Source organism: Sminthopsis crassicaudata, chromosome 4, assembly GCF_048593235.1.
Source record: "Sminthopsis crassicaudata isolate SCR6 chromosome 4, ASM4859323v1, whole genome shotgun sequence".
In the NCBI taxonomy this organism is placed as follows: Eukaryota; Metazoa; Chordata; class Mammalia; order Dasyuromorphia; family Dasyuridae; genus Sminthopsis; species Sminthopsis crassicaudata.
The window spans coordinates 407386465-407530643 of NC_133620.1; the positions used below are offsets into that span (position 1 = coordinate 407386465).

A 144179-nucleotide genomic window follows, 5' to 3' on the forward strand; every position below is an offset into this window, starting at 1 on the left:
TTTTTAAAGCAACTACCAATTATAAATATTTTAGGATGAAGGCAAATGAATGTGAAAAATGAATAGTTCATTGAATAATACTATGGGCATGGCTGCAACAGTATTTTATCTAGCTGGGAAAATCTTAAAAACCTCTATTATTTCTGAAAGTTATTAAATGAAAAGAGAATGAAGACTCAGTGGGCTAGACTGTCCTATGCACATTCATACTTCTTTTTCAAAGAAAGATTTCTATGTATAAGGAGGAAAATTAGGCTCTTGTTTTCTAAGTCCTTAAATGGTTAGCACAGACTATTCATTCAATTATGATTTGTGACAAAGACTAAACTGTAAATCTGGATATTAGAGAAAGTATCAAGTATGAAGAAGAATCAGAAAGAAGGAAAGGAAGCCAGAGCATTGCTTGGGAATACTATCTGTGGTCTCAGATGTATATTTAACCAAGTCAAACTGAGTATAGGCTTAACCCAAGATTTGGTAGGATGGGATTTACAGTTAGAATGTGGCAATGGAAGGTTGAATATTGTACAAGAGAGATTTTTTTCTTAAGTAAAAATCCATAAATGTGAGAAAAATACATGGTATAAAATATTCAAGTAAAGATAAAAAAGAAACAAAGTATTAATGCAGAAATAAAACTACATACCATTTGACAAGCAACATAATGTAAGAGCCTTGAGGCCAAGGATTAATTTTTTTTTTTAAATCAATGTTTTCCTAAACATTAGCCTGTACTTTGCTGGAAGTAGGCACTTAATCAATTCTGGAACAATAGTTTAATGAAGGAAAAAAGAGTTCCTAATAAAGGACACAAAATCAGCAGAGAGCAGGCAGAGCAATTCTGGATATGTCGAAGTCTCTTTCTGCTCCAAGCAATGGATGACCGGCAGTCAGTCTCTTCTCTTAAAATGCAGATAGGAGTGAGCAGAAGTGCTGCTGTTCTGTACTCACAGGTAGACAGGCAGCAAAGGGAAAGTGACTTGAGTTCAGACTCTTACTTTGCCCTGAACCTCTTAAGTCACAACAATGCTTGTATTCCCTGATTCAAAAGGCTACTTTGATAAAAATATTCTATAAAGCATCTAGCACTACAGAAACACGAACTATTAAAAAAAGTGACTGATGATTTATGAAGAGAAACTTGGGGGAGAGGGGAAGTAACCATATTATCTTCTTCAGTTCCATGATTACTAAGGAGAGGAAGCTGGTTAAAGTCAAATATTTACTAAAGACTATTTTAAGAGGACAGATTTTTTACAATTCAGAGAAAATGTGTGTGTATAATTCCATGGTCTGAGTTCTTACAGATTGATAAAAGACACTAAAAATGAAATTCTAATGATAATTATATTATTCTCTCAAAAGAGAGTAAATAGAATTACAATAATTTGTTGGGAGATCTTAAATGATTCCAAACTTTTCAAAGGACATATAAAAAGATGGAACGAGTAGCATATACCCTTGAAGAACACAAACGAGTAGCATTTATTAGAAGGGGCCAGGAAAGCTAAATGCCACAATGAGTTGAGGCTCTGGCAAAGCGCTAAACAAGGCAAAAAGAGCAAAGCAGAAACCAGATACACTTGGTAGAATAAATGGTTCGATGGTACAGAATGGAAAATAGAATAATGACTTCTACTTCATTGTGTATTGTGTGGTAAGAGAATGGTCTTCAGATTCTAAAGAATAGAACAAAACTGGTAAAGAGGAAATAAAAGTCTAAATTGAGTGAAGAAATATTACAAGAGAAATTATTTGTTTAGTTTTTCCTAATCTGAACAAATTCTACTGCAGAATACCAAATGAACTTTGCAAATGTGGTCCCTCAACCATTCTCAGTGATGTTTGAGGAGGGGGAGAAGAGAGATAAGCAGGAGCCCTATTTTCAAATTGATTTAATCAGCCTATAGATTTGTTAAGCCCAAGCAAAATTTTACAATAGACTATTAAGTGGAGTGTAAATCTTCAGAAAAGCAATAATCAGAGGAGTTAGCATGATAGGAGTATATATGGATTTCAACAAAGTTTCTGATTGATTAAGCCTTATGCACAAGTGGGAAGAGGCAGTAGAGCAAGGTGGAAAGTCTTGAATTTGTAATTAAAGAATTTGAATTTAAACCTGGATCTGCCACTTAACTGTGATCATGGATAAGTTGTTTAACTTTTAGCTGTGGAATCTCTTTCCTTTTCTAACCAACAAAGTAGCTGGACTTCTGCTTCAAGATATTGTGTGTGTGTGTGTACATACAGATAAGATAAAGAAATCTGAGGCAGATGATAATATAGTTGGGTGAATTAAAATAACTATACCTAAAAAGGATACTGTCTCAGTAATCTCTGTTAGACTATAAGCCCTGTAGGTAGGCACCATATCTTAACTTTGCATCCACATCAGAACCTAACACAATACTTTTTACATACTGGATTTTTAGCGAGTAAACTAGAACAAGGTCTTTCATTAATCTTAGAAAGATTATGAAAAATGTGAGAAGAATCAAAGATTTAAAAGTGGCAAATACTCTTGATTTTTCAAAAAAGGTAAGAAAACAGCTTGAAAACCACAGGCCACTAAATTTGACTTCAATTCCTGGGAAAATTCTAAAATGAGTCATTAGAGAGTCTCTTAACATCTAGAAAGGCAAATAGGAATTATATAGCCAATATCACTTCATTAAGAAAAGGCTATGCCAGTCTATAATTGTTTCTTTTATTAATAAATAACTGGTAGAAGAGGGAATTGCTGCAGATATAATTTCCCTTGATTTTAACAAAGTTTCTCAGACTTTTCTCATGGAGACAGAAAGATGTTAATCAGACAATAATATAATTGGGAGGATTCAAAACTCTTTGGATGACTAGAACAAGTAACTGTCAATGTGACAGTGTAGTAACTCAAGGACTTGAAGTAGGTTCTGTTTAACAGTTTTATCAATAACTTGAATAAAGGCATATATGGCATCCTTATAAAATTTTCAGCTGCCACTAAGCTGGAGAAGGGATAGCTACTACAGTGGATGACAGAATCAGAATCCAAAAGGATCTTGATGGTTAACAGTGGGCTGAATCTAATAAGATGAAATTCAACAAAAATAAATTTAAAGTCTTATACTAGAAAATATCACCCCAAAATCAATTTTAATAGTACAATAGATTTATTAGAGCTTTAGAGTTGGAAGAGGCCACAAGAGACCACCAAATCTAATCCTCTCATTTAGCAGATAAGAAAGCAAAATTTTTATAGCCTTTTATACCCTTTGGCTATAAAATTGCTCTCCAAAATGGTTGGATTTCACTAACAACAATGCATTAGTGTTCCAATTTTCCCACATTCTCTCCAACATTTATCATTATCTTTTCCTGTCATCTTAGCCACCTGAGAGATATGAGATGGTACCTCAAATTTGTTTTAATTTGCATTTCTCTAATCAATAGTGATTTAGAGTATTTTATCAACTATAGATGACATCTGAAAATTGTCTGTTCCTATCCTCTGACCATTTATCAATTGAAGAATGACTTGTACTCTTATAAATTTTGCATAGTTCTTCATATGTTTTAGAAATGAGACCTTTATTAGAAATACTGGATGAAAAAAATTTTCCCCAGCTTTCTAAAACTTTCCTTTTAATCTTGTTTGTGTTGGTTTTGTTTGTGCAAAAAAATTTTTAATTTAATGTAATCAAAATTATTCATTTTACATATCATAATGTTCTCTAATTCTTCTTTGATCATAAATTTCTCCCCTCTCCAAGATCTGGTAAGTACATTATTCCTTGCTCTTCTAATTTGCTTATGGTATCATCCTTTATACTCAAATCATATACCCATTTTGACCTTATTTTGGTATGGGAGAAAATTGAAAGGTTAATGAATTTGTTCAGTCACAGAAACTTCTGAGGTAGAATTTAAATTCACATCTCTTAGATTCATGATAGTTGTGTTCACATATCTGAAGAGCTATCATGGAGAAGAGAATTTAAGCTTCATCTGTTTGGTATTGGAGGGCAAAGTTGGGATCAGAGGCACCTGTTAAGCCTGAAGGCAAGAAAATCATCCTAACTAGAGAGAATCAAAAGTGGAAAGGATGTCTCAGGAGATGGTTGGTTCCTTCTCTGGAAGGGCTTCAGGCCAGGTGAGGTGAACTGACCACCGGTCAGTGATATGAAAGCACAGATTCCTTCTGGATAAGAGTTGGGCTAGATAGCTGCTGAGGTTCCTCCCAGTTCTCAAATTTTGTTATTCTCTCTCATGCAAAGTCCTTGGCCCTCTTCTGTTTAAAATCTTTATCAATAACTTGGAAAAAAACCAACAACATGTTTATGAAATCTGCAGATGACAAAAAGTTAAGAAAGGACTGTAATACATTGGATGACAGAATCAAGGTCCAAAAAGATCCTAATGGGCTGAAATGATGGGCCAATCCAATATGATATAATTTCATATGGATAAACGTAAACTCCTTTACATGGACTCAAAAAGGACCACTGTTCAAATTGAGAAAAGGGGAGCTGTATCTTAGAAAGCATTTCATGTCGAAAGTCTAAAGGGTTTTAGTCATCTTCAAGCTTACTAAAAATTAGCACTGTGATACAACTACCAAAAACCTAATGTGATTTAGTCTGCATTAGTACAATATCTAAAACAAGTGAAGGCATAATCCCAGTTTTTAATTTGTTCTGCTATATTGGAAAAATATCCATTTTCTAACATGACCCTATCAGTCACTGGCAAGCCGAAATTAGCCCAAATTGGGCAGTAAGAGGAGGGAGAAAACTCCAAACTACTTCCTTTGAGGATAGGTGATGGAAAGAACTGGGGATGCTACCCTGAAGAAGGAAAGACTTCACTAAGACATGATCAAATTCAGATATTTGAAAGGCTATCATAGAGAAAAGGAATTCCATTGATACTATGTGGCTTCTGAAGATGACATTTTCTAATAATTTGAACTGCCTGAAGATGGACTACATTGCCCTGAGAGATAGCTTCTAAGAAGAATTGAAGATCAGTGTAACATTTTTAGAACATATTTGTGAATTTATCACAAGTAGAACCTCGATGACTATTTGGGGGGCAAGCATCTCTAAAGTAGTTTTTAATGATATTCTGTAATTACAAAATTTAGCAAGCAATTTCTAAATGAGAGTTTGAATATAACTGTTGGAATATACTTGTGTAATAAATTCGCCGAATGGCAAAACCACATAAAATATTGGAATGATTTTTTTCAATCTAGTCAGAACTGATTTTTAAGAATACTGCTTTATACATTGTGCTTTATCTATTGCCTGTCTCATCTTAATCGTCAAATGCAAATATTGCTGGCATAAAACTAATGATAAACATTTTATTTATAATATCAGTAACAACACTTGCCAAATGAAGGGGAAGACATTTCTTTCAAATTGGCACTGTGTCGTGTATATCAAGTAATAGTGGTTGTTGAAAAATTAATGGCCCTTACTATATAATTTATTGCATTATTTCCTTTTCTTTCATCACTAAGTTGATCGGAATTTTAAGTTCTATTTTTCCTTTTATCTTCAAATAGACTTTTCAGCATATATACTTGAATGGCTGAAACTACCACCATGACTCCCAAATTAACCATTGACCAAAAATTTACTCTGTCAAAGTTGCTTTCTTGTATATTTCGATCACGAGCTTCAAATGCTCTTAGCATGGTCTGGATGTGCCCACTTTTGCTTAACCTGGACTTGATGCTGTTGATAGATTCCTGGTAATAAATAAAACAATTTCACAACAAAGAGTTAGCTTTCAGGTTAAAAAATGCTTTAAAGTTCTAGTTACTTTCATATACAAACACAAAAGTAAGCTTTTCAGGATATATGGATGAGGGAATGGTTCATAGTTAAGTTAGGAGTTACCTGCTCGATAAAGAGCAGGGATGTTTTTTTTAAACAATAACTCCCTTAATATTTAAATGAAAAGAGATAATTATCTGAGAGATCTGGATGAAGAAAATATATGTAGTTATGCTCTGATTGATTTGACTTAATATTAAGTTCTCATTTAGAGAACAAATTTGAGATGGAAATAGACAAAATTAGCTGCTTGTTAAATGGATATCATTCAGAATTAAAGAGTTTTTAAGCAATAGTGGCAAGACAATGAGAAAGCAATTTAATTATTTTAGATTTATGGACAACTCTTTAGGAACTCATTATATTATGTAAGCTGAGTTGCAAAAGCTCTTTTCATTATTTTAGTCTACACAGCTTTGGTGCCATACTTATTCTTGACTGAAAAATCTTTGGAATGAATATATTCCAGGACTATCCCAGAACACATTTAAACAAGTTTCCCAAATAAACTATTCTGGAAAACTTGTTTTTAGAAGCCCATAAAGTGGCATGTGCCAGTGAATGAAGCTTACAAAGCACTACGGAAATGCAGAGTAAAATATGTAAGGAAATGAGAATGGCAGAATATGGGTCATCGTTTTTCCTAAATAGTCTTGTTCTTAAGTATTTAACATATCTTATTCAAGCTTTTTAATGCTTTACTAGTTTTAAAAATTTGGCGTAGCATTTGCATACAACAATAGGAGCACAGTACTGAAAATTTTTTTCTAGTAGAAATAAAACTGGATTCACATCTGCAAATAAAGTGATTCTTCTGAAGTTTGCCATCCTACTGATAATCCCATGAGATCACCAAATGACTTTGCATCATTTATGCTGTACCAGTCAAAAGAGGGGGAGAACGGTCTCTGAAATGGATGCTTTTCCCTCAAGAAATATAAAATCCTTAAATGAAATTTAAATCAGCATTTTCAGAAGTAGGAAAATAGTATCTCTATTAGTTATATAGATGAAGAAAATGTATTGGTAATGCTACAAGACATTTGACTACTTGGTATTTGAGTTCTCAGTGACAGAACAAATTTGAAATGAAAAAAATTATAGAAAAATCAAGTTACCTATCAAAAAAAAAATCAAAAATTTAATTTACTATGAATCACTATGTGAACAAATGATGTTTATTATGATATCCTTGTCCCACTTGTGTTAGTAACTGTGACCTTTGAACAAGTCAACTTAAACCTCTCTGGGGTTTGGTTCAATTTTCTTTTTAGCTCTGAAATTTTATGGCTATAATCCTCAGAGTGAAATATGAGAGCCCCAATTTAACTCAAGGATGAAAATAAGTATTTTGCCATAGCATTTAAGAAATCAGGATGAGGAACTAAAGAAGATCCACATTATACCATGCAGCAGTTAGCGGTGGGATCAGCATATACATATTGTTGTTATTCAGCCGTTTCAAAGGTGCCCTGACTCTATATGACCTCATTTTGGGTTTTCTTGGCAATGATATCCAGAGTGGTTTGCCCTTTTCTTCTTCAGCTCATTTGACTGATCAGGAAACTGAAGCAAACAGTTCTTGCCTAGGGCCCCACGGTTAATAAGTATTTGAGGGCATATTTGAACTCTCATCTTTCTGACTCCAGGCCAGTCACTCTATCCACTGTGCCACCTGGCTGTCCTCATGTGTACATATATGCACCCACAAACATAGATGCATATATATGGAAAGACAGAGACACATACATACATATATATAAAGTAATCATTTAATATTCCAGCCTGATTTTATCTTACTAATTATAACTTTAAGAATCAAATATTTATAATATGATGTTGAAATTAATCTTGCAAATTTAATGCTAAAGAACATCACACAATTGTGAAAATTAAAGTGCTACATATGGTTAAATTAAAATAATCTTTGGATTAGGAAATTAGTTGAATTTATAGTGGTTTTATTATACTGAAGAAAGAATCTTGAACTTAAAAATCAGGAATTTAAGTTAAAGGCCCACTTCAAAAATTTCTTAGTTGTGTAGTTGTAGACAAATCTTACACTTTTTTAGGTTTTTTCACTTTCATAATTTGTAAGATAGGGCTAATAATCTTACAATCTACACCAAAAAGTTATTATAAGAAAATTATTTTGTAAAATATAAAATAATAAGCTATGAAATATGCCTACCAGAATGTCTTCCAGTTTCATATCCAATGTATCTGTACCCATCACGTATTTCTTCCAATCTTCCTGATCTTGTTCCTGTTCACCCATATTATCTAGGATCAATTCAAAGAAAATCACCTTCTCGGAAATGGTACTGAATGTATTGTCAAAGCAGAACATGTAGTCCCCAGCTTCTGTCTCCACACTGCATGAAAACACACATTTCCAGCTATATTAGAACCTATATTAACAAGAAGTAAATGTTATTTATAATAAATGGAGAAATCACTTTTAAGTGATTCAAAGTCTCTTATTAATGAAAAATGAGAAAATATATCCATTTAAATAAATAATAGTTCATGTCTGGTTACTTTTATCCTGTGAATTTTGAGAAATGTCAATGTTTGTTAACGATAATCATTTTCTTTAACTCAATTCTTTTTTGGGGGGATAAAAGATAAAACTCTAAAATTTGTTTTAAAAACATGATATTTAAGTGAAATCTAATAATATCTGTGCTATTTTGAATGATTTTTACTCTGTTCAATCCAAATATGAATAAGCTACTAAATGGAACCATCTTAGTCAACAATTGGTATGAGCTATTTTTTCAACAATTGGTGTGACCTATTTTTTTCCAAAGGGTATTCATGATACTTCACACTAAAAATTCTTATATTCTTTTATGTCTGGTGAAGCCTATGACACCCCCCCAAAAAAATAATGGCTTTATTTATTTATTTGTTGCAAAATAATGTTTCTAAATATATAAAACAAAATACAACGCATAGGATGTCAAAGGAAAATCATTATTCTGAGATACAGTTTAAAAAAAAAAAAATACAAGTTCATGGACCCCAGATTAAGAATCTCTTCTTTACAGCATGTCTTTACATCAATTTTTAGGATTCCTTAAGACCTAACAAACTATGTACTTAGTCGCAGGGGGCCTAATTTATGTTGATACAGGGAATACCTATATACCCAAAACATTTAAGTATCTGGCCAAAATACTTAATTTTGAAATCAATCTCCATTCTCAACCTTTTCCCCACTACAACTCTGTCTTAAATCCCTTTGTCAACATTTCAAAATTATTATTGTAGAGACAAATCTTTTTGTCAACTCTAAACTTTTTTTTCTCTCCTTACTTCAGAGCTCAGGCTGCTATTGTCTTGCTTCTACCTACTAAATGAAATTTAAATCTTTCTGTGAAGTGTTTAATACTTTATGATTATCACCATACTATGGCTATCAATTTGGCAGTCCACATCTCTTCAATTATTTAAATTAATCTTCTCTGGCATTTTTATAGCTCTGAGCATAACAACTGATATTGAAGAATCTTAACTCTTAATATTTTGTGATAACTGTTCACAATTTCAGGCTTCTTTGGTTCTTGATGGAATAGGAATATCAATATTCAATAGGAATATCTTATTCTTATCTTCTAAGATTAACTTAATACCTTCATCTTTTCTTATCTCCCAGTTATTACCTTTGTGCAAGAATAATGAAGTGAAATTATAAAGTAATAATTGATTTTAAAAATTCAACTGAGTATTGTCCCTTTCAACATTGGAAACGATATACTTGATTGAATGATTCTACAATGGATCAGAAACATTTCTGTGGCATTCTTCTATAGAGACTGTCACCACCCTTGGAGGAAATTTTGGATTTTGTTTTTAGAAACAACCACCTGTTATTTGGAATCTTATCTGATAGCTACAATTTACATAGCATTTCAAGGTTTCAAAGAACTTCAAAAAACTTTTTACTGTGAAGTATTTGCTATTATTATTCCCCATTTTATAGATAAGGAAACTGAGAAGATAAATGACTTGGTCAGGGTCACATAGCTGGCAGATGTAAGGAAATGTCTGAGAGGGAATTCAAACTCAAGTCTATCTTGTGTTCTGCTCTGCTGGGTCACCTAGAGGCCTAATTGTTGAATAGATAGGATAGGGGTTGAGGTGGTTATCACTGTTTCTCTCTAAAAAAAAAAACCCAAACCCTCCAACATTGTGTAACAATAAGGTATAGACTGATTTCTCTGTGTCTCAAGCTGAGTCTGGACATATATCAAACAATGTTGTATGGATAAATCATACCGATATAAATCACACATGTATGTGTTATCTGTCAAAATGAAAACCAGCCTGTCAACTGTTGTAATGTTCTTTTTCTCTAAATTATAATTGTTCTCTTGGGACAGATTTCTTGGAGGGCTTCTGGAGGCAGCCTTAGTTTCAGTTCAGTTCAATAGTTCCAAATGCAGCCAGGAGTTAAAGTCCAACTCCTTTATTGTCTTTTCCAAAATCTTATCTCCTTCATTTGGGGCTCGGCTAGTTTTCTGGAAGCCTTCCTCTCTCCTTGGTTCCTGAGAGTTCTTGTCCGGAATGTCTCCAACCAGCACAAAGGTGGAAATGGGAATGAATCTTCACTCTGAATCTCCTGGAGCTTCTAGTGGGCTTGTCCTTTTATATACTCTTTTAAAGGTGTGAAAGGTGTGAACTCTGACCTAGAGAACTGTTAAGTACCATGATAAATTAGACAACCGACTTAGCACCTTGTAAGAATCCTAATAAACTGTATTGAACCAGAAATCACAATCATTATCTTGTCCAATTAACTGGCAAATGAAACAGTTTACTTACCTATGGACGCCATCTGATTTTCTCTGTTCAAAAACAAGGGTTTTACCTTCTGGAGATATTAGGTGGAAATCAATGTCTAATCCTGCTCCATCTAAAACCTACAAAGAAAAAATAAATGAAAGACATCTAAAATGCTGAGAAAAAGTTTTATAAAGTAGGTTTTTACATGAAGCACCTTGAATGTCATGAATAATGTAATTATTCTACAATTTTCATAGTATAAATTATGGAAATATTCCACAAAATAAATTAATCCAGTACAAAGGATAAATTTGGAGAGAAACAGGGAAGACTGGGACAAAGATACCTGTTAGAATTTATTGCAATAGTCCAAGCACATAGTAATAAAGGCCTGTAAAAGAGTAGTGGAAATGGAGAGTATTTGAGAGAACCCATTATAGCAGAATGGACAAGACTTGCAAGTGACTAGACATAGGAGGTATGGAAGAAATAAAATCAAAGGTGTAAAACTAAGGTTTTCAATTGGTACGATGAGGAGAAGCAGGTTTGGGGAAAATCAAATAAACATGATTCTGATAATACCATGATGGAATACCAGAATAGTAATTACTATCTTGATAATATCTTATAGATATGTAGGAGTGTGGGTCTGGAGCAAAGTTAGGGCTAAAGATACAGATTTAGGACTCATGTGAATAGAAGTGAATGAAATTGCCAAGAGGAAGTATAGATAGTTACAAAGAAAAGAAAGTGATCAGAGATTGAACAATATGCAAAATCAATACTGAAGAATAGGGTAAACAAAGAGTATCCAGCAAAGGAAAAAGAAGTGGTTTAAAAGATAGGAGAAACCAAGATGATATGTTACTTGTAATTCAAGTTGAGAAGAAAGTCAGAAGGAATAGGATACTCAAATGTTAAATGCTATAGCAGTATTATAGATAAAGTAACAAAAAAGTTCACTCTGAAAAAAGGAGCCAACAACGACCTCTGAAAGAACAATTATTTTACTAGAGTTATAAGGAGAGCAGCTAGATTTTAAAGATCTGAGGAAAAGATGATAGTAAATAAAAGAATGATAGTAAATAATTGTACACTCATCTAGCATGCTATTACTAGATTAACCCTTCTAAAATTGCATTTTTTTCTATCATGTTCACTTTGTCTGGATTTTAAACCTTCCACAATCTGGTCCCTATCTATTTATGATCCTAATTTCTAATTTTATCTATTATTCTCTCGTATGAAGTATAAACTCCATCAAGATGGCCTCTTTCATGTTCAATCTTTGCCTATGTAGGCTGTATCGTTATCCTGAAATGTTACTCTACTATACCACCTCACCACATCCTACCCATCCTTCAAGGTCCAGATTAAGTTCCAGCTCCTTCATAAAGATTTCCTTGACCACTACAGGTTGGGTGATTCCAACTCTTACTAAATTATTGTTATAAAATCATGAAATGGTTTTCTGGCAAATCCTTTTTGGGACAATCTAGAATAAATATATGAGATAACCCCCCTTCCTCTCACACCATTCTACATATTCATTATCAAAAATAAAAAAATTTACACTTTTGTTCTCAAACAACTGTATGCTGCTATGTAAATTTAAGTCTGTTGTCTCTAAAAATATTATCTACAAAATGTCTTTTTTTTGTGTTATTCAAATGAATCTAAATGACTATAAATATTTTATAGCAAGATAGTCTATTTTGATAGTGTTTAAATTTTTTGAACAGTGAAGATGCCAAAGAGAACAGCTTTTGCTGGACAGGATTCATTATCAGCTTAGGCTGGCAATCAAGGTCTGTAATAAACATCAAAAAGCAGTACTTGAAAAAAAAAACAAACTCCCCAAATAACTGAAGGATTGGTTGGTGTTCATTTGTTCCCCAATTTATACTTATAACCAGATGGCACATATAGCAAATGCACCTGGGTCTCTGTAGAAAACTTTAGCTTTGCTGTTCCTGGAAGCTCATAAACATGTGGGACCATTTTGACTGGATGTATATGGGAGAGATGGGCAGTAATAAGGACTTTTTAAAATGTTATAGCAGTTACCTTTCTTGTTGGTTAATTCAGAATTACAGAACTGTAATTTGAATTTAGGATATGTAATCTATCTAAAGCACAGATTCTTAATACCCAATAATCACTTTTATCTGGGCAAAATAACACAAAGTAGTAGCCCAGAAAGTTGGAGGAAACTATTCAAGTTTCCTTTATAAAGTCATTCCCAGAAGCCGAAGGTTATCAGGAAGTTATTAAAGATACTGCAAACACCTGAAACTTTGGAAGTTGTAAAAGGTATAGAAAGCCAGGAGGCTTTCCAGGAATAACCAGTCTAAGAACTCTGCTAAATTTGTGTTTTTGTCTGAGGCATTCAAAAGAGGAAACTAGGATGAAAAGGATTCTGAGAAGATAAAAAAGTATTCAAATCAGTGCTTAAGTGGTTCTTATCCTGTTTTCTGGAGAAACTTTTGGATAGAGCAGGTATAATTTAAAAAGCATTTAAAAAACAAACACAACTTACTGCTATGTACTTCTAGTGATTGGTATATCAGCATGAATAATAATGGCAGGGAATAATATCTAGGGATTACAAAATCTCAGGAATGAAACAAGCATAAATAAGTAGTGTTTTCATCATTCCTTCCAAATGAAACTTGGGATTTTGGAAAAGAATGACATAGAATGTGAATTAAAAAAATAGCATTGGAATACAGAATTCTGGACCATGGCTAACGATACCCAAAAAATGGTCTCTTAGTGGGTTGGATTGTATCTAATAGAATATATTTGTTTAGAGACGTGAATGGATTAAGAAGGCTTTAAACTATAAATGGAAATAGAGAACAGATTAGCCTGGGTCTGACAACTGAGAGGCAAAGCTAATTCCTCTATCTACTAGCTTTTTTTGGTTTACTAATTTAAGAAAATATGCAAGAGTAGGCAATCTCCTATAGTGAATCCTTGGCTACTGGAGGATAAACCAGATCCTTTTCTATTGCACATTTTCTCAATTTTATCTCCATTCACCTCAAGTATATCCCTCTGGTATTCCATTCCAGATCTGTTCTTCTCTACTCTCTGAAACTCCTGTTCTATAATTAACAAATTTTCCTTTATTTCAAACTGCATCGTCCCCTGGTTCTTCCATCTTTTGGCACTCAGGAACTCACAGTTTAATGGGGGATATAATATATAATCGTACACACAAGATCTATTCTTCTCTGGGAGCAGATTTCTTTGGGGAGCTTCTGAAGGCAACCTTAAGTTTCAGTTCAGTTCAATAATCCCAAATGCAGCCAGGAGTTAAAGTCCAGGTCTTTTATTGTGTCCTTCAAAGTCTTGAATATTTTCCTGGCCCAGGTTAGCTTTCTTAGAGGCCTATCTCTCTCTTTAGTTACCAGAGCTCTCTCCAAATGTCTCCAAATCCAAATCCAGCCTCCATCCAGTACAAAGGTGGAAGTTGGAAGGAATCTTGACTCCTCCTCTCAGAGAGTGAGCTTGTGGGTTTCTGACTTGTGAATATTAGGGAAGTCCAAGAGTAGGCTTGTCTGTTAGTAGTCTAGTGAACTCCTCCTTATATATCTCTAAAGGGGTGAATGTGTGAACTAATGTGGGAACTCCTTTAAAGGTGTGAATTAAGTACATAAGCATTGACTCTATCAGTGACCTTGTTTCAAGTTCTGGCCCATAAAACACACACACACACACAGAAGCAATTTCAGAATAGACGCCCTGTAGAGATGTTTTCAACTCAACATATCCAAAATTAATTTATCTTTCTCCCAAAACACCTTCTCTGGCAAATCTCCCAATTTCTAGCAAAGACACCACCAACCTTTCAGTTTATCACCTTAATATAATTCTCAACTCTTCACTCTTGTTTACCCTGTATCAGTTGCCAAATTCTGCTATTTCTACCTATACTGTAACAGCTCTTGTATCCAAACCCTTCTTTCCTCTCACATTACTACTTTAGTTGGGCCCTCAGCAAAGACCACCTAGATGGTCCCCCCAACTAAAATTTGTATCCATTCCAATTCCTTCTACCCAATAAACCAAAATAACTTTAAATGTAGATATGATTTCTCCAGTTAATCAAACCTTCTATTTCCTTTAAGATCAAATTAGAGATCCCTCTGTTTAGTTTTAAAGCCCAGCAGAATGTCTCCAATCTATCATTCCAGCCTCAATGGGGGGGGGGGGGGGGAACAAATCCCTCCATTCACATCTCTATGCTTTTGAAACAGTGGCCTCACATGTCTGGAATGTGTCTCTCAAAGTGCTAGAGTCCTTCTTTCCAAACTATACATATTTTTATCTATTCATTTTACACACACATATTTACATATTTATATTTATAGGTACTGGGTATGTCCTCAATTAGAAGGTAAGTTCCTTTTGAGTAAGCATTCTTTTCATTTCTTGTACTTCCATTCCCAGAACCTAACACAATAGATGGTTGTTGACTGACTGAAAGGTTAATCACTTCACTTTATTCTGTCAAAATATGCCTGAGAAAATACTAGAACCCAAATTTTCCTCCCAGCTCTCTATTACATCATTCTCCCTTTTCAAGAACACTATTAGAAATACTAAAACAGAGAATAAGATAGGGTTTGTAAAAATGCCATAGAAACAGGAAAAAAAAAAAAAGGTGGTTCCTTTTTTAGAGTATCTGGTATAATATAAATGAACACAAAACCCATTCAACTATTCCACTTCATTCAGTTCCCTATCAAAGAAAACAATCTTCAAATTGAAAAAGAACTGAATAAATTGTTGGTGAAGAGGAACTGAAACTCAAAATAAATGAAGATGGCTCCCTCCTGCCCTATTCAGTCATTTTCACTCTTTATGACACCATTTGGGGTTTTCTGGAAAAGATGCTGGAATGATTTGCCATTTTCTTCTCCAGCTCATTTTACAGATAAGGAAGTTGAAGCAAACAAGGTTAAATGAATTGTTCAAATCAGATAGCTAGTAAGTATCTAAGGCTGGATTTGAACTCAAGAAGATGAGAATTCCTGACTTTAGGCCCAGCACTCTATCCATTATGCCCCCATTTGCCCTCTCTGCTCCCCTAAATGAGTTCCGTTCACAATGTGGAAATGTACTTCCTGTATTGATTTTCTATTTGAAATTTTTCTTGAAGATAACAGCTGAGAACATAATTAGTTTACATTTAGGGCGTAGCAGGAAACTGCTAATTTCTAATCAAAGATACCTGAACAAGCTAATATAACACCAGGAGGAAAAGACTGGAAGTTTAATATAAATAAAAACTTGCTTGGGAGTCCCCAAACACCATAATAATTTTAAAATCTTTATATTTTCAAAATACATCCATAGATAGTTTTCAACATTCAATGCCCTTGCAAAATCTTGTGTTCCAATTATTTCTCCTATCCTTCCCCGCTAAGATGGCACATGTTAAACATGTTCAATTCTTCTATACATATTTCCACAATTATCATGCTGCACAAGAAAAATCAGATCAAAAAGGGAAAAAAAATGAGAAAGAAAACAAAAAACAAGCAAACAACAACAAAATGAAAATACTATGTTTTGATCCACATTCAGTTCCCACAGTCCTCTTTTTAGGTGAAGATGGCTCTCCTCATCACAAGTCTGTTAGAATTGGCCTGATTCATCTCACTGTTGAAGAGAGTCACGTCCATCAGAAGTGATCATCATATAGTCTTGTTGCCATGTACAATGATCTCCTGATTCTGCTCATTTCACTTAGCAGCAGTTCATGTAAGTCTCTCCAGGCCTCTCTGAAATCATCCTATTGGTCATTTCTTACAGAACATTAATATTCCACAACATTCATATACCATAACTTATTCAGCCATTCTTCAACTGATGGGCATCTAGTCAATTTTCCATTCCTTGCCACCACAAAAAAGAGTTGTTGCAAACATTCTTACATATGTAAGTCTTTTCCTCTTTTTTTATGATCTCTTTGGGATACAGACACAGCAAAAACTATGCAGAGTTTGATAATCTTTTGGGCATAGTTCCAGATTGGTTGGATCAGTTCACAATTCCACTAACCATGTATTAGTGTTTCAGTTTTCCCACATCCCCTCTAACATTTATCTCTTTTCCTATCATCTTAGGCAATTTGAGAAGTGTGTAATAGTACCTCAGAGTTGTCTTAATTTGCATTTCTCTGATCAAAAGTGATTTAGAGCATTTTTTCATATGATTAGAAATGATTTTAACTTCATCTGAAAATTGTCTTCATATCCTTTGACCATTTATCAATCATAATAATTATTGCCCTTTGCAATAAATGTTGGTCATGAGAGTACTAACAAAAAAGAAATTATAAATATTGTGCAATAAAAATAAAGCTATCAAGGGGTTACTTTGGGAAGCACTAACATTAAAGCCTCTGTTGTATTATATATATATATATAATATAACTATGTCAAGGCCTAAAGTCCTTATTCTTAGTTGCATTAAATACTTCCTTGTCTTCTCTTGAGTAAAGGATTTAAATACTTGATCTGGAGTTGATTTTTACTCCTCTCATAATAAATCTTATTAGACAAACTAGGATTTTCTTCTTTATGGCAACCAAATAGATTGGAAATGTTTATACTTAGAAGTAAGATTTTGATTCAGGAAAATATTTTTTAAGAGGGTGTGATAGCAAAATTATTTTTCTCTTTGGAAACTTGAAAAAAACAAAAAACCTTAAACTTTGTTATCTTAGGTTTTACTTTGCCACGGAATTTTGTCTTTTGTGTCACAATTACTATAAATTAGAAGTTGGAGCTGTTAGATGAGGTAGGGTATTGTGACGAGAAGGAACCTTTCCTCTTCTTTTAAGTAGAACTGTTTGTGTCTCAGATAGATTTTGGCTAAAAAACATAGTGCTACAGATTGTTTTCATCCACACTTCATATAACTAGACAAAATTCACTGGAAGAACAAAGAGTCAAAATCTCAAGGTAAATAATGAGGGGAATAAGTGGAAATGAAGGAAAACCTAAACTACACTGCTTGGGACTGGTTAAAAAAAGAAATGCTGATGAGTGGAATGAATTAGGTCAACAAGATCCAGAAATAATCCATAACTCCAAGAACACTAAATTTATAAGATAAGACCTTCATTTGACAAAAAACTTCTGGGAAAACTGGTAAGAAGACTGACAAATTAGGTTTAGACTAACATTTCACATCATAAGCTTCAATAAATTCCAATGGATGTGTTGTTGAGTCGTTTTTCAATTGTGTCTGACTCTTTGTGATCCCATCTGGAGTTTTCTTGGCAGATATACTGGAATGATTTGCCATTTCCTTTTGCAGCTCATTGTACAGATGAGGAAACTGAGGGTTAAATGACTTGCCTGTGGTCACACAGTTAAGTGTCTTGAGGCCAGAGTTGAATTCAAGAAGATGAATCTTCATAAAAGCCATTCCCCAATAGATAAATGGTTAAAGGATGTAAACAGACAATTTTCAGATGAAGAAATTAAAGCCATTTCTACTCATATGGAAAAATGCTTTAAAGCACTACTGAATAGAGAAATGTAAATTAAGACAACTCTGAGGTACGAATTTATAGCTCTCAGATTGGCTAAGACAATAGAAAAAGATGATGAATGCTGGAGAAGATGTGGGAAAACTGGGACACTAATGAATTGTACACAGTAACAAGATTATGTGATGATCAACTGTGATAGACTTGGAATGGAAAGTGCTATCTGCATCTAGAGAGAAAACTATGGAGACTGAATGTAGATCAAAGAATATATGTATTTATCTTTTTGTTGTTTGCTTATTTTTTGAGGTTTTTTTTTCCCCTTTCACTCTGATTTTATTTATGCAGCATGACGAATATGGAAATATGTTTAGAAGAACTGCACATGTGTAACCTATATTGAATTGCTTGCTGTCTTGGGGAGGGAAGGAGAAAATTTAGAATATAAAAACTTCAAAACTTTGATTAACACAGAGACTAAGTGTGACTTCAGAAGATTGAACCAAGTGAATGACTAGATCCAAAAAGTAATCTTTACAAAAAGAGATATCCACTTGAAAGTATGGAGGGGAGGATCTTAGAGATGTGTCTTTGACTTTCTGCTGTTGTTTTCCTTAATATATGACTGGGGAGAAGACAAAGATGATAAGATTATCATAAATACACCCATCACGAAGCTGGGAGTGAGTGTCGACATGTCACACAAAATCAGAGCCTAAAATATCCTGACAGGCTGAAAAGATAGGCCAATTCAATTAAAATGAAATTTAATAGGGATAAATATAAAATGCTTCACAACTAAAAGATGACAGGCGTGGCTAGACAACAATTCATATGAGAAAGATCTAAGTTTTAATGAATGGGAAGCTCAGCAAGCACCAGTAGCATGACACTAAAAACAGAAGCTGAATATGATCTTAGGTTTTGTGTAAGAAAAAAAAAAAAGAAAAAAAAAAAAGGCACAGAGAAAATATAACAAGGGAGGAGATTGTTCTGCTGTGTTCTGCCTTCCTTAGCTGGGCCACATTTAGACATTTCTGGACAGTTCTGGATGCCACCAAGTATACCGGGTAATCAAGATGATAAGAAGCTTGGAGACCAAAGCATCTGAGATGCCATCAGAGGAACTGAAGATGCTTAGCCTAGCAAAAGGAAAACTTTGGAAGTTGGCAAGGGTGGTGGTAGTAGTTGTTTTTGAAGAAAAACTCAAGTAGTGAACATTAGAAGTCAGTATGTGTTCCTATTTTTTAAAAGTTTTAATTAATTTTTTAAAAATATCATATTTTCCTAAAGTCTCTCTTCCCTCCCAAATCACATATAACAATTAGTATTTTTGAAGACAAAAAGCAAAAGGGAAAAAAATCCCAGCATAAACTGAAAAAGTAAAAATATGTGCAGTATGCAATATCTTTGCAAAAGGTGAATTGAGAGTATCTTCTCCCAGATTTTGAGCCATACTTTTTTTTTTAATAATTTTGCAACATTCATTTTTTTAAAAATAGAATTTTATTTTTCTAATTATATGTAAAGACATTTTAAAAATTCATTTAAAAACATTTTGAATTCCAAATTTTCTCTCACCTCCTGACTCAAAAAACAGTAAACAATTTATTATAGATTCTTTTTGTGCACTTTTGTAAAATTTATTTCCATATTAGCAGCATTCACTTTTAAAAACTCTCATATTTACTGTAGCTATCACCATTCTCTTCCTTAGCAAGGCTTATAAGCTTAGAGATATCCTTGACACTTTTCCCTCATCGCTTATATCCCATCAGATATCAAATTTATTTAAACAAAATGTTTCATATAGTTTCCATTCACATGGCTACCATCATGATTAAGGCTCTTATCCCCCTCAAAGCTTCCTAACTGTTCTGCTTCCAGGTCTCCCCTTTCTCTAAATCATCCATAAGTCCTGAGATTGCTTCTATCATTAACAAAGCCCAAAGGTTGTGATCATAACATACCTAGATTTCCATAAAGTATTTGACAACGTAATCAATGCTGATTATGTTGATTATATCAAATCCCCTGATTTAAAAACAAAACAACAAAAACCAATTTCCTATAAGCTCCTAGAGAGGGGTTTACTTGAGATCTATTGATTACCAAGGTATCTGTGGACATATTTCTGGGCATCTGTAAACTTAGATGGGAAAAACATTACTATCCTTATTTTCATTAATCTCTAACTGAAATGTAGCATTTTCTCCAACTGTGATTTTTAAAAATCACTGTTATTCCTAGAAAAGCTCTCTAGATTTCATCAGACTGCTAAAGGGGTCCATAATACAAACTGTAGCTACTGGATCCAATTTACATTTCTTGGCTCAGATTTTAAGGCCTTCCATAATCTGGCCAACCCATCTTTCCAGATTTATTCACATTCACATTACTGCACTCAAGCCCTTTACTCACTTTATATTCCAGCCAAAATGCATTATTTGTCTGAACTTGAGACTCCACTTCCTGCCTCCTACTTTCCATCCCAGGATGTCCTCATATCTGCTTCTCAGAATCTTATCTTTTTTCTTTTCTTTTTTTTATTTATAATTTTTTTTCACAGTATATATGCATGAGTAATTTTTAAAAATATTTTTTATAATATTATCCCTTGTATTCATTTTTCCAAATTATTCCCTCCCTTCCTCTACTCCCTCCCCTTGATGACAGGCAATCCCATACATTTTACATATGTTACAATATAACCTAAATACAATATATGTGTGTAAATACCATTTTCTTGTTGCACACTAAGTATTAGATTCCGAAGATATAAGTAACCTGGGTAGATAGACAGTAGTGCTAACAATTTACATTCACTTCCCAGTGTTCCTTCTCTGGGTGTAGTTATTTCTGTCCATCATTGATCAACTGGAAGTGAGTTGGATCTTCTTTATGTTGAAGATATCCACTTCCATCAGAATACATTTTCATACAACATTGAAGTGTACAGCGGTCTTCTGGTTCTATTCATTTCACTCAGTATCAGTTGATGTAAGTCTCTCCAAGCCTCTCTGCATTCCTCCTGCTGGTCATTTCTTACAGAGCAATATTCCATAACCTTCATATGCCATAATTTACCCAACCATTCTCCAATTGATGAACACCCATTCAACTTCCAGTTTCTAGCTACTACAAAAAGAGCTGCCACAAACATTTTGGCACATACAGGTCCCTTTCCACTCTTTAGTATTTCTTTGGGATATAAGCCCAATAACAGCACTGCTGGGTCAATGGGTATGCACAGTTTGATAACTTTTTGGGCATAATTCCAGATTACTCTCCAGAATGGCTGGATTCTTTCACAACTCCACCAACAATGTATCAATGTCCCAGTTTTCCCACATCCCCTTCAACATTCATCATTATTTGTTCCTGTCATCTTAGCCAATCTGACAGGTATGTAGTGGTATCTCAGAGTTGTCTTAATTTGCATTTCTCTGATCAGTAGTGATTTGGAACACTCTTTCATATGAGTGGATATAGTTTCAATTTCATCATCTGAGAATTGTCTGTTCACATCCTTTGACCATTTATCAATTGGAGAATGGTTTGATTTCTTATAAATTAGGGTCAGTTCTCGATATATTTTGGAAATGAGACCTTTGTCAGAACCTTTAACTTTAATCTTCTATTTTGTGATCAATAATGATCTCTAGTTCTCCTCTGGTCATAAATTCCTTCCTCTTCCACAGGTCTGAGAGGTAGACTATCCTCTGTTCCTCTAATCTATTTATGATCTCATTCTTTATGCCTAAGTCATGGACCCATTTTGATCTTATCTTGGTATATGGTGTTAAGTGTGGATCCATATCTAATTTCTGCCATACTAATTTCCAGTTTTCCCAACAGTTTTTTCCGAATAATGAATTTTTGTCCCTAATATTGGTATCTTTGGGTTTGTCAAAGACTAGATTGCTATAGATGTACCCTTTTTTGTCCTTTGTATCTAATCTGTTCCACTGATCTACCGTTCTATTTCTTAGCCAATACCAAATGGTTTTGGTGACTGCTGCTATATAATATAGCTTTAGATCAGGTACACTTAGACCACCTTCATCTGACTTTTTTTTTTTTTAATTCATTTTTCCAAATTATCCCCTCCCTCCCTCCACTCCCTCCCCCAATGACAGGTAATCCCATACATTTTACATGTGTTACAATAGAACCTAGATACAATATATGTGTGTAAATACCATTTTCTTGTTGCACATTAATTATTAGCTTCCGAAGGTATAAGTAACCTGGGTAGATAGACAGTAGTGCTAACAATTTACATTCACTTCCCAGTGTTCCTTCTCTGGGTGTAGTTGTTTCTGTCCATCATTGATCAACTGGAAGTGAGTTGGATCTTCTTTATGTTGAAGATATCCACTTCCATCAGAATACATCCTCATACAGTATTGTTGAAGTGTACAGTGATCTTCTGATTCTGCTCATTTCACTCAGCAACAGTTGATGTAAGTCTCTCCAAGCTTCTCTGTTTTCCTCCTGCTGGTCATTTCTTACAGAGCAATAATATTCCATAACCTTCATATACCACAATTTACCCAACCATTTTCCAATTGATGGACATCCATTCAACTTCCAGTTTCTAGCCACAACAAAAAGAGCTGCCACAAACATTTTGGCACATACAGGTCCCTTTCCACTCTTTAGTATTTCTTTGGGATATAATCCCAATAACAGCACTGCTGGGTCAAAGGGTATGCACAGTTTGATAACTTTTTGGGCATAGTTCCAAATTGCTCTCCACAATGGCTGGATTCTTTCGCAACTCCACCAGCAATGTATTAGTGTCCCAGTTTCCCCACATCCCCTCCAACATTCATCATTATTTGTTCCTGTCATCTTAGCCAATCTGACAGGTGTGTAGTAGTATCTCAGAGTTGTCTTAATTTGCATTTCTCTGATCAGTAGTGATTTGGAACACTCTTTCATATAAGTGGAAATAGTTTCAATTTCATCATCTGAGAATTGTCTGTTCATATCCCTTGACCATTTATCAATTGGAGAATGGTTTGGTTTCCTATAAATCAGGGTCAGTTCTCTATATATTTTGGAAATGAGACCTTTGTCAGAACCTTTGCTTTTAAAAATATTTTCCCAATTTGTTACTTCCCTTCTAATCTTGTTTGCATTAGTATTGTTTGCACAGAAACTTTTTAGTTTGATGTAATCAAAATCTTCTATTTTGTGATCAATAATGATCTCTAGTTCTCCTCTGGTCATAAATTCCTTCCTCCTCCACAGGTCTGAAAGGTAGACTATTCTCTGTTCCTCTAATCTATTTATGATCTCATTCTTTATGCCTAAATCATGGACCCATTTTGATCTTATCTTGGTATATGTGTTAAGTGTGGATCCATATCTAATTTCTGCCATACTAATTTCCAGTTTTCCCAACAGTTTCTTCCGAATAATGAATTTTTGTCCCTAATGTTGGTATCTTTGGGTTTGTCAAAGATTAGATTGCTATAGATGTACCCTTTTTTGTCCTTTGTATCTAATCTGTTCCACTGATCTACCGTTCTATTTCTTAGCCAGTACCAAATGGTTTTGGTGACTGCTGCTATATAATATAGCTTTAGATCAGGTACACTTAGACCACCTTCCTCTGACTTTTTTTTCATTAGTTCCCTTGCAATTCTCGACCTTTTATTCTTCCATATGAATTTTGTTGTTATTTTTTCTAGGTCATTAAAATAGTTTCTTGGGAGTCTGATTGGTATAGCACTAAATAAATAGATTAGTTTGGGGAGTATTGTCATCTTTATTATATTCGCTCGGCCTATCCAAGAGCACTGAATGTCTTTCCAATTATTTAAATCTGGCTTTATTTTTGTGGCAAGTGTTTTGTAATTTTTCTCATATAATTCCTGACTATTCTTTGGTAGATGGATTCCCAAATACTTTATACTCTCAACATTTGTTTGGAATGGAATTTCTCTTTGTATCTCTTGCTGTTGCATTTTGTTGGTGATATATAAAAATGCTGAGGATTTATGTGGATTTATTTTGTATCCTGCCACTTTGCTAAAATTCTGAATTATTTCTAATAGCTTTTTAGCAGAGTCTTTGGGGTTCTCTAAGTATACCACCATGTCATCTGCAAAGAGTGATAGTTTGATTTCCTCATTTCCTACTCTAATTCCTTGAATCTCTTTCTCTGCTCTTATTGCTGAGGCTAGCGTTTCTAGTACTATATTGAATAGTAATGGTGATACTGGGCAACCTTGTTTCACTCCTGATCTTACTGGGAAAGGTTGCAGTTTATTTCTATTGCATATTATGCTTACTGAAGGTCTTAAATATATGCTCCTTATTATTTTAAGGAATAGTCCATTTATTCCTATACTCTCAAGAGTTTTTAGTAGGAATGGATGTTGGATTTTGTCAAATGCTTTTTCTGCATCTATTGAGATGATCATATGGTTTTTATTAATTTGATTATTAATATGGTCAATTATACTAATAGTTTTCCTAATATTAAACCAGCCCTGCATTCCTGGTATAAATCCTACTTGATCATAGTGTATTAGCCTGGGGATGATTCTCTGAAGTCTTTTTGCTAATATCTTATTTAAGATTTTAGCATCAATAGAATCTTATCTTTTTTCAAGACTTAGTTCTTTTCCGTTCCTGATCCCCCAAGTTAGTGCTCTCTCGCCTGCTCAATTTAACTTAGGCTTGCTTATCTAGCTGTAGCAGAATGGAAGTTCCTTGAGGGTGAGGACAATTTTTTTTTCTTTCATAGACCCAACACTTAGTACAGTGGCAAGAAGATTCACTGATAAATGGTTTACTGAAATGAATTCAAGCTGCAGGGAGGAGATTTTTGGCTCAACATAAAGGGTAAGATTCCTATACATTTACAACTGTCTGAAAATGGAGTGGGCTGCTTTGTGATATAGTGAGTTCAACTGGCTTGGTCACTTAGTGATGATGATGAGGATATTCAAATATTGATTATAGAGTAAATTAAATGACTTCTGAAATCTCTTCAAACTCTGAAAATTTATAGTTACATAATTTTATATCCCTTAGTACATGCTATGTACCTAACAAACATTAAAAATGATTCTTACTTAAGTAAAATATATCTAAGATATGAAAATTATGCTTAGGAATACAAAGAATTCCTGCCACATAAATGAACACATTAATGGTAGCTTTAAGGTAACCTAAAAATATTGAAACAGCAAGTATATCAGAAGTTGCACCCATTTTACAAGGGCCAATGGTGAGGCAAGAATCTGAAGCAGAGGAATCAGAATGACCTATCTTAATATGTAAATTATTGTTAGGTTCCAGCTGTTATCAACTATAGAGGGTTGGAATTGTTAAAAGATGTACTTAAGATTCAGTACAGTTGATGAGATAATTCTCTAGCTATGGATGTATTCACTCTAGTCCTTAAATACTTCAGCATGACTATATCACCACACCACATTGGGCATGCGCAGCTGTAGAATATCACATCACCACATTACCCTAAGTATTTGCCAACTAGATTGACCACATCACTATATTACATCGAGTATGTGCTTAGAGAGTAGGTACTTAACTACAAGCACCCTAATATCTCCATACTTAACCCATCATCCCTTCTCTGGATTCCTTTCTCTTTTTACAAACTTGACTATATCAGCTCAATTATATACATGATTCTCTTGCTTGGATCATTCCATATGCTTTCTCCCAAGCTATTAAACACAGGTGGATAGTCACCTCATTTTGCTATCTACTTTCACTACTAATTTATATTTCCTTATTTTGAATAGGCCTTCTCTATTATCAGAGCTGATCTAAACCTCTTTTTACCCAAAACTACCAATGCCAGTCCACATACCACTTTCTTCCAATAATTATCTTTCCTTTCTACTTTATTGCAGATCATAAAATGTAACACATTGACAATATGCTCCACTCTACATCTCAAAATCTCTGTACATATTTACTCAGTCTCTCCTTACTCCTACCAATGAAGAAGTGGACCATCTTCTTATAAAGGGAAATGCCTATTTTGCCTTTAATCACATCTCTCGAAGTAACTTGTCCTATTGATCATTCCCCATCACATTTCATATTAAATCTCCCCAGTTCTCTCCCAATTCACTGGATCTTCTATTTACTTCCTGAAAACATTCTTAGGTTCAGTCCATGATTAAAAAGCATAAAAAGCCCTATTATTGATCATTCTTCTCAAACTATTTTCTCACTTCCTTTTCACTGTCAAACTCCTCAAAATAAATTCTTGCCTTCACTCACTTTTTTCTTCTTTATCACTCAATATGGCTTCACATATTCTCACTAAGGCTCCAACTGTTAGGCACAATGGCATTTCTTTAATCCTCATTCTTTGCTCCTTCAGACTCTGCTGACCATTCACATTGCCCATCTTGCACACTTTCTCCTCTGGCTTCAGTGACATAGTTCTTTCTTCCACCTTTTTCTGTTTTATCACTCTTTACTTTCCTTTGTTAGATGATCGTCTATTTCCCACATCCTTGAGGAGCTAGATGGCACAGAGGATAGAATAATGGATCTGGAGTTCAAATACACTTATTAGCTGTATGACTTTGGGCAAATCACTTTAACCTTGTTTGCCTCAGTTTCCCCAACTGTAAAATGGGATATTAACATCTCACAAAATTGTGGCAAGGATCAAATCAGATGCAATTTTTCAAATACTTGGACCATGGTGACACACAGTAGTGACCCAAGAAATGCTTGTTTTCTTTCTTCCTTCCCTTAGCATGGCTGCCTTCATCCCAAAGCTTTTGGGCCCTCTTTTTTCCTTTATATGCTTTTCTGAAATGCACTTCCTGGCCTCACTTCCATGATTTCTATCCTGATACATATCTAAATACATCTGCATTATCTAACAAGCAGGGCACATCTCAAACCCAGAAGAGAGCCCAATTTCCTCTTTAAGCTCTTCCCCTCCTTCAAACTTCCCTATTTCTACAAAAGGGAGGCACCGCCACCACTCTCTTGGTCACCCAAGTTCATCTTTGACACTCTGTGCTTCCTCTCAGACGGCTAGCCTTTTGGCTTTCATTTAGGTGACCACTATATGAAATCTTCAGGCCTTCACCACCTCTCCCCTGGAGAATGCCACAAGAATCTCTAAATTGTTCTCCATGCTTCTGATCTCTTCTGGATTTACTCCATTTTCCATATATTGCCAAAATAATCCTAAGGCAAGGGTCTGATGATGTCACCTACTTATTTGTTCCTCCAGTGACTCTCCACATTGTCATGAGGATAAAATACAAATTCCTTCTCTGACACTAAGGCTCTCATACAGTCAGGGTCCTTTCCAACCTTATACTAGACTCAGTTAAACCGGCTGTCCATGGAACTAGACATTTCATCTCCCCATCTCCCTCTCCCTTAGTGCTCTTTTCCCCCTTTCTTAATTCATTACATTCATTATACTATTTGCAGACCTTTTAGTCTATAAGATAGACTAAATCTTTCCTTTACACTGTAGTTCTAGCTTAATTTTGCTAATTAAGGTGAAAAATTAGCCCCTAGGAAAAATAGTTTATTTGTAATTCTTTTATAAGCTTATTTTAGTAATGACTATTATGCAGTGAGAAAACATGTACCAAAATTGTTTTGAATCTGTTCTAAATATAAACCAAAAAAAAGGTTTTTTTTGTTTTTTGTTTTTTTTGTTTTTTTCTACTTTTTTCTTCTAGTGTGTTTGGTTGGAGAAAGTTGAGGGATTCTGCTTTTACAAACAAACGTACGACTGAAAGGAAGCTTGGAAGCAGGATGCATTTCAGGCACACTTAGATTCTACCAGCCAGTGATTTGATGGGTGTGTGTGTGTGGGTGGGTGTGTGTGAGAGATTTGGCCTTGAAAACTGAAACAAAAAAACGAGAAAAAAAGCAAAACAGAAAAATATACCCGTTTTCAGCTGCTGTCCAAAGAACTAGATAATAATAGCATTTCCTCTTTCGATGTGTTCTAAAGAGAATTTTGATCAGTTTCTGCAGAAAGTGGGCAAAGGGAGGGGAGGGAAGGGAGAAGGCCAAAGACAAACATCCAGAAAAGCTAAATCACTGTGAGGTTTAGAACTACCAAGACATTCAAGCCCTACACATTTCTTTTTAAATTCTTAATTTCTAATATTAGTTAAATTCCTGATTTCGTAGAAAGGTCCCAGATTTGCTTCTCCCCTTCCCCTATGCAGTGGCAGTGAACAAAACCCAGGCGGAAGTTGCGGACACTTTGAAACAGATAACAGAAAAGAGTCACACCGTTAACCAAAATCTAGTAGTTTGTAGGAAAAAAGGGCGAGTGCTCACAGCACCCCGTTCTGAGGCAAGGATGACCACCACTCAGCCTCAAGGGAGGAGCGCTTTACAGAGGGAAGACTCGGCGCGGAAGCGGCGGGATTAACGCGGAGCACCGCCACCCCGCCACAACGCCTCCCAGCGCCCCGCGCCTCTCCTCCGCAGCGCCAGCGCACACGTAGGCAAGAGCCGGCCGGAAAGGCGACGGGCGCGTTATGAAACAAAGGGGAAAGTCTCGGACATCACCAATTCCAGCCCGGTTCCCAGTGGGGCAAAGCCAGGGGGCGGATGGTGTAGTCCTGGTCACGCCTGCCTGCCTTCCCCGCCCGGTGACGCGAGGACAGTCGCAACCCGGGGGATGGCGGCGACATTTAGGGCGGCCCCTCTCCTTTCCAGAATGTACTTTGCTGATCCCATTAGTGAAGACAGTTGTCCCTGAGGCCCGGGGGGTGGGGGTGGGGGCCATCCAGCTGCGGGCAGCGGGAGGGCTCGGAGCGTCTGCAGGCGCTTACCTGGTACTCGATCTCCAGCGAGGCCTTGAGGGGCATGGGCTGATAAAAGCACTCTTTGTGGCCAGCCGGAAGGGTGATGGTGAAGTCGCTGTCCAGCGACGGTGAGAAGCCCGACGCCGCAGGCGGCAGCAGCACCAAAGGGCCCACAGCCACTAACAGAGAGAGGGGGATCCAGACCCTGGGCTCCACCATCTCCATCGGGTCTGTCAACAGCTGGGCAAACTTGGGGCCTTCCGGCTTCCTGAAACGCTGGCAAGCGTCCCCTCTTCACCGGAGACTCGCCAAGAGGATTTACTTGGAGTCTCGGGCGGCTGTGCACAGGTCACCCCCGGACAACGCTATGCCGCTCCAGCCGGTCCCCCTCACAGCCTCAGCCCTAGAACTTGCAACTCTCCTCACCCAGGACCACTGCTCGTCCGCTCACGGGAGCATGCACGCCAGATCCACAGCCACTCTCTACCGGGCGCCTGAGATGTCCACGCCTCTACCTCCGCAGCTTTCTCCAACACAAGCCAAACGGTGAGTAAGGGCCGGTACGCCGGGTGAGGACTTTCGGTAAGTTACGCCTCAAAGAAGGGACCTTTCAGCTTCCCCCTTCCGCCGTCGTCCTCTTGGGAGAATTGTGGGAAATGTAGTTCCTAGGATCGCCGAAGGGCGCAACTTGGACGAGACTCCCGGACTACAGTCCCCGAAAGGCTTTGTGCGCATCCCGGATGCGTCTTGCGCTTGCGCAGGATGGGGAGTCGGGAAGGGGGTGTTTTTAACGGTTCTCGCGGCTGTTACAAACCAGAGGTGATCTGGGAGGCGTGCGACGTAGAACCTTAGTGAGGCCACTCGGACCTTTCCCAAAGCGGGCCAAGTAGAAAGGCCTCAGGCCGCAGCAGCTGAAGGCGGAGGAGAAGCAGAGGCGCTCGCCGCCACGGGGTTGGGTTCTGCCTTCAAATACTGCACCTGCGGCGGCGGTGGGCGAGTAATTCTGAGAGACAGGCCTGGAACCAGGCCTGGGCAGAGCGCCGTTGTCCATCTCTTGTCAGCCGGAGGAGGGAACCATGAACTCGGGTTCCCATCGCTCCCTCGCCTCTCTGGGGTGGTCGGAGCCCGACAGGATTGGCTCTCTTTCCTCCAGAAAAGGGAGAAGCCAAATTACTACCTTTACGTCCTCAAGACACGTCTTTGGGCCTGGTTCAGATCTTAATTGGGGGCTGAAGGAGAATTTCCCATCCTCTTCCTCCTCAAGTCACAGCAGCCTCCATCCGAGAGCTTCTTTAAGGTGTGTGCCCATGCAGGATTCTTCCCCTTAAACCCTCCGCCGAAAGCGGAAAGCCTGGAGAAGTTTGCTTGGAAGGGGGAGGGGAAAATGCCATCCCTAGTTCCCTTTCTGAGCCGATTTGTGCCTAGAGACGAATGTTACTGAGGATGTGAAGGGTCCGAAGGGACTTGTCCACTCCGGCCGCGGGTGGATGTGGTGGGAAGAGCGTCATCTTCACTAAATAAATAAATAATAAAGAAGAGTGTGTGGGGGGAATATTGAAATTGCTTAGGAGTTATCGCCTTTTTATGTGGTATTGTACAAGAAGCCGACTTGTAATAAGTGAGGAGACAAAAGTAACCTTCCTGTAAACGCCCCAAGAATCTGTGTGCACATATATGCACCTACATGTACATATTATGCATAGTTACAGTTATGGACATATCAGTAGGCTTGTTATTTCTTGGCTATTAGTTGGGAGAGTTTTATATGAAATATATATGTTCCAATTCAGTAGGATAGCTGCCAAATTCTATTTTAGTGTTGGATTCCAGTGGCCTTTCCTATGGTTCACTTTATACCCAATTTTCCCCTTTTTCTTCACAGGTAGTTAGACGTCAGGTTAAACAGGTAAGATAGGACAGTTAAGAGAATCTTTGGGCAGCCCGTTTTCTCTGGAAAAATTAAAGCCAAAAAGAAAATTTAAGGATTCCAGTCAGTTCAGCAAATTTATTCACTGCCACAGTCTGTATTTTGGTGTCTGTAAAGTTACTCCGAAAATTTCCAGTGCAACTGATTTGGCATCAGTTACTAGTTGTTAGGATTGTAAACCAGTATTTAGTTCCTCGCTTAAGCAGGTGTATTATCTCCATGTTTTGGGAGGAGCAGGGAATTGGGAGAGGAGTGCACCAGTACTAAGTCCTTGACATGCTGATAATGTAAGAGGTTGGAGAGATATTTAATGATGTACAGAGTTTAAGGGCCCTGAGAGAGCAATTTAATTTCAGGTTTAAGAAGAAAGATTTTATTAAAAAAAAAAAAAGGAAAATTGTCATAATCCTAAATACAACTACTTTTATCATTGAAATACTAATGTTTAAAAAATGGAATTTTGTGGGAGATGAAGGGGAAAATTTGTTTCCAAAAGTATAATATTCACAACTTTAGAGGTGCTAATTGAAGATTAATCTTTTCTAATTTGGATAAAACTTTTAAAAATAAAATCAGTATGGATTGGGCTGAACAGTTTTGCCAGCAATAGCAACAACCTCATGAGGCTTTATTTTATAATTCTTTATTGTGACATTTTATTACAAAGTCCCTCAGATTCCTTTTTCTATATAATTACGCTGGTGTGATAAAAATCATGTTTTTTATACAGGGAATATTTGAACCAGATTTGGAAAACAAAACCAGGAAACTGTTGAAAGTGGTTTTTTTGCAATACAAATAAGAATAAATATAAAGCCAAACAGTTAATGAATTTGGATTAGATAATACATCTGTCCAACATGATTGAGTCAGATTTTTCACTGACTTGAAACTTTTAAGTAAAATAGAAAATCCACTAAGTTTTACATTATGAAAGATAAAAGTAGCTGAAATTAATCAACTTAATCTGAAGATTATAGATTTGAAAAATTGGTAATGTTAAACAATAAAATCATCTTGTAATTTAGAGGTTAATATAAGTTAGAAGTAGAAGGGATTTTAGAGGTAATTTAGTCCAATTCTTTAATTTTTCTAAATGAGGAAATGAAGTTGGGAGAGGTTATGTGACATATCAAAAAAGCTAATAAAACAATGTGGCTTTTCCCCCCTAGCCAAATAGAACCCACTACACTGGAATACTACAATAAAGATAATGAAGAAGAAAATCTGTTAGCAAATGTTGCTTCATTAAGAAATGAATTAGAGAAAACAGAATGGAGCTTACAGAATTTAGAAGAGCTTTCTATGTAAGTGATTAAATAATTTCTAGAATTATGCACATTATGCCTAAACTTACTGTCCTATTAGGAAAATTGAAAATTCTGAATTTTTTTTTCCTTCCCAGCTTAGGAAAAACTAGTCCATAATTAAAAAATAGAAATATTTGAAAAACATTCACATTAAGAAAAAATTGTAGTAATTTCAGATCGGGAAATCATATTTTTCCTTATAGATGAAAAAACTAAGATCTAGACATATGGGGCCCTCATCTCTAAAAGTATGGTAGCAGGTTCCTAACTGGTATTTCTCCCAGTTTTCTCCTTTCCAATCCATTCTACACATGGCTATTCAATAATCTTCCTAATAAAATTATGACCATGGTATTCCTCTGCTTAGAAAAAATCTCATTAGTCAGACTTTTCATTGTATAATATAAACTTTGTAACATGGCATTTAAAGCATCCTACAATCTAATCCTATCCTATTTTTCCAAACTATTTTCACATTATTTCTATATAAATAATCTGTGCATACAGACTAAACAAACTATTAACTTGTCCCTGTGACCAGAGTATTTTCTCATCTATTTTTTTAGGATTCTTTTCACATTAGATACCACTTTCTCTCTCTGTAATTTTCCCTGGATTCCTCAGAGTTATTCCTTTAAATGTTCTTAGAGCACTCTTTGTCAGTCCCCCACATCACCTTTTCTCTTAAGGGGATAATCTCCTTAAAGAGAGGTAGGGCAATGACTTTTCACTTTTGTCTATGTTTCTCAATTACCTAGAAAAATGCTTTGATTGAATTTGATAAATTTTAAAAAATGTTTAAATTGTGATTTTAAATTTATGTACAAAGATTAAAGTTATAGTCTTTTAGTATTCTATGAAGAGAAATCTTGGCTGTTCTTTAACTTTGGAAGATTGGTGACTTGCTCATGAGCAAGAAGTGGACTTTGGATTTTAATTTTTAAAGAAATAAAATTTAAATAGAAGAATCAGTAACTTCAAATATGTGAATCCATTATTTTCTTTTTTGTAAAATTTTCATTTCTCTGAACTTAAGAGCTTTTTTTCATATATTTACTTAAGGGATAGAAGAATTTTTTTTTCCTTTTTTTTCCTAGTAATGATGCAGTTGACACTTCTGAGAATGGTATCCATCCAACAAGGTTTGAGAGACTCTCGGTAGATGATCTTGTTCAACCTTTCCACCCTGGACTTATAAATTATTCTACTCATAAAAGTGTTGGTAAAATGCCTTACAACAATAGTGATTTCCAAAGAAAATCAAGAGACAAGGTTATTATTATTTTTAGCTTTATTTTAATAAAACATTTCTTCCTCTAAATGTGTTATGGTTTTTATAGAGACTGTCATCTATTGTATTTCTTATAACTCTAGTATATATTTTTGAGTACATAGACAATACAGTGGTTCACATTTCCTTCCTAAAAAAGTGTCAGTTTTAGGGCAAGTGATATTTTCTATCTTTTATATATTATTAGTTTTGTATGTATACAGTTTATTTGCACAACTGAATTTTAGCTACATGAAGGTAAGGCTTGTCATCTGTTTCCTTGTTTTTCAGCTCCACCCTCACCTCCACTTATGATAGGTGCTTGGATTTTGATTTTATTGTTTGATATAGTGGCAGTTTCTTAATCAATAAAAGGGTGTGCTATTAAGAAATCTTAATTAAGAGGAATTATTTCTTAATAGCAGACCCTATTATTGCTATACTTATTATCCTTAAGATTCAAAAATTAATAGTATTCATTATGGCTACTTTTTAAAAATTTTCCAATTCTGGGAACTGAAAAATTTTATTTTTTAAGGAATCTGCATGGCTAGTTCAATGAACTGATTCAAGTCTGAAGATAGAAGTAATTCCTAAATTCCTACACATGCTATGAAGGATGATAGGATTTAAGACTGGAAGTCACATCAAAGACGGTCTAATACGCTTAATTTACATATAAGGAAGCTAAGACACAAAGAGATTAAGCAGTTTAGCTAAGGTTGCCTACAAATAGTGAACCACACTGCCAGCCATATCTAGTACTCTTTCTTCTATTCTGTGAAATCCAGAAGACTATTACATATTCTCCTAGTTAAATATCTTATCTAAGTCATATTTATTAATTTTTAAAAATTAAAACTTTTTATTCACAAGGCATATGCATGGGTAATTTTTCCAACATTGACCCCTGCATATCCCCTGCTGCAAATTTTACCCTTCTTCCCCCCATCCTCTACCCCACCTAGCTGCAGTCCAGTACATGCCAAATATGCCAAAATACATGCCAAATCAATATGTGTATACATATTCACACAGCCATCAGGTTACGTAAGAAAAATCAGACCAAGAAGGAAGAAAAACATTTATTAATATAATTTGAAAATAGTAAATCCACCTGGACTGACTCCACTTTCTGACTGACCTGGCTGTAAAGAAATGGTTAGCACTCATTGACAAAACTGTTGTTAATCTTTATTTCTCATTTATAATGTAAAATAACTTTGTTTTTTTTAAAAGTAAGATGATCCAAAATAGATGACTCTCTTTTTTGCTGTAGTCTTATGTTGCATCTTCTATCACTAACACAAGTGTGGATCAGGAAAATAAAGGCCTTCGGGAGAAACTGAATAAACTTCGCCAACATAATGCTTCTTTGATCTCTCAGAATCATGCCCTAATGAATAAAATAGAATCTCTCCATTTTGAATTGACACAATCAAGAACAAAAGTATGTATCCTAAAATGGTAAATACTTATGTTTAGGGTAAAAGGCAATTTATCCTTTTTTTACATTTCCTGATTAAAGAAAAATATTATTCTGGTGTTTAGTATTGCTTATTCCTTGATCAGTTTTATTTATAGCAATTGTATAATACCAATTAGAGCTTTTTAGAGTAGGACAACTATTGGTATCATATACTCTAGGGTAATGAAAAGTTGGTTCCCCTTCCTTTATATGTAGTCCCATGCCTTAACATCTCTCCCGACATAACTGGAGCTACTTAAAATGTTAAGATTAATGGTAAGTAAATATGACCTTCAGATCAATAAAAGGGGGGGGGGGGGGACTGGGTTGTTTCTTTTGATATTTTGGTCCTGAAAGGAAAGGGTGGTGTGGTTAACTTTTGAAACTTAATTGCATTTATCAGTTTTGCAATTCATCATTGGGGTGGTGCTCAGTTTCACTTTACAGATGAGGAAACAGGCTCAGAGAGACTAAATATGTTTTTGTGTTTCAGATTTGTGTTCTTGAAAGTACTCAGTCACAATCCTTTAGCGTCCCAATTTTAGAAGAACAGATTATTAATTTGGAAGCAGAAGTTTCAGCTCAAGATAAAGTTTTGAGGTAGAAAATAAGAAATATTCTATATTATTATCTTAAATGTATGGCCTTGTTAAATTTTGTTTTTTCTATTATATTTTTAATGGCAGTGGCATTCAATTTTTTTTAGAAATAATGCCCAAATGTTTCACTGACTCTAATCTTCAGAGCTTTCCTTTCCATTATAATGCATTTTGTATGTATGATATATTTGTTTCTTGTGCCACTTCATTAAAATATACATTTCTAATATATATATATATATATATATATACATATATATGTATATAATTCTCTGTCTTATTTTTGTTACATTTTTAACATCATGTAATATAGAGGATATTAATCTTTACTGGCAGAAAACCAAACACACCACAAATGGGATGTTTTGAGATTTGCACTCTTCTCATTGTGCCTTAATTTTACTTAATTTTCTGATAGAGAGGAACTAGAGACTGAAAGGGAAAAAAGTTGATGAAAACAGCTCAGCAAATAACTATTATATTTGGAAAAAGTTTTTCCTTATAACTTAAGATAAAGGCTGTAGGTTTCATGCAAAATAAGTGGGCAGAGGAAGTAAAATTAGTAGTAGTTGAAAACAAGTCTTATTCTCCAGGTGCAATTCAAATTAATGGCTAAGAATTATTTGAATATTGTTATTCGGTCATATTACAAAATGCAGTAATTGAGCCAAAAAAAGACTTAACCTGTTATACCTTCTGACTAAAATTTGAACTAGTTAATTTTCTTATCCATTTTAATTACAATCAGACCTTGAAAACAAGGTGCTTAAAATCACAGGATCATAGATTTAAAGATAGGATCTTCAGAAGGCTCAGAGAAGCTAAGGGCCCCTTGCCCACAGTTATATGGATAGTAATACACTAATCAGTGATGGAGGGTAGCTTTTACTCTTTCCAGTGTACTTTTCTTCCTAATAAATTGTTTTATTTAGTAGTGGTATTGGAATAAAATGAAGAAAGGCAATCATATAATAATGAATACATTTATCAAGAATTGTTACCTTCTCATAACCCTCACTGTCTTACTTGCTGCTTTAATTCCTTTATTCAGTCAGCAGACATTCATTGAGCCCCAACTACATACCCTGACCCCTATTGGCCTCTGTTGGCACACACAAAGAGGAAGAGTGGGGCTTCTTTGACCTCAGGCAGCTTGCTGTCAATATTCCTAGATTCCCTTAAGGAAGAAGGGCATTGAGAAGGAGGAAGGAGTTGGCTAATGTTTTGGATTAAGGGGACTTCTGGGTAGAGTGAAGTCTTACTATTCCTAGAGCTATGTTCGGAGTAGAGGTCAATTAGTGACAAGACATGGGAGGAAATAAAACTGAAACGGATAGGGTAGTGTTGGTTCTTATTGTCATTTCCTTTACTTAGTAACCAGCCATCCCATTCTGGTTCATTTGCTAAACTATTTCCCAATATTAGTTATATGAGTAAGCAGCAAAATCTACCTAATGAACATAGCAGGAAAGACTATTTAGTAAATTCCTGAGCTTGAAAAATTTAAGTATCATTGTGGCTGATATTTGGTCATGGGTTGTGTGTAATTCTGATTACGTTAATATTTACTTGACAATTATACCTACCCTTTATATAGTGCTTCATGGGTTGCAAAATACCTTACAATTTCTCATTTTATCCTCATGATGGCACTGGGAGATACATGCTATTATTATCCCCATTTTATAGTTGAGGAAATTGTGACTGATTAAATGACTTGCCCAAGTCACACAGTCAGTGCCTAAAATTGGATCTGAATTCAGGTCTTTCTGAAGTCTTCCCATTGCTCTATCCATGGCATATCTAATTGCTTAAAAATAATTTCTTTTATCTTGAATTAAATAGGTATTAAGCTTATGAGAATATCTAACCTTGCTTTCTGTGGTAGAAAACAAGCCTATAAAAATGATTGTCCTGCATCTGAATATAAAAAATTGAATAAGAATACATTATTTTTTCAAACTATATATGGATGCTTTGTATTTAATAAAATATAAACATTGAAATTAGTGGTAGTTTTTCTCATCACTACATGCAAATTATTGTCATGGGAGTCTAATATTATTTATTACTATATATTCATTAATATATTGCTTTTGTTAAAATATTTATTAATGAATTGAATATTGAAATTTGAGGAACATATGCTGATTCATTGAACTAAGAAAGGTTAATTCAAGAAATGTCAGATTCAGAATTTTCTCTTTGCAGTGTTTTTGGAGGAATACCCGGTAATGTATACAAAATACCAGAATTCTAAAATGATCTTAAAACCTCATGCTCATTTCTTTTCATAGGGAAGCAGAAGATAAATTAGAACAGAGCCAGAAAACAGTGATTGAAAAGGAACAAAGTTTACAGAAATGGAAAGAGGAATGTTCAAATTTGAAACTGGATTTGTTTGAACAAAGTAAACAAGGAAAGAGGTATTTTTAAAATGAAATCATTTTTAGTTCTAGCAAATATAAGGCTATACTTTATTCTTATAATTATTTCTAAGAGGTAGGAAATTTAAATAGGAATTTTGAAAACAACTGTTTAAAATATTTTAAATGAGAATTCTGTAATGTTAGCATTTTTTCTTCATTTGATATTGAGAACTTCCATCTCTTGTAGAAGAGTGTTAGCACAGTTTTGTAATTTTTTCCAACTTGATTCAGCAGTATATTGGAGGAGGAAGGCCAGTGGATGTTTGCAATAATCTAGGACTGAAGTTTGGCAGGGCAAGATTGTCTAAATAAAGAGGCAAGGGATGGGAGAGAAGAGTACAGTTGAACCGACTCACTAGATGGGGAAGGTAGGAGAGTGTAGTCCATGAAGGGATGATGGCCTGCTACAGAACAAATATTTTTGAGAATATTGGAGTTCACAGTGAGGATGATGAACTGGGTTTCAGGTTGAAAACAGAAAAAGAGATAAAATAATTAGAAATTATAATTAGATAAAGGAATTTGAGAATCCATGAATGTAGAAGTAGTGACTTTGTATGTGATGTGTCCATATCAAAGATATGACCATGTCTTTGTGGGACTGAGAAAACAGGTCATGGAAAATGAGTAAATTGAGGATCTTGGAGATTAGGGTGCTTAAAGCAGTTTTGATTCTTTTGACAGTCCCTTTCCTACTTGGTAAACTCTTAATAGGTCCTTATCACTTCTAGGATCACATATGAAATATTCAAAGCCCTTTCACATTTAATCCTGGTTTTCTTTTGTCTTATTCCCATTCATCCTTTTCCTGCATTCTTATCATCCACCCAAACTTACCTTCCTCCTACTCCCAAATTACATTGGCAATCTCCATGCCTGGAATGTGCCTGCCTGCCTTCCTCTTATCCTTACTTTCCTTTAAAACTCAGCTTAAGTGTCACAGGAATCCCTTCCTGAATTCTCCAGCTACCAGTGCCTTCCCTGTCAAAAAATACTTTTCATTTATTTTGTGTGAATATGTAGTTACATGTCTGTTTCCCATTAGTAACATAACTTAGAACTGTTTCATTTTCCTTTCGTCTTTGTACCCCAATAGTTGGCATATAATAAATTCTCATTCATTGGGTGAAGTTGATCATAGAGGGTAAATAATGCTTTATCCACAGTAGCTTCTTGATCAGTGTTAAGTAGCACATCAATGAAAATCTCACAAAAAAGTGGACCACATATCTGATTTCAGTCTCCAAAATTCATAATACAGAGATTGGAAATGTTCCAGAAAAGAAAGTGAAGAAATCTTGTCAAGAATGGTTGGAAGGGTAAACCTAATTTGTCAGTCCCAGAACTTCTGAAGGCAGAAAGTAGTCTTCATTCTCTTTATTCCCTAGCTCTACTGGAAGCGTCATTTGTTTCCCTTTTTCTAACTTAGGTTTATTTTTATATATATATACACACACACACACATACACTAGGGAGAGAGAGAGAGAACTAGCTTCTCTATATCAAACAGAAATTGTGTCATGTTAGCAACATGCTATACCAACATAGCAATACCAACAATAGCAAGAGGAACTAAACAGGAATTAAAATAGTATAAGGTAAATTTTAGACATTTTCTTCCTTTGTCTTCCTATCTCCATTTCCCTGTCATGGGAAATTCAGTCATAGGAAAATAATATTGCTTATTTATGGCACATTTGAATGTTTGCAAAGTGCTTTCCATTTCTCATTTGAGTCTCACAAAAATATATGGGTAATCCTATAGGTATTATCTCCCTATTTTAGAGATGAGGAAACTGTGTTAGAGAGGTTAAGTATCTTGCCCACAGTCACATAGGATCAGATGAAGAATTTGAGCCCAAAGTCCTCCTTCCTTCAGATCTAGCAAAAGATCTTTTTGCTTTGGAATTCTATAGTCCTATTTATTTTTGAGTTATTCTTCTTGAGTTATCGGTAGAGAGAGACATGCCCTCCTGGCAATTACAATTACTAGTCTGCCCTAGGCCCAACAGAGTACCTTTGACCACTGACCTTTGCAGTGTCAACTCTACCCGGCTCGCCTCCTCTGAGGCCTTCAAAGATCTCTGGCCATGATCTCTTGAATCTATAGTTTAATAACTGGTAGTGCACTCAAGAACAGCCACGTGTAATCTTAAAAGCCTTTATTACACCTACTCACATAATGCCCTGACTTGTTGATTCCCTAGTGAATACCTGGTCTGAAGACCCACATGTCTCTACCAAACTCCTTACACCTCTCGGCTGTCCATCCGCTTGGGTTGGCTTGGCTACCCCAGGTTAGGTTTACACAAGAAACTATTCCATTCTTCTTTTACATGTGCTTTTTCCCAAGATAGAAGGACAATGAAAGGGAGCAATATAAATAAATTTAAAATAATTTTGATTTCTTCCCCATCATAATTTTGTTCTTCTGCTCCTTATCACTGCTTCCATTGGGAAAAAAAAGTACAGTTTTTAAAAGCTTTTTTTTAAAATCCTTACAAGGGATTTTGTTTATGAAGACTTGTATTTCTATACTTTACATACACTCTCTCTCTCTCTCTCTCTCTCTCTCTCTCTCTCTCTCTCTATATATATATATATATATATATATATATATATACACACACACTATACTTTATACATGCTTGTTGAATGAATGGCCACCAATGTGTTTGCTATTATTCTATTTTGTATCATTTGCAAATTTAAACGTAACCTAAGCCTTTTTTCCAAGACTGATAAAAATGTTATAATGATATAATGCTAAGAATACTTGACTAGAGAGAGACCCCTCTCATAGTTGACATCAGTTTAATAATGGTACAGACTCTCATTAGCCTGCCACCAGGCCTTTCTGCTTTATGACTATGACTACTTGGGTACCTTTTTACAGCTACCTAAATGAATTTTCTGAAGTGAAGATCTGACCATGTCACTATTATCTGTAAACTCCAGTGACTCCTTATTGCCTTCAGGGTCAAATATAAAAGCCTTTGGCATTCACAGCCTTCTATAACCTAATCCCACCCATCCCTACCTTTCTAGTCTTTTAAAAAATTATTATATTTGTTTTTAACATTTCTTTAGAAATTTTGAGTTCCCCCTTCTCTCCTTCCTTCCAAGTCCTCCCTTACCCGCTCTTTAGAAGGCAAGCAATATGATAACCATTTTATGAATGAAACCAAGAAAATATTTCCAATATTAGTCATTTTGCAAACAAAAGCAAGAAGAATAAAGTGAGACAGTTAGGCTTCAGTTTATATATTCAGAGCTCATAAATTCTGTCTCTGGAGGAAGAGAGGAATTTTCATTGAGTTCTTGTGAATTGTTTTGAATGATTGTTTTGTTCAGAGTAGTTGATCTTTCACAGTTGATCATCGTTATAGTATTAGTTATTCTGCACAATGATCCATCCCAATCATAAACCACAACTTGTCCAGCTATTCCCTAGTTGGTAGGTATCCCTATAATTCCCAATTCTTTGCCGCCATAAAAGGAGTTGCTACAAATAATTTTGCACAGATAAGTCTTTTTTCCTTTCTCTTTGATCTCTTTATGATATATACCTAGTGATGGTCAAATAATATGCATAGTTTTATAACTTTATGGACATAGTTCCAAATTATTCTCCAGAATGATTAGACCAGATCACAACTCCACTAGAAATTCATTAATGTCTTTTCCCTCATCCCCCTCCATAGATTTGAGGTGGTTTAATTTGCATTTTTCTAATCAGTAGTGATGTAGAACATTTTTTTTCATATGACTATATAGATAGGTTTGATTTCTTTGGAAAACTGTTCATATCCTTTGATTATTATCAACTTGGGAATAACTTATGTTTGTAAATTTAATTTGGTTCCCTGTATATTTGAAAAATGAGACTTAAAATTCTTTAATAATAGCTTTAAAATTATCAAAATATACACAAATTTAGTTTTCAACATTCGCCCTTGCCAAATCTTGTGCTCCAAATTTTTTTCCCTCCCTTCCCCCAGCTTCTCTCCTTTAGACAACAAGCAATCCAATATATGTTAAACATGTGCAATTCTTCTAAACATATCTCCACTTTTATCTTGCCACATAAGAAAAATCAGATCAAAAGAAAAAAAAAAAAAAGAGAACCAAAAAAAAAGCAAACAAATGATAACAAAAGGTAAGATATACTATGTTGTGATCCACATTCAGTCCCCATAGTCCTCCTTCTGGATGCAGATGGCTTTCCCCTACAAGTGGCCTGAATATCCTCATTGTTGGAAAGAACCATGTCCATCAGAATTGATCATAGTATAATTTTTTTGTAGCTGTGTACAATGTTCTCTTGGTTCTACTCACTTTACTTAGCATCAGTTCATGTAAGTCTCTCCAGGCCTTTTTGAAATCATTCTACTGATCATTTCTTATAGAACAATAATATTCCATTATGTTTATATACCATAACTTATTCAACCATACTCCAGCTAATGGGCATTTCACTCAGTTTCCAGTTCCTTGTCACTACAAAAAGAGCTTGCTAGAAATATTTTTGCACATATGGGTCCCTTTCCCTCCTTTAAAATCTCTTTGGGATACAGGCTCAGTAGATACTGGTGGATCAAAGGTTATGTACAATATGATAACCTTTTGGGCATAGTTCAAAATTACTCTCCAGAATGGTTGGATTAGTTCACAACTCCACCAGCAATGTATCAGTGTCCCAGTTTTCCCATATCCCCTCAAACATTTATCATCATTTTTTCCTGTCATCTTAGCCAATCTCAGCCAATCTCTTAAGTCTTTCCAGGAGAAATATAGTTTTTTCACTTGCCTCCTTCCTTCTTTCCCTCTCTCTTTCACTGTCTCCCTCCCTTTTTCCTTCCTTCCTTATAACATGAGTAATTTGAAAGTATATTTTGCATAATTTCACTTGTGTAATTGATAAGCTATTGATTGCCTTCTCAGGGGGTGAGGGAGGAGGAAAAGTAAGATGGGAGGGAGAGATTTGAAATTCTGAATGATAAAAGATGATTAAATGTAAAATAAATATAAAAGTGGTATAATATATATCATTAAAGAAATATATTAGCTATAAAAGAAATTAAGGTGGTATATTTAGTAGGTTTGAAAGATAACTATTAGACAGCCCACATGTGCTATTGATATTTAGTATGAAGAAATTAAAAAAAAGAATCCTGGTGGATACTTTGAGTCTTCTATGGAGGATTATCGACAGAAGGATATGCATAAAAAATATAGGATAGGAAGGCAATGGGAATCAGTTGAAGGAATGCCTATCTTTTTATGAAGTACAATTGTAGTTTTAGTTTATTTTACTAAGGCAGTAATATTTTGAAGAATAATTTCCATTGAAATTAAACAGCTTTGCTTTGTTTTTTAATGATTTTTATTTTCAAAATGTAGGCAAAGATAGTTTTCAATAATTACCCTTGCAAAACCTTGTGTTCCAAATTTTTCTCCCTCCCTTCCTCCCACTCCCCTTCCCTTGATAGCAAGTCCAATATATGTTAAATACGTATAATTTCCATATTTATCATGCTGCACAAGAAAAATCAGATCAAAAAGGGAAAAAAAAGAAAACAAAAAGCAAGCAAACAACAACAAAAATACTATATTATGTTCCACATTCAGTCCCCATAGGCCTCTCTCTGTATGCAAATGGCTTTCTTCACAAGTCTATTAGAATTGCCCTGAATCACTTCATTGTTGAAAAGTGCCAGGCCCATCAGAATTTATCGGCACATAATCTTCTTGTTGCAGGTACAAAGTTCTCTTGGTTCTACTCACTTCACTTAACCTCAGTTCACTTAAATCTCTCCAGCCTTTCTGAAATCATCCTGCTGATCATTTCTTATAGAACAGTAATAATCTATAACATTCATATACCATAACTTATTTAACCATTCCCCAACTGATGGGCATCCACTCAGTTTCTAGTTCCTTGTCACTACAAAATGGGCTGCTACAAATATTTTTTTCACATATGGCTCCTTTTCCTTTTTTTTTAATGACCTCTGGGATACAGGGCCAGGAGAGATATTCCTGAATCAAAGATGTGCACAGTTTGATCAGTTTTGCTTTCTTAAATATTTAAACTTAAAGTATTTGGGGAATTATTCATAATATTTTAGTATAAATGAGCTTTTATTATTATTCTACTTTTATGCAAGGTTTGTCATAATGTTTGTCATAACCAAAGAACCAAAAGATAACTGAAACCAGGGACTTTTTTTTCCCTGGAAGCAAGTTCCATGATATACTGCTTCTCATATTATACACTCTATGGGAAATTGGTAATAGAATTAGTGTAGTTCAGCAGAAAATACAGTAACTCAGGAGTCAAAGAATATATTTCACCTCAAATGATTTAAACTTGTGTAATATTGCACAAGTCTTTTACCTCCATGCCCTCCAGCTTTCTCATCTATAAAATGGAAGATTTGAACCAGATGACTTCTAAGATTATAACAGTAAAGTATTGTTGGGGTTTTGTTGTTGTTGTTGGTGGTGGTGGTGGTTTTTTAAGCAGTTATTAAAGAATAGTCATTTGCATTTGATTTAATTAGCTTTTGTACATTTAAATTCTGAAATTATTTTTAATTTTAAACATGGTCACTTTTATAATTTAGTTTAATATTGTAAATTTTTAGATTTTCATTAAATAGAAAACATTTTTGTGAGCTATCAAATTGGAAAGCAAATATTTTAGGATATTTCAGAAAGTTGTCTTTTTCAGATATTACATATTTTTTAATCCTTTACAATGGCCAAATATTTATGTTGTAGAGTCGAACAGCAAAGGAATGAAGCAATGGAAAATGCTGAAGAATTGGGCAAAGCTTTCAAAGAATATAAAGAAAGAGTAGCTGAAAAGTTGGAAAGGGTAAGAGATAACATATTCTGGGGGCTTTTTAGTCATTATTGTTCAGTCTAGAATTACAAAATTATTGTACTAAATTTCAGCAAAATCAGAGTATGTTATTTGTATGAAATATATTGATTACTTTTTGTAAAGATGAAGAGAAGATGTAATGTGCTCTTGAAAATATAATAAACTTTTGAGTTTCCCTCAGCAATGTTTCTTAGTTCTTTTGCTTTTGGTAAATATTTGTTGAATGAATGAATAAAGACACACAGTTTTTGCCTTACTTTTTTTTTTTTTTTTTTTTTTTTTTTTTTTTTTTAAGGTATTGTTTTATTTTCCCCTCAATGGCATATGAAAACAATTTTTCACATTATTTGATTTTTTAAATCTCTTCCTCCCTCCTCTACCTTCTGCCTATTTATTCTTCAAGGCAGTAAGTATTCTGATATAAGTAATTGTGCTTTACTTTCGACTCCTTTAGGCAAAAGACTCTGAAGCTGAACTCAGATTGGCTGGGATTGGGGACAGGGCAAAGAGTGTTGGTGCTGAAGTGTTTGGGCTGATGTTCCACTTAAGCTAAATGAGAATTGGCATAGTAGTTTTAGCATCATTACCATGTAAATTCTAAGAAAAAGCATAAGTGGCCGATGGCCTAGGAGCGGCTTGTTTTGAAAAGAAAGATGGTGGGTAGCTAGTTATGCCCATATGATACTCATCTTCTGACATCTAACTTGGGCAGGAAGAGAGCTTCTTCTGTCGTCCTTGTGACTGTTCATCCCTGCTTGGGCTGGCTTATTCTTTCTTTTCTAGTTTCTTCTTGTTTTGTTGTGTTTTTTCCATTTCCTTTCTTTCCTTCTTTCCCCTAATCATTTTCATTTCATTCTCCTCTTTTCTCCATATGACTTTTCTCTTTTCCACCTTCAGTCACATCCTGAATGACCTCAAGAGACATATATGCATAAAACTAACACATTATCTGTTGTTAAGAAGAGCTAGACTTCTCACTAATTATAAATTCCACTTACACTAAGCACTTTTAATAGAGTCTAGAGAAAAACCTTAGATAAATAAAAAAATAGGACCCTGTTTTATAAAAACAGGTTAAAGAGTTCTTTCTCTTTATAAATTTCTGAACTTACTTCTCCAATTGCCTTTCAAACCTCTTAAATTGGATTCCAAATAGACATCTTAAACTCCACAGAACTACAGCAGAACTCATTACTTTTTCCTTCAAACACTTCCCCCCAATACACTTTCTCTATTACTTTGGTACAACATTCCCAGTTTCTCAGGCTTGCTATCCAAGTGTGATTGTAGAATTCATTTTCTCTCAACTCCCCTTCCCACTTCAATCTATTTTTAAATGATTTAATCAATAATCTAATAAATTTAATCAGTGATTAGAAACATAATCCATAATATAGAGAGAAGGCTATCATACTAGCTATCAGATAAGAATAAGAATCTTGATAGGCCAGATCATATTGGGCCAACTTCCTGATTTGCAGATCAAAAAAAAAAATCTGCAAAATTGGTCAGATATAAAAGATTAACATTAAATCAGAGTTCAGAGGAAGATTGAAAGGAATGAGTCAAAGGGGTTTTTTAGCATGAATAAATGAGAAGATATTGACAAAGGTGGGAGTTAGCAGGGGTACCAGTTTGAGGAGCAAGAAGATGAAGTTAATTTTGGATACATTGGATCTAAGGAGGTAGTAGAAATGCCTAGTAGGCTGTTGGTGGTATTAATTGGAACTCAGATGAAAATACCCATTTGGAAGAGATATAAATGTGGGAATTATCAAAGACTGGTTATTTAAGTTTAAAATGAATTTTAAATTTTACCAAATCCATCCTTCCTCCACAAAACCCAGTGGAGAGATTTGAAAGCAGAGCATTAATGAACTTTGAAATTCAATTCAGCAAGTGTTTAAGGGCTTGAGTACAAGCATTGTGTTAAACATGGAAGATACAAAGATAAAAATGATTTTCTCTGCCCTCAAGCTCACATTCTACTTGGGAGATATGACAGTAATATATGATGAGGGCAAATGAAAGAAGCAGGAAGATTTTGAGGAAGGAAAGAAATCTTTAAGAGAAATAGTAGCCAAAATCTAGTAGGAAATTCCTATAGTTAAGAAGCTAAGAAGAAAAGTCAAAAGAGCAAAAAAGGAAGCAGAACCAAGATGGTGCAGTACTTAGCAAATATCAAGGAAGAATAAAAGCATTTCAATGAAAGGGAAGGGTTAACAATGTCAGGTACAGAAAAGTTTAAAAAAAAAAAAGTCATGATTTGACAATAAAGATGTTTCTTTAGAATAGGGATAGGTTTGTTTTCTGCTTCATAAAATATTCCTTAGAGATAGGGAAGAGAGAATATTGGCTTTACATCTTAGTGGTAATCATGTCTGCTTTCGTAAAGCTATAGAACTATCTCCTAAGGGAATAAGATGGGCAGGTGAGTTTTCACTCAATTTTATAAGATAGTTACAGATTTGTGGGTATTTGTTTCTAAAGGCATTTGCTGCAAAGTAGTGATTAATCTTTTGCAGCAGCAGAGAAGCTGTTGTCTTGAAAGATTCCCCTTTTAGGAATTAGGAGAGTAGAGATTGGGAAAAAGCTAGAAGACAAATTGCTTCATTTTTAATCTGGAATTTGTATTTGCTTGCATTGTGGCATAACTTTATAACATTAACTATTAATTATGGTATTGCCTTCACTGAAAGTTTTTTCAGATGATTTGCCCATTGGGGTCCTTTAAAAGCAAAGAACTGTTGCCCTCAGGACGGACTCTGAATAATAATGTCTTCTCTTTGAAGGGATGAGAGTTGACAAAGACCCTTCTTCTCTCTTCCATCTCTGCACTTCATTTCAAGTTTAAGTAAACTTTCTCTTTTCCCCATAAACTCAAGAGTTTTAGGGAAAGGAAAAAAAAAAACCAATAAAACTTTGTTGTCAGCCCTCTTTACACATTTTAGAACCCAGGTTGTGACATCCTTAAATCATGTCACATTTTTAATGTTAGTGTTTTCATTTCACTTAATATTTCAGGTTCAAGCTGAAGAAGAGCTGTTAGAGAAAAATCTAGTAAATTGTGAAAAAGAAAATAAAAGATTACAGGAAAAATGTGTTGTATACAAAGAGGACTTGGAATCCATGAAAGACAAGCTGAGGTATGCTGTGTATCTGCAATGGGCAAGACAGTTCTATTAAGATGAAAAAAAAAAAAAAAGAAAACCAAATTCTCTGTAAGGACTAAAGGTGGCCTTAATTTATTAAGAATAGCAATTTCCCAACATCTTTGTAAGTTTAAATAAAAAATTTCCAGGAATAAAGATAGATGAAATAAAAATGATATAATTTGTTAGCACAAAAGAATATTATATTGATAAGAATTTAAGATTTTTTTAATTTAATAGATATTTTAATTGTTTCAGTATAGAGATGAACATTTTTATTAAAGTAGTGTCAATTAACAAATGATCCAAATTGTATTTTGCATTTATTTCTGGCTTAAAAACAAAAAAAAACCAGAACATCCAAATAATATCATTAAGGAATTTGGTCTCCATAACAGTTTTTCTCCTTTACTCTTACTTATCAAAAGTTTGTGAAAAATAAGGATGTTTATATAATTTGTTTCATGTAGGTAGCATACTTAAAATGCAAAGTCTATATTTTTCTTTGTTACAAATACTCATATGCTATAAAGTCATTTTAATTTCAGATGTTAGCTTAATGATGCTTTCTTTCTTTCTTTTCTTTTCTTTTTTTTTTTTTTTTTTTAATACATTTTGCAGTTTTCTAGGAAGGAAAAAACAGTTCATTATGTAGCTTTCTGTTTTGGCAGCTAATGCTAAATTTTAATCTTAGAATCAGTTTTCTCTATTTGCTACTTCTTATAAGTTACAGAGTTTAAATTCTCACTCACTCATTGAATCAAGTCCTTTAAAGATCAATAGAACATTATCTGCTTTACAAAAGTATTTTATAGTTGAGAACAATAATCTGTAGTTTTCTCTTGTGTTCTTTAATTCTTAGCCTAGGAAATTAAAGTATCCTTTGTGTTGTGAGAAATGTGTTGCAGTCAGCTTTCTTGGAATGCATTTTAAAATAAGAATAAAAAGATCATTAAAATATTATTAAATTATTCTAATTATATGATTTTATTTGAAAGTGTTTTATTATTATTTTAATAAGTTAAAAAAGGTGTTAAGAATGATTATTTAAAAAGAGAATATGCTTATCCTCAGTTCCTTTTTTTGTTGTTTTTTTCTTCATAGGCAATTAAAGGATGAAAATAATGATGGAAAAGAAAGAATAAGGAGTATGGTTTTGAAAAATTCTGAGATCATGTCCCAACTAACTGAGTCTAAACAAAACATCCTAAAGCTGGAGAATGAGTTAGAGGACAAAGAAGAAATTCTTAGAGAAAAACTTGCTCTAGTGAATGAAAACAGAGAATTAAAAGTCCTTATTACAAAGCAGAATGAACGACTGAGTTTGTGTCAGAGTGAAATTGAAGATTCAAGGCAAGAACTAAGCAGTTTGGAAATGATTATTTCCCAGTTGCCAGTAAGTGTGTTTGAAAATATAACCTATCCACATCTAGTTCTTTATGAAACAGGAAAAGAAAATTCTCTTTAGGTGCTTTACCAGATAGTATCATGCTGTGGTTGCTTTACTTGATTGATCTCATTGGGCTGATTCTCTTTTCTTCTTATACCTATCCAGTACTCTTCTTCATACATTCTCTTGAACCAAGTGCCTGCTTTCTACCCTTAAACTATCTACTCACTCTTCTTTCATGAAGCATGTACTGTGTCTTATCTTTTTCAAGTCACCACATTACAGTTAGTCTCATCATACCTCTATACCCATCTTCTAAAGAGGTTGTTTAGGTAGTTTGTGTGTAAAGGGATTATTGATGGGTAAGAAGAACAGATCTAGGGTCAGGAGGCTACAAGTGAATAATGGTTTATGATTATTTCTTATACTTGATGATCTCAGTAAAATCACTTATTCAATTTCATGCTCTATAAAGTACAGGCCCCAAGAACTCATTTTTTCCCCTCCTTTCTGTCTCCATTTAATTTTCTCCAAAGATCTATCATACCTAACTTTTCTTTTTTTATTATAGCTTTTTATTTACAAAACATATGCATGGGCAATTTTTCATCATTGACCTTTGCAAGACCTTTTGTTCCAACTTTTCCCCTCCTTCCCCCTACCTCCTCCCCTAGATGGCAGGTAGTCCCATACATATTAAATATGTTAAAGTATATGTTAAATACAATATATGTATACATATTTATACAGTTATCTTGCTGTACAAGAAAAATCAGATTTAGAAAGAATGTAAAAATAACCTGAGAAGGAAAATAAAAATGCAAGCAGACAATAACAGAGTGGAAATGCTATGTTGTGGTCCACGCAGTAGAACAATAGTTCTTCTACTGAGTGCAGCTGGTTCTCTTCATTACTTAATAATTGGAACTGATTTGGATACTCTCATTGCTGAATATAGCCACCTCATCAGAATTAATAATCATATAGTTTTGTTGAAGTATATAATGATCTCCTGGTCCTGATCATTTCACTTAGCATCAGTTCATGTAAGTCTCTCCAGGCCTTTCTGAAATCATCCTGCTGGTCATTTCTTACCGAACAATAATATTCCACAACACAATTCATTTTTAAAATATTTAATAATATAGTTGATTTTCCTTATAATCCCACATAGTGCATACATTTTAAAGCATTACTCTTAAGAGTCTGAAAGATTCACTCAGCTGCCAAAGAACCACTAGATTAAGAATCACAGAATTTTTGAACTGGGAGGGATCCTAAAGATAATGATTTTTTTTTTTTTTTTTTTTTTTTTTACTACAATAAAGGCTCAGGGAGGTAAAGTTACATAGATAATTTGGAGCAGAACTGGACATGCTGACATGTACCTATCATCCAACTACCCTAGAACCTGAGGCTTTTGGGCCCCTAGATTCAGGATGATCTGAGCTGCAGTGAGCAAGGCCAAGTATGCCTTAGCACTGACTCCTTCATGAATATGGTATGGTCCCAGGCAGAGCATGGAGTAGGTTAGGGGGCAGCCTAGGCACTTCTCACTGTGAAGGGATAGAGAGACCAGTATTAAAAAAGACAATTGAAAGTGCCCCAGTAGAAAGAACCCTAGACTGGAATTATAAGATAAGGGTCCTGGCTCTGTTACCTATCAACTGTGTACCCTTAGGCAAGTCATTTAGCTTTTTTGACCCTGTGCTGGCCTTGTCTTGTGTTCTAGCACAATGCTTAGCAATAATAACTATTGTCTGTTTGAGTAGTCAGCTGTTTCATCTGTAAAATGAAATTAAATTCCTGAAATTATTGTGTAGGAAAGCACTCTATGAACTGCATTATGTGGCTATGAAATAGTCATATAAAAATAAAAATAATCATATTAAAAAAGTACAAGGTAAGCTAAATAATATATATTTTTAAACTTGAAATTTTGAATTTTAACATTGTATTAGAACCTTATTACAAATTCTTTAAGTTGGAAAGAAACTCTTGAAGCCCAGCCCAAACTTAAAGCATGTATTCCTTTCTGAAGGTGGTCAACAGCTTCCCTAGAACAATTCCACAACAAGGAACTCATAACCATCTGAGCATTACAAAATTAACTCTTTTTGTTAAGAAGCTCTTCTTTGTGTTGAATTAAAACCTATTTCCCTTTAATTTCTACTCATTGATCTAAATTCTGTCCTTTGTATCAGAGTAAATCTAATACTTTTTCTACATGACAGTTCTTTATTTGAAAACTGTGATCTTCAAAAAGTCTTAGGTCTTCTTTTCTTCAGGCCGAAGTGTTAGTTCCTTTGTTACAATACATAATTTTAAATTATTTCACTATCCTGGTGATCCTTCTTTAACCTGGTTACCACCTGCCCTAAAGTGAGGTACCCATATAATACTCCATAATACTTCAATACATAACACTCCCAAAATCATCTGACCAAGGCAGAGTACAAGAGGCTATTTGTTCCTCCTACATTCTGGACCCAATAGTTTTATTTTATTTTATTTTTAAATTATAGTTTTTATTTACCAGATATATACGTGGGTAATTTTATAGCATTGACAATTGCCAAACCTTTTGTTCCAATTTTTTACCTCCTTTCCCTTCCACCCCCAGTTGGCAGGTTGACCAATACATGTTAAACATGTTAAAGTATAAATTAAATACAATATATGTATATATGACCAAACAGTTATTTTGCTGTACAAAAAGAATCGGACTTTGAAATAGTGTACATTTAACCTGTGAAAGAAATAAAAAATGCAGAAGTATAAGGGATTGGGAATCCTATGTAGTGGTTCATAATCATCTCCCAGAGTTCTTTTGCTGGGTGTAGCTGGTTCAGTTCATTACTGCTCTATCCAGTAGTTTTATTTATGCAACCTATTGGCTGCCATATTATGCTGTTAGCTCAGATTGATTTATCCCACACCTGCAATTCTTTTTTCAAGTGAATTATTGTATAGCTACAACTCTCATTATGAACTTTTAGAGTTTTCTATTTTAAAATACATGCACAGGTACATATACATATGCTTAACCATGCTTATTTTTTAACTTGCAGTTTAACAGAGAAAAATTTAATTCTAAAATGTGTATCTGTAAGCGTCAAGTGGAAAAGTTCTCAACCAAAGAAGATTTCTGTGTTTCTTGCTGTGATATAAATCAATCAGTGATCTCAAACCTCAGGTATAATGTTTCATTTTCTGGACTGATGGCAATCATTAAAATATCTTTTCTTTTTGGTAATGATAGATAATATTTTCTATAAATGTACTTTTTCTTCAACCTTTTATATCCCTTTCTTTTGTTGCCAGGATTAAGCTTGCAATGAAAGAGGCAGAAATTAATACACTTCAAACAAACCTAACTGCCAGTCAGTTTCCTGGTTCTATTTTTGGTGATGATGAAATACAGGAAGGTGGCCAATTAAGTGGCTTAGAAACAGAACCTGTAAAATTAAGTGGGAATCAAGCAAGTATGTAAAATTATAATTTACATATAATAAGAACTATGATTTTTATGATGGTTTCTTTGGGGAAGCAATTCTATCTTATGATCTGTTGTTTATTAACTTATTCACTAATACCTAATGGGTTAGCAAAATTTCTTTTTAATTCTTTATTTTCTTTAATCAAATAACATAAGGCATAATTTCATTTCTTCTTTTTACTATTATTCAAAGATCTTTTTTAAACATTGAAACCCCACATCTATTGTCTTATGATTCAATTCACTCTACAAGTTAGGCTTCTCTTAGTCCCTGTTAGTTACCTGTTTCCTTATAGTAAAATCTTGGTTATTTTGAATACAGCCATGCAGAAGGGAAATCTAATTTCCTAGACCCTAGGAGCTCTTGGAAATACAAAGAGAAGAAAGATTTTAGCAATCATCATTAGTAGCACAAATGGAGCATTGTTGATGGCAGTTAGAATCAGTAGTCAATCAGAAAGCATTTAAGTGACTGCTATGTTTCAGGCACAGTGCTAAGCACTGAAAATACAAAAAAAGACAAAAGACCATTTTTGCTCTCAAGAAGCTCCCAATCTGATAGGGAAACCACATGTAAATTATGATATTCAAACAGTATAATTTGGAGATAATATCAGAGATAAGGCACTTACCTTAAAGGTGATTAGAAAAAGATTCCTCTAGAAGATGGGATGCATACTTAGACTTAAAGGAAGCTAGGGAAGCTAAGAGGCAGAGATGAGGAGAAGAGAATTCCAGGTATGGAGAAAAATGAGAATGCCAAAGACAGTGTTTTGTTTCAGGAACAGCAGAATCCAGTGTGACAGAGTATGAGGGGAAGGAGAAGGAAGGTGTAAAAAGGCTATAAAGATAGGAAGCTTATTGAGTAAGAGTGGGATGAGATGGTCAGATCTGTGCTCTAGGAAAACCACTTTTGGGAGTTAAATGGAAAATGAACTAGAATGGAAAGACTTGGGACAGGCCAATTCAGATTCTTATTGCAGGCTATTGCAATAGTCCAAGCATCAGGTGATGGGGGTCTCCATCACTTTACCAAGTAGTGGCAGTGTCATCAAAGAGAAGCAAAACTGATAGGTCTGAGCAACAGATTGGATATGGGGAGGGAGAGAGAGTAAGGAGTCAGGGATTAACACTATGCTCTGAGTGAGTGGACTAGGAGGATAATGGCATCTTTGACAGTAATAGAGAAGTGTGTAATGGAGAAAAGGATTTGGTTCACTTTTGGATATTTGATTTAAGAAGTCTACCAGACATCCAGTTTGAAATGTCTGTAGACAGTTGGAGATCTAGAACTAGATATTGAGAGAGAAGTTAGAGCTGGATGAATTTGAGATCTGAAGGAGATTTAAGGATCATCAGCACAGAGATGATAATTGAAACCAGGGGAGATGGTGAAATCCCTAAGTGAAATAGTAGACAGAGAAAAGAGAAGAGAGCCTAGAAGAGAGGCCCTGGGAAACATTCACAATTATTGGGCCTGATCTAGATGAAAAGGTAGCCAAGGAGACTTACAAAGGATCAGACAGGTTAGAGGAAAACTAGGACAGATGGTGTCATCATAACTTAGACAAGAAAGTATCAAGCAAAAAAAATGATTGACAGGTCAATCTGCAAAGGCCAAGAAAGATGAGGATTTTTTTTAAAAAGGCTGTTAGATTTGGCAATTAAGAAGTTGTTGGTAACTTTGGAAAGAACAGTTTCAGTTTAATGATGAAGTTGAAAGCTAGATATTAAGTTTTAAAAAAGACTTTGAAAAGAAAGGAAGTGGAGATATCAATTATCAATGACCTCCTCAAGGAGTTTAGCCACAAGAGGAGAAGAGATATGCAGCAATAAATAGCTAGTGGGGAGGAGATGGGAAAAAATTGTGCACATTTGTAGGCAGAAGTTTGAGGTAATGTTTAAAAGGAGAAGCACCATTGAGCTGCTAGAAATCTGGCCTCATCATTCAGAACTCCTAGTTCAGATCTCATACTGAAAAATCTGACTCTGAACTTTCATTTAATAATCTCTTATCCCCCAAGCAGCTTTTTAAAACTTTTAAATTGGAAAGAAGATATTTAATAGAGGAAGGCCCCTTCAAGGAGTTCATCACATTGATAAAATCACAGTTCTAGAGGAAAAAAAATCCATCAGGCACTCTGACTACCAAAATAGAACAGGGACATCAGAATAATTTTACAGCATGAGAGGTGGCAGACAAAGACCCCTGAGCATCAGAATTATATTCTTTATGGCAGAGGAAATCTTAAGAGGGAGAGGAGAAGGTATTTGAAGCTAGCATAAGGGGTCCCTTATGGCACCCCTCAAAAACCCTCATAAGAAAGGTATCCCAGCATCCCCATTCTTTGAGTATATGGGGTGTTCAGGGAGTACTAGCATCTCTGCCCCAAGGAGCTATGGCTACTCCCCAGCAAAAATCTTGGGAGACAGGCTCAACTATGTTAGGGGTAACTGATAGGTCTCAAACCTGTTGGTGAGTTAGGAGAACTATAGTAAACTATTCTAATCTAAAATATCTCCTCCAGAAGAATAAGCAAATCAGACTTAATTTGTTGCAGTGGCCATGAAGGTGACCAAAGCAGGTTCTGTGGAGTGCTTGGTCCAATAGCAAGGTGCCAAGGTCATTCCCTGCGTTCTGGGCTATCACCATGCATCCTGACTTTTGTCTTTTGGACTGAAAGAGAAAGGCTGATGACTTTGTGCAACTCCGCTTCACTCAAGTCCACTTCATGCCCAAGTCAAAATATCCCTGATTGGCATTGGTCCTCTTCAAAAATGAAGGACAAGCAACAGAACATGCGTAGCATCTGTGTCTTCAATATATCTTAAGTGAAACTTGCTGTTGATTATGATGATCCTGAGAAAGTCAGAGAAGTTACATTTTATTCAGTATATCCTAATTAAGAAGATATGTCTGAATATCATTTAAAAGGTTTATATTTTTAAAAATTCTCATTAAAGGATCAATCCTTTAATATTTTGATGAAATAACTATCTAGAACAGCTTATTCCTGGGACTTTTATTTCATGCATCATGTAGGATGGCACATCACTTTCATAATGGATTTCACCTTTTTTCCAGTTCTTTGTGCTCACCTGTAGAAATTATTTTGTGATATTTTTCTGAACTAATTTACTCAAGTGTGTTTTGTGATAACAACCTTAATATTAAACAGTAAATGTAAAATTATATTTTGTGTCACAGCAGATCATATCCAATGTCAAAAGTTACATATTGTAAGCAAGCATTTTGAGAGAGAAAAACAAAGACTTGCTTCCGGCATAGAAGAGTTACGGGCTAAGTTGGCAAAAACAGAAGCTGAGAATTCTGAATTAAAGGCTGACATGGCTCATAGGACCAGCCAATTTCAAGCAATACAAGAAGAATTGTTAGAGAAAATTACCAATTCTAGTAAAATGGAATCTGAAGTAAGTGGATTTCTTTAATAAATTAACTCTAATTCAGAAGTACAGGAAAGGTGCCTTTTTCTTTTAACCTGTAGATTAAATTTGGCTTTGATCCTATACTTTCTAGTGGTTGAAAGATACTATATAATCATAGTGGGAAAAGTACTAATTTTATATTATACTTAAAATGAAATTGCATTTTATGACTTCACTCAATTTTATTTGGAACAATAGAAACAGTAATTTGTAGATCGGTCTTTAATCCAGTGTTTTAGTATGACATATTTATTGTAAATGTTTAAAAATTTTTCTCTCAGTTGAACAGCAAAGGAAAGAATAAAGAATTGATGATACCTACTTGAAAAGAGAGAAGTGTGTGGTAGAGATTGAATCTCTAATATTCTTCATCTATATAAAGGGAAAATAGAAGTTTTAAAAAGTTTCCACTGAGATAGGAAGCTATTGCTTTTCTTTGGGGATACCATGCTTAACAGCTGGTTGGTTCAGTGAATAGTGCTAGGCTTAGAGTCAGGAAGACCCGACTTCAAATACATTCTCAGACATTTATTTAGGCATATGACTTGGACAGGCCACTTAACTCCTATTTGCTTCAATTTCTTCATCTGTGAAATGGGGATAATAGTACCTATTTCCCAAGATTATTGTGAGGATTAAATGTAACAGTATTTGTAGAGTGTTTATCATAATAGGTATTTAATAAATGTTTGTTTTCTTCCTCTAAACTAGAGGCTGCATTTGGGAGCCATGCCTGGGTTAGAGTGGTTGTGTTTTTTATGTTTGTTTCCTTCAGCTCCCTTACTAAGAGGGAAACCCCATGGGGAATGGATGGTGAATAGTGATAAGGATGACTTACCTTTAATTTAAGCAATCACATCTTCCCCAGAAATTTTCAGGCATTGAGTTAGAAAATGTGTTGAATTGATTCACTTAAAGCCCTATCTGGGCCCTGGGAGATGGGTTAGATTACTTCCATTTTTCTTATTCTAATTGTTTCTGTTTCTCATCTCTGCTACTGCATAGTAGATTACCAATTGTAAAAACAACTTGTGATTATATGGAATCCAAAACTATTTTGCAAAAAGTACAAAGGTATCTATCACTGTACATTTGCTTAGGTTTTACACATAATAGAAGCTTTAAATTGAAAAGAATTTTAGGGATTGAGTAAAATCCCTTTATTTTTATCAGAGAGAGGAATTGTAACCTCAGTTGCTCAGAGTTACATAGGTAGGAAGTAGAATAATACATTACTTAAATCTAGACCTTTTTTGACTTCATAGCCAAACTTTTTCTACAATACCACATTCACACAATATGTTTAGTAGTATGTATGAAAAGATTTTTAAACTGCAGAATAAGAAAATTAGCTATAATTTCCTAGAAAAATAAATTTTATTTTCTGCTTATCAGCTACACTTATCTCAAAGTGTATATTTATTTTTTTCAGATGACAAAGAAAAATTCTCAGATTCTCACATTAGAGAAACAGCTTGAAGAAAAAACAAATGCTTATTCTTCTGTTGCTGCAAAAAATTCTGAACTGGAACAGGAAGTTATGGTAAAAATAGCCTTTTAACTGAGAATTCTCTTTGTTTTTGTACTTTTTAACAGCATGTTTTAAGCATTAGCATTGTTATTGAAGTTATTACAGTTAGGATCATTACAAATTCTACACCATGATTTAATTCATTTTGCATTTGTTTCTCTTTTTACTTACTTTTTGAGTCTTAACAGAATACTTGGCATTCTGTTCTCTTATTTTCATGTTTTATTTCATTGTAATCATATCAGTTTTATGCTATGTTCAACTCAAAAGTTTTGGGTTTTTTTTTTTTATTTTTACAACTTATTTCCCATTTTAAGAAATTCATATCCATTTAAAGTTAAGTAATTTAAATGCAATTTCAAGTATTTTTTTTTTTAGGTAAAAAATACTTAACTGCTTGGTCCTCATTTTGGACATTTTAAGAAATTTTATGCTTTCACATTAAATACATAATTAATGTGTTTTAATTAGTTATTTCCTTAAAAGTATTATTGTATTTTCTAGGAAAAGAATGAAAAGATACACAGTTTGGAATCAAATATAAATTCAGAACATGAGAAAATGTGTGTAGCTTTTGAAACGGCAAAGAAAATTCATTATGAACAACACAAAGAAATGGAACATCAGATTGAACTAGTAAGAATTTATTGCATTAAAATATAATTTCATTTTATCTTTAATAATAATTTCTTTTTTTAAAAGTGTATTTATTTTATTAATTTTGTAATTATAACTTTTTTTTGACAGTACATATGCATAGGTAATTTTTTTTTTTTTTTACAACATTATCCCTTGTACTCCCTTCTGTTCCAAATTTTTCCCCTCCTTCCCTCCACCCCCTCCCCTAGATGGCAGGCATTCCCATATATACTTTAATAATAATTGCAATAATTTCATTTTAATCTTTTAAAATCTTTTAAAAATAATTTTATTTATTAATAATTTACTAATTTTATTTTAATATTATTAAAATTATTTTAGTAATAATTTTAAAAAATAATTTCATTTTAAAACTATTCAGCAGATGCTTCATATGCTTCATATGATTTATTAGTGATAGCATTTGGATGAAAATCAGGTAAAAAAGGGAGAGTAACTATACTTAAGAACCTTTGATTAAATAGGAAGGAGAAAATTTGAAGTAGAATATTAGTTTGGGTGAAAAGCTTTAGAGAATAGAATAACCTTTACCTTTTTCAAAGTAGACTAACCAGTATGGTTAAAAAAGAAACTTTAAAAAAGATTTCATTATAATTTTAGAAAACATTTTATATTATTGCCAAAAGGATTAAAAACAGCCTAGAAAATTTTTATGATAAATGTTGGAATTAAAATTAGCTGGTACCCTTCTTCTATGCAGTCTTGGAAATTATATATTTGGGATATATTTGTCCAGAAAATGTGGGCTTGGATCAGGATCTGTTTTCTTTTGACTCAAAAGATTTGATGTTGTCTTGGAATGGCCCTCCTATCGAAGATGTGTAACACAAGGCTAGACCAATTTTCTTTAGGTATCATTCTCCAGATTTAGTAACTAGGTTCATTCTTTAGCTTTCAAGGGAGAAAAAATAAAAAAACAACACAGAATATTAATTCCACAATATGTTGCCATAGGATATTGTTTCTTATCATTGTTAAAGGTGGGTTACCAAGGAACTACAGAATTAATCTAAAAGGATTACTGCAAAGAATCAAGAGCTATTCACTTCTAGTTTAGATATCTCCTAGTGTGTATATATATGGCTAGAAGATGCCCTAGTATCTAAATCCCTTCCCCTAACTTCTATATGCCTCCTTGCCTTCGCATTTGATTTTTACAGAGACTAGGGCCTTGGTTGTAGTTGGAACAGCTTTACTGAAGTCAAAGAAATCCTAGTATACAATGTGGAAGGCTTCATTGCTTCCTGCATTGAATAACACTTGAATAAAGTTTAGTACACTTCTTTTCAGGTCATTATGATAATAAAAATGAACCTTGTTTTTTGGCCAAAGATTGCGTAATATTGTGATATAAATACCAGAGAGTAAGATGGAAAAAACTAGATGCCATGGTAAAATGGTGACCCAAAATTTGTAGAGCCCTGAACTAGGCAATGTGGAATAATTTGGGAACTTTTTAAGTAATTGGGTTAGAGAAGGACATTCCTAGGCTTTTATGCCAGCATGTTAAAGTTAAGTTTTGAGGTATTTTTTTCCCCTTGGAAATGGAGACAGTATCAGAAGATGGAGACAGTTTTGTAAAAAGTTCCACTTCATGTATATGGTTTTGAAGGATGATGAAAAGATGTAGGATGAAAAGGAAGATGTGTCAAAGAATTACTTAACCTTTAAGTCACACTTCGTAAAGGGGACAACCATGAATAGTATCTATTGGTTGCTAAGTTTCAGGAAGAATATAAATACAGACTTGCCTAAAATGATTTTTGACCCTCCAAAAATTGAGAAAAATTGTGTATTAGTTTAGTCTGTAAAGACCATCATACCACTGAATTACAGAGTAAATCTTTCTATGACCTTAGAGAGGAGATAGAATCTAGTCCTGTGACGTCACTGATTTGGCACAGGAATATCGAACATTGACATCATCATGAACATTTATATAGTGTTTACTATGTGCCTGATACTATATCAACTACTTGACAGTTATTATCTCATTCCATCACCTGATGGAAGGTGACTAATCTGTACATAAGGATCCCTGCAGACTTCACACTGTCTTAGTTATAAAATGTAATATTATTTGTTTTATTGTATTTTTACTTATTTTGTTAAATATTTCTCAATGAACATTTTAATCTGGTTCAGTATCCCTTGGGGAGTGTTATGGGCAAAAGGACTTTTTAACAGGCAGTGATGGGGAAGTGCCATGCAAGACTGTGATGGAGGAAAGTATAGATTATATATTGGTATAAAGTAATGTAGTTTTACTAGAATTATGGATGTGGATATGTGATCATGTGGAATAAGGCTATGAAAGGTAAAGTGGATTTACACTCCAGGATAAGAAATTCTTAGGGTATAGCCTGACTGCTTTTACTAATGAAATATTCATATTGATCAATTTGTTTTGAATGCTTCATTCCAAAAATATTTACTAGTTTTGAAAATTATTTCCACATAATAAATAAGACATAATCTCTTTGCCATTAATACCTAGTTTTGAGTAGCTTAAAATGTTTTTAAAAATCTTCCCTTGAATATTAAACTATAATTTTTTTTGTAATTTGAATCTAAGGAAAGGGAAAATATGAGCTAGGTTATGTAGAGTTTTAAATGCCAGGCAATATGATCATGTATTCTTCTATAGGAAGCCACTAAAGAATCTTGAATAGGGGAATGGCATGGTCATATCTAGCTTAATAATTTGGCTCCTTTGAATATTATGGATAATAGAGAAGAGGAATTAGAGGCAGGGAAACTGACCCACTGTCAAAGAACCTATTGCAGCAATAAGAGTGATCAAGGCCTGAAATAAGGTAGTGACCATGTTCTGGAAGGAAGGGGAACTTGCCCTATATTGTGGTTGTTAAACCAAGCTCCATTTTAAAGTCAGGGACATGATAAAGCATACAGAGATGAGGAAAGTGTTTTGATTTTTATTTTGTTAACATATAAATTGTCTGAATTCATTTGATGGTTGTCACTTTTATCTAGATTTTAAAATATAGGGGTTAGATGATTTTTGAGAATTGGCTTTTCTTCCTCCTTTTCTGGAATGTGGCCAAATTCTTTAGGCCTTCATATCACTTTCCACTTTCTGCCTTCAGGGCAGTTCTGTTTGTCATTGGCTATTTATGCTGATCCCCATAGGGAAAAATAGCTAGGTTTTTAGTGTTCTGATGTTTATATGTATTTATCACATTTTTGGGAATTATAGAATAGATAGGTGTTTTAGGAACATTCTTCAAATCATCAAACATTTTATATAAAATATATTCTCTAGTAAGTAATATTATCTAACTGCTAAACAGAAATGGAATTTTTATAGTTTTCTTTGATTATTTTTTTCTTGATTGTTTTAGTTCCAAGGCCCCTTAGATTTCTGGTGTAATTTATTATTTGTTATGCTTGTTGTATTGTGGTAACATGGTATAGGTGGAAGAAAGGAAAAAATAATTCTTAAACCCCTGCCATATGTCAAATCTTGTACTTTACAAATATTATCTCGTTTGATTCTTCCAATAGCCTTGGGAGGGAGGGAGGTGCTGTTATTATTCCCATTTTATAATTAAGGAAACTGAAACAAACAGAGATTAAATAACTTACACAGATTGTAAATATCTGAGTTTGGATTTAAACTTGGATCTTTCTCACTGTAGGCCTAGTACTTTATCCACACTGCACCTGTAGCCTCCCAAATAACAACTCTCTTATCCTTGGTTTCTTCATCTGTTAAATGAGGAGATTGAACCAGAGGATCTCTGATACTTCTTCCAACTCTAAATTTTATGATCAAGTACATCATAGGATGTACATTTATTGATTGATTTAATGTGTATTTCCTTTTTTTTTGAGTATATATTTTCTTTTAAACTTTGCTACTGATATGTTTTGGGCTAGTGTAAGATATATTTTTGGGGGTTGTTAATTGCATTAAAAATGTTGAAGTCCCTGAAAAAAATTATATGCAAATCAATTAATTAATCATGTTTTTATGCACAGTTTCAAATTCAGCTAGAAAAGAAAGACCAACAGTTCAAAGAACAGGAGAAGACTGTGTCCATTTTGCAACAGGATATAGCATATAAACAACATCATCTTGAATCACTGGATAGACTATTGCAGGAAAAAAGAGGGGTAAAAATCATGTTTATAAGATATTATTTAAGCATAAAATTTTTTTCAATTATCATTTTCTATTATGTGGTTGTGATTCCTACTCAAAACAATTATTTATTGCTTTCTTGGTATGTAGACTTTTTATATGCATGTTTACATATTATTGGCTATATCTTTATATTTATAGGAAATGGAGAAGCAGAATATCAAGAAAGATGAATCTTTGAAAATGTTACAGAACCAAGTATCTGAAGAAACAATCAAAGTTAGTACATTGTCATTTAAGAAATTCTTTCTCTTGTTTTAAGTTTTCAGAACTTTATTTTTCCAAACAATTTTTTTAAGTTTCTTTATAAAAAAAGGAATAAATTAAGAGTTATATTCTACAAATGCAGGCTTACCTATACTATTGAACATATTTTATTTCTTCATTGTGTACTGTGAGCAACTCTTGATTATTAAGTAGTTAATGATCTACTTTATAAACCATTAAAACTTCTTTTCCTGGCGCTTTCCTTCTGGATTCTTTCTTTTTCACCATTTCACTATGCATAAGGCTAAGAGCAGAAATGAATGGAAATGGAAATCAAAGTAGCTCAGATGGTATTTGAAATTACTAGCTCACATAAAGATTTTATATTAGATGTGAATTTCAATTGTTCATAACCTCTCTTTACAAGATATGAGGTAGCATGAGCACAGTAGCAGAGAGAGTGTTGGTTACATAATTAGGAAGATTCAACTCCAAATTTCACTTTCTACCATATCTTGGTGTATGACCTTGAGCAAATCTCACCTTTTAGTTTGCCAGGCAACTCAGTAAGATGGTAAGTTGCAGAGTTAGTAAGTTGCAGTGATCAGTGTTGATAGAATTCTTATTAGACAATTTTCATACCAATGAAATTGTAGATCTAGCAAAAAAAAGTTTTATGTTAAAATGAGATTAAATGTCAGTACCTTTCATTTTTCTGTCTTATATAGTTTAAAATTATCTGATAAGCATCTAAAATTCATATTTTTACATAATATTTGTTCTCTATTTTTTCTCTAAAATCCTTTTGTGATTATGCATGAAAGATAATCTTCTGACAATGCAAATTAATCTCTATCTTTTGTTATCCCTATTTTTTGCTAAAACAATCTAAAATTTGTTGATTTGTGTGTTTCTTCTCCAACCAAATAAACATGTAGGATTGAAAAAAGTATATTATTTAATGTAAAGATTGAATGCATGAGATAATATTTCTGATAAAACATCTATATTGTTGCTGTATGCCCACTTTAAAAAAATTAAATTCTTATATGGAAAGTGATTCCCATTAGTTTTTTTAAAAAGCTAGATTATGTTGGGCCAGTAGAAATCCTGAGGCACACAATATAATTTGTAAGTACCAATAGTTGTAACATAATAGTTGTTTCAACTTATAAATTGTGCCTCAATAGAACATTATATTCCATTTTTATTTGATGAATATAAAAAATTAAGTTCTTATGAATTCACTTGTAGGATAAGTAGTTTTATAGGCTTAAAATATTTTAAAAAATCATTTTTATTATGACAGAGTATGACATAAGCAGCACTGACATGTAACATGTAGACTTTCTGGTCTCTTAATCTCTTCATTTCAGAGGCAAAAATCCTGAGAAGCTCAGTGATTTTCCTGAGGTCGCACGGGATTGGGCCATGATTTGTTGCCAAATCTTTTGTGCATTCTACTCTGCCACAGTCAAAGAGCCCTGTGTATTCTGTTTGTGGCTATACCATTAATATAATTTGTTATTTGGATCATGTCAGTTAACTTCTACATATGAAACAAGAATATAGCATCTGCTTCCAACCCAAAAGAATATTGCATTAGTACAATCATGAAGCTCATTGGAAATGAGATTTGAGACACCATGCTAACAAGTTCTTTGTGGGTGCTAGCAGACTGCTAGTTGAGAAGGATATCCTGATATTCAACTAGGATCAAGAGGTGCCTACTGGAGCAGAGAATGGTCAGTGTTTGGTCAATTGAATTGCATTTTTTTGTTGCTATTGTAGATAAGATATAGATTAGTTGAATTCCAGCAGTCGTCTTAGATTGTTTCTTTTCTCAGTCCTTTTCTAGTCAGTGTGTCATTAAATAAGGGTCTGCTCCAGGCATGTGTTAAGTACAGAAGATACAAAGAAAGGCAAAGCATATTCCTGCTCTCATGGAGCTCAAATCTAGTGGGGTAGGCAACTTGCAACAACTGTGTACAGAGAAAGATATTAGACATTATCTAACTGGAGATGAAAATCAGAGAGAAGGCTTTTGCAGTTGAGGCAGCTAATAAGTAGTACAGTAGCCAAAGCACCAGTGGAGTCAGACCTAAGTTCAAATCCTTCAGACATTAGCTGTATGACCCTGGGCAAGTCATTAAACTCTTTATCTCAGTTTCCCCATTTGTAAAATGAGCTGGAGAAGAAAATGGCAAATCACTCCAGTATCTTTGCCAAGAAAACCCCACATGGGGTCACAAAGAGTTAGACATGACTGAAATGACTAAACAACAACAACAAGAAATTTGCATTAACAGAGGACCAAAAAAGATTTGTTTCAGAAAGCTGGCACTGGAAAAAACCAGGGAAGTTAGGAGACAGAGGGGAAAGGGAGAGAGTTTCAGCAAATGAAACTTTCCAAAGGCAGAAGATTTTGTGTCTGTTTTTAGGAACAACAAAGGAAGTTAGTCACTAGATTAGATTAAAAAGAAGATTGGAAAAGTAGAAGAGGCCATGTTATGGAAGATTTTGAAAGCCAAACAGAGGATTTATTTTTCATATTGGAAGGATTAGGAAGCCCCTGAAGCTGAATGAATGGTGGGAGGTCAAGGAGAACATGATCAAACTTGACCTTTGAAAAGGAGAAGTTGACAATTTAATAGCTGAGTGGAGGATAAGAGTGAAAAGAGACAGCAAACTTGGACAGAAATAATAACCAACAGACTATTGCAGTAGTTTAGGCATGAGGTGATGAGGGAGCGGACCAGTATGGTGCCAGTGTCAGAGGAGAGAAGAGAACATATAGAATCAATCAAGACAACCCAAGAAGCATTAAGTGCTTTCTATATGCCAGGTACTCTGTTAAGTCTTGGAGTTCATTGAAAAAAAGACAAAGAACACTCTCTTCTCAAAACCAGGGACACAGCATATAAATAAATAGGTACAATGGATATATAAAGTAGATGAAAGTAATGTCAAAAAGAAGGCATGAATAGGAAGCGGGCACTGGACATATGTCTTAGAGAAGTTGGGATTGAATTGCATCTTGAAGGAAGCTAGGGTAGCTATGAGAGGTGAGGGGGTAAAATATTCCATGCATTTTTGACAGATAAACAGAAAGAAGAGATGGAATATTGTATTTGAATAACTATATTCAATTGAATTATAGAATTAGAGAAGGGAATAAAGTATAAGATGAGGAATGAAGAGGCCATTTAAAAAATTTTTTTTAATCAGTCAATAAGCAAGTCAGTATGCCTATGTACATGTACCAGGCACTATTCTAAATGCTAGGAACAAAAATAGACAAAAAATACACTGTTAAAAATGCTATCTGTTACTATTTTTATTTTTAAGTTATTTTTTGTTTGCTTTTTTTGAAGTAGTATTTTATTTTTTCAAATATGTGCAAAGATAGTTTTCAACATTCACCTTTGCAAAACCTTATGTTTCAAATTTTTCGTCCTCTCTTCTTCCCTTCTCCCTCCTTTAGACAGCAAGCAATCCAATACAGGTTGAACATGTGCAATTCTTCTAAATGTATTTCCATATTCATCATGCTACACAAGAAAAGTCAGATCAAAAAGGAAAAAAACACAAGAAAGGAAAAAATCAAATAACAACAAAAGATGAAAAAATCATGCTTTGATCCACAATCAGTCTTCATTGATTTCTCTCTGGATGTAAATGACACTTTCTGTCCCATCTATTAGAATTGCCTTGAATGACCTCATTGTTGAAAAGAGCCCAAGTTCATCACAGTTGATCATCACATAATCTTGTTGCTGTGTACAATTTTCTCTTAGATCCACTCACTTCACTTAACATCAGTTCATGTAAGTCTTTCTAGGCTTTTCTGAAATCGGTCTGTTCATCATTTCTTATAGAATAATAATATTTCATTACACTCATATAACTTATTCAGCCATTCCCCAACTGATTGGCATCCACCCAATTTCCACTTTGTCATTACAAAAAGGGCTGCTATAAACATTTTGCACAACCTTTTCTCAAAGAGGCTGTTTTTTGAAGAGAGTTCCATAAGAGAGAGGGCTTTGAATTTGATCATGGAGGTAATCTACATTCTTCTTCCTCTTTAATCTGACCCTTTAGTGAATCAGTTTAACTCTACACTATGTACTGTACTTTCCTCTTGCCCCATTATATGACTGTGGATAATGCCTTGTTAAGTATCAACCTTGGGTAACTCACAGCATCCTTTGATTGTTTTCACTTTATTCATATCCTGCTGAAAAGAACTGGAGAAAAATCATAAAATTGAGTTGCTTGGTTCACCGGAAATTTGCTACATAATTTCAAATGGGCTCTTAATTATAGCAAGAACAATCCCTTTACACCTCTTTAATTTTTGTCTTACCTTAGTTGCTATTTCATGCCTTTTCATCTCTTTTCAAATGTCTTATTATACCCCCTCCTTTTAACCCATCTAGCTGAAGACCTTATCTCATACATTACTAAGAAAAATTGAAGCCATTCATTAAGAAAAATCGAAGCCATTCATTGAGTTCCAACTTCTTCGATTCTCTTCCCATGTCACATTACCCTTATCTTCTCCTTCATCTCTATCTCATGTGGAAAGGTTTCTCTTTGCCTTTCTCTTTGCCAAGGCAAATTTCTCTTCATGAATTTTCAATATCCTATTCTATCCTGTATTCTTCAGAAAATAACTACCTCTCTCATCCCCATTGTCTTTTTCCCTGCTGGGAAACATGCTTATGTCTCCTCCATTTTTTTTGAATGATGATATTTTATTTTTAACATTAATTTTTCAAATTTTGAGTCCCATATTTTTCTCTTTCTTTCCCTTCCCCTTTCCTGAGACAGTAAGCAGTTTATAATATTGATGCTACTTTGTACAATGATCTGGTTCTGCTCACTTTAGTTCATGTAAATCTTTATAGTGTTTTCTGAAATCATTATGTTCCTCATTTCTGATAGTAAAATAGTATTCCATTACAATCATATATCACAACTTGTTCAGCCATTCTTCAATTGATGGACATGCCCTCAGTTTTTAATTCTTTGCTACCACAAAAAGAACTGTTATAAGTATATTTTGTACAAATATTTTCTCTCTTGTTTTTTAAAATCTCTTTGGTGGCATCCTTAATAGTAATAGGAAGATTGGGAGATAAGAGATTTTGAGGAAAAATAAGTTTACTTTTGAACATGTTGAGTTTAAGATACCCATTAGTTTAAAATATCCAACAGGTAGTTGGAGATACATGACTAAAGCTAAGAGAGATAAAAGCCAAGAGAATTAGAGCCAAGTAGAGTGATCTAGGAATCAACTGCCTGGAGACAGTAGTTGAGCCTATGGCAACTGATGAGATCACCAAATGAGAGAGCAGAGAGTGAAAAGAAGAGGGGGCCGAGTGTAGAGCTTTAATGTACATGATCTGCATGAAGAACCAGCAATGGAACATGAGAAGTAATGATTGGACAGATAGGAAAACTTGTATTACAAATACTTAGAGAAGAGAAAGTATCCAGAAGTAAAAAGGTAATCAACAGTGGCACATGCTACAGAGTTCAAAAGGATCAGAATTGAGAAAATGGCATTTAAGAGATCATTTTTAAAATTGGAGAGGACAGTTTTTGTTAATAGATGAGGTCAGAAGCCAGATTATTGAGGTTTAAAAAAAATAAGAAGGGATGGGAAAAGGTTGTGAGCAATTGGTGGAGAAGTTAGGAGTGTTCGGGACCAAGGATACAACACAGAGTGTTTTGCTTTGATAAGGATTGTGACAAGCCCCCTCATCAGAACCTGAAGTAAAGGAGAAGAAAGCAAAGAAAGTTGTCTGATGGCAACTGGGGAAAGGAGCTCAATTGGTCTCAATTTTTAAAGTGAAGTATGAGACAAGGCCCTGGGTAGAAAGGGAAGGGGATGCATGGTGCTGTGGGAAATGAAAAAAGATTAGGAAGGATGAAAAAATTTGGGGGAGAGAGAAAGAGACAGAGAATACATTTAGGCAAAAACAAAATCACATAATTATTTTTACAAATTCATTTCAACAAACACTTATTGAGTACTTGTTCTTTGTCTTAGCACTGGGAGTAAAAAGGTAAAAATAAAAACTGGTATACTTCAGATTGACTTTCAGAATGGGACAGGTCTCCAAAAGATCCCCACTTCTTATGCAGAGCTGCCCTATGCCTAGTTTTCCTTATACATGACAGCAATGCTCAGGAAACCACTGAGATCCCAGGGGCTCTTCTCTGGGCTTTCGCCTGTATTGAGGGACTCCTTCATTTTTCACATTGAATTTTTTAGTCTCTGCTGTTAGCTGCTTAATACCTTTTGTTGCTGTTTTAAATCTCTGTTCTTGCTTCTCCTCTTGTCTCTGCTATTCTTTTATGTCTTTTTAAATCTCCTGAAGCTTCCCTGAGGCTTCTCCAGAAGGTAAGTTTACAATAGTCAAGAATTCATTGATTATATTTCTTTAATGGTTTAAAGTCTGTGCGGATAATGTCAAGCATGGACAGGCACTGACTGACACTTGGGAGGGGTGGCAGTCGTAGCTTCTTTTTATTGATCCTGACTTCTTGAAGCATTACTTGTTTGACATTTTTGTTACCTGTGACTAGGTCAGACAATTAGAATCAGCCCTGGATATGTGTAAAGAAGAATTGGCTGCACATTTGAGCCAACTGGAAGGAAACAAGGACAAGTTTGAGAAACAAATAAAGAAGAAATCTGAAGAGGTAATTTACAATTATGGGTGAGATGGTACAGAATCATATTTATAAAATAATTCTAGGTGACTTACAGAGTTTTAGCAAAGCAATTCCAAAATTACGTAGTGCAACTAATATATAAGACTGGAAGAGGGAGAAATAAGGATAAAATCACCAATTTTTATGGCTCTGAAACATGAGGGAATACTGTTTTTTCATTCTAAGGATTAAAGTAAAAAACAACTACTTAGGAGAGAAACTTTTTGACTCCTCAATGTTTCCATGATTTCTCAGAATAAACCATGAAACTAGGATTTGTTCTTTTAAGCTTAAAACCTGCATTATTAATTTCTTAAGTCTAGATTAAATCAACAAAATAATAAATCAAGCCATGATTTGTAATGTTTGCAGCCAGAAATATTTCCCTGGGAAATTATTGTAATTGCATATTCAAAAATATTTCATTTCAGTATAATATCAGGTTTAAAATGACCACCAGCTTCATTCACTCAGGCTTCCAACTTGTGTTATCCTCAGTTTCTCACTTTTTAACCCATACTTCCCATCCAATCAGTTGCCAAGTCCTGTCTGAATCCACCTTTGTACCATCTCTCAGATATATCCCATTTCTCTTCTTTCACTGCTATCTGTCTGGTATGGGATCTCATCTTCTCGTACCTGGACTATTGCAGTAGAATGATGATTGCTCTCACTGCCTCAAATCTTTTCCTATGCCAGTCCCTGTTCCACTTGGCTGTCAAACTGGTATTCCTAAAGCACAAGTCTTGACTGTGTCTCCTCCACTTCCCTTATTCCAAAAACTCCAATGGTTCCCTGTTAACATAAAATCTTCCTTTTGACTTCTAAAGCTTTTATAACCTGCTCCATCTCTTACCTTTTCAGTCTTCTTACACTTCACTTGTCTCTCCACAAGACATGGTGATCCTAGTTGTTCCTTCACCTTCAAAATCTGTTTCACTGGCAAATCCATTTCTGGAATTTTCTTCCTCCTTTTCTGTTCCTTCTGACTTCCCAGCCTTCTCCAAGGCTCAGTTAAATCCTATTTTCTGTAAGATCTTTTATAATTTTCTGTAATGTGCTAGTGCTTTCCTTGGAATACTTTATCCAATTTATCCTGTATATATCTTCATACATAGTTTCCTTATTTTTTCCCCATTAAACCATGAACTCTTGAAAGCTGTGATAGTTTTAACATTCTTTTTCATCTTCAGCCAGGCAAAGGGCTGGCTCATAATAGTGTTTTAACAAATACTTATTGATCTGTCAACTCAATGTAGTAAATCTAAATTTAATTTTTAGTACAATGCTTCATGGGCTTATTAAATTGTCAAATTTAATCTTTCACTGGTAATTTATGCCCTTGGGCAAAAATATTGTCAAATACTGGTCTAAATATTTCCACTTGCTTCTGAATTTTGTATGTTTAGTCTGTGCCCACTAATATTTTTTCTATTTTCTGGCTAATTCCAAATATTTTTGGTTAATGCTTTTTCACTAGGCAGTAGTGAGAACAGCAAGCATATATATTTATCTGACAATGCAGCATAGAAAACCTGGATGTAGTCTTCCATCTTTACATTGAATGGAAGTAGTTGTATTTTCTCAACTCCTCTTGAAGGTTAATCTTCAGTCGTACACAGAACTCAGTATTGGTTTTTCCTCAACTTATTTTCTAAAGGGTATTATATTTTCCTTCTTGGTTATATAAATAAATACTATTCTCAATACTATTTTCCTTTTAAATTAAATTCTTTAGGTATGAATTTTGTCAGCACACCCTAAGCTATTAATGAAGGTTTTCTAATTCCATTCTTATATAGCTGTTGTTCCTTCCTCTAAATATGTGAAGAATGATGATGATGGAGCATTGCTTCAACGCATATCATTCTTTCACTTTTATTGTTACCCTTTGCTTCCTGTTGAGGTAGTAGAAGGAGAAAATCCACTGAGATAGGATATAGGATTAGCTGTAAATTCTAGTGGGTAGGTGAAGACTTTTTCTTCTTTAAGATATTTTTTCAAGTATTACCCTATAGTTTATGTAAAATGTAGATTCAACTCTGAAATTATAAATACTATATTACATAATGCTTTTTTGTATTTTAGGTGTATTGTTTGCAGAAAGAATTAAAATTAAAAACTCACAGTCTTCAGGAGACTACCAAACAAAATGTTATCTTGCAGCACACTTTGCAGCAACAGCAGCAGATGTTACAAGATGAGACTGTAAGAAATGGAGAATTAGAAGACTCTCAAGCTAAACTTGAAAAACAGGTATTTTTCATGTAGAAAATAATTTTTAAAATTAACTACTTATAATTATTCTTTGACCTTGTTGATGTAGATATTCCCTCCAAAGGTCCAGATTATAGCCCATATTTTCTCATTCCATTTGCCTCTCATTCACTTACTTAGCTGTATCACTATGAAGAAATCATCAATTTTCTTATTTTTAAAATGAGGACAATAAGTAATTCAAATACTTATGTCACAAGTTTGTTTTAGGTTTCAATGTATTAGTATTTAGAAGACTTCTTTGGAAGCCTTGAAAGTTGTACTTTCAAGTTGTCAACAAGAAAGTTATCCACATTTGTTATTTTTCCCTTTGGTATATTCTGCATCAGAGATCCACCCAGTGTGTTAGAGTCCTTCTTGTAAATTCTCTTGATATTGCATGGCTCTCTGAGCAGGATATGCTTTGGCCACTTGTTAATGCTTGCTCTCACTCTAGAACCAAAGCACCTTTTCCAGTCATCTATCTCTTTGATTATTTTACATTAATTTTTGCCACATTATGTGCCGTGATTTGTAATTATGTAAGATCACTGGAAGAATATTGAAGTTAAAGAGATGGGCATTTGTTTTAGGAACCCATTCATTCAACAAACATGAATTAGGTACCTATTGTGTTCTGTGTTCTATAAAGTGGTAAGTACACAAAGAGAAAATATTCCCCCTCTTCAAGAAGTTTACATTATATGAGAGGAGACAACACACACATAAATAAGTATATACAGTATATTTACAAGATTATTTTGTGAGAAATTGGAAAGCACTGTCAACTGGGGTATCAGAGAAAGTAATTGTGTGCCAAACCTCAATTAGGCTTAGTCTAGTAAATTTAGAGTTTAAAATGGAGGAAATACTTTGTAGATTGTAAAATTCAATTTAAAAACTACTTTACTCCTCAGCCTTTTTAAATCCTTTGACCTACTCCTTCACTTCACCTCAGCCAGGAGGGAAGCTCACACTCTTTATGCCATTATTACCCTCTTCATGTCATCATTACTCAAAAGTGTTCCATTTTTCCTAATTAAAAATTTTTACATTCCCCTCTGACCCTGATCTCTCATTTTACTGTACCCTATGCTTTTATGCCTCATGCTATTTTTTTCTCACTGAGATGTTTTAATCCTTCTACCTCTTAGAACTTTATTTTCTTCCCTCTCCACTTTTAGTCTAGTAGTTCTCCATTTCAACTCTATATACTCCTCACTCTCAGATTATCTGTCCCCTTGGCTAATACTGCTTATCTCTTCCCAAATCTGCTCTGAATTACTCCTACCATCTATGTTCTCTGATCTTATTTGCATTCTCTAGCTTTAGCAGGATAATAATTTATCACATCAAGGCAGTCCATTTATTCCTGACTAAATGATTACTTATCTCCCTCACCTCAAAGCTCTTCCAAACCTCCTCTTTCCTTCTTAAGTCTTCTGTAACTCCTTCCCACCACAACCCAACATTTCAATGAGAACTTAAATTCTTATTTTACTGAGGAAATTGAAGCTATTATAAATAAACTTTACTTCTCCAAGTTTCTTCATTTCAAAAAATTTTGATATTATTTTCCACTTTTTTCTCTCTGTCTCTGTCTTTATCTCCCTCTCTTTCTGTCTTTTTGTCTCTGTCAGTGTAATACAATTAAGTTTTGCCTTGTTAGATTTAATTTGGCATTTTAGTCTATCAGGATATTTCTGAGAACTAATTCTTTCATCTATTATCCATATTAATTATTTATCCCAAGTTCATGTCATCACAAATTTGATAAACATGCATTCCCTTTGATAAGCTCTCTCATCTATGTCACAATTAATGAGCAGGATAGGTCCAAAGATAAAAGTCCTTTATTAAATTAATAAGCACATTAAAAGAAATTCATGTCCTTTTATTTTTTAAAGATTTGTATTTTTCTTTTATCCTGGTTGGATTTTGGGCCAGTCCATTTTGAGTTAGAGTTAAGTATAGTCATAATATTTTTCTTCTAAAGACTGGTATAGGAAGCCTTGACCTATAACTTAAGAACTAAATTGAATTGAAAATTATTCATAAGGTATCAAAACTGGAACAAGAACTTCAAAAACAGAAAGAAATTTCTGCTGAAAAGTTGAGAAAAGTGGAGGAGAAACTTGAATCAGCCTCTCATGAAGCAGATACAAAAAGGCAGAAAGTTATTGAATTAACTAGCACCGCCAGGTACAACTTTAATTTTTCCTTATTATTCCTAAATATTTTTCCTTTTTATAAAAACTATAAAAATATAATAGTTTAAAATTGTAGACTGCGCATTGATAGAGGAGTATTTATAACAATAACATTACTTATTTAAATTTTACTGATTTGCACTTGTGTGTCTTAGCAAGATTTATTTGTGTTTTGGTAATTCTACTTGTTATCATTGCCTTACAGCTATTCTCTTCCCATTAACTTCTTCAATTCCCTAAAATGCTTCTTTAAATATTCTTTGTGAAAACTCCCAGGAATATTGTAGCCAAATTCCAGAGCAGAGCTATAGCCAAGATATATAGATCCCAGGTGAAGGAGAAAATACTCCCAAGTAGCCAAAAGGAAATAATTCAACTATGGTGGAGCCACAGTTAGGATAACAACAAGGTTTATTAGCTTCTACATTAAAGGATCAGAAGGATTAGAATATAATATTCCAGAGGGCAAAGGAGGTAGGATTACTACCAAAAATAATTCCCCACAAAACTTTGTATAATATTTTAGGGGGAAAATAGATATTTGAAATAAAGGACTTTAAAGCATTCTTGATGAAAAGACAAAATTTGACTTTCAAATATAAATAAGACTTTTTAAAAGCCTAAAAAGGTAAAGAGGAAAGTGAAACCATAAAGGATTCATTAAAGTTAAAACTGATTACATTCCTACATGAGAAAATGATGCTTGTAACTCCTAAAAACTATCAGAATAATTGACCATATCAGAAATAAAAACATCAAAAATCATATGATTTTATCAGTAAATGTAGGAAAAGCTTTTGACAAAATACAACACTAATTCCTCTTAAAATCACTGGAAAAGTGGTTTGGGGGAGGATTCTGGGAAGATGGAGAAATAGGTTGGTAAATTTTAAGCTCTCCCAATTTCCTCCACAATTAGATCAAATTTGCACTTTAGGGAAAATACAAACTCATGAAAAATCAAGAAGATTTATGGTAAGAGTTCTCCTGATATAACCTGAAAAGATCTGAAAAAAGATAAGACCCAACCCATTGTGAAGTGCTAGCCCCACAAAAACAACCTGTGGAGAGCCCCAGGGCAAGCTGCAAGTGGCTGGATTTTCTGGGGGAACTACTGAAACTTTCACATCCTGCACTGTTTGTGGAGTCTGAGTCTGGAAAGATGAAGGAATCTCAGCTGATTGGGAACACCAGGCCCAACTGCTGCTGAGACTCAGCCCTGGGTGAGAAAGAACCAGTATACCCATGAGTTCAGAGTCAGGGGGGAAGGGAGGCTGCTGGCTGTGGGCACATGTTGGAGGGCAGAGCTTTTGGTTTGGGGTACCTGGTCAGAAGGAGAGTACCAGAGATACCATCTTCCCACCCCAGAATTAGAGGTGCTTATACTAATAACTGTTATTTAAAAAAAAAAAAAAAGAGCTGGCAAAGTAGAAAGAACCCCACTATAGCAATATACTATGGGAACAAAGAAGACTAAGGTTCATCTTTGGAGGAAGACACTGAAATAAAAAAAAGTTTCTAACTCAGAGTAATATGAAATTATTCCCTGCCCAGAAAGAATTTATAGAAGAACTCAAAAAAGAATTTTGAAGTTAATTGAAAGACACTGAAGAAAAATTATAAAAATAAACATAAAAAATAAAAGCCTTCCAAGAAAACAAGATTATGAGAAAAAAAGTTAACAACTAGAAAAGGAGATGCAGAGTCTCAAAATTGAAAATAACTCTTTGAAAATTAAAATTGGATAAGGAAAAGCTAGGGAATTTGTGAGAGACCAAGAAATAACAAAACAGATTATAAAGAATGAAAAAATAGAACAGAATGTGAAACATAAGAATAATGACAGATCTGGAGAACAAATTAAGAGAAAATATAAAAATAATTGTCTGAAAATTATGACCAAAAAAAGCACTTATTATAATGCAAGAAATAATCCAAGAAAATTGTCCTTCAGTAATAGAACATGGAGGGAAAGTAGAAATAGAAAAAAATCCACCGATCACCCTCAAAGAAATCCTGTGTGGAACATAGGAATACTATTGCTAAATTTCGAAATCCCCAGATCAAAGAGAAAATTTTGTAAGAAACAAGAAAAAAAAATTCAAATATGCTGGAGCTACAATTAGAATTGTATAACATGGGGCAGCTAGGTGGCACAGTGGGGAGAGAGCACTGGCCTTGAAGTCAGGAAGACCTCAAGACACTTAACATTTACTAGCTGTATGATCCAGGTCAAGTCAGTTAACCCCAGTTGCCTTAACAAAAAAGAAAGTAAGAAAAAAGAGAAATTTTGTTTAAAATAATTGTAGGATAGTTGGTAAGACAAACCCAGAAATTATATAAAAACAAGTATGTATAAAACACTTTTGACACAGTCAGATCTAAACAAATGTCAAAATATTGTTCACAGAATGACCTAATATAATAAAAATACTATTATAATCCTACCTAAATTAATTCAGTATCATACCAATCAAAGTACTAAAAATATTTTATAGAGCTAGAAAAAATAGTAAAAAAAAATTCATCTGAAAGAAAAAAAGATCAAGAATATTATGGGAGTCCAAAAAAAAAAAAAAAAGTAAAGAAAGATATCTAGCAGTACCAGATCTCAAACTGTATTATGAAATGGTAATTCTCAAAACAACTGGTACTGGCTAGGAAATAGGAGAATTTAGGGGCATCTAGGTGGTGCAGTGGATAGAGCACCAGTCCTGAATTCAGCAGGACCCAAGTTCAAATCTGGTCTCAGACACTTCCTAGCTGTGTGACCCTGGGCAAGTCACTTAACCCCAGCCTCAAGAAAAAAGAAAAAAAAAGAAATAGGAGAATTTATTACCAAACAATTGATAGAGTGGATTATGGGATGGAAAATGGATAATTTCAATTAAATTATATTGCACAAAGAAAATTAATGTAGCCAAAATTAGACAAAAAGCAGAAAAATGGGTAGAGGGCAATTTTATATCAAATTTCTCTCATAAATCCTCACTTCCTAAATATTTAGAGAACTAAGTGAAATTTATCAGAAGATAAGATATGAATAGGCAGTTTTCAGAAGAAGAAATCAAAGCTTTCCATAGTTATGTAAAGAAATCCATAGTCATGCTTTAAATCATTATTGATTAGAGAAATGAGCACTAAAACAGCTCTGAGGTACCATCTTATACCAATCATATTGGCTAATATGAAAGAAAAGGAAAATGAGAAATGTTGGAGAAGATGTGGAAAAATAGGAACATTAATATATTCTGGGCAAAGTTGTAAACTGATCCATCTGTTCTGGAAAACAATATGGAACTATGTCCAAACAGCATTGTACATAACCTTTGATTCAGCAATATCACTGCTGGGTCTGTATCAAAAAAAATAAAAAAGAATTTTTATGTGCAAAAAGGTAAAGTAGGCATCTCTTTTTGTAAGCTACTATTTAAAAATTGGACACTTAAGAATTGGGCAAAGAAAAGGCAAAGGATTGGGAATTGAGGGGGTGCCCATCACTTGGGGAATGGCTGAACAAGTTGTAGAATATGCTTTTGATGAAATAGTATTGTGCTATAAGACATGAGCAGGACTTTAAAAAAAAAACCTAGGTAAACTTAATGAACTGATGCCAAGTACAGTGAGCAGAACTTAAACAGTTGTACACAATAACAATAATACTGTACAAGGATCAATTGAGAATGACTTAGCTATTCTTACTAATACAGTGACTCAAGACAATTCCAACAACTTATGATTAAAAAATACTATCAGTCTCCAAGGAGAGAACTGATAAACTCTGAATGCAGATTGAAGCATATCTTTTATTTACTTTATTTTTCTTTCTTTTTTGGGTAAGGTCTGTTTTCTTTTGTAATTTGACTAATATGTAAATAGTTTTGCATTGATTGTATTTGTACAATCAATATCAAATTGCTTTCTCAAAGGGAGGATGAAGGGAGAGAATTTGAAATTAAAAAAATTTTTAAATATGTAAAATTGTTTTTGCTTGTAATTGAAAAAATATTTTTTTAACTTAAGCACAAAGCAATTCATGTTGTCAAGGAGCATATTAATATTAATATCAGAGGAGACAACACATTAATAAAAAGATACCTATGTGGAGAGTTAAGAAGACAACTTACTGATTGGTTTTTCCAGTTCTTTTTCTTATGGAAACCAAACAGATAATCAAATCAATAAGCATTTATTAAACAGTTTATGTCAGATATTTTGCTAGATCCTGGAAAAAATAAAAAGAAAGGACCTTATTGAATTCTTTTGGGGAAATTATATGTGTCTATCGACAGATAGATATAATACATTTATATGTATTATACACAAAATATACATATGTATATATGTATTATACACAACACATGTAGTACACACACACACATATATATAATAGCACATACATATATATATATATATATATATATATATATATATATATATATATATATAATACACATACAGTAAAAAAATATAATTTCAAGAGAGTACTAACAGCTAGGGAGAATTAGGAAAAGCCTTCTTTATTGAGCCTTGAAGGGAAGATAGGGATTCCAGAAATTGGAGGTGAAGAAAGAATGCGTTCAAGACTGGAGGGAACAGCCTATGCAGAGGAATGGAGATTAAAAAATGGAATGATGTACATGAAGAGCAGTAAGAGCAAGGCCAATTTAGTACATGGTTTAGAGGGAGTAATATGTATTATGTCTGAGTGATGGTAAGTTTTCAGGGTCTACCCTACAAAATCCTTTGAAACTTATGATGAAGCTGACCTACTCAAATTATAAGTTCCTAAACAGCAGGGACTATGGGTTTGGTATTTTTTTTTTTAATAGTCGTATCCTCTTATCTACTTTATGTATATTAGGTATTAATAAATATTTGTTGAATTAGTGAATGTAATACTAATCCTAAATTCCATGGAACCCTAAAGAATTAGAAGTTGGATGAAGATTTTCAAGGAAAAGTTTAAACAATCTGTATGTGAATGTAGCATTTAAAAACTGACAATTTCATTTGCAATAGACTTTTTTGTGATGGCAAAGGATTTAGTCATTGAGAGAATACCCATCAGTTGGGGAATGGCTGAACCAGTTGTGGTATATGATTGTGATAGAATACCACTTTTCTAAGAAATAATAAGCTGGATGATTTCAGAAAAACCTGGAAAGTCTTACATGAACTGATTCATCAAAGTGAAGTGAGCAGAAATGGGAGAACATTGTTCATAGTAACTGCATCATTGTAAGAATAATCAAAAGTGAAAGACAAAAGAGGCAGTTGGGGTTAAGTGACTTGCCCAGGGTAACACAGCTAGGAAATGGTAAGTGTCTGAGGCCTCCTGACTTCAGGTCTGGTGCTCTATCCACTGTACCACCTAGCTGCCCCAAGATTTAAGTGTTTTTATAAAGACAGGGATCTAAGGCAATTCTGAAGGACTGATAATGAAAAATGACATCTACTACCAGAGAGAGAACTGGTGAACAACTGAATGCAAATTGAAGTTTGTTTTTTTTTTTCATTTTCTGTATTTTTTTAGGTTTTGTGTGTTTTCTTTTGCAACATAGCTAATATAGAAACATGTTTTATATGTTTTTACATATACAATCAATATTATATTGTTTGCCTTCTCAAGAGCTGGTAGAAGGATGGGAAAGATGGAGAGAATTTGAAACTCAAAACTTTTTTAAATGAATGTTTAAATTTTTTGATATAATTACAAAACATTTAACCAAATAAATAAAAAGTAATTTTTAAAGGACAATTTCCTTAACTCCTCAGTTTTGATGAAGAGCTAAACCATTTATTTTTCTCTTTATGTAAATTTCTAATTTTTTTTTAGATTAACCTCCCCAAAGAGAAGATAGTTTCACACTTAAGCTGCTGCTTCCATGACAGCAAGTTTTCTTTTTCCTTTATCTGTTTGACTATTCTCTCTATATCTCCATAGTTTTCTTTATGAATATGGCTGCTCCTTTTTTTTTTTTTTAACCCAGCATCATTAGTAGTAAGGATGAGTTTTTGAATAGTTGAAATTTCGTTTTTGCATTATATAGTTCTAATTTTGTTATTTTAAAAAAGTCCTAGTTTTAGAAAACCTGTGTGGTCAGAAGCAGGACTCTTCTGGTTTCAAGGCCACCTTGGTCCAAGATGCCATGCTGCTTTTTATGGTAAATAAATTAGCCCTGTCTTCATGACCGATGGTCAGTTTTGAAATATACGGGGTTATTTGCCTTTATATTTAATGACCCCAGATTATTACATTTTAAAAGTTAATTTGTTTTTAATGATGAATTTTCTTTCTTTGCTGTCAAACTATTACTATGCCTATATATATATATTTTTAGCAACTCCCAATCTTCTTTCTAATTTACTATTGAGTTAGAAAACTTAATAACTAAATTTAGATTCATAATAGAATTTCATAGTTGGAAGGAACTCTAGTATTCATGTAGTTTATTTGTATTATATTTGAGAGTCTGAGAAACTTTAGCAGGTAGATTTTTGGTTATTCTGATGCCTTCCCCCCTCCCAACTATGTTTTCAGTTGTATTCTAGGTATTTGAAGTTGCTAATTGAATGATTTCCAAATATGTAATATCATTATAACACCTTAGCACATTAAAAACTACAAAAATGAAAATGAAAAAAAAACTGGGCTAAATCTTAAATTAGAACCACATGTTACTACTAGTATTGTTAGATATTTTATATTTTCTTTGTTAATAGGTAACTGTGTCATATGAATAAAAGTAAATGCATTTAGGTACTTTTTATACTTGAAGGCCTGATTTTTAAAAATGTAGCATTTTATAATCTTGCTTAGTTAGAATATATCATAAAATTCAATAAAATTTAAGTACTCCATGCAGTTAATTTTTTATTTGTTACTTGTTTTATTTCCTTTGTGTTCAGGCACATAAAATTGGAGATGGATCAGTGCAAAGATGAGTTGCTTCAAATGGAGAAAGAAATACTTCACCTAAGACGGGATGGAGAGAATAAAACAATCCAGTTAAATCATTTAGATATGACCTTAGAACAAACACAGACAGAGCTAGATAAAAAAGTGAAAGCTGGTAAGCAATAGCTTAGCTGGGCTTAACTGTCAGCTCATTTTGTTCAATCTCTTTCTTACTAAAGTCAGTGACCTTTTCTCAATCCTAATCCTCTTTAGCTTCTATTTTCTACTCCTTCCCTATATATATACATATATATATATATATCGTCTCTAGGTTTTATGATAATGATCTATCACAATTCTCTTCCTACTTGTCCATTTAATGTTTTTTTCAGTCTTTTTTGCAGGTTCGTCTTCCATGTACTTTACTCTGTATGTGGGTATGTCCCAGGGCTCTGCCCTGGATAATGTACTCTTCTCTCTGTATACTACCTCTTGATGAGTTCATCAGTTCCCATGAATTCTGTTATCATTTCTTTGTAGATGACTCTTCCATCTATATATCCAGCCTTCATCTCCCTTTTGAGCTTTAGTCCCACATCTACAAATGACTGCTGTTTGAACTTCTTTACCTGGGTATTCCATAAATGCCTCAAACTCAACATATCCAAAATAAAACTTAGGATCCTTTCCCTTATACTCACCCATCCTCATTACTTCCCCATTTCTATTGAGTTAGGAAGCCTCCAATTATCCAGGTTTAATCAAGACTCATATACCATTCTTCCTTCATCCTCTTTCAGTTCCCATATCCAGTCTCTTTCCTTGTATCACAAATACCCTAGTGCAGACATCTCTCCTTTAGAGAAACGAGAAACTTGTGACTACCTGTGGCTTTTAGGATTAACTTAGAAACACCTCTGGTTATTATTTAAAGCCTTTCATACTCTTTTCTTCTCTAACTTATTATTTCAGATTGATTAGCATTTCCTTCATGCATTCTGTGCTTCAGTCAAATTAGCATACTTATGACTACCTTTATGTGATGTTTTATCTCCCATCTCCATCCATGCAGTTGCCCCCATCCTGGAATATCATCCCTCTTCAACTCTGCAACTCCTAGCATTTTTCAAGGCTCAACTCAAATGCTACTTCCTTCAAGAAACCTTTCTAACTTTTTCAGTTTTTAGTTTACTCCCATCACTGTTTTGTTTATATCTTGTAATGACTTAACTGTAAACATCTTGTATTCCCCAGTAGAATGTAAGCTCATTGAGGGCAGGGGCTGTATCACTTTTTTATTTGTGTCCTAGCACTTAGCCCTAAACCTGGTATATAACAGGCAATTAATAAATGAATGTCAATTTGATTTTTGAATTGTAATAAAGTGAGAATTTAGGATTGTGAGATTGCAAGGAACTATGAGTGTTCAGTGTTTTCCTCTTTTTTATAATCACTTGAAGATTCAAATTTGATTATTCATTATTATGATTATTTACAGAAATTTCGATACTAAAATAGTAGATTATGGTTTTAAAATTGCTCTCCCTCATAACAGTGAAAGAGTTAGAAAAACTACAACAACATTCTCAAAATGATCTAAAGGAAGCCTTGCAGAAACGAGAAGAGCTAGAGACTGAACTGCAAAATGCTCATGTAGAATTAAAAAATACTTTAAAGCAGCTGCAAGAATTACGAGATGTACTACAGAATGCTCAAATATCTCTGGAGGAAAAGTATTCCACTATAAAGGATCTCACAGCTGAACTTAGGTGAGTTAAACATTTTAAGTGATACTATAATTGGATTATTTCACATTAGAACCTTGCCTTCTCTAATTACTTTAAATTGAAGGACCAGACATCTGAAATAGTGACCAACTTGGTTCCCCAGACTATCCATGTGTCAGACTGATCATCTCCATTGTCATTGTGCCATGTTGATCATAGCTTTAATTCTTTTCATACCAAGGATAGCTTTAGCCCCACATGTCACCATTGGACTAGAATTGTTTTTACTGGGTACTGGGAGTTAATAACAGATGATAAATGCTGGGTTGGTGTTTGACAGAAGCTGCATCAGAACAATAGGTTATAAGGATAGTATGTAGGAATTATTCTATAGGAGAAGCATACTGAGCTCAACTTAGACAATTGTTTGGTGTGAGACCCAGGGATAGGAGTGATATTGATAAGCATCTCTAACAACTACTGTCCTTAGAACCTACGAGAAAATCACTTAACATCTCTTGGGCTCAGTTTCCTTACCTGTAGAATGATGATGATGATACATATAACACTTAGTTTGCAAGATTATTATGAGACTCAACTGAGATATCTACAAATATTCATGTGTTTTTTTTACATAGGAATTTTTATTAAGTTTGCAGAATGTCTCAGCTTCTCATTGTATAGTGTATCTCACAAGATCATTGTAAGAAGAACATATTATAAGACTTTAAATTGTTATTAACTACCTTGTTCAGGAGCTCTTATCTTCTAGGCAAGATCTAAAATAATCCATTTAACCCAGGGTTCTAAGAAGGCCAAATTTTAAATAGGTGAAAGCTTATCATCCTTACCTTGGAGAATCTTGAATACTTTGTTTCTAAGCAGTATGAATGTTTACTTTTGATTTATACTTTATTGAAGAATTTTTAGAAGAATTATAAATAGGTTATTTTCCAGGTTTGAAAGGTAATTTTTAAAAATTGGCATTTTACCTTTGGACATTTGAAAATAGGAGAAAAGATAATAGAAAACTTTCAATTTAAAAAATGATTTGTTTTCTTCATTTCAATTGCTTCAGAATCCCAAAGACAGTTCAGCTTTACTTTTGAGATTAATAATTGCAAAGGTTTTTGGAAAGACAAAATTTTTACAAGTTTTTAACCTAGGTTGTAATTCCAAATTTGATTGCATTAGCAATTAACAAGCATCAGAGAAAAGGGGGAAAAGGGTAGTTTTGAAACAAAAGATATTTATATTAATCATTTTAGACTTAAATCAATCTTGTAGTTGTGATTGTACTTGGATAACTAATTTGTAATAATTAATTTTAAAATGACAAAATATGAAATAACATTATTTTGCCTTTGAGAAATCTGTGATCAAATAGCAATATTGTTGATCTTTATTCACATCTTTCAAAAGATCCTTTGATAAGGAAATGCTTCATTCTTTGATAGCTTCCAGGAAAAATTACTAGTTGAATTCTATCTATTAATAAAGTTTATATTGTCAGTATCCTTTTTGTTCTTTGTATTTTCCTTTGTCAAATTGTAGAGATTGCAAGCTTGATATTGAGGACAAAAAGCAAGAACTTCTTAACATGGACCAGGCACTGAAAGACAGAAATTGGGAACTGAAGCAAAGAGCCGCTCAAGTTAGTTTCTTTAATGATACTTTAATATATTTGTATATTGAAACACATTTAAACAGAATTTGATGTTATTTGCAGAATTGGCATGTGAATTCTTAAATTTCAAGACTTCAATATCTGAGGCTTTGATCCTCTTGGTCTAGATAATATAATAAAATAGGAATTAAAGAATTTGGTTCCCTAGTTATTACAGGGGGAAGGTGAGGAGTTTGAAGGGTGATGACAGAAATAAGATTTGGGGCAGCTTCTAAGTAGTAATCTTTAGGGAGATGGGGTGGTTTATTTTGTTTTTAATTAGTAATCTTATATCAGTTATATTATTATGTCTCATTTGAGATTATGTTAGGTTTCTGTTCAATAGATTTATAATGTGTGTGTGCTGTTTATGATCTGAAATGTTGAAGTTAATAGCATGGCCCTTTAATAATTTACTTTTAAGACTATATGTTTGAATTCTTTACACTTCCCATGAATACTGCTGTACAATATATTTGGTATTAACTTAATAAAAATAGTTTTCCTAATAATTTGGTTGTTATAGAAGAAAAGAATCCTTAGCAAATTTTGTATATGTATTTGCTTTCTTGTTTAGGTTACACAGTTGGACATTACTATTCGTGAACATAGAGGAGAAATGGAACAAAAAATAATTAAATTAGAGGGTACTCTGGAGAAAACAAAACTAGAACTTAAGGAATCTAATAAACAGGTAACTTAATTTGCATGAATTCTTCATAAAGCCTTTGGATGTTCTGAAACTTAAATAATTTAGGTTGCAACTAGTTATAGTAAAAACAACCTCTACCTTGTATTTTAAAATACAGACACACACACAAAAAAAAATAAAATAAAATAAAATAAAATACAGACACATAGCATCATTATATATATGTGTGTGTGTATACACATATATGTATATGTGTATATATATGCATGTATATACATATAAATAAATAAAATATGTTATCACAAATATTATGGACAAAAATGGCTACCATAGGCAACAAAAACAATAATGACTTAAATATTTATGTAGTATTTGTGATTTGTTCCTTTGAGTAGCAGATTAGAAGTCCATATCAGCAAAAAGAAAACTTACCATTACCCCCCCCAAAAGCAAAAATTGGTTTAGAACCTATAAACTGAGTTTTAAAATGTTTCCATTTTAAAACTATATAAGGATATTATGGCATCCTTTATGTTAAAAGAGAAATGACCCGAAATAAATTTTTTTGATTGTATAGTGGGAAACTCTTTTAAACTATTTTTAGAGAATTTTTAACAGAGAAATTATGTAATCAGAATTGCATATTAGAATGTTTAAACCAGTAATAATGTGTACAGGTCAGATTGGAGTGGGAAGAGAATGGAGATAGGTTAACTAGTCGGGAATGTATTTAAATAGTTAAAAACTAAATTGAAGTGATGGATATGAGGTAACAGAACTGAGAGAGATTTTAGAAAGTCAAGTCCAGAGTTTCAGGCTTGGGTAATGATAGCATATAGTCACTATCAATAGAAATAGGGAAGAGAGAAAGAGAAAGACAGGTAATATGATGAATTTGTTTGTATTAAGTTTGGAGTGCCCTGGAATATCCAAATAAAAATTTGATGTAAAGAGTTGGAAATACAGCTCTGGAACTCAGGAAATGGTTATTGATGGAAATACAGATTGATTTGGGAATTGGCTTCATAAAAATAGCCTTGCAGCCATGCAACTAGATGAGATTGGCATAATAAGAATATAGTGAGTGAGAAGAAGGCAAGTGCTAAAGTCAGTGTAGATAAGTGTTCTAGAAATCAAAAGAAAAGAAACTGAGAGTACCAATAGTGTGAACTTCAGAAGAGAAGTTGTTAAGGCCACTGGCATACAGGCATTTTTTAGGTTAAATTTTATAGTTTAGGATAAAAGACTTGATTTTGCAGATTTCTTTATGTGAAACAAATAAATTGTCAAGAAAAGATGATCATAATTTGTAATGGAAAAACTAATATTGTATTTTATTAGTTGTCAATAAAATGAAAATAGTCTTTAGTATGTAATTGTATTGATGTAAATGCATATGATATTTATTGTATTAGTTTCCTAAGTATGAGAAGAGCTTTTCCTTTTTAGAAAAATATGAAATAATGCTAAGTAACAAAATAGTATATAGAGATAAGTCAAAATTTTGTTTAACTTATTTTTATCGTATTTAGAATTAGGACCTAGTAATCTTAAGGAATTGCTTCTTAGTGTCCAAATATAACAATTAATATGTCATGATAACCATAATTAGTTGTTTTTTTATATCCAGATAGAAGTCTTAGAAGAAGACTTACAAAATAGTAAAGACCAGCTTCGTGAAAAAGAATTTGAAGTACTACAAAATGAACAAGAGATTAATCAATTGAAAAAAGAAACAGAAAGAAAACAACAGAAAATAACAGAGATTGAGAATGTAAGTTATTCTTCTAAATGATTTTTCACCTTAAAGAATAAAAATTGCCTTTTAGTCATTCACCTTCTATTGTGCATGAATAACATCACACAGAGCTTTAACATACATTGATCAAACTTTTTAAGTTATTTTCTCAATTTTTAAGAAATATCCAGCATTTTTTTCCATTTAACCAATGCTGAGTCCATAAATAGTTTTGCACACTGTGCCTACAAACATTGTTTAAATTTTTTTTTAGACATTGTGTCATGTTTCTAATACATTGGAGAAAAGTCATCTTTAAAAGGATACTATTGTTAATTTTGCAAATTGAAGAATCAGCTCCTTATTTTTCTTCTCCAGAAGGTTGTTTTATTTAAAGTGAGATACAGTGGATGCAGTTAAGTGTTTCCCTGGTTTTCAATTTGCTGTCATTATTTTAGTGTCTATTTATGTGTTGTATTCCCATACCTGTTGCCTATTGAGATACCTAATCTTTGAGGGGCTTTTTTTTTTTTTGAGACTAATATATTGATACACACTTACATACTTGTAATATATATTCAGAAGCAAGAAAACTAAAACAGTAATCTAAAATCCTCTCCTTTTCCATACTTCTCTATCTCTTTCCAGTTACTTTGTAATCATGACATCATCCTTGACTTCTTATTTTCCTTCATCCCATATATCCTATCAGTTGGTGGATCTTAAAGTTTCTGCTTCCATGGCATCACTCATCTCTTGCCTTTTCTATCTGCTCATGTAGTTTGTCATGTAGTTTGCACATCCTAGGATGTTGTGGGGTTCTTCCAAATATTCCATTAGACCTAACTAGGTCTAAACATTCTATTAGACCTGTCTGACTGATGTTGTGCTGATAAAATGTGCTTCTGATAAGGAAATGACTATATGTTGCTAAGTATTGTCCAAAGCACACTCTATTACAGATTTCCTTCCTAGCATATGAAGAACTTGAGAAGAAGCACAATCAGAAAAAAAAAGTTCATGTAGGATCATAGATCTAGAGCTGGAAGAGCGGGCCTTCTTTGAAATTTAAGAGTCCAGATTCTTTATTTTAAAAATGAAGAAACCAAGCCTAAAGAGGTTCATGATGCCAGCAGGTAGCCCAGTGATGCTGGACCTGGAGTCAGGAAGGTGGGAGGAGTACAAGTCTTGCCATGGACACTTATTGGTTGTAAGTCACCTGACTCCTCTAATCCTTATTTTCCTCATCTGTAGAAAGGGGGAATACTAGCATCTACCTTACACAGTTATGAGGGTCATATGACATGATGTGTATAAAGTGATTTGTAAATGCTAGCTATTATTAAGTAATTTCTTCAGGGTCAAAAGGTAATGAGCAGCAGAATGGGAATGTTCAGTATCCATTCTTTCAAGAGGTATCAGGGCAAAAATCAGGGTTTTCAGTCATTGTATGAAACTTAAGAGTGATTTCTGCTTTTCAGATTATGAAAGAGCAGGAACAGTGTATTGCAGCCCAATACAAAGAAGCTTTGGATTTAGGGCAGCAGGTGAGATTAGCAGAGGAGCAGATGCAGCAAACTCAGCAGGAGCTATTGGAGACCCGCCGACAGCAAGTCCAAGCTCAGAGAGAAGCAGAGAGACTTGCAAATGAACTAGATGAAACAAAACATCTTTCTAGAGAGAAGGTTTCTATTCAAAACATTTTTCTTTTATTACAGCTATTATTAAATTATGGCAGCTACTTTTTGGATTTCTGAAACAGGTTTAATCTAGATTTTTTGCAATAAATTGCATATTAGTAAATGAGTTTGGTACAACTTTTAAAATTTTAAAGTTAAGTAATTTTGCTAAGGACCAATGGAAACAGCCTTCCATTTACTCATTAGATATGACCACCGATAAACTCCTTTGATTCCTACTGTGGTTGGTTGTTAACTACCAAAAATTCATTTGATCCCTGCACTAGATGGATGTTAATTCAATTGGGGGGGTCAGTTAAATATTTTTGACCCTGAACTTTTGCTGAGTTGATTGAAAGCATATATATACTATATACATTTTCCACTTGACTATATTCATAAACAGTATAGGCAAGGAACATATATGATAATCATTTGGTATTATGTTTTTGTACTCCTAAATAAAAATAAAATTCTCTAGAAAATTACCTGTCTTATTTAATAGCCTCAGTCCTAACTGGGTTATCAAAAATGATACTAGTGCCAAAAAGCATCTAAGTGTACTATATAATATAGGTATCATACAAAGACATGAATGTAGTTATAGGCATTTGCCTATATAGTTGTTATACTCTGAAATAATAAGTCTTTAGCCTACATTGCTTAATTATATAATTAAGTAAATATTTTTACTAACTTCAGCAACCACTAGTTTTCCTCATTATATTGATTCTATACTATTATTTCCATTCCTACATTACTGTGACGCATATTACTATTGCTATAAACAGTTCCTGTGACCTGCAGAAGATAACCTATCTTTAAACTTGGAAGGAACAAGTAATGAAGCATGTGTTAATTGCACTAGATTTTGAAGATCTTATAGTCAAGGAATGTAGTCTTATTTATCTCTGAATCTTTCAGAGCTCCTAATTCGGTGCCTTGTATAAAGTAGTCACTTATTAAACATTTATTTCCCAAACTACATTTCAGTTCATTTGCTGGATTATTTTAGATTTATTAAAAATTAAAATGTGTGTTTTGAAGGAAGTACATGCAAACCATTTGGCTGAAGAATTGGGAGCTTCACAAGTACGTGAAACTCAGTTGGAAGCCAGACTGCAAGCAGAAGTAAAGAAGCTGTTAACAGAAATAGAATCACTGAAAGAAGCTTATCATCTAGAGGTAAAGAAAACAAATTGAATTAGACTGGGTAAACCTGGATTAATGTTCATTTGATTCTGTCTTGGTCGTTTTGCTAAAGTCAATCAACAAGCATTCATTTTCTAAAAATAAATAAATGAATGAATAAATGAGTGAGTGAATGAATGAATAAAAAGGAGCATTTATTAAACACCTGCTATGGTGTTTAGCACTGGTGATAGGCACTAAGGATGTGGGATATTAATCCTGGCCTTCAAAACCTTATATTCAATTGGGAGAAGAGACCATATCTTTTGGGAGGTGGGTTTTGACACTAGAGAGATAAGGAAAGAAAATATGGAAGTGGTATGTGAACTCAGCTGAGTTTTGAAGTAATCAAGAGATGCCAAAAAGTGATGAAGTTAGTGAATTGTGGCATGGGGGATAAGTAGTGCTAAGGCAAGTGACTGGAGATGACATAAAGGCCATTGATGTATTATATCAGAAAGTGATTGGAGCCAGTTTGTAAGGGACTTTAAAAGCTATCAGGAAGCTTAAGGTAGGTGACCATCTGGTCCAGGCTGGAACAGCTGATCAGAGCTCCTATGCCAATCAGAGTAATATTGGGTCTATGATGAGTCCTTACATTTCCAGCTGAGAGATAGGATTCCCCGTCTTAAATATTCATAAAAGTGTCTTCTAACAAGAACACAGTTCCAGATCTTCAGTTTTCATAATAGTGTAATATTCTACTTCTTTCCTATTTAGTGTTTCCCAAACCATATGACCCTTATGTTAACTAAAATAATATCTGTACTACAATATCTTACTACATCTATTTAATAGAGCACTCAATTATGATCCTCCAGCAGTATTCAGACTCCTTTGAGAGAGCTGCTGTTTTAAAGAGAGATTAGCTATCCATTCTGCAGGTATTCTCTTGTGATACAATTATTTGTATCCAAATCACCTGACAGAGTGTCTGGCATATAGCAGGGACTTTATAAATGCTTGTTCATTCATTTGTTCATTCAAATAGAAATAGATTTTCTAAAATCCATACTTGTCTTATTTTCATCCAAAAAAATTTACATGATCAGTTATTCAGCATTACTTCATAAAAAACAATTATACTGTTAATATGTAATTAGCTTTTATAAAGGGGTGATAAAAGTATTTTCTTTTTGAACAATGTTTGTCTTATATAAAATTGTAGTTGATGGTATTATCCACTCTGTTATGCAGTATCTCTCATACAAAGATGCCATGCAATAAATTCTTCTTTAATTAAGTTCCAAAAAAATTTTGTCTCTACAAAAAGATTTATTTTGCTCTAGTTATCATAAAACTTAGAATCATATTAAATATCCCTACTCTAATAATCCATCCATTTTTCATGCTTGGTTAATGCCCTCTATGTTCTTTTTAAATGATGTTTGTTCTATTTTCTTCTTAACTGTCTCCTTTTATATTATCTTATATTTAAAAGAAATAATTGCAGACACAATGTAAATCTTGTCCCTAGGAGCATTATTTTATTGCTCTATATGCCATTTTAAAAAGTCTTTTCTTTTTGGATGGGTATTTTTAATTTTAAAAAGAGGATTAATTCAATATAAAAATGAGAAAAATGGTATTGCAGTAAATTAAAGAAAAAAAGAGTAACAGCCTCTAAATAGCAATGCTGGAAAATACAGTTTAAAATATAAACTAAAAAAGCAGCAATTTGAGTAATAAGGTTTATGGGAAAACTTTGGGGATAGGAAAAAATAAGACATTTCTAGTCATAAAAAGAATGAGGTGCTTTGCTTATATATTTAAGTTTTAAGTAGTCAAAACATTAAGGAAGAATAAAACCAAACCAAATCTATGACACTTTCTTTTTGTCCTAAAATATTTAGATGCTTACACATCGAGAAAATCGTACAAAATGGAAGGTGTCATCAGACAACCAAAAATCTTCAGTTCAGCAACTAAATGTTCAATTAGAGAAGGCAAAACATGAATTAGAAGAAACTCAGGGTACTTTAAGCAATCTGCATAAACAAGTGCAGGACAAGAATGAAGTGATTCAAGCTGCCAATGAAGCATTGCTTGTTAAAGTAAGTGGACTATAAAGTCTAGAAAATTTTAAAGCTTTGACTTTAAAGAAATATATTTCTTATGCATAAAATTATCATTCCTAAATTCCTTATATTTCTTATACATTTTGCTTGGATAAAGACTATGATGGGAGCATCTAGGTGGTATAATAAATAGAATGCCAGATCTTAATATTCATTTTCCTAATGAGTTCAAATCTGAACTCAGACACTTAAGTAGCTGTGGGGCCCCAGATAAGTTACTTGACTCTGTTTGCCTCAGTTTCCTCATCTTCCTGTAAAATGATCTGGAGAAAGAAATAGCAAACCACTCCAGTATCTTTGCCAAAAAAACCCCCAAATGCGGCCCGCAAAAAGTTGGACATGACTGAAACAACTAAACAATAACAAAGACTATGATATGATTAGTTCTTTACTTATTTAAGAAAAACATTTACTATTACTGTTAAGTAGTAATAAATATATTTATTAATATAGTATATTCTTTCATATTACTAGAGGGAAAGTTTTGTGAACTTTTAAGTTTAAATTCACCTAATCCTAGCCTGCCTACTTTTGGGCTCATGTTGTTTTATTGTTTGATGCCAATAAAAAGTCAGACAAAAATTTAAGAATTAATATTTGCTAAAATTGTTAAATTGAAAAAATCATGAAGTTCATTATCTATTATTGGATTTGAATATAAGCACTAGTCTGAAGACATCAAACATATGGAGTTAGGTGTCAACTACCAGTTTACTTAAATGAAAGCAACAAGCAGCACAGAAACAGTCACAAGAGAGCAAGAGAAGACATGCCCACTAGAAAAGTAAAAGTCAGGGGAGAATATGAGAGGGCTCCCCCAGCCACTCTGGGTCCTTCTGCAGGCATCCTTGGATTATAGCACCATACAAGAAATGTCATTCCTAATCATGACACTGGGTCATCAAGAAACAGTTATGTGATATTTCATATTATTTGAACTTCTAGGAGAGATATTATGTAATATATTTGTGATTTCTACCAAAAAACTTTAAAAGGTTAACAATAAAAGTTTGTTATTTAAGATACCTTATGCTACAACTATGCCAAATAACTAAGATAGTTCTGTGTAATGGACCCCAAAACAAGATAAGCTGCTATACAGATTCATTGTATTCTTCTGTACTTTCCTTTGGGTTGGAAATGTTGTGATTAAATATCTTAGTTTAAAGAACAGGCCTACCTCTCTAGTGTCAACACATAATTTTATAGCCTACTTTGCTAAAATGTGCTAGTAAGAACTCAAGGAAAAATTGCCATCAAAAAAAACTAAGAGTACACATCTGGAAATAATCTGAATTTAGGTAGATTATAAAGATATTGAAAGGGAGATATAGGCAAAGAGAGAGAAGCATAAAAAAAATTAGATTTGCCTCATCCTTTTGGGGTACTAAATTTCATAAAATTAATAGAAATGGAATGTTTACACAATACCAGATTGATCTACTAAGTAACAGTATTCTTTTTTTTCTCATAGCTTTCCCTATCATAAAGTTTCAATTGAATTTTTGTTTACGATAATTTCTGTTGATTTAAAAAATGCTATTTGGAAAGGAAAGCTATCTAATATACATCTAATCTCTTTTTGAAGTTCTAAAGGGAAGAATTAGTTTTTAATGTTTTTCATTCTTTTCATTTTGTATTAAATAGTTCCTGTCAATATAAAATTAATTGTTTGCTTTTCACACTTTTCCTTGGGTTTAATGAGGTCATGTGAATGCTTTTGAAGGACTTTTTGGTTAGCTGTGTACTACCTAGGGTAAAATTTTATAAATGAGAAATGATGTCTAGTAGCAGCATGATTTTGTAGCCTACTAAGCCAGGAAGAATTTGAAAGCTGTATATAACAGAAGGTTTTAGAACTATGAAGACATGATAGCAAGGCTGGCCTTTGACACATTCTGACTATGTGACTTAGGGCATGCTTCTCAATGCTCTAGGCAGCTCTCTAAGGCTAGAAGTCACAAAAATGATATCATCCTGCACTAGTAAAGAGTTTCCTTACTCAGGATTTCCTTATATTAATGACACCACAAATCAGTCCTTATCCCATTTAGCTCTTCAGTCCTGAATAGGAATTAATCATAATGTTAATTCTGGGAGCAAAAAAATTATAGGAAAAATTTAAAACAGATTTGTCATGAGTGGTTAAAAGACATAAATCTATAAGCCTTTCTTAAGCTACTATATGCCAAGTACTGTACTAAGTACTGAGGACACAAACAAAGGCAAAAATAATCCCTCTCTCAAGGAGCTCACAATCTAATGGGAGTACAATACCTTACATTTATACTTTACATTTATAAGGCATAAATAAGGTTTATCAAAGAGAAAATCTCAGAAGAAAGATAGTAAGTCCTTCCCCTATTAAAGGAAAAAAAGAAAGTCTTTTTGTAGAAAATGAAAATTTACTTGAGACTTGAAAGAAGCCATTGGCCAAGAGATGAGGAAAGATTCCAAGTCTAAGGAAATTGAAAATTTATGGAGTCTTTTGACCCAGCAATACTACTAACTGTATACCCCAAAGAGATCAGAGAAAGAAGAAAAGAACTCATGTACAAAAATATTCATAGTAACTCTTTTCATTACAGCAAAGAATTGGGAACTTAAGAGATGCTATCTGTTGGGAAATATGAACAAATTATGGTGTAAATATTATGGAATACTATTATATTGTAAGAAATGATGAAGGGAATAATTTTAGAGAAAAGATAGGAGGACTGGTATGAACTGAGTCAGAGTAAAATTAGCTGAGCTGTGTGTTCAGGGATATATAAAGATAAACAATTTTGAAAATTTAGGAACTCTGATCAACATCCAGAGAACGTAGGATGAAATGTGTTACCACATCTAGATAGAGAGGTGATAGACTCAGTTCAGATTGAGAGATATGTTAATTTGAAGGTGAAGGGGACTTGGTTGATTAATATAGTAATTTGTTTTTCTCAACTAGATATATTTTAATTTTTTTTTCTTGTTTTCTCAATGGGTAGGAGGCAGGAAGTTGGGAGGGGAGAGAATTCAAAATTGAAAAAATAAAATTGAATTAGAAAAATGCATGGAATCAAGAAATGTCATTATCTTGTATGAGAAACAGCAAAACCAACATCACTGAATCATAAGAGTATGTGAAAGAGGGAATAAGATGGAAGAAGATTGGAAAGGTAGGAAGGGCCCAGGTTATGAGAGGCTTTGAAAACCAAATTAATACTCAGAGCTTTCTGAAATGCAATGGTTTACCTCAGAGACAAGCGAATCCTTTTCTCTGGCTATTTGTGCAAAGTAATACTACATTGGATAAAATGTTGGACTATTTTTCCAGGTCTGAAATTCACTATATGTGAGTGATCAAATTCCTTATTTTTATATAGGAATCGGAGGTAACTAGGTTGCAAGCCAAACTTTCTGGACGTGAAAGGACTGAAGGCTTCAAATATCTACCAGTTCCACTTTTGTCTCCTACTGAAATAATGTATAATATTCAAGATGCGAGGTTTTTCAAACAATCTCAGCCATCATTTTTCAAATCTAGAAAATTGCGTCGCTCTATTAGTGCCAGTGACCTAAGCTACAAGACTGATGACAATGAAGATCTTTCTGAAGAACTCTTAGAGGATTTAAAGCAAGTACTCATTCAAAATCCTTTACCAACAGAAGCAGAAAATAAAAAAGAGATACTTTATACTTCATCAGATGTATTCGACCCAGTGACATATGATGCAGATGATGATGAAGCTTCTCAAAGTAATGACTTTACTACTCTTAGTGGAATGCTAAAATACATAAACAAAGAAGTAAGATTGTCAAAAAAGTCTTCTATATCAGCATTTGGTACAAATCAGGTATTGTATTTTTGTGAAGAGTATCAATTTTTTGGTAGTGGATATTGTTTCTATATTGGGAAAAATATTTTCAAATAGAATTTTCTATACTATGAAAACTTTTGTATTTTGCTTAAAGTTGATATTTGGGAGAAAAATTGGTGTTTGGAAAGTAATAGAGGATTTTTTTATGGGAATATTTTTATAACATGGGAATTTTAATTAGACTAAAATAATGACCATTTTTAAATATGGATAGGAGTCTTCTTCTACAGAGGGAAAATGATACACAAGAAAAATTTAAGGGCTGCACAAGGTAAAACTAATTACTTTTTTTGCTAGAGAAATTGGAAATATGTGGCTTCTTTTGAAATTAAAAAGAAGGAATATACAATTTTATTCAGTAAGTATAACAAATTTTTAAAAAATACACTTTAGTTTCACAGGGAAAGAGTTAAGCAGATGGCAAAAAGTCAGAGACACAAAAGAGAAATGGAAGGGTGAAGCTCACAGAGAGGGAAAGACAGAAGGGCTCAGTTCAGAGTTGAATTGTAGTTAATAGAGATAAATTGCTCTTATACATTGTTACACAGTTGAGTCTTGGGCATCAGAATAAATTTTTATTGGCTGTTATTAACTTAAAGTTGATTGGATTATTAATCACTATTCATAACTTGTAAGTTGCATTGATCTGCTTTTTATTTTATTGATATAGGAGCTAGAGAGAAATTTTCCCTAAGTACTGCTTTGGCTGAATCCCATAAATTTGGCATTTTGTCTCATTCTTGTCATTTTCTTTGAAATTATTGTTTCTATGATTTGTTCTTTTACCCACTCATTCTTTTTTTTTTTTTTTCTTGAGGCTGGGGTTAAGTGACTTGCCCAGGGTCACACAGCTAAGAAGTGTTAAGTGTTTGAGACTAGATTTGAACTCAGGTCCTCCTGAATTCAGGGCTGGTGCTCTATCCACTGCGCCACCTAGCTGCCCCGATCCACTCATTCTTTAAGTTTAGATTCTTTAGTTTCAAATAAATTTTAATCCACTTTTCCATAGTCCTTTGTTAAATATAATTTTTTTGAAATTTTTTTTGTTAAATGCAATTTTTGTTACATTATGATTTGAAAAGGATGGATTTAACATTTCTGCATTTGTGAATTTTTTATGTCTATTATAATGCACGATCAGTTTTTGTGCTGTTGCCATATACCACTAAGAAAAAGGTATATTCCTTTTTATTCTCATTCAGTATCCTCCAGAAGCTTATCATAACTAATTTTAAAGAAATTCTGGTCATCTCCTTAATTTATTTATTGTTCATTTTCTACTTCTGAGATGGGAAGGTTGATAGTTTTATTATCCTTCCTGCAACTCATTTAATTTTGCCTTTAACTATTTGGATACATTTGGTGTATATAAGCTTAGCATTGGCATTACTTCATTATCTATTATTCCATTTAACAAGATGTAGTTTCCCTGCTTATCTCTTTTAATTCAGTCTATTTTTGCTTTGTCTGAAATTATGATTGCTTCCCCTGCTTTTTAAAAAAAATTTCAAAAAAAAAGTAAAATAAAACATTTCAGCTAAAGTATAATAGACTCTGCTCCAGTCACTTAAACATTTATTTACTTTGTGTGTTTTCTTTAAATAACATATTGTTGGTTTCTGGTTTTTACTCTATTCTACTATCTACTTCTGTTTTATGGGTGAGTTCATCTCACTCACATTCACAATTATAATAACTAAATGTGTTTTTCCCTCCATCCTATTTTCCCAAGTATCCTTTTCTCCCTTTTCTTTCATCCTGTCCTTCATCAAAAATATTTTGCTTATGACCACTGCTTCCTCTATTCTATCAGCCCCACTCTTCTTTTATTGCCTACCCACCAACTTCCTTATAGTTTTGTCCTTATAGGACAAAATAGATTTCTATACCAAACTGTGTATGTTGTTCCTTCTTTGAGCCAATTCTAATGAGAGTAAAATTCAAGCATTACCTGTAACTCTATTTTCCCTTCTATAACAAAAACTTTTCTTTTCACATCTCTTTTATGTGAAATAATTTACCTCATTCTACCTCTCTCTTTCCCTTTCTCCTAATACATCCCTGTTTCTCACACTTTAATTTTTTTTAAATTTTATTATATATATATATATATATATATATATATATATATATATATATATATATATATATATATATATATTTTATAATATTATCCCTTGTATTCATTTTTCCAAATTACCCCCCCTCCCTCTATTCCCTCTCCCCGACAGGCAATACCATACATTTTACATGTGTTACAATATAATCTAGGTACAATACATGTGTGCGAATATCATTTTCTTGTTGCACAATAAACATTAGAATCCGAAGGTACATGCAACCTGGGCAGACAGATATTAGTGCTAACAATTTTCATTCCCCTCCCAGTGTTTCTTCTCTGGGTGCATCTGCCCCTGTCCATCATTGATCAACTGGAAGTGAGTTGGATCTTCTTTATGTTGAAGATTTCCACTTCCATCAGAATACATCCTCATACAGTATTGTTGTTGAAGTGTACAGTGATCTTCTGGTTCTGCTCATTTCACTCAGCATCAGTTGATTTAAGTCTCTCCAGGCCTCTCTATATTCCTCCTGCTGGTCATTTCTTACCGAGCAATAATATTCCATAACCTTCATATACCACAATTTACCCAACCATTCTCCAACTGATGGACATCCATTCATCTTCCAGTTTCTAGCTACAACAAAAAGAGCTGCCACAAACATTTTGGCACATATATGTCTCTTTCCGCTCTTTAGTATTTCTTTGGGATATAATCCCAGTAGTAGCGCTGCTGGGTCAAAGGGTATGCACAGTTTGATAACTTTTTGGGCATAATTCCAGATTGCTCTCCAGAATGGCTGGATTCTTTCACAACTCCACCAGCAATGTATTAGTGTCCCAATTTCCCCACATCCCCTCCAACATTTGTCATTATTTGTTCCTGTCATCTTAGCCAATCTGACAGGTGTGTAGTGGTATCTCAGAGTGGTCTTAATTTGCATTTCTCTGATCAGTAGTGATTTGGAACACTCTTTCATGTGAGTGGATATAGTTTCAATTTCTTCCTCTGAGAATTGTCTGTTCATATCCTTTGACCATTTATCAATTGGAGAATGGTTCGGTTTCTTATAAATTATGGTCAGTTCTCTATATATTTTGGAAATGAGACTTTGTCAGAACCTTTGTTTTTAAAAATATTTTCCCAATTTGTTACTTCCCTTCTAATCTTGTTTGCATTAGTATTATTTGTACAGAAACTTTTTAGTTTGATGTAATCAAAATCTTCTATTTTGTGATCAATAATGATCTCTAGTTCTCCTCTGGTCATAAATTCCTTCCTCCTCCACAAGTCTGAGAGGTAGATTATCCTCTGTTCCTCTAATCTATTTATTATCTCCCTCTTTATGCCTAAATCATGGACCCATTTTGATCTTATCTTGGTATATGGTGTTAAGTGTGGATCCATATCTAATTTCTGCCATACTAATTTCCAGTTTTCCCAACAGTTTTTTCCGAATAATGAATTTTTATCCCTAATGTTGGAATCTTTGGGTTTGTCGAAGATTAGATTGCTATAGATGTACCCTTTTTTGTCCTTTGTATCTAATCTGTTCCACTGATCTACCGGTCTATTTCTTAGCCAATACCAAATGGTTTTGGTGACTGCTGCTATATAATATAGCTTTAGATCAGGTACACTTAGACCACCTTCCTCTGAGTTTTTTTTCATTAGTTCCCTTGCAATTCTTGACCTTTTATTCTTCCATATGAATTTTGTTGTTATTTTTTCTAGGTCATTAAAATAGTTTCTTGGGAGTCTGATTGGTATAGCACTAAATAAATAGATTAGTTTGGGGAGTATTGTCATCTTTATTATATTCGCTCGGCCTATCCAAGAGCACTGAATGTCTTTCCAATTATTTAAATCTGATTTTATTTTTGTGGCAAGTGTTTTGTAATTTTTCTCATATAATTCCTGACTTTTCTTTGGTAGATGGATTCCCAAATATTTTATACTCTCAACATTTGTTTGGAATGGAATTTCTCTTTGTATCTCTTGCTGTTGCATTTTGTTAGTGATATATAAAAATGCCGAGGATTTATGTGGATTTATTTTGTATCCTGCCACTTTGCTGAAATTTTGAATTATTTCTAGTAGCTTTTTAGCAGAGTCTTTGGGGTTCTCTAAGTATACCATCATGTCATCTGCAAAGAGTGATAGTTTGATTTCCTCATTTCCTACTCTAATTCCTTGAATCTCTTTCTCGGCTCTTATTGCCGAGGCTAGCGTTTCTAGTACTATATTGAATAGTAATGGTGATAGTGGGCAACCTTGTTTCACTCCTGATCTTACTGGGAAAGGTTGCAGTTTATTTCTATTGCATATTATGCTTACTGACGGTCTTAAATATATACTCCTGATTATTCTAAGGAATAATCCATTTATTCCTATACTCTCAAGAGTTTTTAGTAGGAATGGATGTTGGATTTTGTCAAATGCTTTTTCTGCATCTATTGAGATGATCATATGGTTCTTATTAATTTGATTATTAATATGGTCAATTATATTAATAGTTTTCCTAATATTAAACCAGCCCTGCATTCCTGGAATAAATCCTACTTGATCATAGTGTATTATCTTGGAGATGATTTTCTGAAGTCTTTTTGCTAATATCTTATTTAAGATTTTAGCATCAATATTCATTAAGGAGATTGGTCTATAATTTTCTTTCTCAGTTTTCGATTGACCCGGTTTAGGTATCAGTACCATGTCTGTGTCATAAAAGGAGTTTGGTAGGACTCCTTCATCCCCTATTTTTTCAAATAATTTATATAACATTGGGGCTAATTGTTCTTTAAATGTTTGGTAGAATTCACATGTGAATCCATCTGGTGCTGGGGATTTTTTCCTGGGGAGTTGATTAATAGCTTGTTCTATTTCTTTTTCTGAAATGGGACTATTTAAGCAATTTATCTCCTCCTCTGTTAATCTAGGGAGCCTATATTTTTGGAGAAAGTCATCCATTTCACTTAAGTTATCAAATTTATTGGCATAAAGTTGGGCAAAGTAACTCCTTATTATTTCTCTAATTTCCTCTTCATTGGTGGAAAGATCCCCCTTTTCATTTGTAAGACTATCAATTTGATTTTCCTCTTTCTTTTTTTTGATCAAATTTACCAAAGGTTTATCTATTTTATTGGCTTTTTCATAAAACCAACTCTTGGTTTTATTTATTAATTCAATAGTTTTTTTACTTTCAATTTTATTGATTTCTCCTTTTAATTTTTGTATTTCGAGTTTAATTTTTGGTTGGGGGTTTATAATTTGGTCTTTTTCTAGCCTTTTAAGTTGTAAGCCCAATTCGTTAATCTTCTCTTTCTCAATTTTCTTCAAATAAGCCTCTAAAGATATAAAATTTCCCCTTATTACTGCTTTAGCTGCATCCCAAAGATTTTGATATGATGTCTCATCATTATCATTATCTTGGGTGAAATTGTTAATTGTTTCTATAATTTGCTCTTTCACCCAGTCATTCTTTAAGATGAGATTATTCAGTTTCCAATTACTTTTTGGTCTATTTACCCCTAACTTTTTACTGAATGTAGCTTTTATTGCATTGTGATCTGAGAAGAAGGCATTTATTATTTCTGCCTTCCTACATTTAATTTTGAGATCTTTATGTCCTAATATATGGTCAATTTTTGTATAGGATCCATGAACTGCTGAGAAGAAAGTATATTCCTTCCTATTGCCATTCAGTTTTCTCCAAAGGTCTATCATACCTAGTTTTTCTAATGTTCTATTTACTTTTTTAATTTCTTTCTTGTTTGTTTTGTGGTTTGATTTGTCTAAATCTGAGAGTGCAAGGTTGAGATCTCCCACTATTATAGTTTTACTGTCTATTTCTTCTTGCAGTTCTCTTAACTTTTCCTTTAGAAAGTTAGATGCTATACCACTTGGTGCATATATGTTTAGTATTGATATGGCTTCATTATTTATGCTACCTTTCAGCAGGATATAGTTTCCTTCCTTATCTTTTTTAACGAGATTTACTTCTGCTTTTGCTTGATCTGAGATAAGGATAGCTACCCCTGCTTTTTTGGCTTTACCTGAAGCATAATAGGCTCTGTTCCAACCTTTTACCTTTACTCTGTATGTATCTCCCTGCTTTAAGTGTGTTTCCTGTAGGCAACATATTGTAGGGTTCTGCTTTTTGATCCAATCTGCTATCCGTCTCCGTTTGATGGCATCGTTCATCCCATTTACATTTACAGTTAAAATTACTAATTCTGTGTTTCCTGCCATCGTATTATCCCCAGATTATACTTTTTTCCCTTGACCCCCCTGATCCCCCTCCCCGATATTTAATTTACAGACCCCCCTTGTGACGCGCAACCCTCCCTCTTTTTTTTTTTTTTTTTAGGATCCCTCCCCCCTCCCTCCAAGTCCCTTCACTTATTCTCCTTTTCCTTTCCCCTTTTCCTCTCCCCCCTTTTAATGAGGTGAGAGAAAATTCTCTGAAAAACAAATATGTTAATTATTTACTCTTTGAGCCTCTTCTGATGAGAGTAAGATTCACACAATGATTCTCCCCCTCACTAAGTTCCCTCAGATATGGTGTATTTTCTATGTCTCTTCCTGGGATGTAGTTTCCCTCTTTTTATCACTCCTTCCCCTTTTTCTGAACCGACCTCCTTCCCTTTACCACACCCCCCTTTTTTTCTTTTATATCAGTAAAATCAAATTATCCTTGAGTATTTTTTATATACCCACAACAGAGTTACAGTTCTCAAGGGTTCTGTGTACCTTTTTCTGTTTCTCTTCAGTCTTGTGGATGTATATCAAATTTTTTGTTTAAGTCTGGTTTTTTTCTTAGAAACATATAGAATTCCTCTGTTTCATTGAATGACCATCTTCTTCCATGGAAAAAGATGCTAAACTTAGCTGGGTAGTTCATTCTTGGTTGCAGTCCTTGATCTTTTGCCTTTCGGAATATCAGGTTCCAGGCCCTTCTATCTTTTAATGTGGAGGCAGCCAGATCTTGGGTGACCCTTATTGTGGCACCTTGGTATTTAAATTGTTTTTTTCTAGCTGCTTGCAGGATTTTCTCCTTTGTGTGGTAATTCTGCAGCTTAGCCACAATATTCCGTGGTGTTCTTTTTTTAGGGTCTATTTCAGAAGGAGTTCGATGAATTCTTTCCACATCTACTTTCCCTTCTGTTTCTAGTATCTCTGGACAGTTCTCTTTGATAATTTCCTGTAAAATAGAATCTAGGCTCTTTTTTTGGTCATAGTTTTCTGGAAGTCCAATAATCCGCAGATTATCTCTCCTAGATCTATTTTCCAGGTCTATAGATTTTCCCAGTAAGTATTTGACATTGTTCTCCAGCTTCTCATTTTTTTTGTTTTGTTTGACTGATTCTTGGGTTCTCTGTGAATCATTCATTTCTATTTGTTCCATCCTGACTTTTAAGGAGTTATTTTCTTCTTTCACAGTTTTTAGTTCTTTTTGTAAATGCCCAATTTCGTTTTTAAATGAATTATTTTGCTCTATTGAGTTTTTTTCCATTTCCCTAATTTTTTTCTTTTGAGAATTATTTTCTTTTTCCAATTCAGAAATTCTATTTTCTTGAGACTTTTTTATCTTTTCCAATTCAGAAATCTTACTTTCCTGTGTTTTTTTAACCTTTTCTAATTCACTAATTTTGTTTCCCTGCATCTCCTGTGAATTCTTTATTTTTTCCAACTCCAATTTCAGGACGTTGTTATTCTCTATCATAACTTCCCTTTCTTTTCCCCATTTTTCTTCGATCTCCCTCAATTTTTTAAGAGCTTCTTCTAGGAGAGAGTTATGTGATGGGGGGCAGGAATCGTTCCCCTTTAGGTTGTTGTCTGTTGATTCTCTGCTGTCAACTTCCTCGGGGTTGGATACCCACTCTTTCTCTGTATAGAAGGAATCTATGGTTTTTCTAGCTTTTTTGCTCATACTTAAAAAAATGTTTTGGGGTCTGTCTCTGGGGTAGGAAATTATTTACTTCTTTACCAGCTTCCTCCCAGACCGGATGGATGCAGCGGCCCCTGCACCGGAGCTAAGATAGAGCTCTGGGAGAGAGTTCCCCACCCCCTCCCTGGAGGTGCCTCAGAGGTGATTAGCACTACTGTGCTTCGAGGGCGTAGAATAGTGAAGACAGCAGGAAGCCCAGCCTATGTGTCTGGGTGGGGAGTGGATGTCTGCAGCAGGTGACGTGAGAAGCCCATGCGCTCAAACTGGAAGTGTCTGCCAGAAACCGCGGTCCCTAGTTCAAAGGTTCCGCTTCTCTGGGACTTCCTGGAGCTGAGTTCCACTCCCTCCAGCTAAGCTAGGCAGTGTGTGTTGCCTTGGGCCGTATCCACCCACTTGTCAGTCTCTTAACTATTCTCAGGAGGTAGCTGAGGCCACACCCCCTGGTGCCAAGAGATCTGCTGAGTCACCCCCCGGATCGGGGAAAATCTAATCTGAGTTTTAAAATATTTTGGCTTTCTCTTCTGAACTGCTAAATAATTAGCAGAGAAGAGCTAACAGCCTGTGCCAGATTCCTTTACCTCAGTGGCTTCTCTGATCCCAGAGTCCTTCCCAGCGCAATGGGCGCAGTGTGCCCCTACCCCACCGTCTGTGCTGGTCTTTCTTATTCCTCCCCTGAGAACTGACCTTTCCTGTTGAAACTCCAGATTCTCTTCAGCTGGTAAGTCGTGCTTCCAGTCCTTGTGGTATCTATCAGTCCTGAGCTAATTTTGAGACTTAATTTATCTAATTGGTTGTGAGGGAGTGAGGACGTTCACTGAGTCGTGTGTTTCTTCTCCGCCATCTTGGCTCCGCCCCCCACACTTTAATTTTTTAAAAAAATATCATCCACCAAAGTCAACTCATACCTGTGTCTTTGTCTATGTATATTCCTTCTAAATGTTCTAATCAGTGATAAAGTTTTGGGAATAAAGTTTTACATCCCATTTAGGAATATAAATTGTTTAACCTTATGAAGTTCTTTATGATTTCCCTTTCCTGCTTACCTTTTTATATTTCTCTTAAGTCTTATATTTTAAAATCAAATTTTCTATTCAACTCTTGTATTTTTATCAAGGATGCTTATAAGTCCTCTATTTCATTGAATATCCATTTCTCCTTAAAGGATTATACTCAGTTTTGCTGGGATTCTTGGTTGTAATCCTAGATCCTTTGTCCTCTGGAATATCATATTCCAAGCCTGCTGGTTCTTTAATGTAGAAGCTACTAAATCTTGTACTATCCTGACTGTGCTTCCACCAAATAATTCAAGTATTCATGGTTACTTGCAATATTTTCTCCTTGATCTGGAAGTTCCAGAATTTGGCTATAATATTCCTGGGAGTCTTCATCTTTGGATCTCTTTCAGGGGGCAATTAGTGTATTCTTTCAATTTCTATTTTATCCCATCTAGTTCTAGAATATCAGGACAGTGAGATATGATGTCCAAGGCTTTTTTTTTTAATCATGGCTTTTAGGTAATCCATTAATTCTTAAATTATCTCTCCTGGATTATTTTTTAAGCCAGTTGTTTTTCCAATGACATATCTTATATTTTCTTTTATTTTTTTCAAAAATTCTGTTTGACTGATTCTTAATATCTTAATATCTTAAAGTTATTAGCTTCCATTTGCTCAATTCTACTTTTCTGGCTTTTATTTCACTCTTCATTCTATTATATTCCAATTAAACTGCCCTATTTAACGTCTTCTTTTCCTTTACTTAAAATGTCTTTGTTTATGCTGTCCTCTTATACCTAGAATGGACTTTTCCCCATTTCTGGTTGTAAAAATCTCTCCCCTCAGCAACCAATTCAGGTGCTACCTCTTTCATGAAGTCTTAATTTCTCCAATTGGGTATTACCTCCTTTCTCTACTTAACAATTCACTTTAAAAAAAAAATCATATCTGCCCAAAAAGAACATTCCATACATAAGGCACAGCTCATGCAAAGGCTCATAGGTTGGAGATGAAATGTGGTTTATAGCATTGGAAAAGTAGAATATAGCCCAGTTATCAAATACTTGATGTTGAGTACTTTCTCTAAGAGAAGAGGTGAAAAGTAAAAGCCATTGTGCCAAGATATAATAACATTCCCATTTTTGATAGTATTTCTAGGATAGAATCATGAAAAAGGAGAAAGAAGTGTCAGTGTATCAAAGAAATTAATGACCAAGAAGGAATGGATCATTCGTGTAGAAAGGGAAGATCAGCCCATTTGTTCCATTGGTTATCATATTGTAATTCCCTCAGTGTGGATACTTTGTGGAAGATTTATAGGAAAACACATAACTACACAAGTAGTTATCTTGTACAAAAGTTGTACAAGATAAAATGTAGATAGATTGAAGATAGTTATCTATAACAATGACATCATAAATTAATCAATCCACAAGTATTTATCAAATGTTTAATATGTTTCATGCTCTATGCTAAACATTCCAAAAATACAAAAATAGTTAAAATACAGTCCCTTGTGGAGGTAATCCAATATACTTGTGACTTGTGATGGAGAGAGCCATCTGCATCCAGAAAGAGCCTGTGGAGACTGAATGTGGATCACAACATAGTATTTTTCACTTTTTTTTTTTTTGTTGTTGTTTGCCTTTTTTTATCTTCTTCATTTTTTTTCCCTTATCTGATTTTTCTTATGCAGCATGACAAATGTAGAAATACGTATAGAAGAATTTCGTGTATTTAACATATATTGGATTACTTTCTGTCTAGGGGAGAGGATCTGGGGGGAAGGTAGGGAGGAAAATTTGGAACAAAAGTTTTGCAAGAGTGAGTACTGAAAAATATCTTTGCATATATTTTGAAATTAAAAAAGCTATTATTAAAAAGCTCTGAGGTAGGTTATGAAAACCTTTAAATAAAAGAGGCCTTTTTAATAGACTTTATATTTAAAGACATGTACTTGGAGGTAATAATGAGCCACTAAAGTTTTTTTTTTAAATGGAGAGATGATATGATCAAATGTAGAGCACACAAATTCCTCTACAAAATATTACGCCACTTACAGGAAGAAATAGACAGCAAAACTATATTAGTGGGGAATTCTCAACTTTCCCCATTCAGAATTGGACAAATCTAACCACAAAATAAGCAAGAAACTAGGGAGGTTAATAGGAAAACCTAGATATGATAGACCTCTGGAAAAAACTGAAGAGACAGAAAGGAATACACCTTTTTCTAGGCAGTACATGGCACCTATACAAAAATTGACTAAATTAGGGCACAAAAACCTCACAATCAAATGCAAAAAGCCAGAAATATTAAATGCTTCCCTTTTCAGACCATAATGCAATAAAAATTATATTCAATAAAGGATCAGGGAAAGATAGACTAAAAACCAATTAAAAATTAAATAATCTAATTCTAAAGAATGAATGGGTCAAACAACAAAATGACAAAAACCTAATTTCATCAAAAAGAATAACAATAATGAGACAACAAACCAAAACCTATGGGATACATCAAGAAAAAAGGGTAATGGATAATGTTTAAAGGCTACAAAGAAATCAAGAATTATAACCAATGAAAAAGTCATTAGATTTTCGCAAAAGACCTTTGGTAAACTTAGAAAGTGCAACTCTATGCTTTAAAAAAAATCTCTTTGGCATTTGAATAGAGGGATGGATTAAAATGGGAAGATTTGGCAACAGATTAAATTTTGGGGTAAGAGTAAGGAATTAAGGAGTTGGGAAACCTAGATATCTGTCTGGGAGACTAAAAGTTTTCAAAGAATAGAGAACTTTAGAAGAAATTAGGGAGTTGGGGGGAAATGAGTTCTCTTTGACTAGGTTAAATTTAAGATGGCTACAAGACATCCAATTTGAGAAGTCCATGCATCAGTTGATGTTGCTTAGAGCTGGATATGTAAATCTGGTAATCATCGGTGTAGAGATGCTGTGGCAGCTGATAAGATCCCAAATACCGAAATACTGAAATAATATAGAGGTCAAAGAGAAGAGGGCCCAGGACCAAGGTGTAGGAGATATTTAGAAAATCATAGATCTTGAAATATTAGGAGTAATGTTTTACTTTCTTGTAAGCTCTCTGTGAATTTTTTTCCCCTGTTAAATTTTAGCTAAGTTATTATAGTGGGCTCTAAAATGATAAATCAGAAGGATAATATTTCAAATATATTAACCTTATGCATTTCAAATTATTCCAGGTGGAAGATTTGTGATTAAATGAAGATACTGGTATGATGAGAAAATTGAACCATTGGCACTCTTATTATCCTTAAGTACCATATATAGTTTCTATTTTATATTGACTATTTTTATCACTGAATAAATTTTATATTTAATGTTGCATTATCTTTTGAAGGAAGTATTTTTAAAATTTGAATTTCAGGTGATAATTTTAAAAATGTTACTTAATAGCTCTTTTGTTAATAAACTTAATATTTCTTTGGGCTTTATTTGACATCTAGTTAAATGCTTTGCTGGTTTAGTACTTTTAAAAATGCTTTAAGGTTTTTTTAAAATTTGTAGTCAAATTGCTATTCTATTTTATTTAATGTATTTTATATTAATATCTGATTTTTTAATTGACAGGTAATAACCTAAAAGACCATTCTATTATTGATTTTGTTGTTGTTGATAGTTAGCTCCTATGCATTCTCTATGACTGGGATCAAATGGAATCTTTGTGTGATATTAAAAAGTAACAAGTAGTATGTAAGCTTTTATCACGAGCCCATACTCCTCTCTTATAATATGGTCCACTGTATAATATGGTGATGGACTTTCCTGTCCTAGAAGTTCCAATAGGGAGATAGGCTTTCTGTAGGTTCCATCAGAGAATCCTTCTCCAGACCAGGTTGGGACATTTTTGTTCTATCTGTCACAGCTCTTGACAAAGATCACAGGGCATTCACATACTCACAGGGAGCAAGACAGGACATCAGCCATTGGAAGCAAAAAGCTAGAAAATTTGATAATTAATCTTGAAAGCAAGCCAAATTACACTAAGAGGTTACTTGGCAGAAACAATCCCAAACTCAGTGTTTTTTCTTTAGAAAGAACATATGCTGGAAGAAGAATGAACACATCTAATATCAGAAGTAATAACCAGTTTGAAAGGACCCACTTTTTTATATCAGTTGCTTCCCTAAGGACAGTTTTTCCTCCCTAGTTCACTAAAGTGTTCTACATTATTTATCAAACCCTGATTATTTTCTGAAATTTGAAAAATTTACCACCATGTAAATGATTTTGCTGAATATTACAAACTTTTTTGCATAAATAAAAATGTTGATGATAAATGTTAAAAGAATTTGGAGCTATAAGTCTACTAGAGACTCAAACTACATGATATGCTTTTTTGTACTTCGTTCTTCAAAAATAAATTATGGATGATGTCACAGGATTTCTAATCTAATACCTTTAGATCAATACCTTATTTTGGAAGTGAGGAAAAAGAACCTAAATTTGTACCCTTAAAGAAGGAATAGGAAAAAATTCTCTTTCACGGTTACTTTATATCGGTTTGATCTATGTGCTCTATATATGCTTATATATGTACATATAATCTCCTCAGAATGTAATGTCCTCCAGAACTGAGTCTGTTTTGATTTTCTTTGTTTCTCCTACACTTCTTACAATGCCTGGCACATTGTAGGTACTTAATAAATACTTAATTGTTTGATTGGTTGGTTGATTGAATAGAAATAAAAGACTAGGTACCCATTTGAGAGATTGTAGAAAAGAAGGGAGGTTTAATTACTGATTCATTTGTAACTGCATCCTGTGGCTTCCATCTTAAGAGCTTTTAAACAGTTATCTCTAATTTATGACTCGATCTACCAATTCTTCTTACAAGATCTCTTTTTGTTCTATGCCTACATCTTTACAAATAAGGAAAATGGCTCCCATCTCCCATGTGAACACTGACAGAAAATTCAAAAGATTCATACCAATATCTATTCACAATTAAGACAACCTTCTTCCCTCTCCAACAGGTTTCATTTTTCATAATTTTGTCTTATTACCATGGGCAGACTCCCAAGGAAAGAAATGCACTTAAGTGTTGCCGTAGTCAAAGAACCTAGTGGTCAGAGCCTCCCCTTCTCCAATGGCTTGTCTTCCTCTCCTTGGTGAGATGGGAAAATGCTCTTGGGAGATAACATTTTTGCATAGACCTTTCTCTAAACCCAAGCCTCTGTATGAACTCTCCTTGGTCTCTCTGTAGTGCTGCAGAGCTCAGCCCAAGGCAGCACAAGGGCTTTGAGGTCCTTAATATCCTGAGGTAGCCAGCTTCCTGAAGCTCAGAGATCCAAAGGTCCAAACCTCAGGTAGTGTATATATAGTCCCTAATATTCATGAAGTTTTTTTCAAAGCAAGACACTGTTTTCAAACAATCTATTAGAACTATAGAGTGAAATAAAGATGTAAATAAACCATTAATTATCTCCCAAAAGAAATGCCAAAAGGAAAAGTCCCAAGAATATCACAGCTAAATTCTAGAACCCTCATGTCAAAGTCCAGAGTTGAGAAGGAAGTTTGAAAATCAAACCTAACAGTCCAGAAAAATCTAGGAAGGCAAATTTATTTGAGCAGCTAGGAGGAGCCATATGATGATGTAGAGTTCCCATTCTAATAGAGAGAAGAAACAAATGTCTTCAGAACTTGAATACTGGGTGGGTTCTGTTTTAAGCATTTAAAATAAGGAAAGAGAAGGAAGGATATACTAAGATAGAAGAAATGAAGAAAGTTGGGAGTCATGAGAATAACGTAGACATGGAGGAAGGGATGGGAGAAGTGGACACCAGATGAACCTCAGTGTAATCTAAAACAAAACGGAGGATTGAACACACACACACACACACACACACACACACACACACACACACACACCCCTCCCAATAGTTACAAATACGTCAGTCTTTTTTTTTTTTCCCTGAGGCTGGGGTTAAGTGACTTGCCCAGGGTCACACAGCTAGGAAGTGTAAAGTATCTGAGACCAGATTTGAACTCTGGTCCTCCTGAATTCAAGGCTGGTGCTCTATCCACTGTGCCACCTAGCTGCCCCCTGAAATACACCAGTCTTATAAAAAAAATTGGGGGATAAGGCTAAGAGAGGGAATAGTAACAAGTAAAACAAACTCCCTGATCCCGAAAGTATTGAATGTTAAAATAGGGGAAATAAGTAGAATCTTAAATCACTTAAATAAGTGATCTTAAGATCACTTCTTACACAAGGAAGAACAAAACAAACTGTGCCATATGAATATAATGAGATGATATTGAGACATAAGAAATTATGAAAAAGGGTCAATGGGAGTAGAGTAGAAAGAATTGATACATAGTGAAGTGAGCAGAACCAGTACAATGCATACTGGTACCATGACACTTTAAAAAAAAAAAAAAAAAAAAAAAAAAGGATTTTAGAATTCTGATCAATGCAATGACCAAACATTTCTCTAGAGAACCCATGATAAACCCATGATGAAACATGTTATTCAGCTCCTGACAGAGAAGTAATGAACTCAAGATGCAGAGGGACATAGCCATTGTATGGATTCATTTTGCTTGATTATTATGTTACAAGGTGGTGGTGGTGGTGGTGGTGGTTGCTATGTATGTTTTAAGCAAGCTTTGTGAAATGGAATTCATTATTTCACATAGAATCATATTTTTTTAGTATTTAGGAATTGTAAAGAATAAAACAGATTGGATACCTAGAAATTAGGGCAAACTCCATTTTATGAAGTTGGATCAGCCAAGTATATGATTCAGTCCAAATGAAGTAAAAAAAAGTTAGGGTCATCTAAAGATCTTGAGTTAGAAGAAAAATGTAATGATTTTTTAATTCAACTCTCCTTATTTTAGCAATGAGCTCATTGTCCTGGAAAGGTTAAATTACCTGACCAGATTCATATAGGTAGTTGTTAATAAAGCTGGGATTTGGAGTCAGGTCTTCTAATTTCACATCTCTTTCTACTATATCATCACCAGTTTCATTCCAAAAAAACAAATTTCAGAAGGAACATGAATTTAATTTTGCTTTATTTAGAGCTCAAAAGGGTAGAAAACCTTAGTGGGTTAGAGCTAGATTGAGTTTTTATATAAACATAGTTTCTTAACTCAGTTATAGACTGTTAGGTTCTTACTAAGTGCTAATGAGATAATGAGATGAAAGGTTCTTACTAAGTGCTAAGTCAGTAACAATTCTCTAGTTCCAGCCTTTAAGGGGAGTTTTACCCCTTTGAACTTCTGGGGAGGAGCTTAATGTTTAAGAGGAGCAAGTTCATTGGTTGAAGTATTTTTTCCCAGAAGCCCCTGAGTTATTCCACGCCCATTCTCTGGGAGGATAAAAGAGGGCAGCATTCTGGAGGAGGAGGAGTCTCTACCTGAGGTCAGAGTTGGCGGCTACAAGAAGAAGAATCTGGCTGAGAGATTGAGTTGAGACAGCAGATCTCCACCAGAGAGAGAGATCGGCAGTTTCTGGAGACAACAGAACTTTACAATGAGAGAAGACCTAAAACCCCATGTCCAAAATGCCACAAGGGTCTCCACTGGGCCTCAGAATGTAGATTGACCCAGGGAAGTGAGAGGCGGGACCCAGCTTCAGCCCCCCAAGTGGGGCATGATGGCAGCCGAGGTTATATCCAGAGAAATTTTAAGACATGATCAATCAGCCAAAAGGCAATCAGTTGGAAGAAATGGATTGAAATTAGGAAAAATAGAGTTGTATGCAGTAGAGACAACTGAGATACTCCCTGGAGAGGTGAAATCTGTTCCTCTTCAGCCTATTGATCCTTTGCCTCCAGGCACAGTAGGCTTGATCATTTTACCTTCTGAGAGTGCTTACAAAACAGTATCCATCCATACTCTTATGTGGGAAACTGGAGAACATGTAGCTAATATCCCAGTCACTAACACAGGTAGACAACATGTGATTTATCAACCAAGAGAAGTAGTAGCATCAGGCTTATTGTTATGTACCCCTAATAAACAACCTGGTGATAGTCGCCTAGATTCTGACTCCAATGAACAAAATCCAGGAATATATTGGACAACAGCTGTGACAGCTGACTGACCTATGCTTACTATTTATATAAATGGAATACCATTTGAAGGACTGGTAGACATGGGTGCAGATCTTACAGTTATTAGAGGTGCCAATTAGCCTAGTCACTGGCCAAAGATTAAGGCAGACACCTACATGTCTGGGGTAGGAGGATCAATAGCAGCAGAAGTTAGTGCTAGGCCTTTGAGATGGATATTTGAAAGTGAAACAGGAGTTTTTACTCCTTTTGTGGTTGAAAAAATTCCCATCAATCTGTGGGGAAGAGACATTTTACAGCAAATAGGATTACAAATAAGCACTTCGGCTTTTTAGGTAGAGCTGCTGTTGAAGGCCTACCTGCACTTTCACCAGTTTCTATTCAGTGGAAGACTGATTCACCAGTGTGGGTAGAACAGTGGCCCTTAAGAAGTGACAAAATTCAGGCCTTATTAGATGTAGTGAACGAACAACTTGACCAAGGACACTTGTGGCCTTCTCTAAGTCTTTAGAATTCCCCAGTATTTGTGGTGAAAAAGAAATCTGGAAAATGGAGGATGTTAACTAATCTAAGAGGATTAAATGAACAGATGGAAACTATGGGAACTCTTCAGCCTGGACTTCCATCTCCTATTCAGTTGCCAAGTGAATGCCTCTTTGGGTTATAGACATTAAGGATTATTTCTATTCTATCCCTCTAGATAAGGAGAATATGAAACGATTTGCTTTTTCAGTGCCTAGTGTTAATTTGTCGCTGAGCCTTATAAAAGATATGAATGGACAGTTTTGCCACAGGGCATGAAAAACAGCCCTACTATGTGCCAAATGTATGTTGCTGCTCTTGCTCCAGTAAGAAAAGTCTTTCCAAAAGTAATATTGTTACATTACATGGATGATATTTTGGGATGTGCACCTGAGGAACAAATGTTAGCATGTCTACAAAAGAACATGGAAACACTAAAGTACTACAAACTGCATGTAGCTACAGAAAAAATTCAAAGACATGCTCCTTTTCAATATTTAGGATCTGAAGTATATCCTAAGACACTCACAGTACAAAAGCTTTCTTTAAGAACAAAGAAGTTGAATACCTTAAATAATTTCCAAAAATTAATAGGAGATATCCAATGGATGCGTCCAGTGTTAGGCTTAACTACCAATCAACTGCAACCTCTATATGACATTTTTAAGGGGAGACAGTGCTTTAAATTCACCACGCCAGCTTACAAAAGAAGTGCAAGAGGCTTTGAGAGAAGTTGAACTGGCTTTATCCAATGTGGTTGAAAGAGTCATTCAAAAATCCTTGGAAATAACAGTTTTTGCTACAAAAGAGACACCCACAGCAGTCCATCAAGGAGACAGTGTGATTGAATGGGTGAACCTCCCAGCACAACCAGAACAAAAGCCTTACTCCTTAGCCAGTACTTGTGACTAGAATTTTATTAAAGGCTATTAAGAGAGTAATACAATTATCTGGAATAAGTCCTGAAAAAATATACACATTCTATACTAACGCACAAATCAATGTATACTGTGAGACCATCCCAGAATGGCAAATTTTATTGGCCACAGCTCCAAATTTTGCACATGGGTCTCCATTAAAGATAACCCAGCTACTACATAATTGGCGATGGATTTTTGAAGAAAAGGTTTCTAAGGTTCCTCTTAAAGGACCAACAATCTTTACAGATGCCTCCAAAGAAAATATTTGTGCTGTATACTCTCATGATTTAACCATAAAGAGAGTAGTTAGGACTCCTTTTCAGTCCACTCAACAGAATGAATTATTTGCTATCATGCTAGCTCTTATTACCCAGGAGATGTAAATATAATTACTGATTCAGCCTATTCAGTAGATGTAGTACAAAGAATTGCCACAGTCCAAATAAAATTTGCAGCCTCTAATATTTATCAGCTCTTTAAGGAACTTCAAGAGCAAGTGAGAAAGCATCCAGGCAAGATTTATATCTTGCATGTTCACTCACATAGTGGACTTCCAGGTCCTATTTTTGATGGAAATTCAAAGGCAGATAGCCTTTTAACTATTTTAGCCAGTACTCCTTTATTTCAGGAAGCACAAGAATCTCATTCTAAATATCATCAGGCTGCTCGAGCTTTACGTTTACAATTTGGAATAACGAGAGGAAGCTAGGAGCATAGTAAAAAGCTATACAGCTTGCCTTCTTTGCCACGCTCCTACACTCCCTCCAGGGAAGAATCCTTGTGGTTTGAGACCCAATGAAATCTGGCAAATGGATGTGACTTATTATAAATCTTTTGGTCATCTGTCTTTTATCCACATGGTAGTAGATACCTTTTCAGGATTCACTTTTGCAGTGCCAACAGCAAAAGAACACAGCCCGAGTGATCACTGAATTCCTTATCTAAGCATTTGCAATTATAAGTGTGCCACAAGAAATAAAAACAGATAATGGACCTGCATATTCTTCTAAACATTTTGCACACTTTTGTGCACAGTATAAGTGTAACGAGCTGTCGTCTCCAGAAGCTGCTGGATCGCTCTCTGGGAAGAGATCTGCTGTGTCTTCTACTCAAATCTCTCCGACAGATTCTTCTTCCTGTAATGAACCGTTGTCTCCAGGCAGTTGCTGTTAACTCTTGTCCAAAGAAGTGACTTCCCTTCCTGCAGAGAGCTCCGTCAAGCCTGATGCAATTCAGAGTCTCCTCTTTCTCTGAGAGTCCTCTTCTTTTATTCTCCCAGAGAATGGGCGTGGGATAATGCAAGGGCTTCTGGGAAGAACCACCCCAGCCAATGAGCTTGCCCCCTCTATCAAGTCAACCTGAGTTCTCACCTTGTAACTATCCAGACAACCTCAGTTCTCACTTAGTAATCCTAACATCTCCCCCTTTCTTTTGATTTAGAACATAGGACAGTCATGACCTTGAAACATAAATCCATCAATATGGGAAGTATTACAGATAATTACATAAATTACATAAGCACATAGTAACATAGTAACATAACACATGCTAGAAGTATATAACATAATCATAATCAAATAATCATAAATTGAAAATTTATAAATGTCCATAAGTCCATTGTCCATTAGTCTCATCTTGTGTGAGGAAGTCCAATGATTCCTGCTGGTTTTTAAAGTTCTTTAACAGTCTTCTTATTATCCATGATCTTTCAGTGTCAGATGTTTCTTAGATCTTCTCCTTTATTTTGAGGTCTTTCTCTTTTTCTGATGTCTCTCTCTGATGGACAAGGCGAATATGACTTGTTGGCACCCATCTGATTCCTTCTCCTGCTGAAGAAATACAAGCAAACCCTCTCTCCCAGGCAGTTAATCTATCTAATTACCTTCTATTTACCACTTTCTAAATCTCTTCTCATCATCTGGCAATTACATTGGAATTGTTTGCACTGGACACAGCCCTGTTGGTTTAAAAGGCCTGTATTCTCCCCAAGTGTAATCCATTTTTGCAATCTGATTGCCTTTTGGCTCACTTATCAGGTAATCCCGTTCTGCCATGTGATTGCTTTTCTGCTGGTTGATCAAATCAGAGTCCTGACCTTCTAAAGACTCTTTGGGTATAACATCAGCTGCCATCATGCCCCAAGTCTTTTTTGCCTGGGGCCCTGGACCTGGGTCCCTCATCCCATTTCCCTGAATTATTCTACACTCTGATGCCCAATGGAGTCCTCTGTTGCATTTTGGACATGGGGTTTTAGGTCTTCTTTCACCCTGTCTTCTCACTGTATCTCCATACCTACACTGAGCTCTTAGATGTCCAATTTTTCCACATTGAAAACATCGCCGAGTTTCTCTAGAAGTCCCTTGCCAGGAGGGACCCTGCCTTTCCACATTCATCATTGTCCGGGTGTAAAAAGCATTTGTTCCCACTGTAGCACAGCGTCTTATGATCTCCTCTAAAGGAGCATCTTTTTCTAATCCCCATATAATTCTTTTGCAAATCTCATTGGCATTTTCCTTAGCCAGATGTCTGGTCATTATTTCTGTAGCTGAATTTTCTCCAATAGTTCTTTTGACAGCAGTTTGCAAACGTCCCACAAAATCTGCAAAAGGTTCATTGGGACCTTGCTGTATTTTAGTGAAAGCCTCTCCACGATCTTTCTGTCCAGGAAGGACACCCCAAGCTTTTATTGCAGCCTTAGCAATTTGTTCATATATTGTCATGGTATAATGAATCTGTTCCGAATTCTCTCCATACTGACCTTCACCAGCTAAGTGCTCAAAAGTGAATTGTGTGTTAACTCCTATTTCCAAATTGCATCTGACTTGAATTTTACATAATTCATGAAATTCCGCAAGCCATAATAAATTTTCTCCAGGTTCCAGACATGTCCTTGCTATGGATTTCCAATCATTCGGGGTTAGGACTTCATAAGACAAACCATCTAGTAACATTTTGACATAAGCTGATGTAGCCCCATAAAGGGTACAACCTTTTTTCAAATCCTTAATTTTATTCAAATCTAAAGGTGCATATCTTCTCCTTTTTTTACCTACAGAATCAATCTCTTCAATCACAGGATATGCATGTATAAAATCACTTATATCCTGTCCTTCTCTCTTAGCTTTAACCAATGCTTTTTCTAATCTTGTCATAGGCTTAGGCTGCTTCACAGGCAATTCTGTTTGTGTTTCTGCCTCTTCCCCTCTTTCTTCCTCCATCTCTGAAGGTGGGGTTGATGTGGGCCTGTCAATAATCTGTTCTCTAGGCAGGGTTGAAGCTTCTTCAAGAGAATCATACCATAATTCCTCATTTAAATCCTCTTGCTCTAGGGAAAGATCTTGATCTTTCCTTTTTTCCTCACACTTCCTCCTCTGTTCATTTTTAGAACTTTTCCTTCTCCTACAACTTGCTTGATAGTTTAAGGCTAATTGAACTATGTTGTAGATATAAAATACTTCTGCAGAAATTGAACGAGGCCCATTTTTTGCTTGAAATTCTTTCATTTCATATCCCACTAGCTTCCATTTATCTACATCTATCTTTTCTTCCTCTAAGAACCAAGGGGATGTGCGTCTTAATGCAGCCAAGAGTTTAGCAATCTGTACCCAGGTTACAAGTAAACTCTGCTCCTCAATTATGTTGATTATACTCTCTATAGTACCACTCCTGAATGGAGCTGAGGTTGCGTCTGGGGCTGAGGTTGAGTCGGCTGAGGTCCAGGGATTGAATATAGCTAACATCTGCCCCATTTCAGCTATAAGAGATTCCTGGTTTAGCCCTTAACAAGTTAAGTTCCTTATTTATCTATTAGCACGCTCACTTAATCTTTAACAAAGTTTCTTTTTTATTTTACAATAAACTATGAATCTGATATTTAAGATGCTTCCCAAAAGTCTTCCTGTTTGTAATAGTTTAAAACTTCATGAAACTTTGGGGTTATCTTGTACAAAAAATGAACACATATATTTGAGACCAAGCACCTTTCTATCCTCAAGAAAGATTTGATTTTATTTCCCCATCCATTCCTTGTATATTCCAGGTCCATGTCATTATGTAGAATATGAACTAGCTTCTATCTCCTTGCCTTTAGTTTTACTTTAGTGAAGCTTCTCTTTTTGAAAAGGAATTATGAACTTTAATTGTATCTAGCTACAGTCTGATTTAGGGCTGTAGCTACAGCACTTGAGGTAGGGGATTGAAATTCCAGCAGTCCCTTGGGGTAAAAGGTAGAATGTAGGAAGGGTAGAGTAGATTTGGGACCCAAATTAACATCTGGCTTTTCCCAAGTCTTAGAATGCCCAGGTTCTCTGTAGGAGGCTGATAGGCCCACTAGATGGCCTCAGTTGTATGTATAATTACTCAAGAACAAATCCTACTACTCCTGGGAGTAGTAGGGAGGGAAAAAGAGAGGGAGAGAAAGAGAAAAAAAAGAGGGACAGAGAGAAGAGAAGAAAAAAGGAGAGGAGATCCTAGAGTTGTATTCATTCTGGACAAGACAAAAATTAAAGCGTTGATTGATCACCTATTATGTGACAAACAATGTACCAAGTGCTGGAGATATAAGTTTATGTAGCTTCAAAAAGCCCATATGGAACCAAGTTCTAGATTCCCTTGCTTGAATAATTTATTAATTTCATGGACACATGGTGGGATGAAAATTAAGGCACATCAGGGCCTGAGTCCCACTTTTTTTTTTCCTTGATCTTTCTCCCTTCCCTATTTTTGATGCAAAGTGTAACAAATTCCATCAGTTGAAAATTTGACAGTCATAAATCATAGATCCAAAGCTGGAAAGGAAGACCCCTGCTTTTCCACATGAGGTAATTGAGAACCCATGGAAAGACTTGCCAAAATTCTACAGTGGCATCTGAACCCAGGTCTCATGATTTCAATGGTCTTTCCCCTTTATAGTGGCTCAAATAATGTTCACTAAATTCTATATGGTTCTATTTTTCCTGTTTTCTCTCTTTTTTTCTGGCTTTCTTGATCTCTAGTTCATTTACTCAAATTCTCTTGACCAAGAAGAGAAGATTATCACCTACTTTGGTCTCTATACTAGTGAAGTCACAGATCCTACCCTTGTCTCTATCCCTATAGGTATGACAGGCCATGGTAGTAGAGTAAAGGCCAATCAGACCCAGAAAGATCTGAATTCAAGACTTGTCCCAGTCTAGCATTGTAGATCTGCTTTGTTAGAAAAAGATGCTCCAGAAGTTTTCTACACAGATGAAGACAAAAGTCTAAACAGCTACATGTGTCTGTGCGTTTATGATTTTAAAAAATAGGAAAATATGAATCCATGATGAAGGTTGTTCCTTATAGGAATATCAAGAAAGGCTTTCTGAGCTGAAAGGATAGGCAGAAATTTAACAAGTATCTCCTTGTTAACCATTTCTGTTCTGTCATTTTTACTTTGAAGATGATTCCTAACAAAATATATGGAAGCCAAGCAAGAGTTGAATGATTATAAATTGCTTTTGCTCCATCATTCATTATCATAGTCTTATTCACCTCAAGTATTAAGTCTGTGTCTCTCTACATCATCTTGCCCCGTCACTGAAAAATTTTCAATATATTAATTGTTGAGTATTTTACAGACAGGATTCATGAGTTGGAGAGAGTTTGCCCTGAAAACTTCTGAAGTCCTTTCCAACTTCTAACAAGTTTATTTGATTTCCTCACATAAAGATTCTTCCATTTCATTTCTTCCAAAAGACAATCTCAATTTATACATTTATTATATGTGAAATTGCACAGTTGACAACTATTTCTTAATTTCTCTTTTTTCCCTCTCTCCATTTTTGACTCATTTTAAAATCTTTTCTAGTTTGATAAGTCAAAACTGACAAATGTACCACTTATAATGCAAAACAAAACAAAACAAAAAAAAATCCTTGAATTAGTTTCCTTAAAAAGCTAAGTAAAGACGGGTTCAGAAGTAAAAAGAAATGGCAAAAGAAAATAGAATGGACTTCGTAATTGGATGTGAGAGACAAGGAAAAGGAGATGATGAGGTCAAAGATGATTCTGACATTTTGAACCTGGGGAGATAACAGAATCTTTAATAGTTACAAGCATAGTTGGTAAGAATTTCACTGGTGGGAAGACAAATGAGTCCTCTTTTAGAACAGAGGCTTTCCGAGACATATATGTGCCAAAATGTTTGTGGCAGCTCTTTTTGTTGTAGCTAGAAACTGGAAGATGAATGGATGTCCATCAGTTGGAGAATGGTTGGGTAAATTGTGGTATATGAAGGTTATGGAATATTATTGCTCGGTAAGAAATGACCAGCAGGAGGAATATAGAGAGGCCTGGAGAGACTTAAATCAACTGATGCTGAGTGAAATGAGCAGAACCAGAAGATCACTGTACACTTCAACAACAATACTGTATGGGGATGTATTCTGATGGAAGTGGAAATCTTCAACATAAAGAAGATCCAACTCACTTCCAGTTGATCAATGATGGACAGGGGCAGATGCACCCAGAGAAGAAACACTGGGAGGGGAATGAAAATTGTTAGCACTAATATCTGTCTGCCCAGGTTGCATGTACCTTCGGATTCTAATGTTTATTGTGCAACAAGAAAATGATATTCGCACACATGTATTGTACCTAGACTATATTGTAACACATGTAAAATGTATGGTATTGCCTGTCGTCGGGGGGAGGGAATAGAGGGAGGGGGGGTAATTTGGAAAAATGAATACAAGGGATAATATTATAAAATATATATATATATATATATATAATAAAAAAAAAAAAAAAAAAAAAAAGAACAGAGGCTTTCCTAGGCCAGCCTGTCCAAAGACATTGTTGTCAGACTTTGCTCTTCCTTCTCCCGCCAAGGGGGTTAGCACATCCAGGTCAATACTCACCTATGTAATAGTCATGCTAAGTTTGAGACATTGACAGATCATCTAAGGCAAGCAAATATCCCAAAGCCAAGGCTGCAGACAGATTTTATTATAGAAATCCCAGTTGTGGAAGGTGAAAATGACTGAAATCTCTTAAAGTGAACATGTCCAAAAAGAATAGACCTAGACGTATTGGGAAATGCCTCCATTTACAGAAGGTAAAGTGGAAGAAGATCCAGTAAAACAAAGAGAGGTGTGTTCAGAGAGACAAAACAGAGGAGGAGAGGGTCATAGCAGGCAAAAGGATCCAGTTACAAAGAAAATAGTGTCAGAAGCTTAAGGATGGTCAAAGAGAAGAGAACTGAGAAAAGACCATTAGTAGGTGTTTGGTATCCTTTGATTAGAGTTTTATAAGTAGCATGAGATAGAATGAGGCAGGAGGAAATAATGGAGGTGCATCTTTGGTTACAAAAAATTAACAAAAGGGAATTGAGTTAGGTAACTACAAAGGGCAGCAGTAAAAGGTTACAGTGTACCAAAGAAGCTTTTTTAAATAAATATACATAATTATAAAATAAAAACAATATAAAGATTTAAGAATTTTGATCAATGTAACAACTAACCAGAATTCCAGAGGACACATAGTAAAGCATATTATCTTCTATTTGATAGAGAAATGATAGACACATGGTGCAGAATGAAATATCTATCTATATTTTGAACATGGCCAATGAAGGAATTTGTTTTGCTTGATTAGGTATATTTGTTACAAGGATTTTTTTTCCTCCATTGTTTTAAGGAAAGAAGGGAAAATGCTGTAAATATTTGATTTTTTTTTAGTTTAAGATATGAATATGGTGAGCTATCTTTTTGTAAAATACAAATTGTCTACCAAAAAAAAAAAAAAAAAAAAAAAAGCCAAGTCACAGGACGGAGAACAGATGTATACCAGCTTTTCTTCAAATTAGTTATAAGGTATTTGTATGGGTCTGATGACAGATTTAGATTCACCAATACACACTGACCTATCCCCTACAGTGTATGTGGCACTCAGTAACTATTAACAATAGCTGTGAAGGGAGCTAAATATTGCTAAATCCTGATTAACCCACATGTCCCAGCAATACAGTGCTGTGAATAATAGAATTTCCTGCTCATTTCAAAATGAGTTAGGAAACCATTTTGTCTCAACCTTTGTTGTTTGGGAAATCTTTGTGAAGGTCTTTTTAGTTTTTTTGTCCCTAGCTCCTAATTGGCCTCCCTGCTGCTAGATCCCCTGCTGATTTATCCTGTATATGACACCAAATTAATCTCTCTAAATACAAACTTAAATCGTGTCACTTCACGGCTCAAAATTCTCCAATAATTCCTCATTGCCTTTAGGATAAAGTTCAAACTCTTAAATCTGGAATTCAAAGATTTTTTTCATCTGGCTCCAATTTACATTTTCAGTGTAATTACAACATTATTTCTCACTATTTCCATATGTGAACTTTCTTAATCAGATTCTTTACCACTCAACTAGAATTAATTTATTTGGATCTCTCCAGTCCTTAAAAAAAGAAAGGAAGAAAGAAACCCTTTATTTGACTCTACTTATAACTTCCAACAATCTTATATATATATATATTTATTTATTTCATATATATATGAAAGAGAGAGAGAGAGAGAGAGAGAGAGAGAGAGAGAGAGAGAGAGAGAGAGAGAGAGAGAGAGAGAGAGCACTTCACCTTTCATGGTAAAATGCTAAAAAAGCCATACTTCTATTCCTCATTTCCTACTCCTCGTTTCATTTCAATCTGCCACTTCCTTCCACCATCCCTCCCATACACCTAAAACTTCTCTCTAAAGTCACCAAAGATCTTATTACTAAATACAACAGGATTTTTTCAATCCTTGTGCTTCTGATTCCTCTACAACTTGCCCACTCTCCCCTACTTCAATCATCTGTGCAGTGTTGGTTAATAGGCCCAGCGCTCTGCCAGGGGCTGAAAATACAAAGATACAAGGGAAGCATCTGTCCTCAAAAGAGCCTAACATTCTAATGCCAGCACCATAAGGCAAGGAAGTTCTCATACGAGAATATATGTTCTATATGCATACATACACGAGGAGATAATCTTAGCACCTTGAAATGAAATGCACTAGCCACAGGGAAAACCAGGAAAAGCTTCACAGAAAAGACATCATCTCCCTGGGTTTTGTGCCATTATTTATTTGTGATTCGATTTGTCTGGTTATTACTTCTCAATCTCCTTTGCAAGATCATCATCTATATCCCACTCCCTTGAGAGGTCAAACTCAAGGGTCTGTGTTGTCAAATCCTTGGCTTTAGATTTATTTCAATGACTCCAAAAATCTACATATCCAGCCCTTCCTGAGCTGCAGTCCTGAGTCATCAATGCCAGCTGACCATTTCATCTCCAAGTCTCACTGGTATCTCAAAACTCAACATGTCCAAAGGAGAATTACTTATTTTCACAAAACCTATCCTTCTCAGGAACTTATCTATCACTGTAGAGGATTTTATATACATACATACATAAATACATACATACATACAAACATCTATCTATCTATCTATCTATCTATCTATCTATCTATCTATCTATCTATCTATCTATCTATCTATCTATCCTCAATCCTTTCCTGCTTTCTTTTGTGTGTTTACTCCACCTACTAATAACCAGGCACTATGCTAAGAACTTTACAAATATTTCATTTGATCCTCATCATAATATTGAGAGGTGGTAGGTTATCTTCATTTAACAGCTGAGAAAATTGAGGCAAACAGGTTAAGTGACTTGCCCAGGGTTACATGGCTAATAAATGCCTGAGGCTGAATTTGAATTCAAGTCTTCCTGACTCCAGCCTACCTATTCACTGTGTCATCTAGGGGATTTTATTGTTGTTCAGTTGTACCCAACTCTTTGTGAATCTATTTGATGTTTTCTTGGCAAAGGTACCAGAGTGGTTTGCCATTTCTTTCTCCAGCTCATTTTACATGAAGATGAAGAAACTTAGGGATTAAGTGACTTGTCCAGGGTCATACAACTAGTGAGTGTCAGAGACCAGATTTGAACTCGGGAAGAGAAATCTTACTGATTCTAGGCTTAGCACTTTATTCATTGTACTACTTAGCTGCCCTCAACTTCTTTAAAAATTTTTTTTTCCTTTCTTGATACTTTATTTTTCCCAGTTACATGTAAAGCAACCGTTAACATTAGTTTTTAAAACTTTGAGTTCCAGATTCCCTTTCTTCCTCCTTCTCCAACCCCTATCCTTATCACTATATATCTCCAACCCTAATCCCTATCATTGAGAAAGCACATTTGAAGTTATGTAAAACATCTCAATAAAAATGTTGTGAAAGAAAAACATAAGATCTCCACACATCCAAAAGTAACCCTCAAGAAAAAAAATTTTTTTAATGTTTCAAACTATATTCAATCCCAATCAGTTCTTTCTCTGAATATGAATAACGTTTTTCACAAGTCCTTCAAAGTAGTCTTGGATCACTGTATAACTGAGAATAGCAAAGTCATTGACAGCTGATCATCCCAGAACATTGCTATTAATTTATACACTGTACATTTCACTTTGCATGAGCTTATGGAGGGGACTTGGCAGGTTTTTCTGAGAGCATCCTGCTCATCATTTCCCATAGAACAATTCTATCATAATCACACAACACAATTTATTCATCCATTCCTCAATTGATAAACTTCCCCTCAGTTTCCAACTCTTGGCCCTCAAAAAAGAGCTGCTATGCTTTTGCACATGTAGATCTTTTTCCTTTAAAAAAATCTCTTTTGGGATACATGTCTAGTACTGATATTGTTAGGTCAAAGAGCATACATAATTTTTAAAATATCTCATTTTCCCCACATTCTCTCCAGTATTTTGTCATTTTTCCCCTCTAGTAGGACCCAGCTTCTTAAACTATGGTTCGAGACACTTTGTAACTGACTGTAGGTATTGTGAAATTATGATTTATTATCAGAAAATGCTTAATTTGTATACCTAATTTAAATACCTGGGGTCACGTAAAAATTTCTCTGATGAAAAGGAGTTAAGAATGGGAAAAATTTTTGAATCCCCAATCTAGGGAATAGTCCTAAGCAAAATACATTTCAGATTCAGATGGCAGATCATTAAAGGGACATTAAAAGGAGAAAAAGAAAAAAAAAAGCAGAAATAAGCATCTGCCTAGAAAGTAGAGAAGGACCAAGGAACAAGACCAGAGCTCTTCAATTTTAGATTTTCCTTCCCTATCAACATCTTGCATCATTCACCACAATATAATATTAAATTGCCATGTCATAAACAAATTAGATAAAGTTGTGCCTTTCACAACGGTATGGGAAGAATTCTTAACCAAATGAGGGACTGAAATGATCATAAAAGATAAAATGGACAATTTTGATTACATAAAACTATCAATGCAGTTAGAAGGAAAAGTTTATCATGTTAATGTATATATATTTCTGAAAAGTACAAATAATATATTTTTTACATAGTGAAATATTTTTGTGGTTTACCAAAGTTTATAATCTGAAATAAAAATTTAAAAATTCTATGAATCCTTTCCAATTCTTGTTTTTGTTTCTTTGTTCACTATCATTCCATTTGCTTTGGAATGTTCTTCCTCTTTTTGAATCCCACCTATCCTGAAAACCTCCCAACTAGATGTCTTTCCCTTCTCTGAAATCCTATAGAATTATTTGTCCTACTCATTAGTCATTTATCATAACACCTCTTTTGCCATTAGTTGTTAGCTTTTCTTGAATTGGCTTTAGTCAGTGGATTTTAGCTAGAAGGACTCTCAAAGAGCCAAATACAAAGGACATATTAAAAAAAAAAAAAAAAAAAAAAGATTTCCTTTGCAATGTAGCTGAAAAACGGTGAACCAGCCTTGATCTAAAAACATTAAACTCATCAGGCAGCTCACTTCAACCTACATTTGTAGCTCAAATTGCAAGGAAGTTCCTCCATTAAGCCAAAATTTGCCTTTCTTCCAATTTCTAGTCTTTGCTCTGAACTCTGATTTCTAAGTCCAGTTTATCTTTCCAATTAGATTTATAGGTCTCTTTAGGAATAGGCCTTTGCATATACCTTTTTATCTCCCAAAAGTATCCATTACAGTATTTTGTACATAATGGGTACTGGATTTATTGAGTTGAGGGATTGACTTTCTTACCTTAATAAGTGTGATATAAATGGATGGAATTTTAGTCTTTGAAAGATGGTGGAGAATCTTGTTTAGTTTATAGACTGCCTTATACTTGATCACACAGGTGTTTTCTCCCTCATTCTGTATATTCCCCCTCCCCCTAACAATGAACTTTAATTTACTTTATACCTATATACACATTTATGCATTGCATGTTAGCTTCTGTTTTTGTTTTTGTAATCCTGTCTGGAGATTCCAATTTATTGAAGTGCAGTTTAATCAAATAAACAATGCCTCAACCTTTTTTTTTTTTTTTTAACCACACCTCCCTGTCCCAGCAATAAAGGTAGTATTAATAGCAAAGATTATTTTAGATAATTATACTTCTTGACCTGGAATCTAATGTACCTTAATTTTTTCCTCTCTAGTTTTAAGAATCATTCAATGTTTGCTCAGTTTAAACCCAGAAAAGTCCAAGTTCTCTTTCCTGTTGCCATCACCTCTCAGTGTTACCTAAGGCACCAAGTACCTTAATCCCATTTCTAATTTAGTTTCCCATATGGAAAGGAAATGGAAACTGCTTTAAGGAGTGGCAAGATTTAAGTAATATTGGCAAAGTACATTGTTCTCTTAGATTATAAAGGATGAACTAAATTACTGCAGTTTTAAGCAAGCCCTTTTTTGGGGGGAGAAGAGAGAACACTCCAAAATTAGGGGACTCCATAATCAAAAGGAAAAATGTTCTTTGCCAACAATACTTTAAATATTTTATTAAATCTTAAAAGTACACTAAAACTTGGTATTTGAGTGATTTGTAAATTGGAACCAAATGCTTTCTTCCAGGTTTTTCTGGGCCTTCTAAACTTTTTCTTCTTTGCAAATGCCTTGAAATGATCACCTCTAGAATTAAAAGGCAGTTCTAGGGAAGGAGGCAGTCCTGGCATTCTGTTCTTCAGAGCCTGAAGATCATCTTGTGTGTTTTTCTATATGTCCATCTGTTCCCTCTATGTATTGTTAGTAAATGTGAATGTCTTTATGTGGATGATGAAAACACCAATAAAATCCTAAAAACAATGGCCTACATCTGAGAGGCAAAATTTCACCTTAGGTGCTTTTTTCTTCAGGGAAAAGCACATCTCTCTACTTGAGCAGTGTTCTCAAGCTTGGCTGGCCAGCCAGACCAGTTCTGTTGCTATGCTGAAAGTGGAATGCCAACTACTGTGATTCATTCCTGAGAAATGTTGGAGGGCCAAATATTTTTACACCTGGAACTTAAGTTTTTATAAGTACATACCCACTGCATGGCTTGGTTTTTGCAAAACTGCCTCTACTGTTTGCCCAACTTGGTGAACATAATGAAGTTGGACACAGGGTGCCCCAAAAATCCCCGTGTAGTTTTAAGTTGTTAAAGCCTAAAAGTGCACTAAGACTTTTAGGGTACCTCAAATATGATAGAACCAAAAAAAAAGTGATGCTAATTCCAGAATAAAGTTCAAGCTCTAGTCAAACTCTGCTTTTCCATGGTATGTAGCCAAAGGAACATCTAAAGACTTCTTGAATGCTCATGTAAATTCAGACATCAGATGGGAAGGAATCATCCAAAGATGCTTCTCATGAAGATTTAGTGTTCCTCTAAATTTTAAAAAAAGAAGAGAGCTTAAAAATTAATGGAAACTTACATGGTTTCTAGACTTAATTCTAAAGAATAAACATCACTTAAAATTAACTTTGATGGACTCTGATCTGGAATTTCAGTTTATTCTTAGAATTTTACATGCCCATTATCCACATGACTAGATCGGAGGATAACACAATCATGTGGCAATGTATTCATTCTCTCTTGGTCTCTGTCTCTGTCTCTCTTTCTTTGTGCATGTGTGTCCTTCCTTTTTCCTCCTCCTCTCCTTTTTTTCTCCTCCTCCCTTTTTCCTCCTTCTCCCTTTCTTGTTCTTGTTCATGTTCTTCTTGTTCTTGTTCTTAAGTCTTCTTTTCTTGTTCTTGTTCTTCTTTCATCTCTCCTCTCTACCTTTTGTCTGTTTCTATTTATACCTCATCATATGTGTACTCTAGCCTGCCATGTTTCTTGTGTGTGCTTTTCCAAATGATGGCACATTTGTAGAAAAATATGCCCCAGGTTTATGGGGGGAACATCCTACTGCTAACTTTTCTCACAATGCTTTTTTTTTTTTTTTTCCTGAGGCTGGAGTTAAGTGATTTGCCCAGGGTCACACAGCTAGGAAGTGTTAAGTGTCTGAGATCAGATTTGAACTCGGGTCCTCTTGACTTCAGGGCTGGTGCTCTATCCACTGCGCAACTTAGCTGCCCCCTCTCACAATGCTATTTCATCAAGTCTTTCCTTTGAAGTAATAGTGTCTACTGACAAGTAAAATGAAATATATCATTGGGGGCTTATAAGGGTTTTTAGTAGAGATAAACCCACAGAATAGTTTAAACTTGGGACGACCCTTATCTAGAGTGTGTGTTAAAGGATTTACTAGAGTTAAAAGGACTTTAGAAATCACTTGGTCCAACCTCCTCATTTTATAACTGGGGAATTGACCAGTAAGATCAGCCTTTATGAGGATATGCAGGCTGCTTGGCTGATGCAATGCCCATGTGGACTTTGAAGCATGTGCAGACTGTCAGGAACTAGTTTTAATCCATTAAGCATATAGTGAAGAGGAAGTTTCTTTAGCTATAGAACGGAAACTGGGAAATATTTAAAAGACACTCATTGACTAGAATCTATCTTTTCTCTTTTAATTTGACTCCTTCCTGCCTAGAGCCACTTCAGAAGAGAGAGAAATACTATGAAGGGAGGGTTTGGGGCTCATATGACCCATAAACATGGGCTCCGATTTTTGCCTTGGTGTTTGTTCTTTCATTTAAGGTGAAGGAGACTGCAGATGATTATAACCCTGTGTGCTTTGAGAGAGGTCAGAGGAATGAGTCATACAGGAGTAGAATCCACAGAATCCAGCAATGAAGTCCCCAGGAGCAAGGAAGGATCATCAGAACTAATCTCAGCCATAAATGAGATGGTTTCATCCAGCAAAAATGTCATATTTGGATATAACTTGGTAATATCAATGCTAAGTAGAAACTCTGTTAAGCCTGAGCCCACTTTCTCTAAGGTCTAAGATGGTGTGGGAGAGAAATTCACAACTTGTTCAGTCATTCCCCAGTTGAAAGAAAATTCAATTTCCAATTCTTTGCTACAACAAAAGAGCTGCTATATTTTTGTACATATAGGACCTTTTCCTTTTTCTTTGATCTCTTTGGAATACCACCTAGTAGTGATATTGCTTGGTGAGGTCCAAACATTTTTGACAAGTATATAATTATCCCTTAATGAACTAGCAGAATGTTAGAGAAGGTTAGAAAGACAGTATAGCAGTAGTCTTTATTATGAATTCTGTGTAAGTAAATATTTTTGGCTCTATTATAGGTTTAGGTATAAGATCTATTCAGGGGCTGGTTTAGGTTGTAAACTAGGATAACTACACTTTAATTTCAATATGAAATTCTGGACAGACTGCCTCTCATGATAAAGGGCTTGCATTCTTTTCTCTAAAAATTAAGGATAAAGGACCACAGTAAACACAATGTATAATATATTAAAGTTACAATAGGATTAGAAAGTTACAGAACTCAGAGCTGGAAGGGCTGTCCCAAGATTATCTCCACTTCAGCCTACTGGGTTTGCAGAAGAGGAAACTGGCTCAAAGATTCATTATCTCTATAATGTTTTATTCAGCTCAACAAGAACTTATTAAAGATAACAGTAAAAAACTAACTGACCTATACAATGATCCATTACAACTTCAAAAGATTCACAATGTAAAATACTACCTGCCTTCAGATTGAAAACTGATTAATTTAGAGTGCATATTGAAGTCTATATTTATTCTTTTATTGTTCTTCTTCTTCTTCTTTTTTTTTTTTTACAGAGCATACTAACAAGGAAATATATTTTTTTGCATGATTGGGGGGGAAGGGAGCAGAGAGAGATGACAAGAGCAAATGATTGCAAATCAAGGCATGAGGACAGAAGTCATTGTAGAAAGGAAACTGTCCTTCCTTAATTATGTCTTCCCTGATGAATATGAGCATGCTAGGACAAAGCTTTATTTGTTCTTGTGCTTTTACTTTTTTTCAAAGAGTGAGAAGAAAGTCAAAAACATAATTTTGAGGAACAATCAATACTTAAAAAATGAGAGTAGGAAGATGAACAATGAAAGAGATTGAGATGGGGGGAGGAGGGAAGGAGGGGAGAGAGAGAGAGAGGAGAGAGAGAGAGAGAGAGAGAGAGAGAGAGAGAGAGAGAGAGAGAGAGAGAGAGAGAGAGAGAGAGAGAGGAGAGAGATGGATGGATGATAAGGCATCTATTAGAGCACTTAACTATGTGCCAAAAATTGCACTGAGGCCAGTAGATAACAGGAGATTTTCAAGCAAGGTAGTCTCAAGGAACTTAAATTTAATGGGAGAGGCAAAATATTTAAGGGATTATAATAGAGGTGGGATAGTATCTACACAGGGTCAAGGAAAAAGAAGAGAAGGAGGAAGAAAAGAATTACAGAGAGAAGAATCAGGAAGGAAGTAAAATCCTGCTGAGGCACCTCCTGAAATAGTGTCCCAGGTACTCAATCATCAATCAGGAAAAAAGGTCTTGGAGTGAAATTTTCTCCAAGGGCACAAGATATCTGGTAAGGAGGAGAAAACTGAAAAGTGGAATTGGGAATAAAGTAGGGCACAAAAACCAAGAAAAAAATGGCATAATGAAATCTAAGAGTGGACAGATGACTTAGAAAGAGTCAATGGTCAACAGTGTTCAAATGCTATCTAGAAGTCAAAGAAAAATGACTGAAAAAAAAAAAGACCATTGGGTATGGAAAAGATTTCAAGCCTCTTGATAAGTGGAATGAGACTTGGACAGGAGCAGGGAGTGGGACTAAGAAATGAATAGGTGGGAAGGAAATAGAGGCAATATATTATATTTTCTATAAGCTTAGGGAAGGAGAGGGGGGAAGTTAAGGACAATAATTAACTCACATTTTAAGGCTTACAAAATGCTTTTTGTATCACTTGGAGAAGTAGTTGGATTTAGAAAAGTCAAGTGATTGGCCAAAGATCCCTAAGTATCATATAAAAGCAATAAATTCCCTCCCCCACCAAGATAAACCGGTTTCTCCTAAAAAGTTGCTGAGACTGCTTCTGAACTGTGATTGGCTCAGTGTAGTAAAGATTCAGATTATTGAGATCACTTTCCTCATTGCTTAGTACAAAGTAGCAAGGAGAACTCTAGAAATTCTAATGTTTGACTGGTGGATCACAACAGGTAGCTCAGGCAAAGATACTTTACTCAGCTGAATCACCACAGAGTGCTTTCCATGACTATTCTTCCTGGATAAAGTATCCTCCTGCCACAGCTGAGTAAATCTCTTTTTAACTACTGAAAGACTTAGAACAGATCTTGTTTTGTTTTGTTCTAATATCAGGCCTAAACTACCAATGTCAGCTGAAATTCAAACCCAGATCTCCCTCCAAGTCCAAGGCTTCTTTACTACACTAAAAATAATATCTTAAGAGAGTGGAAAAGTCAAGGGAAGGGAAATTTGAACATATCTGCAGATTGAGAGGAAGGAAGCAGTGGAAAGAAAAAGAACCTGTGAAACTCAGTATGAGATTTCATTATTATCATTCTCTTCAATAGAATTCTTTTTTATTACACTTATGATTTGATCTTTAACCCACTCATCATTGGTTTAGTCAACCAATCAGCATTTATTTATTATAGCTTTTTATTTACCAGATATATGCATGGGTAACTTTACAGCATTGACAATTGCCAAGCCTTTTGTTCCAATTTTTCCCCTTCCCCAGATGGCAGGTTGACCAATACATGTTACATATGTTTAAGCATAAATTAAATACAATATATGTATACATATCCCAATAGCATGGGATATTTTCAGCATGCATTAAGTGCCTGCTGTGTATGAAGCATTGCATTTGAAAGAATTCCTACTCTTAAGCCAATTGTCTACTAACCAAGGAAACAACATTTATGAATGTAGAAAATAGAATGTAATTGGCAAGGTGGAGGAAAAAGGCATAAGACATTGGGATAAGATGGAACTGGAGCATGGGGCATCAGCTTAGTGTAAAAGGTAGAGTTTTTAGCTGTTTTGAAAGAAACCAAGGATTCTAAGAGTCAGAGGTGAGGATAGAATACATTCTATGCATGAAGAACAGACAGTGGAAAGGCATGGAATGGTGATGGAGTGCCATGTTTGAAGGGGAAGAAATATAGAATAAGCATTTATCCACTGTGCTGAATGTTTTTTACAAATCTTATCTCATTTGATCCTTATAACCACCCCTTGACATAGGTACTATTAATTCAGTTTTATGGTTGAGAAAACTGAGACAAAAGTTGAGTGATTTGCCCAAAGTTTCAGCGAATAAGTGTCTGAGGCTGAATTTGAAATTAGATTTTCACTTGCTCCAGGCATAGCCCTCCTCCCAAGGTACCACCAACTTTCTCAGCCAGTACAAAGATCAGTTTGGCTGGACCAGAGAATGAGTGAAAAAGGAGCATTGTGTAATTATTAGACTCAAATCTCTTATTCATAGTTCCTTTATTATAATATTCATTTTATGTCCAACAAAGATATGTTTAAGGTCTCTGTAATATTCTCTCTAAAATGTAATATTCTCTGTTGAGTTTTTCTTGGGGTCTCTGGAGGCAGCCTTCATTTCAGTTCAGTAATCATCTCACAAGTAGTCAGGGGTTAAAGTCCAAATCCTTTATTGTCTCTTTCCAAGCCTTGTCTCCTTTCCTGTGGCCCGTTTAGTTTTCTTATAATCCAGATCCTTTATTATCTCCTTCCTGGGGCTGGGCAGCTTTCTGGAGAGTCTTTCAGTCTGGCCTTGGTTCCAAGAGCTTGAGCTCCCTCCTGCCTTTACTGGCTTCTCAATCTCTCCAGCTAAATCCTGGCTGAGGCTCCAAGAGCTTCTAGTGAGCTTGTCTTTTTGGCCCTGAGAGCTTCTTGCTTATATGCCCCACACTGAGTACAAACCAATCATATCACTAAGAAACCATTATTTGTTGTAAGATTAAATCAATGCCAAACTAGATTTAACCATTGTCTCCTCAATTCCACTTAGTACCTTATTTCAAATGGTGGCCCATAGCATCTCCTTGTAGGATTAACCAATCATACTGAACAATGCTAAATTAGATAATTATTGTCTTTCTCGATTCCACTGACTTAGTACCTTGTAAGAATCCTTTGTTTCAAGTTCAGAGTTCTGGCCTATAATATCTCCTGCTTTCTTTTGTTTTAGAACATAGGTGATCATGACCTCCCTGACTTCTCAAGGAGGTAAGAACCCCCCAAAAGGAGGTGATCACACCTTCCCTGATGCTCAAAAAAGGGGCAAAAACACCATAAAAAGAGGTGATCACGCCCTCCCTGACATATCTCAGGAAGGGAGATGAAAACACTAAAGGAAATGGAAAATCAAATCAGATTAGCAGGTTTCTGAAGGGTCTCTCTCTTAAAACAGGTATACATAAATCCATCAATATGAGAGGTATTACACATAATTATATAAATTACATAAGCACATAGCAATATAACACAGGCTACTACTGATGTAACAAATAACATGAATCAAAATGAGGAATTATATATGTCCATAAGTCCTAGAAATAGTCGAAAAGGAATCCATTGTTCATTAGTTCATGTGCCAGGAATGCAATAATTCCTGCAAGTTTTGAAGTCCTGCAATAGTCTTATCTTGTGTTAAGGAATCCAATGATTCCTGCAGATTTTGTTCTTAGGTCTTATCCTTTGTTTTGAGGTTTTTCTCTTTTTCTGTCTCCAGGTACTCATTGCCATCCATCTGTTTCTTTCTCCATCTGTAGAGACACAAACCTACCTTTTCTCCCAAGCAGTTTATCTATTTAGTCCCTTCTATTTACTACTTTCTAAATCTCTTCTCATCACCTGGCAATTATACTGGAGCTGTTCACACTAGACACTGCCCTTCTGTTGGGTTAAAAAAGCTTGTATTCTCTCCAATTGTAATCCCTTTCTGCCATCTGATTGCTTTTCTGCTGATTGATCATATAATCCCTTTCTCTGTCTGTCTTTTGGTTGATTGCCCATGTCTTAATATTGAATTTCTAAAGATACTCTCGGTGTAACCTCGGCTGCTATCATGCCCCACCTGGGGCCCTGAAGCTGGGCTCCACCTCTCATTTTCATGGGTCCATCTACATTCTGAGGCTCAGTGGAAGACCTTGTGGCATTTTGGACATAGGGTTTTAGGTCTTCTCACTCTATCTTTATACCTACATTGGGCTTTCAGATGTCCTATTTTTCCACAGTGAAAACATGGACGACTCTCTCTAGAAGTCCCTTGCCAAGAGGGACCCTGTCTTCCCATGTTCATCATAGTCTGGGTATAATATGCATTTATGCCCACTGTAGCACAGCATCTTATAATCTCCGCTAAAGGAGCATCTTTGTGCAATCCCTATATAATTCTTCTGCAAACCTCATTAGCATTTTCCTTAGCCAGATGTCTGGTCATTATTTCTGTAGCTGCATTTTCTTCAATAGTTCTTGTGACAGCTGTTTGCAGACGTCCTACAAAATCCCCAAAGGGACCTTGCTCTATATTCTTGAAAGCTTTCCCTCGATCTTTTCCTGAGAGGGAACCCCATACTTTTATAGCAGCAGTAGCAATTAGTTCATAAGCTCCTATGGGGTAATTAGTCTGTGCTAAATAATTTAGTCTGCATACTGACCTTTGCCTATTAGTTGGTCAAAAGTGATTTATATGTTAACTCCAGTTTGCTTATTGTATTACAGGGCTTGAATCCTACATAATTCATGATACTCTGAAAGGCACAAGTTTTGTCCAGGTTCTAAACATGCCCTTTCTATGCATTTCCAATCACTGTGGGGATTAGAATTTCATAAGCCAAATTATCTAGTAACATCTTAACATAAGATGATGTAGCCTCATAAAGAGTGCAACCCTTTTTCAAATCCTTAATTTTTTTCCAGATCAAAAGGAGTGTATCTTCTCCTTTATTGACCTGAAGAGTTGACTCTTCAATCACAAAGTATGCATTTACTAAATCAGATAATTCTGTCCTTCATTTTTTGCCTTAACCAGTACTTTTTGTAATCTTGTCATAGGCTGCTTCATAGGTGGTGCTGAATATTACTGCCTCTCCCCCTCCTCCTTCTTCCTTCATCCATGAAGGGCTAATTAAAGGAAGTAAGTCAGATGATGGCTTCTGCTGTGAAGTACTACACTCAGAATTGTACTTAACTCCCTTCTTATCTGATTCTTCATCCTTTTCACCTAGTTTATTTGGATCCTCCCCCTCCTGCTTTCTCTTTTTCCTTATTCTATAACATATAATTTCCTAAAGCCAGTTGTATTAAATTATAGGTATAAAGTGTTTCTTTGGAAATTGAGTCAGGTCCATTTTCATTGTAGAATTGACATAATTGCTCTCCTACTAATTTCTACTCCTCTAAGTCTAATTCTTTTTCCTTAGAGAACCAAGGAGCTATGTACTATACAGTTTCTAAAAGTTCAGTGATCTGCTCCCAAATTATAATCAAATCTTGGCTTTTCATAAGTCTGACAATGCTCTCTACACATTTTCCTTGAATTGGAAAAGAAGGCTGTTTTTCTAAACATCTATCCCATTTTAGCTGAAGTACTACTTTAGCCCTTTAACAAAGTTTCCTTGTGTGATTTTGTACTCTCCCTGATTTCTGGGTCAAGGAGACTTTTTCACTGAAATCAGGATCAGAGACTTTTCCACTGAAATCAGGATTGGAGGCTTTTCCACTAAAATCAGGATTGTGTCTGTCCCACATTCGGATTCCAAAATGTAATATTCTTCTCTAAAATGTAATATTCTCTGTTGAGTTTTTCTTGGGGTCTCTGGAGGTAGCCTTCATTTCAATTCAGTAATCATCTCATGAGTAAGGGGTTAAAAGTCCAAATCCTTTATTGTCTCTTTCCAAGTCTTGTCTCCTTTCCTGTGGCCCGATTAGTTTTCTTATAATCCAGATCCTTTATTATCTCCTTCCTGGGGCTGGGCAGCTTTCTGGAGAGTCTTTCAGTCTGGCCTTGGTTCCAAGAGCTTGAGCTCCCGCCTGCCTTTACTGGCTTCTCAATCCCCCCAACTGAATCCTGGCTGAGGCTCCAAGAGCTTCTAGTGAGTTTGTCTTTTTTGGCCCTGAGAGCTTCTTGCTTATATGCCCCACACTGAGTACAAACCAATCATTATATCACTAGGAAATCATTATTTGTTGTAGGATTAAATCAATGCTAAACTAGATATAACCACTGTCTCCTCAATTCCACTTAGTACCTTGTTTCAAGTTCTGGCCCATAGCATCTCCTTATAGGATTAAATCAATCATACTGAACCATGCTAAATTAGATAACTATTGTGTCTATCAATTAAGAATCCTTTATTTCAAGTTCAGAGTTCTGGCCCATAACAGTTCTTTGCATTTTTGCATTTACTTATGAATTTTTTGTGCCTTAGCACATGATACTTCAATCCCATGAGAATCTGAAAAATAAATACATTCTCTAATAATCCCATTCAGAATTTTTTCATCATTTTATCCAGATTCATAGCTTCCTCCTGCTGCTATTATTGCTGCTGTTTATTATTATTAAATAATAATTACTAGAGCTGGAACTGAGGAAGGGCCATTGAGTCTTTGGGATGGATAATTAGAACAGTAGGAACAGCTAGGTAGTGAAGTAGACCAGCCCTGAAGTCAAGAAGACCTGAGTTCAAATTTGACCTCAAGACATTTAACAGTTCCTAGCTGTGTGACCCTGGGCAAGTCATTTAATCCCAACTGCCTCAGCAAAAAAAAAAAAAAAAAAAAAAATTAGAATAGTGGTTTTCAAACTCAAAGAGAAATGGGTTCCTTAAGCAGCATATTGACTTATAAAAGTGCAAATTAATATTATCTAGGTTGTATTGTGTTTTTATTCATTCTAATAAATATTTCCCAATTCCATTTTAACCTAATTCCATCAGTCCCAGGACACATCTTTCATTATGTGAGTGTTAATGACCTCACAATGAGAGGACATTTTTCCCATCCCAAACCGTACCTCAGTTAAACCTCTTCCCTCCTATTCTCTCCATAATAAAAGCTATTTACTCCATGTATAACAATTGCTAGTTCTGACTCTAGTAATAACAATTAGCATTTATATAGTTCTCTATAGACATGGTGCAATGAAAAAATCATGAGATCACAGATATAGAAATGGAAGAGACCTTGGAGATCATTTTGTCAAATTTCCCTCATCTTCTAAATAAGGAAACACACCAAGAGAAAAAGTGACAAACTTGGGGCTTCAAATCTCGGTGCTGTAATTTATAATTTGCTGGACTTTGGACAAATCTCTTTGGCCCTCTCTGTGCCTCTTATTTCTACTTCCACAAAATGAGGAGCCTCTAACAAGTCTCTTCCAGCGCTAGGTCCATAATCCTAATCTTAACCCTCAACCTCCTCCAAAAATCATCCTCTATTTACTTTGTATTTAGTTTGTATTCATTATCTCTATGTTTTATTCAGCTCAACAAATTTTTATTAAAGATAACAGTAAAAGACTGATCTATACAACGATCCATTACAATTTTTAAAAATTCATAAGTGATAGAGGAAAACATAAATAATGCTGAGTCAGATTAAAATTATTAGTTGTTAAGCTGTTTTCAGCACACTCCTGAGTCTAGCCTTAGAATCAGGAAATCTTAAGTTCAAAATATGCTGGACATTTTAGAGCCCAGTGGCCAAGACGCTCTTTAAAGACTCCTGGTGTCTGCAGAGCTGCCTCTGTGAAAGAAGTTTCCCACACTGAAGAAATTACATATCAGGAACAACAAAGCACAAAACAGCAGCCCATGACTGTTACAAGTTGCTCAACTTCTGATTTTAAACTAGCATAGGAAAAATTGGCTTCACATCAGGATTTTTGTGTTGTACAAAAAGGGACAAAACATTTTTATAAGGACTTTAGTCAGTAGTAGAATGCATATCCTTTTCCTCCCACATAAGTGAGGGCTGATTTTCCAACCTTTTTTCCTTCCACAATCACTCACAATTGGACCTCACAAAAGGGCTCCTTCCCAAGGCACAGGGCCCAGGCCAGAAACCCCCTTCACTGTTTCATCAGACTAACAATGCTGAGTACGTTGAATGTGAGATGAGAAGGGTTAATCTGCATGGCTACCAAGACTGAATGCTCACACACAGAAATTTTCTAGGAGGTGTGGGACAAAGACTTTTGTCGCTGGCAGGGATTTGAGGTGCTGGCTTATTGAAATTCAAATTATATGCAAAATATATTTTTCTGGCCAAGAGCTCTGGAACCAAAGTTTGGGAGGCCCAGAAAACCTTTACCATACTGCTTTCTAGCTCGTGAAAAGCAGCTGGAAATAAACTCATGCTAGTAACACCTGATGCATTTTAACCAGTGATAAAAGCCTGGGGATTCAACTTCTTGGATTTTTTGACAAGCAACTGCCTTTTGCTTTTTCACATCAGTGGCATAAGGTGGTGACCTTTTCATGTCGAGCAGTCTGGTGAAGCCTATGGTTCTGTTGTCATAATGATGTTTTTAAATGCATAAAATAGAATACATAAGATTACTAAATAAACCAATAAGGTTGGACTACAGTTATCAAAAAAACATTTTTTAACCCACAAATTTATGGACCCCATGAAATCAATTCAAGAATCCCTGCTTTAGATGGAAACCACAATAATCTTTGTGTGAAGAAATCCATATGGACTCCCTGAACTGAAAAGACTGAAGTGGAACAGATGTTGAATGAGAGGAGGAAGAGTAATTCTTTCGTTATAGGGGGATATTAGGCATAGTGTCCTCAGATCAGGCTTCAGGATGCAGGAATATAGAGAAAATACGATCTTATATCTAGAGCTGCCTTTCTTTGTATATATCCTTTACTTAATTCCACAGCCAGCACAGAGTAAATGCTTAATAAATGCTTGCCTGACTGAGGGGAGCCTCACAGGACTGTGTGCACAGCCATTCCCCACCCATTTTTTATGGATAAAGAAACAGAAGCACTGATGGGTTAAATGACTGAATTCAAGGGCAGACATGTAGTATTCTGTCAGAGGCAGAATTCACTTCCAGATCCTCTGACTCCAGAAGAGGGTTCTTTCCACCATGTCATCAGTCACAAAGCTTTCCCAATATATTTGTTGGCCTTTAATTATTGACAATCCTCTCCCCTAGAGTGGCACCAGGAAAATTTCCATTTTGTCATCAAGAAGATCCACTCTTGATTCTGGATCATTTTACAGAAATAGTTCTCTGTTTCACAAATTCTCCAGATTTTTGCTGAGGATTCCCACCTTCTCATCCCAAACTAAATAAGAAAGGGGGAGACAACCACTTATTGCTGGGGGCCACTAGAAAAATAAATATTGAAGTTAAGGTGGCAAGGCAATTTGATCTTATGGCTTTCTTCTCTAGGTATCTCAGTTAAGTTTTATCAGGAGGGAGGGGCAGTTAGATGGTACAATGGATAGAGCACCAGCCCTGAATTCAGGAGGACCAGAGTTCAAATCTGGTCTCTGATACTTAACACTTCCTAGCTGTGTGACCCTGGGCAAGTCACTTAACCCCAGCCTCAGGGGGGGAAAAAAGTTTTATTAGGGGGACAGAGCCAAGATGGTGGAGAAAAGGCAGTCTCACCTGAGCTCTCCCCCAGACTCCTCTGAACATCTTTAAGCAATGCCATAAAACAAATCTGGAGCAGCAGAATCCACAAAAAGATGTGCTGAAATAATTTTCCAGCCAAAAAAAAACTTAGCAAAGGTCTGTTGCACCTGAGTGGAAATGAAGCACAATCCAGAATAGCTAGGCCATTGCAGTACTAGCCCTAACAAACCAAGAGCAGGTCTTGGTTGCCCCTGAATTAGCAGCAGCAGCAATTCCTTCTGGAGCTCTCAGCCTACAGATACTAAGGAAGTTAAATAATTGGTCAGAAGAAGATTACAGGGATCTCTTTGCTAGCACTGAGGCAGGACTCTGTTGTTTTGCCCATACCTGGATCTGAGTCAAAAGTCCTGGGTTGCAATCCCAGGGAGATGAAAGGCCCAAGCATCACAGAATCTGTAGTCACACTGGAGCAGGGACCCTGGTCACAGTTCTAGAGCAGAAAAGAGAGTGTGTGATCACTCATACATTCAAACACTACTATGACCAGGAGAGAGCATAGTAAACACACCTCTCCTTAGGCCATATCATCTTGGAAGAACTGAAAACTTGCAAGTCCCTAGAAGGATTTCTGAAAATAGCTACACAAAACCCTTGAATCTTAGAACAATGACCCCTCCACCGTGGAAGCAGAGCCCTACTTTAACAAAGAGTTAAAAGTCAAGAACTAGACTGGGGAAATGAGCAAACAGAAGAAAAAAATTCTGACCATAAAAAGTTACTATGGTGACATGGAATATCAGAACTCACACTCAGAAGAAAACAAAGTCAAAGCTCCTACATCCAAAGCCTTCATGAATAATGTGAAATTAGTCTCAGACCATGGAAGAGCTCAAAAAGGATTTTGAAAATCAAGTAAAAGAGGTAGAGGAAAATTGGGAAGAAAAATGAGAGTGATACAAGAAAATCATGAGAAAAAAAGAGTAAACAGTTCGATAAGGGGGGCACAAAAATCTGAAGAAAACAACACCTTAAACAAGGGAATAAAAGGCAAAGGAGATATAAAAACCAGTGAGGAGAACAATGCCTTAAAAAGTTAATTGGACAAATGGAAAAAGAGACAAAAACTCACTGAAGAAAATGATTCCTTAAAAATCAGAATTGAGCAAATGGAAACTAATGAATTGGTGGGATGAGAAACAATAATGTAAAGCCAAAAGAATGAAAAAATAGAAGCTAATTTGAAATATCTCAGTGGAAAAACACTGGCCAGGAGAATAGATACAGAAGAGATGATTTTAAAATTATTGGACTTAACTGAAAGCCATGATCAAAACAAAAAGCCTAGACATCATCTTTCAAGAAATTATCAAGAAAAACTGTCCTGATACCTTAGACTCAGAGGGTAATATAGAAATTGAAAGAATTTACCAGTTAATTTCTGAAAGAAATCACCAAATGAAAACATTCAGGAATGTCATTCAAATTCCAGAGCTCCCAGGTCAAGAAGAAAACATTGCAAGTACCTAGAAAGAAAAAAAATCATATTATCATGGAGTCAGGATTAAATAAGATTTAGCATTTTCTACCTAAAAAGGGAACAGAGGGCTTGAAATATGATGTTTCAGGGGACAAAGGAGCTAGGATTACAACCAAGAATTGCCTACCTTATAAAATTGAGTATAATTCTTTAGGGGTAAAAATGGGCATTCACTGAAATAGAGGACTTTCAAGCACTATTGATGAAAAGACCAGAACTGAAGAGAAAATTTGACTTCCAAATACAAGATTCAAGAGAAGCACAAAAAGGTAAACAGGAAAGGGAAATCATAAGGGATTAAATAAGGTTAAACTACTGACATTGTACGTGATGATTCATAAGAAAATAACTCATAAGAATTTTCTAATTATTTGGGCAGTTAGAAGGAGAAGCATATATAAACAAAGGACACAGGAGTGAATTAAATATGAAGTGATATCTAAAAATAAAGGGTGAAATAAATGTACTGGGGAAAATGGAAAGGAGTTAGATCGGGTTAAATTATCTCACATAAAAGAGGCAAGAAAAAACTTTTACAGTGGAGGGGAAGAAGAGTGATATGAGGAGTGAGCAAATCTTATTCTCATCAGAATTGGCTCAGAGAGGGAATAACAAACTCTCAGGTATAGAAATATTCCTTACCCTACAGGAAAGTAGAAGGGGAAAGAGAGAAGGAGGGAGGGGTGATAAAGGAGGACAGATTGGGGGAGAGTGTAGTAAAAAGCAAAAGACTTTTGAGGAAATAAAGGATGAAAGGAGAGAGAATGAATAGAATAAAATAGGTGCAGGGGGAGATAAGTGGAGAGAAATAGCAATACTAACTGAAAAAAAATTTAAAGTTTCTCTGATAAAGGCTTCATTTCTCAAATATATAGAGAACTGAGTCATATTTATAAAAATAAGAGCCATTCCCCAAATGATAACTGGTCAAAAGATAATGAACAGTTTTCAGATAAAGTAATCAAAGTTACTTATAGCCATATGAAAAGAATTTCACTATTGATTGGAGAAATGAAAATTAAAATAATTCTGAGGTACTTACTACCTCATAACTATTAGAGTTGCTAATAGGACAGAAAAGGAAAATAACAAATGTTGAAGGGGATATGGGGAAATCGGGATACTAATGCACTGTTGGTGCATTGTGAACTGATCCAAACAGTCTAGAGTATAATTTGAAACTATGCCCAAAGGGCAACCAAACTCTGCATATACCCATATATCCAACAATATTGCTACTAGGTCTGTATCCTAAAGAGATCATAAAAAGAGGAAAAGGGCCTACATATACCAAAATATGTATAGCAGCCCCTTTTTGATGTGGAAAAATATTGGAAACTGAGGGGAAGTTCATCATTTGGGGAATGACTTAAGCTGTGGTATAGGAATATAATGGAATGCTATTGTGCAATAAAAAAATTATGAGCAGGTCGATTTCAGAAAAACCTGGAAAGACTTGTACAAACTGATGCAAAGTGAAATGAGCAGACCCAAGAAAACATTGTATACTGTTTCAACCACATTGTGTGATGATCAACTATGATTGACTCTGCTATTCTCAGCAACAGATGATTCAAGGCAAGTACAAAGGACTGATGAAAGAAAATTATTATAATCAGATAAAGAACTGATAGACTTGGAATGCAGATAGCATATTTTTCCACTTTATTCGTTCTATGTTATTGTTTTCCTTTTGATCTATTTCTTCTTTCACAACTATGACTAATATGGAAGTATTGTTTTAAACCGTAACACATGTATAAACTATATCTACCAGCATACTATCTTCAGAAGAGGGAGGAAAGGAGAAAATTTTGGAACTTGAAGTCTTGTAAAAATGAATGTCAAAATTTTCTTGACATATAACCAGAGGAAAATGCTATTTAAAAAAGTTCTAAGGTACTACCTCATACCTATTAGATTGACTAATAGAAGAAAAAAGGAAAATGACAAGGATTGGAGGGGATATGGGAAAAATGAAACATAAATGCATTGTTGGTGGAATTGTGAACTGATTTAATCATTTTGTAGAGCAATTGGGAACTATGCTCAAAGGTCTTTATCTCAAAAGAGATTTTTTTTAAAAAGAAGGAAAAAAGGAATGAAGGAAAGGAAGGAAGGAAAAAAGGAAGGAAGAAAAAAGGAAGGAAGTAAAGAAAGGAAAGAAAGAAAAGAAAGGGAGGAAAGAAGAAAAAGAAGGAAGGAAAAGGAAGGAAGGAAGGAAGGAAGGAAGGAAGGAAGGAAGGAAGGAAGGAAGGAAGGAAGGAAGGAAAGAAGGAAGGAAAGAAAAGGAAGAAAGGAAGGAAAGAAAGAAGGAAGGAAGGAAAAGGAAAGGAAGGCAAGGAGGGAGAAAGAGAAAGAGGTAGGAAGAGAGGGAGATAGGAGGAAAGGAGGGAGAGAGGGAGAGAAAGGAAGGCTATGAAAGAAAAGGAAAAGAAAAAAGAAAAAATGAAAAAGGTCCTACATGTGGACAAATATTTATGGCAGCATCTCAAAGAATTGAAAATTGAGGGGAGGCTGAACGGATTGTAATATGTAATTATGATGAAATACTATTTGCTATAAGAAATGATGAGTAGGATGGATGCTCTCAGAAACATGACTTGATATATGAGTTGATAGCAAAGTGAAATGTACAGTGTAAGAGTAACAACAATAATATAAGATGATCAGCTGTGAATGATTGCTATTCTCAGCATTATGATGATCCAAGACAACTCTGAAGAATTTATGATGAAAAATGCTATACATCCCTAGACAAAGAGTTAA

General features: G+C 34.7%; 1 protein-coding gene across 5 annotated transcripts; it reads left to right on the forward strand.

Annotated features, from left to right (window-relative positions):
- The first annotated feature begins 28712 nt into the window (after positions 1-28712).
- On the forward strand, positions 28713-108031 carry CCDC18 (coiled-coil domain containing 18). 5 transcript variants are annotated; one of them, XM_074262709.1, is made up of 29 exons: positions 28713-29477; positions 32031-32165; positions 33266-33440; positions 34718-34888; positions 35400-35506; positions 37803-37931; positions 44721-44817; positions 47851-47972; positions 49083-49374; positions 52440-52564; positions 52693-52853; positions 56076-56299; positions 57747-57857; positions 58350-58481; positions 62508-62642; positions 62812-62889; positions 69478-69594; positions 71695-71862; positions 73922-74064; positions 80985-81148; positions 82529-82742; positions 84255-84354; positions 84944-85060; positions 86649-86792; positions 88238-88441; positions 89483-89620; positions 91480-91680; positions 95073-95543; positions 107790-108030. In XM_074262709.1, exons 1-29 carry the CDS (start codon positions 29035-29037, stop codon positions 107802-107804), a joined length of 4833 nt encoding a protein of 1610 aa, XP_074118810.1. In that variant the 5' UTR covers positions 28713-29034; the 3' UTR covers positions 107805-108030. The 5 variants fall into 5 exon arrangements, with proteins under 5 accessions (XP_074118810.1, XP_074118812.1, XP_074118811.1 ...); XM_074262711.1 differs by having other exon boundaries at positions 88238-88303; XM_074262710.1 differs by having other exon boundaries at positions 56079-56299.
- Positions 108032-144179: the final 36148 nt, after the last annotated feature.

Coding starts and splice junctions, on each gene's coding strand:
- CCDC18 (XM_074262709.1), top strand. CDS start 29,035: ATGGTGAAGTCGCTGTCCAGCGACGGTGAGAAGCCCGACGCCGCAGGC. Junction 52,854..56,075: donor ATTAAGTGGGAATCAAGCAA/GTATGTAAAATT, acceptor TTTGTGTCACAG/CAGATCATATCCAATGTCAA. Junction 74,065..80,984: donor GAATTAACTAGCACCGCCAG/GTACAACTTTAA, acceptor CTTTGTGTTCAG/GCACATAAAATTGGAGATGG.